Source organism: Macrotis lagotis, chromosome 1 (assembly GCF_037893015.1).
Source record: "Macrotis lagotis isolate mMagLag1 chromosome 1, bilby.v1.9.chrom.fasta, whole genome shotgun sequence".
Taxonomy (NCBI): domain Eukaryota; kingdom Metazoa; phylum Chordata; class Mammalia; order Peramelemorphia; family Peramelidae; genus Macrotis; species Macrotis lagotis.
In genome coordinates this window covers 901,277,778-901,385,446 of record NC_133658.1, presented here as the reverse complement: position 1 = coordinate 901,385,446, position 107,669 = coordinate 901,277,778, and the positions used below count along the sequence as shown (strand labels likewise).

Sequence of the window (107,669 nt, the reverse complement as noted above, 5' to 3'; positions counted from 1 at the left end):
CTCCCACCTCCGCGCCTTTGCCCCGGGGGTCCCCGGCCCCGCGCACGACCCCCGCCCGCTCCCCCGCCTTTAGGCTCCATGCTCTGCAGTTCATGTTCTAGGGGGGCTCCTTGGGGGTCCCGCGCGCCTCCGCCAAAGGTCGGAGGGGGGGCATTAATATTCGGGAGGCGGTCCCGGGTCCCATGAATACGAGCCGGCGGCCCCCGCCTTCGCCCCGCGGCCGGATGACGTAGCGTCGCCGCCCTCGCGCGGCGCCCGCTTCCCCTCCCCCTCCCCGGCCCAGCCCCACGCCCTCGGGAGCCGTTGGGGCGCGAGGTGGGAAGGTGGGCCGCCGCGCAGGCGCCATCGGCGCCCTGCTCGGCTCGGGGCGGGCGGCGCGCGGCGGCGGCGGCGTGCGCAGGCGCGCTGGCTCGCGGGGGGGCCGCGCAGGGGCCGGGCTGCGCAGGCGCGGGGCGGAGGGCGGGTTGTCTGTGTGAGGCGGCGGCGGCGGCTGAGGCGGCGGCAGAGGCGGCAGAGGAGGCGGCGGCGGCAGCTCGGAGCAGGCGGGCCCGGAGCGTCAGGCGGCGGCGGGAGAGCGAGCTCGAGAGCCGGCGGCACCATGGTGGACTACCACGCGGCCAACCAGCCCTACCAGTACGGCCCCAGCAGCGGCGGCGGCAGCAACGGCGGCGGCGGCGGCGTCGGCGACTACATGGCCCAGGAGGACGACTGGGACCGCGACCTGCTGCTGGACCCGGCCTGGGAGAAGCAGCAGCGCAAGGTGCGGGGGGCGCGGGCGCGAGAAGGGGCCCCCGGGGGCGGGGGGGCGCGCGGGGGCGCGCGGGGGCCACGGTGGCACCGCAGCCGCGCCGCGCCGAGCCGCACCTGGAGGGAGGGGCCGGGCAGGTAGGGCCGGGCGCCCCGAGCCAGGGCAGCCGGGGGGAGCCGGCCCGCGCGTGCGGGACCCCCACAAGCGCAGTGGGCTGGGGGCTCGAGATGGGAAGGGAGGGGGTCGGCCGGAATAGCAGCAGGCAGAGAGACCCCGGGGGAGCCCCCGAAGGGGGCGTCCGAGAAGGGGCAATCAAGGAGCTTCTGGAGGGACCGACCTAGGGAAAGAACTTGGGGGGAAAGGCAGGTCTGCTGTAGAGTGAAAGCCTCTTGAAGGCATAGACTCGCCTTTGTATCTCCGGGGCCTACTGCATACAGCAGGTGCTTAAATAAATATGTCTTGGTTTATTGGAGAGTGGAAAGATCTGAGCTGTTTGAGGAAAAGGTCAGAGCCCTTGTGGGGGGGGGGGGGGAGTAGAGTCTGAGGAGTGATGTAGGAAATTTCTGATTGAACATCTCTAACCCTGAACCAGGATCTTGGAAGTAAGATCAATTCCTTCCCATTAAGCCGCCCATAGGAAAAGGGGCATATAGGAGGTGGATGTCTGATGTGTTGGGAGGAGTATACATGGGGAAGTTTTATTCCACTGAGTGGAAGGAAAAGGGCAGGAAGGCTGCTTAGGGTGGAGTGAGATGGGAGTGCATGTAGAGGGATTAATGATTGTGGGGGAGAGAATTATGGAGAAAAATCTGATGGCATGGGGTTAAGGCACCAACCAGAGAGGAATCTAATTTTGGAGAGCTAATGGGGAACCCGTTTTTGAGGAAATTGTGTTATAGACTTTATTAGGCTTGGATCTTGAGAATGAAGTTCTAGGGCTGAAGTGTCTGGGAAATCAGCCTGTTTCCAGTACAGAGTAAAGAATAGACCATGGATGATGGAAGAAAATGGTTGGAAAAGCTGGGTGTGGTAGGTGGGAATAGACTTGGGATAAAAATCATTGAATTTATGTTTCTGGATGTCCTCATCTGGTAAATGGGCTAGTGACATACCAGCCACTATGTTCCATATCATAGTTATTAGCATAGAGTGAGGTTATTGTGAAAATGCCTGAGGAAAAATGAAAAGAATTTGCTATTTAGAGATTATTAATAACTTATACACAACTGTACTTCATTACTTAAAAAAAAGAGGTTGTAAGTTGTCAAAACATTTGAGAAGACAGAGAACAGTACATGGGTGTCATATGGTACCAAATCTGTATTGCTTAGGTTTTTTGCATGGAAGAATTCTTTTCTCTTGGGTGATAAAGTGGGAAATAATGGGGTGTACTTTGTTTCCTCCTGGAAGATCTCCTGTTGCCTTCTCTCTCTCTTGGCAGTTAAGGTATTGCTCTACTAGTAACAATCTCCATCTTCCTCAGCTTGTTGAATGACATCCTGGACTTTTCTGAACTTGAAACCCAATTACCTAGTTACCCTTTTAACTTCCCTCTTCCATAGGTCAGGCAGGTTCATAATCTGCCTTTATTTTAACATCAACTCAGTTAAAAGAAAGGATACCATGAGGCTGCCCTTAGCCACATTGACAGCATTTGTCCAGGCTAGATAAAGGATAAACTCTGTCTCCTGCCTCATGTTACAGCTAATATTTTTGTGTTTGCTGTTTCATTGGGTCTGCTATCACTTCTATCCTGGGTTTTGTGTTGGTTTTTTGGGGAGGGTGACAGGATTTGAAGGGAGGAAACAATGAAAGATAAAAAGAGGGTAGAGGAGTAGCATTGGACATGGCTTCAGGAGAGGCCTGTGTTCAAAATCACACCTTTGACGACATCAGGGTCATGTAAAAAAAAACTTTCTTTGATCCAGTGATCCTGTTTCCTTGCTGTTCCTACAAGGCATTATTTCTTCACATTTCACTAGCTGTGACCACCCCCTGGCTTCCTTCAGGATCCTGCTAAAATCTTTACCACCTTCTCCAAGAAGTGTTTCTTCTCTGCCCCTCTTATCTGGGCATCCTCCCTCTGCTGATGATTACTAATGTATCTGGATCTTGTCTGGATATATGAGCCCCTGAAGTGGTCTTTGGCTTTTCTTAGGATTCCCAGTGCTTACTTAGCAGAGGATATTTAATGCCTATTCATAGACTTAGTTGTGAGACCTTGGGCAAATCATTGATCCCCTCCACTTCAGTTTTCTCCTCTGTAAAAATGGAGATAGTGAATAATTACTATAATATCAGCTTCCTGGAGTTATTGTTAGGGTCCATGTGAGATAATGACTGTCAAGGGTTTTGTGAACTTTGAAAAGGGCTGGGTAAATCAGGATCACAAAGTCATAGCTTTAAAGCTGGAAGGAACCCTAGACCAGGAAATCCTGCCCTTTCATTTTACAGAAAGGAAACTTAAGGAACATAGAGGGAAACTGACCTGTCCAGGGTAATCCAAATTAGTTATTGTTTGATATGAGATTTGAACCCAGATCTTCCTCTCCTAGTCCACTGGAGAGGTCTGTGTATGGTGTTGTTTTTTTTTTAAATAAAATTCTGCACCCGTATGGTTTGTCACAGCTAGGTGAATCTCAGTGTAGCAAGTGTCTGAGGAGCAACATATTGGCACTTTTACTTGTATATGCAAAAGCTTAGCAGCCTCCAGGAGTCAGTTCTAGTCTGACAAAATTACGCTGAGAAACCTTTTGATTTGCTTGGGTTCCTCATCCCATTCTCAGTCTATTCCACAGATGTTTAGTAGGCATAATCTCAAGTATTTGTGCTCCCAAAGACCTCTTTTATTGTACTGCATCATTTTTAAATGGGAGGATATCATCTGTGCTACAGAAAGGGGTTAAAACATAACAGCCTTAGCCTTTGGTGAAGTTCTGGACTATTGCTTCCATGCTTTCTGGGTTTTATGCAACTGGATCCACTTGTCCTTGCTTCTAGCTCTTTGGAGGTCAGAGAGGTCTCTCCAAATTCCAAAACCCTCATGTTACAGCAAGGAAAGGCCCACTATTTTTTTATGGCAACACTTTTGCTTTGTTGATGACTTAGGGTTAATGCCTAGTCCTTCACTGAAATGGCATTTATGTGCTGGTTAATTATTTGAAGTCTCAAGTAGTTCTTTAATTTTTAGATTTGTCTTTTTTTTTAAGGTTGATGATGGAAGGTCTCAAGGTAACCATCTGTTATTTTGTTTCATTATCTTAATTATTGCTAACAGGACTTGGTGAACAATATCAGGTCCTTGACAGTTTATGGTGAAAATGGCATCAAGGGGTGAAGGAAAGACTAATCAGAGGACCTGAAGATTGAGTTTATTTATATTTTCTTCTTTAAAAGTTTAGTGTTATCTGGAGTAAGAATCCCAGGTGGTGTGTGTGAGTTAAATAACAGTGGGACAAACATGGTTATATAGTAGATTGTATTAATAAAATTGCCAGTAACTGTTCTGTAAATAAAGGGAGAGAGAGAGGGTGATGTCTAGGGAAAGCATCTGATTGAATTGAATTGCATTTGGTGTTAAGGTATAGCATAGTGACACCAGTTCTCCTAAAACCTTGGTGTGTTTTATTAGAGTGACCCTAGGCTACCTTCTGCCCAGTCTGTCCTCTGACTTGAACAGACACACACCTTTGATTATCTTAGTGGCAAAGAGCTGAGTCATCCTTTTAATAGAAGCAGCCATATTGCCCATTGAAAGTGATTTTAAAAACTTTATTTAATATCTCCAGAATTCTCAGATCAAAATTGTCTTGTGGGAAAGCTTTAACGTTCTCCTGAGGGAGATTAACAGTAACATCTCGGTATCCTGTAAAGCTATACAGTAAGAATTAAAGGGGTGAAAGTCCACAAAGGTCTGCCTATGTGAACAGAATTTTCTCTTATTTAATACCCAAGGAACTGGATAGTTAAACTATAAGTTGGTGCAACACAAAATATCCAATGAAATGAGAGGAATTGGGCCAAATCTGGATTCCTATCTAAACCTTGGGAGTGTGGATTTTAAAAAAAATTATTGTAAATTTGTCAGTTCTTATTTTTTTCCTCACACATTGAGTAGAAATATTCTCCTACTGGAAGGTATATGAGTCTAACCAGCCCTTAGCCTTAGAATACATTTAAGAACATTTTTGGCATGTGGGATTGTCTAGAATGTAGCTTTAATTTGCCACTACTTTGTTTTTAAAGTGTCATAGATTTCCCAGTTTTGAAGACAGCATTCACTTTTCACTTTTGGGGAGCAAAATAATTAGTGATGTAGTATCAGTTGTGGACAGTTTACTGAGATCATCTGAGGTCAAGTGTTACTCCATATGCCAGATCACTGGTACTTAATATTTTACAAACCAACTTCTTTGTCCTAAAATTATCCCTGTTCCTTCTGTCTGTGTTTCCATTAGCTACCTAAGATTCCCTTCCATTTCAGGTCTTTTTACAGAATAACAAAAGCTCTCCAACCGGAGGCTAATGATAGCAAGTTAGTGATTCTATTGGAGTGGTAACTGAAACTGTGACCTATTAAAGAAAGCCTAGTCGGAAGTTCCTGCTTTTGCAAATAGACATTCTGTAATCTGGGGGTTTTGAAAGAAGCCTTTAGATCATTGATGGTTTGGGAGCTTAAACTTTTGAAAGTTAAAATGAAACTACAATAGAACTTGGTTTTGAGATGAACTAAAACTCATGACAGAACTAGTTTGATAATTTAGTACTATTATGTTAGGGATTGGATTTTACCAAGAAATACTCAGATGTGCAGATTACATTTTAGCCTTGAATCGTAGAGAAGTTCAGGATTTATTGATTTCAAATTCACTTTTGTCATTGACCAGTCTCGTTGAAATGTTACTATATGTAGCTTTTGGAATGGTGGTTTTTACAGATGGAAGGAAGCCCAATGCTTCTTGTCCCTTCTCCACCCAAAACTAAGCAGTTGCGAATTTTAACTGGCAAATGTAGTGTTACATGAGTCTTGGGAAGTTTTTTCCAGCTAGTGGTCTCCCTGGGATTACAAAATCCCAAATTTAGTAAATAGCCCACTGAAACATTTGTCTTTGAACTGGGCCTTTTTTGGTTGTATTTTAGCTTTCAGTATCTCTTCCACACACCCCTCCCCCATTCTCCACTTTCTCCTCCTTGTGGAACACCCCTCTCCCTCTTGAAGAAATTAGCTTGGAATGTTCATTGGAAGACTGTCCTATGATGGTTAACTTTTTACATTTCCTTTATTCTTTTCACAGTAGCCATTCCAGACAAGACTTGCAGTCCTCTTTCCTGATTTGATTTATTTAAATGTAAACTTAAAGAAGTGGATTGAACTTGCAATAGACTACCTGTTACTGCCCTAGACAGTATTGGATCCTGCTATCCCAGAAGCATCAGCATATTTTTGGTGTATAGAGCAAAGAGTAGGAAATTAATTTAGCATCTCTGATGGAAGGAGCACATCTCAGGGGTACTTGACTTAAGAAAAATTCTTTGTTAATAGTGATTTTTCCCTCCTTCCCAAAGTGCTTCTACTTTTCCTTTTCATCATAGTCTCATAGCAAGCTGGTAAGGTAAACCAAACAACTGATAACATTACCATTTTTCATATGAGGAAAATTAAGGTCTAGAGAGGTCCAGTGACTTGTCTAAGAACTTTCCAAGTTGGTAGCAGAGCCACAGCTAGAACCTACTCCAGGTTCTTATGTTCCAGATATAATAGGATACTTGTAAATAAGACATTCCAATAGGCTATTTGGCTGTATATGTTTAAATGTTTCCAGACCATGAATTATTTATCTTAAAAAAAATTTAGCCATTTTGTCTAAAGCATGAATATTTTGGATCTGGGTTTCAGTAGTTGCCAGTCATATATAGTTTTCTCTTTAGCCCACTGATTGGCTCAGTTTGATATTAGAGTCCAGGATGCAAAAGCAAAAATAGTGACCTCCTTATGAGTTAAGAAAGGCTTATTTAAATGTTTTTCTTCAAAATAGTAGAGCAGAACAGAGTCTTTGTCTTACACTGGAACCAGTGACATGAAGCAGGATTAGTTGGAAGCAGCAGAATTACTCTGTAGCTCAATGAAGTCATCTTGGGATGTTGACAATGTTGAAATGATAAAATTGGATCCTGGAATGCTAATAATACAATAACATTGAGTGTTTCCAGTTTCTGGCTAGAATAAAGAAGACATTGTGGTTTGCTTTGTGCTTTAAAGTTTTCCCCAAAGGTGTTGGGGGATGGGGGTGGGGTGTGAGTGCTATTTATCATTAGTTTTCTAGTAGGTTCTTCTTTTGAATGCTGAACCACATGTAGCAGGTAGAAATGGCAGTTTGGGTAATGTGGGGCTTGGTTGCCAGTATATCTTGAGAATTTTAGTTGAAAGGGCCCTTTAAATAATCTCATTCAATCCCTTCAATTTATAGACAGGAAAATAGACCTCAAGCAGAAGAAGAATTTGAATAGTAAAGAGTAGGCATGTATCTCTTTGTCATTATCAATTTTCAGCAATTGTCTGGATTTTTGTGATTTCTGAAGAGGAATCAAGACATGGAATATAAGATGTGGAATATCTTATCTGGAGCACTAAATCTCTTAGTTAGCATTTATCTGAAATTGTGTGGGGATATGGGAACATAATGGGAAATGCTCAAAGTTTTAAACCAGCTTGGTGATATTGAGATTTGTTCGAGATTCAGGGAGAAAATTTTAAAATTACAGAACTCTTACCCCAGAACGAGCTCCATTAAAAAGACAATTTCTTGACATTATAGAATCTTAAATTTGAGCTATTCATGGATTAGAAGTGATAGACCAGGTAATTTAACACTCTCATTTTATAGATTAGGAAATTGAAACCTAGAGAGGTGAGATTACACAACTGATTAGTGTCAGAGTTTGGACTACAATTAGATTTACTAAGTCCTCTTAATTTAGTATTTTCCTACTACTATAAGGGAAGGGAGCTTATAAGTGACCAGAGCCCAGCTACCACTGGAGTTATTATAAACTTCCTGAGTGGTTTTGTTTTATGTATTTATTTTTAAAAATCTTTGTTATATGGTATGACTGGGGGAGGAAGAGGTAATTGAGGATAGAGTGTGGTGGTGAAAGGGAATAACTAGATTCAGAAATGATTTGTGAAGTAAAAACCAAAGGAAGATAATAATTTTTGAAAATTGCCCACCTGTTTAGTAGCATTCTTAAAACCCCTGTAATCCTTTATCACAGGCATTTAATAGGTCCATTGTAAAGATGGTAAATTGAGTAAATCTTGGTTTTCTTGACAAATCAATGTGAATTTCCCATTGATGGTTTTAAAACTTGGAAAAGTGTAAATTTTATTGTGAAAATACTCAACCATAAAAAACATTGATAGAAGGCTGAACAGGTTTAGACTAGTATTTAAGTGCTCTGGCATGAGAACTAAATAAAACTTTTTTTACCCAGCTTAGCAGTGGAATAATATGCTCTTATAGTTATGCTGGACTAGAGGAATCTTATATTCAGCAGTTAGGTGAAATGTCTTAAGTGATCTGTTGGGTGGGTGGGTGGGGAGGTGGCGTATGAGACAGAATGCCAGAACCAGGCAGATTTTAGTGGTTTTCTTGCTGAGGTATGTCTGTTTGATGGAGTTTTCTGTTTTGGAATCTTAGCTATGTGACTCCTTAACAGTAGGGCTAAATTTATCTATATCTTTTTGACTGTTTTTTTATAAATATTAACAAACCAAAAAGTTGTCTGGCTTGTACACAGAATTCCTTATGATTTTCTGCAAACCCTCAAGCAGAGTTCATTCCACAAGTAAATTTCTAAGCCTCATCCTCTCCTACATCTTAGTTTTTTTTTCCTATCCCACCTTATGGTAGCCTGAACATTTCCGTTAGTTGAGGTGACAAGAACTTTAAAATAAAAAAATTTTAATGTTGTATTTTCTTATTTCATTGTCATCGTTTGCCTTTATTCATTCAAAAAACATTTTTTTTTTAAGTTTTTATGTGTCTTAGGTCTAGTTTGCCAGGTCTGGTCCATGAAGAAGCTCCAGTTTAGAAATCTAAATTTAAAATCTTCAAAATCTGATTTGGTACTAGTCTTCCTAATCTAGTAAGAAAGGGCATACTTTTTGGATAAGAAGCTTCAACAGTTGTGGTAGAGCCTTGTGGCATCATGTTCAAGGTGATCTCTCTTCATGGATCTTAGGAGATTGCCATCCCAGAGTAGCATTGCCTTGTTTTCCTTGGTCCCCCATTTTTCATACACAACTCCATAATTGTTTAATAAAACTTTATGCACTGTTAGTGGTAAAAAGTATTACAGTGATTTGAGAAGGACAAACATTTGGCCATGAAAGGAGCAAATTGCATAACATTATGTTTCCTTAGGCATTTGCATTGGATTTGAAAAGTTCTGGGCCTCTTTAATAAATAACTGAAAAATAATTCTTGCCAAATAGGGCCTGCTAAGGGGCTCTAGGGCTAGCTGGAAGACATCCCTCTTTCCTAAAAATAAATGCACTTTCTCATTGAGCATACCAAGCATGGTTTGTGCTTGACTGCTGATTCACTCTGGGAGGTCGGGTTATAGTTCAGGCTTTCTTGATTGTTTTATGTCTGTCTGGCCACTGGTTGTCTTTGCCAGTCCCACTGTCTTAGTGTTGTTAGTGGTTTTCTGTTGGTTCATAGCTAAGTGGTCACCAAAGGCTACACCATCAGATGACATATACACAGATAGTCTTCTGGTTCCTTGACACCTAGTAGGATCACAGGATCCTAGACTAAAACCTGGAAGGGGACAAGATATCTAATCTTAACTCCTTCATTTTACAAGTGAAGAAATAGAGTTGGAGAGGTGAAGGGATGTGTCTCCAAGGTCACATGGATAAATAAGTAAATAGCCAAACTGGTATTTGATCCCAGGTGTTTTTGATTTCAGAAAAAAAGACTTTGTCCTGGGCCATGATGTCTTTGATGGTGGGCCTTTGGTTTATGTGACTTGGAGTAAAGCACTTTCCCAACTAGGCTGAAGGGTGTGGACCAGTCCCTCACCTAGAGAGAGGAAGCTTTCTCTCCAGGAAATGAATCACACTCAACAGGCTTCCAGTTGCATATAGCTGTTCTACCATAGTGTCATGCAACTTGCTGGGAGGGGTTGGCAAGTCTTTCTTGTGGTCTTTACTGACTTTGGCTTTGTGGGTTTTTTTTTTAAAGTGTGTCTGGCTCCTTGATGGAAGCCCTAGGTAAGTTTGGTGATGTCTCTTTAAATATGTATCAATAAGGAGACTGATTTGGGTTTTATGTCTACACAAAAACAACTTCCATCTCTGACTCTTATCAGAGCCACCTAAAGCTATTGCCAGGGACTGTTCTTGACTTGGACTCAGCAAAAATAAACTTCTCAGATGGGAGTTTAGACAGATATCTTCAAAGCATCAGACAGTCTAATAACTTAAATTATCTTTTTGATCATTTCTGCAGAAGGCACCTTGATTAGAGCTTCAGTAGCTATTGACTTGTGGGTTTATGTCAAAATCTTTGTAGTATAGCTTTCTAGTAAGCAAAGTTTATTTTTTTCCACATGAGCAAGGTAGGACTTTTCAGTATAACCAAGAAATAAAAAAATTCTCATTTTACTTGCTGAGTTTCCAAAATGTCTCTTTCAAAGGCTGTGGGTCATTTTTTAGAAGTAGAGGGGCCAAGAAACTGACTTAATTTTAAATCAGCTCTTCCCTTGGACCCCTATTCTTTCACTATCCCAGTTTCTTGAGTATTTTTCTTATTTCCCCTGAACTAGGCAATTTTAGGAGGAAGAAAAACCTTGCTTCTACTACCTAGAAAACAATTTATCTTAATGTTAAGCATTAAGTACTAAGTGCCCAACTGATTAAAAAAAATTATAGTAGTATTATGGTGTTTGTTGCATCAGCAACTCTTTTATTCAAAGATGCAAGTTGTCAAGCTTGTTTTACTACTTTCCCAATGGAAAGAGAATGTAGCAGGTTATAAACAACTTGAAAATATGTCCCACAGTATTAACTTTGCAAACATCATCTGAGGAGATAAGTTCATAAAAGGCATGTATGAATGGACCTGATAGCAACTTTTTTTCATCCTGTCCTGGTTATAACTTGAAGGCCAAAGCTCCCTCGTCAAAAGAGTGCAAAATAACAATCAGATAAAATAACCTTTTATTGACAAACCTGCTTAGCCACTTAAGCGAATGTAGTGAGAGCTTGAAAACAGAGGATGTTTTAGTTCTGGTCATCTTGTTCCTCCCACTCCCCCTTTACCATGTGAACTTGTTAAATCTTTTAAATGCTGTTTGGAAAGAGAGATAGACCTTTTTTCCCTTTTCCCCCCGAAAGACAAAATTTTTAAAACTTCTCCTTTAAAAGAATTGCCCCTAAATGAGGAAAAAGGAAAAATTGAGGCTGATGAACGGAAAATTCATTGGATTATATTGCCATACCTTTCCCTAGTATGGATACAGCTGCAAGTTTCCATTGGGGTGGTATTCATGACAAACTGACATAGTCCCAAGTTTATCCCTTTGGATAGGAAAGGTTTTCGTGCTGTAATTATCTTTTTTAGGTGGTCTTGGAAGATTTGGAAGAGCCTTTGAAAGATTTTAAGCAATTGTCATTTGGCTAGATATGCCCTCCTGCTGGGTGATTACTAGACTTGGTCTCTTTTTTACAGTGAACTAGCTTCACCTGTAATATGAGTGGGGCTGCATGGGCTCTAGAGTCAAACCATCAGGTAGAAATATGACCAGCCAGCTAGTCCGAGCAGCCTTTCTTGAATGCCTCTTCTGCTCAGAGCTTAGTGCTGAGCTGCTTTTCAACTGAGTCTTGAGAAAGTGGCCATAGGCCCTACTCTCAAGGAACTTCTAATCTAGAACACACACATATGAGATAGCTGAAAAATAGAGTTACAAAGCAACCCATCATTACATGCAAATAATACTATACAGTTCCTGACTGAGAACAGAAGTGCAAGGGAGCCCTACTATAGAGAGTGAACCAGGGAAGGTGGGGTCAGTCATGGAGACCTTCATGAAGGAGGTGAGTTAAAATTCTCTATGGCCTCCCTGGAAAGGCTGAATTGGATCTTCTGTGGGCAGTGGGGTGTTGGGAAGTTGGGAAATATTTGGGTGTGAGGGCCCTGAAGAGGGGGAATAGGGAGGGGGAGGGGAAGAGAGAGAGAGAGAGAGTGTGTGTGTGTGTTTAGAGTAAGCACTCTTCCCTCCCTCCATCTTATTTGAGTACTGGTTTGATACAGACACACACCACTGAATTGGTATGTTAGTCTTTACTCCCACCATGCCTCTGGGTAATGAGGTTGATGGGGAACTCTGGTGGACCAACCTCAAACTGGAAAGAAGGTACAGTGTGTCACTTTTACAGCATTTCACAGCACTTTGCACATTGAGGCAAAAGATGTAAAAAAAACATCTCAAGTCCTTCCCATCTCCCAACCTCCCCAGGTGTTGCGTGCATGCTTTTATTGAGTATGAAGCAGGAGTCTGGACCCTAAGATAATATCATTGACAGTGGTCCTTCATGGAGAGAACATTAGTGGGGATAGCAGGTAAAGTTACAAGACTAGCTTTGCGTATGAGTAGTGCAATTTTGTTTCCTGGGTCAGTGATATTTTAAAAATTCTATTGTCTATTCAGCCAAGCTCTAGTTTTTCTCTCCTGTGTGTTTAAACCTCATTCAAATCATCATGGCTATGACTTAGACTTACTAAGTCTTACAGCAATTTCCCTCATAGGCTTGTAGTTGCTAATTGAATTCTTGATAAGATCACCAGACTTGACTGGCAAAATTATTGTTTCCCTTGATTTCAGTAGGTTTTTGCCTTCTTTGGAAGACTGTGGCAGGCAAGAAAGGTTGTCATAAAGAAAAGGCAGTTAGAAAATCATCCTTTGAGATCTAGATCTCTGAGAAGTGGGGATGTCAGCCACAAGCAAAGATCTTTTACTTGTTTTGTGTCTCTGTGTGTGTGTGTGTGTGTGTGTGTGTGAGAGAGAGAGAGAGAGAGAGAGAGAGAGAGAGAGATGATGTAAATTAATCTAGCAGGGGTTTTATTTCCTTCTCTTTCTTGCAAAAGGAGAGGAATGCGATGACTAGTGATCCTTTAGAGGAAAAGTGTTTTTCCCTTTCTGAAGATTAAACCATTTTAGGAAGGTGTTCATTCCCAGAGGTAATAGTTCCAATTGGGGATGGTATTGCTTGTAGTGAAAGAAAGTGTTGCTTCTTCCTTTTTTAGGGGATTGGGTGCAAGTCAGAAAACTTTGTTGTGATCTGATCCCACACTCTTAGGAACTGTGAGAATAAGTCTTTCAAAAGTATGTTGGCCTTTAGTTTTGAAGTGCTACCACATGAAAGATGAGAGATGTGCCCCTGGGATTTATCCAAAATGTCAGGGCCAGAGCTGTGGCTGTGGGGAGTAATGGAGGTGAGTGCAGGCCAGCTTCTCAGCTTGGCCCTGTGTGGGAGACGAGACCTGGAGTGTGCTGAAATACGCCTGGGTCTCATACATAGGAGACACCTCAGCAGTCAAGTAGGAGGCTGGTGCTTAGGTCTCTTCTGTCAGAAATCTGGGTATACAGATAGCCATTACTTTGCTACTTTACTTTTCGAATTTGATGCATCATTCATAATTGTTGCTTACACAGAAGGTTTGTTGGCTTTTAAAAAGCAAAAACAATGAACACATCCCCTTTACCGAAAATGTGTTTAAATATGCTAAATAACAATTCTGGAACAAATGCCCCTCTGCCTGTTTAGAACCTAAGTTTGACTCTCTTGATACAGTGTGACACAGTTTAACAGTCTCCAATTAACTGTGGGCTGGGGGCCAGACTTCATTGCTTGTGCCATTGCCCCTTGTTTCATTGTTGCAGGTTTATGGTACTCCAGGACCCATTCCTATTTGCCTATAACACTTGGACTCAGTTTTGTCTAGATGAGCCTCTGCAAATGCCAGGGAGGCTCATTCATGAATAATCCAACTTGATACTTAGTGTCAGCTGTAATTCTGTTCTCTTACTCCTCCCCACCCCCCTTCTCAAAACAGAAAATTCTTATCAACTGAAGTGAGAGCTGCTCACAGACTTAATGCCAGCCAACCTCTGGTAAGTGTTTGTGAAACAGGAAGGGTTTCAAACTGATAACCCTAAAAATAGCTATCGAGGAATGAGCTTAATAAGGTGGAAAGGTGTATTAACCTTCCTCCCTAGGTTGTAAGCAGAAACCTTTGGAAAATCCAATAGCAGCTGCGCTTTGTTCCTCTTGCAGCACTTCCTAAGGTTCTGGCATCCTGCTTCATTCTCTTTCCCTCCATCCCCCCTTCCCCCTCCTCCCCAGTCACTTCCTGCTTACCATTCCTCAAGTTAGCCTCAATCTCCCCCAAAACAATCATATCAACAGCCTAATAAGGCAAAAGAATGAAGAGAATGTCAGTGGCCTGGCCTCTCCCTAACCGGCAGTAGGGCAGCAAACTTGGAAAATGTTACAGCAATGACAGCTGACTCCTAGCAGTGAGGAGAGCAGCCATGTATGACAAAGGAGTAGCTCCAGGTTGAAGATAGCCATCCCAAGTCGAGGGCCACACTAGCCAGCAGCTCTGGATTCTTCGGTCCTTTGACAAAAAGGCAGATGGAAAAATACCATCCCACTCTACGGGCCTCCGGGCCTGATTTGCATGGGGAAGAACAGGGAGTGCTTGCCGAGGCCAAGGAAGCTCACTTTAAGAAGCCTCTGTCAGCCTCAGAGAACTTTGCAAATCCAAACACTTTATCACTTGCAAGATGAGCACTTTTCTCTCCTTTAGCTGTGCCAGGGTTTAATTAGCCTGGGTGTTAATTAAAACTTGTCAACACTTGGAATGGGGCCCCTTGCAGCAGCCTGTCACCCCTCCTACATGATTATCCCAATGGAATCAACCCATTACAAAGCAGTTTATAGTCACTGTTGAGGGTAAACTATGGGGTGCTGACTGAGCAAGATCAACTTTGATTTGTAAGGTCAAATTGACGAATTGACGTAATCTTTTAGGGTTTTAGAGGACCAGGACATTTTTGGTATTTTAAATTGCTAATTACCAGCAAAAGCTGAGGTCATTGAAATACAGCTAATTCTGAAGTTATTGACTACAAAGTGCAGGGAAGTCTTATTTTGTGTGTTTTTAAAGGAAGAACACAAAAAGGCCTTTGTTTAGATTTGGATGGAATGACTTAAAACAGGCTCGCAACTTGAGGCACAGGAGCAGTTTCCTGTCTTAAGAGCTTGCACAGGAAATTCACTAAAAACAATATTGGATCCCCTGCCAAGGAGGCCCTGGAGGTGAGATCACTGTGTGCAATGGCTCCAGCCATTGCTCTTACCTGGATGCATGGGGGGGGGGGCAGTGGTAGATTTTTAAAAATAAGTTTCATTTAGCTATCTCTGGAAGAGACAGGAAAATGTTGGTTGAAAGAGAGACAGCTATATATCCTTCTGTTCTTGTCTAAGCCACAAGTAGGAGCTGTGGAAATATTCTTAGCTGACTCAAGCCTTCTTTAGTTTTTTCAAGTTTTAAAAATACCATATTACTCCTTTTCTCTTAAGATCCCACTGCTTTTTCATAAAAAAAGAAAATGCTTTGATTTCAGCCTTTCTCTGCATCACCTCTGTCTCCTCAGGTTAATATGAGAGCTGAAGTCTCAGATTGAATATTAAGTATAATATCCATTAGGGGGTTCTGGAAAAAATTATCAGTATTGGAAAGGTTGAAGAGAATGGTGGGGAAACTGAGACTCAGGACTACTTTTAGAGATTTATTTCATATAGGCTGCTTTAGGGAGAAAACCATATGCCAGTTACAGAGAGCCTATAAATCTCTTGAAACCATCTGGTACAGCTCTGGAGTAAGGGCAAGTTTTGCATTTTGTCATTTTCTCTGGCTTGAAGAAGTCTGTTTAGTGAAGATGCATAAATACAAGTCTTAAAAAACGAAAGCAACAAAAATAAACTTGAAGCAGGCCTGAGGGAAAACTTGTAAAATATGCAAGTTGACTTGCTATTTATATGACTGGAGTCAGGGACAGCAAGATCCAGCTTAGCTAAGAAATGTATGTGAGCTGCTTTCTCATTAGCATTCCAGATGAAACATTTGCAACTTAAATAGGTACAGTATTTGGTTTCTTGTTAAATAGCCTGGTTTCTATATGAAACTAGTGAATTTGAATTCAAATTTATCTTATATAGAGCAGTAGTTGCTCTTATTCCTCAGAACTCATTACTTTTTTAATTTAAATTTTATTTTTTCCAATTGCGTCTTCAGATAATTTTTCAACATTCATTTGCTGTAAGATTTGAGTTCCACATTTGTCTACCTCTTTCCCTTCCCTTTCACCTCCCTATGACAAATTGTACCTGTATAATCAGGTTGAACGTATTTTTATATTATGAACTCATTGCTCTTTGAGATTTGGGGAGTAAGCATAGAAAAAATAATTAGGAGTTCTATAAATGATATGTTTCCTGTCACCTAATACATATGAATATCATATATGTATGGAGTGTTCAAGAATACTACCATATCGGTGAGTACTTGCTAAACCCTTTTCTGGACTGTTCAAATATCATTAGGGTCCTCCTGATTCATCCAACTCTCACTTCTGACTTTAAAAAGCTGTGGCTTGTGCAGTGACCATACCTTGGTGGGCTAAGCCATATTGAGGGTCACTAAGCATAATGGAGGTATGGAAACAATTTGTTCCAATGGCCAGAATGGCTGCTGAAGCAGGTGCTGTGTGACCTTAGAACTTGATCAGACATGGAAGATACCAAAGTCATCTACTGCATCCAGGGATACCAGTCATCTTGACTTTTGTCTTGTCACTTGACCATGATTTTGGAAGAGACAGTAAGGTTGGCCATTTTGTACAACTCTGCCTCATTTAAATACAATTCATTTAAGAGTCATGACATCACTCTGATGTCTTTGAAAACTGAGGGTAAATAATAATATCATATATATATATATATATATATATATATATATATATATATATATAGTGTGTGTGTGTGTGTGTGTGTGTGTGTCTTGCCCAAGGGTGGGAAAACTTTTTTCTGCCCAGGACTGTTTGGATATTTATAACCTTATTCATCTACTGTATTTGGTCAAATACTTAATTCACCCCTAAAAAGCTCCTAGATTTATTGATTGCCTGAGGTTGCCATGGCCAAATGATTTCACAAACTCCATTTGTCTAGAAAGATGGGAGAAAGGAGCAAAGAAAAATGTTATTGTTGTATAAGAAAGTGTATGTTTCTTTTGATAAGAAAGAAATTTCCCAAAATTCTACCCATGCCACATCATCACATATAATAAAAGTCAATATACATTTATTAAGCAATTGCTACAGCTAGATGGCACAGTAGATAGAGTACTGACCCTGGAGGACCTGAATTCAGATTCTACCTCAGACACTTGACACTTACTAGCCATTTGCCCTGGGCAGATCATATAACCCTGATTGCTTCTGGGGCAATTTCCAGTTGTCCTGATCCATATTTAACCAATAGACCCAGGTGGTCCAGAGGAGAAAATGAGGCTGATGACTTAGCACAGCACCCCCTCCCTTGAATCAAATTCACAGGCATATCACAGCATCACCCCCTGATGTCATAGCCTTCTTTGAGAATGAAGAACAGATAATAATAATAATAAAAAAATAATCATAACTAAACAGCTCCTGTGTTCATCTAAGTGACTCAGTGGATAGAGCACTGGGCCTTCAGTGAGGAAGATCTGGAGTTCAAATCTAATTACTAGCTATGTGACTCTGGACAAGTCACCAACCTCGGTTTGCTTTAATTCACTGGAAAAAGAAATGGCAAAGCATACTAGGATATTTGCCAAGAACTGTCCCTATAGGACATTACTCAACAGCATTGGTATAATAAGGTCCATGGGGTCATGAAGGGTTGGACATAACTGAACAACATGTGCCAGACACTATACTAAATACAAAGAAATGCCAAAGAGAGTCCCTGCTCAGTGTGAGGGTGAGACAAATATATAAGTAATTCTTCAAACAAGATTGATGGGGCAGCTAAGTGGCACAATAGATAGAGCACCCTGACTCCAGTGTAAATTTGCAAACATTTCCTAGCTGTGTGAACCTGAGTAGGGCACTAAACCCTAATCGCCTCCAAAAGGGGGGGGGGGAAGAAAAGAAAAAGATAGAGGATAAATTGAGCATAATCAACAGAAGGAAGGAACTAGAATTAAAAGGGATTTCCTGTAGAAGGTGAAATTTTTAACTAGAACTTGAAGGAAACTAGGAGGCAAATTAGAAGGGAAAGAATTTTAGACATGGGGGACAACCAGCAAAAATGCCTGCAGTTGAGAGATGGTGTAATGTATTCTAAGAATGTCCAGGAAGCCACTGTCATTGGATCACAGAATATGTAGTGGGAGGGAGTAAGGGATAAGAAGATTATAAAGATGGGGGGAGGGGGGTTATTAGCAGGTTTGAATGTCAGGGGATTTATATTTGATCCTAGAAATAGGGAGGCATTGGTGTTTCTCAGGGTGTGTGTGTGTGGGGGGGTTGATATGGTCAGATCCATGTTTTAGGAAGATGACTGATAACTGAGTGGAGGATGGAATGGAGTGGGAAGAGACTGACTGGCAGGTGAACAATCAGGTTGTTGCAGTAGTCTGGGCTCAAGGTGATGAGGGATTGCATCAGTATAAAGAGGCATATAGGAAAAGGTTGGATGATCTTTCCTAATAAAGAAAGAAGTAAATAAAGATCTCTTAAGGATTTACTATATGCTAGGTACTGAGCTAAGTAGTTTACAAATATTACTTCATTTAATCCTCAAAGCCACCATGAGAGGCAGGTTTTAACTCTATTTTACAGAAGAATAAACTGAGGCAGACAGGCTAAGTGGTCTGCCCGGAGTCACAGCTAAAGTCTAAGACTGGATTTGAACAGAGTCCCTGACTCCTTGCCCTGCACTCTATGTGCTTTTTCAGTAGCTACCTGAGAGGTTTTGGAAACAGATTGGAAAATGGAAATTGGGTATTGAGGAGTGAATAGGAGAGAGAATGAAGATGACTGATGCATGGCTAGAAGTAGAGTGATACCCTCTAGTCTGGAGTATTAGGTAGGAAAGTTAGGAAATTAAATAGCTAAGTTGGGTAAAAAGACAAGGAGTTCAGTTTTGGATATGTTGAGTTTAAGCTATCTGAATGACATGTAGTTCCAGATGTCCCATAGACTGTTGAAGTTGTGACTGTAGGTCAACAGAAAGGTTCGGACTGAATTCGTAGTTCTGAGAATAATAGGAGTAGAGATGATAGTTGAATATATGGAAGCTAATTAGATCACCAAATGAAAGAATTTAAACTTCTTAAAAAGTTTTGAACTCACTGCTCTTTAATTCAATACTGTAACATATTTAAGACCCAATCTACTCTCTACACTTGACAAGCACTTACAATCTATCCATGTCTTAAAAATTTTGTGTGATTTGTTCTATGCCCTGCCAAATAGCAGCTACAGGAATTTTACTCAGTCTGCTTGGGGCCTTTCTCTAAAATCTCTTGCTTACAGAACACTAGAGTGTGCAGACTGTCCATCACCTCCCATTATAAACTTGGTATATTCTTTTTTCTGTTGCTATGCTCATCTTTTATGTTCTGTGATCTCCTATTAGACAGTATTTGTTTTAGTTTTATTTCTATTTCTTCATACAGTACATCAGATAGAGAAGCAAGAGTTCAAATGAAGTACCTTCCCTGCCATTGATAGTACAAATAAGGTCCTACAGTAATACAAATCTGTTTCATTTCATGTTATTGTCATACCTCTCTTACACTCATACATGTATTGTTGAGCCCATCTGTCTTTGACTGTTATCTGCATTGCATTTTTTCTTGTATTTTCATTGTTAATTGTTTTGTGAAACGATCCTGTTTATACTTTTGTCTTTCTATGCATTTCTCTCTTAAGAGAAATTATGTGTTTGGACACAAAAGACACTTCCCAACAAAACACCTGAATGTCCCCATATAACATCTGTTACTTGAGAGGGACTAGGAATTTTGATGCCAAAAATAGCAATAAAGAAGGAAGATCACTGAGTATTTTTTAAAATGTCAAGAACAATTACAGGGATAGGCAATTAGAATAAATGAAAAAGTTAAATAGTAGCATCTTAGGAGAAAAAAAGCAAACCATAAGCACCAGATGTTTGCAGTTTAATATAATTTTTTCCTCTTTTGCTTTAAGGAAAATTGTTTTATTTAGAATTTGTTAGGGCCTAGGTCAGAGAACCTTGGGGACATCTTCAGAGTATGTATGACCTTGGTTGGAGATCAAGTAAAGGAGACTGAGAAAGAGTGGTCAGAAAAGTAAGAGGAGAACTTAGGAGAGAGATGAGTACTTGGAGACCTGGGAAATATATCCAGGCCTGCCTGTGGCGAATCGGCTTCCAAACTTGCCAGATGTTTGGCTTTTTCTCACTGGTTCCATTGGACTTCCATGGACCACACAGGCATCATGATGTCCAGCTGTCTCAGTCCCAGGCTTGGCTGCCCTTGACTTGGCTGGCAGAAGTGATGGCAGTGGTCTTTTAATAGGCAGAATCTGGACTGGCTTAATAGTCAGTTGGAGGGACTTTAGCCTGTTAGCTAGGGAAAGGCTCAGCTCTACCTCAGAATTTCTCTGTGTCCCATTTAATGAGGACAGCAGCAGTTGGCTGCCATTATTTCTATTTCTGTAGCATTTTGCTACTAGTAAATGAGAGTTAACTTTTAGTTTGTTCTGAGAGGTTATGTTTCCTTTCAGAGGAGAGATTGAATTAACACTTACTGTTTTATTTAAATAATCTATATGTTGTCATAGTAACATCTCCCTGGTGAAGGGCATAGAATTGATCACCTCCTTCTATGGCCCTGGTTACCTAAGATTAGAGTTTAATTGGTGAGGATAAGTGCTACTTCTTATGGTTCTAGGTTGATTGGTGGAATTTGACATATTGAATGAAGCTTTTGAATTTGCCTCTGTAGAAGCTGTGAGTGCCCCTTTCTGTCTCTAAGTAGCAAAAGGGATTGATTTAAATCTATCTATCTAGCACCTTTAGCCAAAGATCTTACTGTGTCTTCATCATATAGAGAATGTGTTTTTTTTTTATTTTTATTTAGGGTAATGGAATTAAGTGACTTGCCCCAGGTCACACAGTTAGACAAATCATTAAGTGTCTGAGGTCAAATTTGAACTCAGGTCCTCCTGACTCCAGGGCCAGTGCTCTATCCACTGCCATTTAGCTGCCCGAAATGGGTTTTTTTTTTTAATGGAAATCTAGTTCACTAAACTAAGCTGAGTGCCTAAACTTGTGCTTATAGAGACATATTGGCAGTTAGATCAGATGGTTCTTTTTTAAGACTTGGGAGCCATTACATCTTGTGCTTTCCCTTTTTCCTATCTGCCTATTCTCTGGTAAACCTTTTCAACACAGTCCAACCTTTCTTATCATATTTTGGAAACTGAACTAGGAAGGAGTTTAAAGGAGATTCTTGATCTTTTGAAGGCACTTGGCACCTTGAGATCATATCCTATTCCTAGACACTGCTCTCCCAACTCCACACCCCCACCCCAGTGTTACAAGCAATAATGTCTTGGGGAGGTAGAGCTTTTTAACCTTGATTCCCGTTATCATTTAGTAGAACATGTTATAAATTGGGAGGCTGAGGAGCTTGGAAATAAGACTTGGTATTTTCTGTGATTTGTGCTAATTCGAGTCAAATTTTAAAATAAGTCTTAAGATATATATCAATAGGATGAATAGGGGATGTCACTAGAATCAAAAAGAGTTGAGAATGGTATCCTTTAGAACATGGGGTTTTAATTGAGACTTAAAGGAAATCAGGAGGCTGAAATAAGGAGAAAGAGCATTCCAGCTGTAGGTGATGGCCCAGAAAATTCCTGGAGCTGAGAGAGTGCTTTGTTTCTGGAGTCCAAAGAAGGGAATTGGAAAGGGGGGCTTTGAACACTAAATAGGATTTTATGTTTGAACCTGGAGGTGTTAGAGAGCCACTGGTGTTTATGTGGCATGATCATGTCTGTGCTTTAAGAAAATCACATTGGTGGCTCAATGGAAGATGAAGAAGAGTGGACACTTAAGACAGGCAGAATCACCCCAATTCTGTTCTATTAATCCAAGGGTGAGGTGATCTGGGCCTGAACCAGGATAATAACAGTATCAGAAGAGAGGATCAGACATAATTTGAGAGATGTTGTAAAGGTTAAATCAACAGTGAATGAAATCATTATCATTAAATGAAGCAGTAGAGAGGGAGAAGAGCAGATGACCCCTGCAGGACAGAGTCCTGTGAGACACCTAAAGAATTAGAAGGCATAATCTGGAGGAAGATCCATCAAAGGAGTTTTGCATCTTCCAGCTAGCTGGTCCCCAGGCTTCTAATTTTTCCCTATTTCAGTCCATCTTTCACTCAACTGCCAAAGTGATCATCCTAAAACAAATTCCTTCGTTTCCTTTGATAATGTTTTTTGACTATGCGGTTGAGTGATTGAAATGGATAGTGACTTAAATAATTTTTGAGTTTTCACAGAATTGCATTTCTTTCTTCATTGTTTTCCCTTTCTGTCTCCTCCAAAGATAATTGAGTGTTGAGTACAGAAAGATTGAATTCTTCCCTACTTTTTTCTCTGTTGTTGTGGGTTTATTTTGTATGTATTTTATAAGGATTTTTCTGAATGTTGTATTACTCAGTAGAGTAGAATATCATTTCTGACTTTGTTGATACATTTTCAGACCTTTGATTCACATTTTTCTGAGCAAAAAAGCTTGACGATTTTACCAAGATCTTTGCTTTCACACAGACACAGCTCTTTTACATACAAGATAATCTAGTAAGCGCTGCCAGGCTTTCAAATTATCCTCTGAACCAAAATATACATCTAAGCAGGCCAGAAAAGAAATGTCCTTCTATGGCTAGACACTGCTATCTTGCTTGTGAAGATAGGTGGAAGGTTTTGGACATGGGGAAATTTGGGATCATCCTGGGGTATCAGGTGTTTCTTGGTGAAGCATGCTTCAGCAACAGCAATTCTGCCCTTGGTCCTCAAAAGCATAAAGGTCCTTTTACCCTCAAAAGCAAAGAAAAAGCCTGGAAATATCTGAAATGTGTACTTTTTCTCAGTGAAAGTCTGCACTTTTTAGAATATAGTAGAAGAGAAGCCTATCAAATTTTTTCTCTTGAAGATGCACCTAAAAACCTTTCATGTATAGTTGCAGTTGCAGTTTAGTTTAGACAGTCCAAATCCAGGGAATGAAAAGTAAAGTTAAAACAGAAGTAAATAAGAATCTTAGCATGAATAGACTATTTCCTGGCTTCATTATTTGTAGAAGCTTACCTTGAATGTTGGGGTATAGTTTTTTGTATAGCTAGAATTGGTAGTTAGAAGAGAACTTATTCAGTTCAGTTTGGAAAATAGCAAGCTCAGTTATGGGTATAGCACTGGGTTGTGCTTCGGGAGAGACAGAATATCTGAACTTAGAGTTTATAGAGTAGGAAAGAGAGGTGAAAGCCTCTAGAGAAGGGCCAGAATGGGAAGGGCCCCTGAATCCCTGTCATATGACAAATGGGTTGAAGGATATTTAAGGAATAGCCTGAAGAATAAAAGACTTAGGGGAGACATGATAATTTTTCAAGTATTTAAAGAAGTTTTTTAAAATGAACTTGTTCTACTTGTAGACTTGTTCTTCTTGGTAGAACCAGGAGTAATAAATACCAGTTGCAGAAAGTCAGATTTAGGCTTTTTGTCTGGAAAAATTTCTCACAATTAGAGTTGCCTAAGGAGGTTGAGGATTACCCAGCCTCCAAGGTTTTCAAGTGACCTTTTACTTTAGGACTCAATATTCATTTCATTGTTATTGTAAATTTATTTTGTGTGAATTTTGAATGTGTTGTATTGCTCTTGAGCAGAATGTAATCTCATTACTGGCAAAAACTTTGTCACTTTTGTATTTCAGTACCAGTACCTGATGTACATTATGCTTTTTTTTTTTTTAGGTTTTTGCAAGGCAAATGGGGTTAAGTGGCTTGCCCAAGGTCACACAGCTAGGTAATTATTAAGTGTCTGAGGCTAGATTTGAACCCAGGTACTCCTCCAGGGCTCATGCTCTATCCACTAAGCCACCTAGCTGCCCCACACTATGCTTTAATAAATACTCATTTGCCACTGGGAAAAAGATTCCTGCTAAATTACATAACTTCTGAAGTGTCCTTCAGTTCTTATATGCTGGGACAGCTGGGTTTTAAGGGATGGGAAAGGATAAATCTGGTGAAAGGTAAAGAGAAGACATTCTAGACTTTTGAAGCAGCAAAACAAAATTTGGAGTCATCTCATGATAATTGGCTGAGATATGAAAAGAAGTTCAGATGCTATCTTATCTAAACCCTTTCTTACAGATTTGAAGAAACTGAGATCTTGGGAAGATATTATTTTCTAAGAATACACATGGCAGAGGTGAAATTTGAAAAATGTAGACTTTCTTTAGCGTCTGTATTTCCTCTATAACCCCCCCCATCCCCACAGAAGGTTAGAAAATAATCGATTTTAAGGCAGAGTCCATAAAAGGGACTAAAAGGAAATAATTGTAATTCACATTTATATACAAGGTGTCTCAGGTATCTTAGAGCACTTTTAAGCTTTAATGACTTAAGAGAGAAACTTTTTTAAAAATGCAACAATATGATTGGTTAATTATTTAAACTTTTTTTTAGGTTTTTGCAAGGCAAAGGGGATTAAAGTGACTTGTCCAAGGCCACGTAGCTAGGTAATTATTAAGTGTCTGAGGCTGAATTTGAACTCAGGTACTCCTGACTCCAGGGCTGATGCTCTATCCACTGTGTCACCTTGCTGCCCCTACTCAAGCTTTTAAAAGACATATATTCCATATTAAAATTCAATATCTAGTCACTAGGCAACTTTTGAACTTTGTAAAAACTTTTTTCAGCTGCTGCCCAATGACTGAAAGTCACTGAGTCATTTGTAATTCTGATTTTATGGTAATACAGAAAATGAGATTTTCATGCATACACGACAGTTTGGAAATAAACTCACAAGAAAAACACAGTATTAAAAATTAAGGGAGAAATAGATAAATTGGAAATTAAAACATAAAAGTGATCAGACTAAATGCTGGTTCTTTGAAATGAATAATAAAATTGATAAACATTTGCCAACATGACTAAAAAGAAAAGAGTGGAGAATAAATAAATAAGGTGAAACTGAAAGAAAAAGAAAAATGTTCTATACCTATCATGCCCAGTTATAAACTGCCAAAACTGAGACACAAAATGAAATAGAGCGCTTATACCAGAGATGCAAGGATGGTTTAACACAAATAAACTTAAAAAAAGAAAATTCCAAACCACTTGATTATCTCAGTCAACCTGGAAAAGACTGCCTTGCATCAAGGGCCATCTGCAGTCATCCTGATCCATATTGGGCCAGTGGACTAGATGACTCTGGAAGAGAAAGTGAAGCTGGTGCCTTAGCACAGCACTCCCTCACCCAAATCCTATTCACTTGTTTGTCATTGAATCACTTCCCTGATGTCATGGTCTTCTTTGAGAATGAAGAACAAATATCATCAATCATCAAATGTAAAAAACTCAATGATAATACAGAATTCTCAAATATCAGAGACAGTGCCATATATAGAAAGAGTGAAGTTAGAAGGACAAGCAAATCAAACATATCCAAATGTTGTCTGTTTTTATGTTATCACGAGCCTTATTTGCGGAGAAGAGAAGGAATGCTTTTTCAGGATAAAAGAGCGGGTAATGTTAAAACAACATCCTAGCTGAGTGGTGGTGGCATTCAGTCATTTCAGTTGTGTCTGATTCAGTTCTTCATGACCTCATTTGGGATTTTCTTGCCAAAGATATTGGAGTGATTTGTTATTTTTTTTCCTCCATCTTATGACAGATGAGGAAAATGAGGCAAACAGGGTGAAGTGACTTGCCTAGAGTTCCACAGTATCTGAAGTCAGATTTGAGCTCAGGAAAATGAGCCTGACTCCAAGCCCAGCATTCTGTCTCCACCAGGTCACCTACCTGCTCCCCTATCTTGGTAGCATCCTCCTTTTCTCTAAAGACTTCTTTCCAGTGTAGACCTATTTGGAGTGGTAATGTTGCTTTCCCTGTAGTTTTTTTCTGTTTAATTGTCATTATTATTATTATATAATCATATAATCTGCCCTAGGGACAAGGATCCTTAACCTATTTTTATGTCTGGGACCCCTTAAATTCTTATTGAAGACCTCCCTCACTGAAGAGTGTTTATATGATTTATATTATTATATCTATGGGTGTTTACCATCTCAGAAATTAAAACTTTTCAGTATTATGAAAAGTAACTTTGACCTTCCACATTCTCTGAAAGGGTCTTGGAGAACCTCTCTCTCCTCAGGAATTCCGGGATAATAGTTTGAGAACCACTGATCTATTCTAAATAATTCCTTCATTTTACATAGGAAAATTGAAACTGAATAGGGAAATAAACTTATTCTGGTAGTGGAACTAGAACCTGGCTTTCCCGAGACTGAATTTTCTTATTCTACTACATCAGTCTGCCTGTCTGTGACCTTGTCTGAAAATGCAGATGATGGAACCAGAAGTTGTTTGCTCTATAACTGGTGGGAGGTACCCAGCTACATTCCTCCATAGACAAGCACAAACTACATATTTTTCAAATTGATGGTCCAAACCCAGCTGAAAAATTCTTAGATTGAGATGTGTGTTGACTCCCAGCGAGCTATGCTTAATCATTACCTTCCTGTCTTTGTTGCTTTTTAATAAACCCTGAAACAACACAGAAGGGAGGATATTTATGAGCACCCTGATCCATGTTCTTTTGGTAATAATAATGGCAGAGGCAGGAGGGCTGAAGTTCACCCTGCTGTAATTTGGACTTTACCAATTGAAGGGTGGTACAAAGGTCTAACTCTGATGCCAAATAATTTAGTGAGTAAAAGTCAGTTCTGTGAGCTTGGTTCTTAATCTCCTCAACAAGGAGAAGACACCTGTACTTGATTTTCCACTACTTAGTGTGGAAGATTGGAGCTTTTAGACTGAATCGGCTGTGCTTACTCTTGGTTACTATTCGAAGCAGAGAGGACTGGGGGAGATGTGTGGTGGTGCTCCTTAAGAGCCTGTTTTGTGGTGTAATCTGTCACCTCATCAGAATAGCAGGCTTTGGAGACCTTAAGACTCTGGGATGAGTAAGTGATAAACATGCCTGCTTTTCTCTTTGTGCCTGGGAGGGCAGAGGAGAGCCAGGTAGACAGATTATTTGTTCCCATTCCCAGGGAACCCAGGCTCTTCTGGTTTAGGGAGGCATGGTTCCCCCCCCCCCAAAAAAAAAAGAATGCTCAAGCTGAAGTTTATCAGATTATAGCATCTAAAAACTGAAGGTCATGGTCTTGATCTTTCCCTTCTTTATTTTTTCAGGAGACAAAACATGGGTAGTAGCGTAGGTTGGATTTCAGTCTATACTTTTCCCTCCAAACCCAGTTTACTTTGCACTCTCCTGTGCTGCTTCCTAGCAGCTGGGATCCAGAGATTGCCTAGTCTAACCCCATTAGTCAAGCCAGGGAATCTTTTCTAAGCTGTTACTGTGTATGGATGGCATTGGAGGAATACAAATTGAAGCAAAGCTTTTATATTCTCCTGGAGGAAGACAACACAGAAAAGAAAGCTGAAAAGCTGGAAGGGTCAGGGCATTGTGAAGAAGCCAGTTTGAAGTTTTGAGATTTGAGCCTAAAGAGAATTGAAGTAAGGAAGATGACTGGCCTGGGCATTCTCCTTAAATTGAAGGTTCTAGGAGAACTTGACTAAAGGACAGGGCAGCAGGGGCAGAGGAATGTTCACATCTTTTCACACTCCAAATCCAGCTCCTTTCTGTCATTTTTTTTTCCTTCTAAATTCTGTTTAAATTAAAAAAAACACCTGTCTTTGGAAATTGGGGTTTTATCAAGTTTTACTACTGAGTTGGATATTAGCTATTTAAGGAAACTTGGAAACCTCATTGCAGGAAGCAGTAAGCTTTCACCTCATAGTCTAAAATTCTATATATTTATAAAGAACATTTGATTCCAAATATCTTGTAAACAGTTTCAGACTCTCCTATTTAACAGATGAAAAAGGCTGAGTGACTGGTCCAACATTACCTAATGAGTGGGCAGTAGATTGGATTTCAGTCTCAGCTTTACAATTAGGTATTTCCCTTGCTATTAGAGACTAGATAGTTCCAGCTGTTTATGTGGTAAAATAACAGTATATATGGGTGTGTTTCAGAGCACCAACAGTGTGTATACCTTCTTCAAGGATCATTACATACTAGGAAGCATCTGAAGGACAGGAGGTAGAAAGTAAACATACAGGTCTGCTTTCTATACTTGACAGGTCTAGAAAGGTCACTAATTGTGACCCTTCATCTCAAGAAGCCCTGTCTTCTGACACATTCCTTAAGCTGACTTCATTGTTTCTAGATCAGATGTTTCTAGAAGAATATAGTTCAGATCTTACAAGGATGGTTCAAGAATGCCCAGAGGTGGTGGCTAGGTGGTACAGTGGATAGAGCACCAGCCCTGGAGTCAGGAGGACCTGAATTCAAATCCAAGCTAAGACACTTAATAATTACCTAGCTGTATGGCCTTGGGCAAGCCACTTAACCCCATTGCCTTGCAAAAAGAAGAAGAATGACCAGAGGTAGTGATTTGGAGCAGCCAGGCTATATGGGGTCTTGCCTACCAGAGAAATACCTTTGAAAAGTTGATTATGCAGGATACAGACATACTGTATCCCAAATCCACTTCCATTCAGCAAGTCTTTATTCAGCAGTTGTTATGTTCTAACACTTCCTGGTGTTACCAAGTAACACCTATATGTGGCAGGACATTTAAAAGAGATGTTGTGAAGGTAGAAATGTCAGGTCTTGGCAATGTCTTGACTTGGGCAAGTCCAAAGTTGAACATGACACCAAAGTTGTCAGCTTGAGTGAGTCAGTGGTAGGGAATTTGGGAAAAGAAGAGGGCTTTGGAGGGAAAAAAATAATGCATTCTCTTTTGGACATGTTCATGGGACATATATTCCTAGCTGTCCAGAAAACAGTGGATTGGAAGTTTTGATAAGGAAACTAGTGCTACGTTCTCCCTCTGCTCAAAAATATAGTGGCTCCCTGTTCTACCTCTAGAATAAAATAACAAAGTCCCTAGCCATTCATCTTCCCTAATATTGTACCCTGTCCCTTAGTTCTTTGTTTTTTTTTTCATTTGTTCTACCCACAAGTGTTCTGTTGACAAGTCATAGTTTGGAGAAATTCATTAGTTATATTTGCAATGGGTTCTATTTATCTTGACTTCTCAGTAAGTGGAGAAAGGGAAGAAGAAAGGCAGAGAATTTGGAACTGAAAATTAAAAAAGCAAAAGTTTCTTAGTGTGGGAGTGAAGCCATACTGGGTTATACTTTGTAGCTGTTGCTGACTGTGTTGGTAATTTGGAAAATCTATTGAAGATAGCAGTACTTAGTGTAGTGGAATCTAACTGATGAGCTCCTTTGCTTTCTCAGAGCCATGAGGATTGGCAGCTACTTGTACACTCATTTTCTCCCATTTGAGTCATCCTTCACTGTTGATGCTTTCTCTGTCCTTCATGTCTAGGAATGGTGTGAGTGCTGGAGATTTTGTGACCAGACCATCTTTTCATCCTGGTTTATTAGCTCCAGGGACCTTCTTAATCTTTCAGAAGAAAAAGAGAATAGAACATGAAAGTATTTCTCCTCTAAAGTGTGACTGTTCAGCAGAGTAAGAAAGTAGGAAAGATACACCCTATTACATTTGAGACTATGATTTCATGTAGTAGATTTGTGTACTCAAGAAAGTCCCACATACTTGCCCTGGACTTCATTGAAAATTAATTGGGAATTTGGAATTTAAATCCAGTTCAGTCAAAGAGAATGTTTTGAACAAGAATTTCTCAGGATTCCATATGCATTTTTACTTTCTTCAAATTTATCCTGGGAACAGAAAAGAAACCTTTGGTTCTTGATTTCAGGTTAGTTTAAAATTTTTCAGAATAGACTGAGTTGTCAGTCATTTGACCTGTCTTTGATTTTTCAGCCTGTTTTTGTAACTATGCTAATAATCTTTGGTAACTTAGTCCCTTTAGGCTCGTGATTTTGACTGTTCCTTTTCCCATGTTGTAAGCCACAGCAATAATCCCACTGGAAGGAGAACTGTCCAGAAAATAAACCTTTTACTTGAGTTTTAAAAGTGATTCTGCATCCTTATAGGATGTTGTAGAAAGGTTCTCTCTTTATCTCTTGTTACCTTCTTTGCACTGTTTTGTTCAGATCCCATTCCTGAATCCATCCTGAGAAAAAATTGACCTGAATGTCCTTGAAAGCAGGGGTTTGGTTACCTTGCATAGGACAAGGCTGGAATGTTTGGCTGGTTTGTGTTTTACCAGTACATCATTGGAAGGAAGGGGAGTGATCCTTGGCTATTAGGAATCTTGTGCTGTACATATTTACGCTTTGCTTACCACCCACCAAGCAAATTGAGGATCAAAGGCTTATGAGGCCCCGAGGGGGAGCCAGGTTGCTTTCTTTTCAGTGGAACCAGAAACTCCTCTTTTCCTTCCCTCCATAAGAGAAGAATCTCTGCTTAATAATGCAGCTTGACCCCTTGATCATTCCGGATATAGGGACTATGGCTTCAGGGCAGGCATCCAGACCCTTCCCATTTGGCATAGAATTTGCCTTCTATACTCTGAGGAAATAAGGTGTTGACATCCTTTCCTACTAAAGGAAAGCCTTCTTAAGAGTGTTTTTTCCTTCTGAGTTTTGTTTATAAGCATCTTTGTGGAGTTTGGGAGCTCTCTGCCTTTGTAAATTTGTTGTCTGGTTTTAGGGTCTTTTGGAACTCAGTCTTGGGATGTATCAGCTCTCTTTAGGGGAGGGTGAGGCACGAGGCTCACCAGCCAAATAAAGGTGTTTTAGAATTAAAAAGAAAAAAAAGGGGGCAGCTAGGTGGCATAGTGGATAAAGCACAGGCCCTGGAGTCAGGAGTACCTGGGTTCAAATCCGGTCTCAGATACTTATAATTACCTAGCTGTGTAGCCTTGGGCAAGCCACTTAACTCCATTTGCCTTGCAAAAAAAAAAAAAAACAACCTAAAAAAAGTTCATCAAGAACTCTTGGGCTGCTAGGTGGCGCAGTGCATAGAGCAGTGGCCTTGGAGTCAGGAGTACCTGGGTTCAAATCCGACCTCAGACACTTAATAATTATTACCTAGCCATGTGGCCTATGGGCAAGCCACTTAACCCTAAATTCTCTAGTGGAAGGGCTGTCTTTCTAACTAGTGGAGTGTGTGTGTGTGTGGGGGGGAATCTGAAGAGGGAAGGATGAATAGGGAAGCAAAGAGAAAGCCTAGCACAATGGAAAGAGTTCTGGCTTTAGAAACAGCTCTAACTAGCTGTGTGACCTAGAACAAGTCAGGTCAGTGATTCAGAATAAGCTTGTGATTTCTATAATCCTTTTTTTTTTTTCAGGAATACTTACTGATCAGTTAAGTCATAAAGGAAGTAGGAAATAGTGCTAGTTCTACATGCAAATTGAGTCTCTGACAAGTTCTCTTACTATTGACAAGTCCCTAGTTTCTCTGAGTTTCAGTTTTTCTCATGTAAAAAAAATAGACACAATACTAGCTGTAGTATTTTTTTTCACAGCATTGTTGTGAAGTTCAAATAAAATATACAAAAACACTTTTAATTGTAAACCTTAAAGCACTATATAAATACAGCTATTATTGTGTCAACATTTTTTATAAAAAGGGTAGAAGTTTGTCTTAAATATTAGTTAGGACTTGGGACTTAGTTTCTCTTTTCTGCTTTCTGGGTATATCTGTCAGTGCATGGCTTCCAAGGAAAGTGATTCTATTATGAAGACATTAATTTGTTCTGAGAAAATTGGTTAAGATTTTGTATCTGAGTACACTAACTTTGGGATGTGCAACATCACCAAAATCAATGTAGATTGTGAACATAATTAGACAAAATATGCCTTCTTACTTTACATATAATATAAAATATGGCCTTATTTTCTCAGGAAACCTACCTTTTGGGATGTGACCTTGTATCTTAAAGTTTAGAAGTGGTAAGAGAGGAAGGGAAGAGGGGATAAACAATCTTGCCAGCATTGAACAGAGCATTTCTACAAATCTTTGAATTCTCAAGATAAGATAAGATACTATTATTTTCCTCTTGTTACAATTGTTACAATTGAGAAAACTGAGACAGACAATTGAGAAAACCGAGACAGACAGAAATAAAGTGACTTTGCCCTGGTCATATAGCCAGTAGTGTTGGATGCCCAATTTGAACTCAGGCTCTTTCTATCTGCAGGCCCAGCCCTCTCTCCACTGTCACCTAGCTGCCACCTTATGGTCCATTTTCACTGACAACTTCACACTTAGAGTGGGAACATCTTGTCTTAGTGGGGACTGTTGTCTGAAATTGCTTTTGTTCTGGTCTTGCTGGGGACCAGTTGCTTGGAACAGGGAAAGCTATTTGCTCAGTCTTTCCCTTGGTAAACATGAGAACGGCTGCACAGCTGCTCTGTTTCTGGAATTGCCTGATTTTTTTTTTTAAGCATACAAAGGCAGTTGGGCTGTACCTTTGTTTTATGAATCACATGTGATAGCCTGTCATAAATGATTATTTGCTATACTTTGCGGAACAACTTACAGGGAAACTCTTATGCAGAACAAGAATGGAGTTGAACTAGGGTTGTTTAGCACATTGTCCTTTCAAGACATGTCATTCTGCCCATATAAGGTAAACTCCTCAGGTTACTTTTTACCTTGGCGGAATCACAGGAATGTCAAAGTAACAAGGCCACCCCAGCATAGCTCTAATTCTGCTTCTGCCACCTGATTCACCAGGCCTATCGTATGACTAGTTATTCTAGCTGTTTCCTTTTGCCCCCATGGACTTCTAGAGGCCTTAAAGACCACGGCTCTCAAAATAAGGAACATCATTTTCAGGTTTTGGGAGACAGGACTCACCTGAAGACATCATTTGATCCAAGGCTCTTATGTTCTCCTTGGATTGGAACATTTTAGGAGTTGTTTTAAAGGATTTTGTTGATGGATCAACAGGGCACAGAAATGTTATTTCTTCTTCCTTGTCCCCAGTCTTTATTAAGTTTAAGTACATTCACAAACTATCACAGTGTACCCAGTAATATTGATGGTCCTTCCCGATAAGTCATCAATCCTTACATCTCCCGTAATTGGCATATCCTTCCTTATATAGCTTCTCTTTTTACAACAATGTGTGAAGTCAAAATCATCCTGGTAGGGTACTTTCCAGACTTTGTTCCAAGTTGGCTTGACTCCATTCCACCATGATAGTGGATACACCCACCCTTTATGACTGATACTTGGTTTGGCAAGAGCTTAGCAATCTTCCTCCCACCCCTTTTGACTCCCCTCTTAGGAAGACTAAAGGTAGGGCAAGCCCAAATGGTAATTCACACCTGCTGTCCTGCCAGGGCAAACCATTTTTATGGAACAATTATGAGTCAGAGGTTTCAGTATTTTTTTTTTACTGACTCCTCCCTATTCCATAATTACATTTAGGCTAAAAAGGTTTGTTTTACTTCTTGAAAAATCTGCCTAAGACATTGTTCATATTGCCTGTCTCAGGTATGTAGGATAACTAGATGTGGAATGTTGAAGCCTGCCCTTCTTGGGATTCCTTTCTTGGGAAAATCACTCAGAATCCAGAGTGGTCCCATTGCCAGGAAGTGGACCAGATTATCCTCTTCATTGCTCTGCTCACCCATGAGGCCTTGGAGAGGATTGTATAATTTTAATGCCACAAAATTGACTGTTGAACTCTTAACTTGGAATTTATAGTCTAAGGTCCCTCCCAGATACCCTGGTAGCTGTGCAATTGTAACAAAGGGCAGTATCTGCCTATTTGAAGAAATCTCAGTGTGCTGTGTGCCAGGCTGTTGAGAGAGGAGAGTGATTGATCATGTTGATAGCTGCCCTAAATTCTCTTATGAGCCTTAAAGTTGCCCTGTTTCAAAAAGGCTCATCTTACTCCTAGGCACTGTTAAAAGGGAGGTTAGTTGGGGAGAAGACACTGGGATGAAGTGTCTGAAACAGTGTACATCTGTGCAGTTTGTCTCCTGGCTTCTGTTTCCTGTGTCCTGTGTCAGGATACAGATTCTCTCTCAGACTAAACACAGCAGCTTTAAAAGGCTAAGTATCTGAAAGGCCCTGATTTATAAGAACAGCATTTATGAAAATCAAAGAACACTGATTGACTTTGTCTGTTTCTGTCACCAGTGGCTTTATTAAGCCCTCCACCTAGCTCCCTGCAACAAGTTCCATATAGCATGGATTTCACTTGAGTGGGAGCAGTGTTCTGTTGTTTTCTAATCAGTCTTCTAGCTAACCACCTGGAACTTGGTGGGGAAACAGCTTCACTATGGAGTTCATCTTTTGAAGGTGACCAGCCCATCTTTGGTAAAGATCAATCCCAGTTTATTTTTACTTCTAACAGCAAGCTCCAGCAAGAGGATCATATAAATATCAGAAAGCAGTATAGCACTGGGAGTGAGCCATATAGTAGAGACTAGATGATTTTAGATAGAAAAAGGAATATGTGGTCCATTCTTGAGTGCCATGTGTTTGTGGACTTGGTCCACACCTTTAGGTCCAGAAGCCTACATTTACCTTTGAGCCATATGGAAATAGAATCTGGGGCTCTCTGGTGTGATGATATTGGGTTATACTAGCAGAGTAATTTTAGGTCTGGAAACTTTGTGCTTAATCTGCCTTGAAAGAAAGGTACATATTGGAAATTCAGCCTATGGGTTGAGTATCCAAAAGTCTGATTAAACTAGACCCAGCTTTCATTGAGGTCAGTTCCATTTGGGGCTTTTCACAAATAACAAATATCTGTAACTAGACTTTGTGTGTTCAGGCATTCATTTGATATGATGTTAATGCAAAAATGTGTCCCTTGTCAGTGCTGCTTGTTGGGATTCCAAGTAGTACTTCAGAGAACAGACCTAGCTCATTTTACTATCCTGTTTAAGGATCAAAGTTTAACCAGACAATCTTTAATCTGCACAGTAACTTGAGCTAACCTGTAAGCTGTTGAAAGCGCAAATAGGGTTTTTTTTTTCTTTCTAAAGCAAAGACATACTGTTCCAAAGGTGAGAGGCCCCTTAGGTATGATCAGATTCATTTTAACAGCTAGATGCCAACAAGGCTGACTAGGAAGAAATTGATGAGCCCAGAGACAGTGGCATACTTTTGCCTCTATTGCTTGCCCCAATTAAAAGACAGCCTGTTTTGTTTATTCTTTAAAAAAAAAAAAGCAGTGTACTCCAGGGCAACAGGCCTCACTTCCTCTTCCTTCCGAAGAGTGTCCTTTTAGACTAGAATTTTACCCTATTGGCTCACCTGCTATGCTTGTTAAGATCCAAAGCTCTTTATGGAAACAAACTGTATGGGAGAAAAACATAAAACCATTTCGGAGGAACCATTTATAATGGTACCCAAGTGAGCTTATTTTTAAGATATATATATATATCCCTTTATAAATATCCCTTTGAAATAGCTAGATTATCAGTACTTTGGGCTACTCTGGTTCTTATAATTAAGTTTTTGCCTAGGAGGTTAAAGTCTCATTCCTAAATTTTCTAGGAGTCAAGTGATCAGTACCACCATTAACTTCCATGTGATTGACCATGACCAAGTTTTTCCTTTTTGGACAAATTGTTAAGAGTAGATGTTCACAACTTCTTTCTAGCTTTCCCATTCTGATTCCTAAAAATATCTATAAATGTTTGTTAAACAAAAATGTGGGCTCAGGGCTTTTCCCCAATTGATAAATGATCAAAGGATATCAATAGGGATTTTTCAGTGGAAGAAATTCAATCTGTCAACAGCTATATAGAGAAATGCTCTAAATCATAATAGAGAAATGCAAATTAGAACAACTCTGGTGGGGCCTTACACCCATTAGATTAACATGACAAAAAAAAGGGAAAAATCACATATGTTGGAATAGCTTGCTGAGGCAAAAAAAATGGTAGTGTATTGTTGATGGAGCTGTGAACCTGTGAACTGGTCCAGCCATTCGGGAAATTTGAAACTATGTCCAAAAAGCTCTTAAATTCTGAATACCCTTGACCCAGCGATACTACTACTACTACTACTACTACTACTACTACTACTACTACTACTACTACTACTACTGCTACTACTGCTACTACTACTAGGTCTATATATCAGAGAGAGCAAACAAAGAGGGAAAAAAGCCATGTGCACAAAAATATTTATAAACAGCTCTTTTTGTGGTGGCAAAGAATTGAACACTAAGAGAAATTGGGGGACAAGTTATGGTACATGAATTTGATGGAACACTATTATGCTGTAATAAATAATGGAGGGAATTTCAGAAAACCTGGAAAGACTTGTATGAACTTGAACTGATAAAATGTGAATTGAGCTGAACCATAACAGTTTATCTAGTAATAGCAGTATCGGAAAGACAAACACTTAAAAGACTTCAAAACTCAGATTAATACAATGACCAACCACAAATCCACAGAACATAATAAAACGTTAATCTGCTTGTAGAGAGCTAAAAAAACTCAGGGTGCAGATTGGTGCTTATTTCTTTTCTCTCTCTCTCTCTCTCTCTCTCTCTCTCTCTCTCTCTCTCGTATATATATTTGTTATGGACTGTGTTTTTCTTACCTTCTCAAAGAGTAGGGAGAAGATAATTCAGAATCGAAAATACGGTAAAATTTAATTTGAGAGTGAGAGAGACAATATAAATGATCTCTAGCAAGAGAATGAGCCCAAGGCCTGGCCTGGCTTGCCAGTAGACATGGACCTAAAAGGGAATTATTTGGATAGTGCAGAGCCCAGGTAAAGATAAAAATGTTGATTCAGTGATTCCACTTATGCTGATTACTTAAGTTTTTTGTTAATTTATGCTTTTGCAGTTTGTGTTTTAGATTTTCTTTTGTATAGAGAAGTAAACTGTTCTATACTTTAAGAAAAAAGAAAAATGGCCTTAGGGGCAGGAAGTTCATGAAGGTTAAGGGGTATTTTGAATTGCATGATTCCAGATTTGATTTCACCAAATTCAATAGTAGATTGGCAACTTTTAGTGTACCCCGGTGGTCATTTTTCTGCATTGGAAAATTTAGTGCCATTTTCCTGACTTCTTGCCTAGGAGAAGCCCAGTGCTTTAAAACTTCAGGTCCAAGTGCACATCCAGTAACTTTTAGAATAGATGAGTGTCGTTGCCTATTTCCCCCTGTTGCCTATTAGAGCTGGAAGAATTTTAGGACTGTTGACTGCTGTGGTTCCAATAGAAGGTTCCTCCACAGACTCTCCTTGTCCAAGAAAACTGGACTCAAGGAACTATAAAGCAACTGCAGAACTTATTTAGGTTGTTGGGGCTTTGTGTATTTACTTTTCTTTGGTTGGGTCATAAGGTTTAGCTTATGGAAGGCCCAAGATCTTTTTTTCCCTATCCTCAAAAGAAAAACACTCAAGTATTATCACTCTTCTTTAAGCTGGATAACCATACAAAAATATATAATAAGATTGGAAGCCATAAAGTCATAGAATTTTAGAATAGGAGGGACTCTTTGAAAGCATGTGGTCCTCTCCCCTTCATCAAGATGAAGAACCTGAGAATTTGGGACTTCTCAACTATTTATCAGTGACTAAGGTTGAGTTTCTCATCCTGCAGGCCAGTCCCCTTTTAGAACACATTATTGTTTGAACTTGACAATGTTGCCTGTTAGGAATACAGATAACTTTTGGATAAACTTTGGAATGTGCTATACACTGCCCTTTGGGGTATTTATACCTCTCTTCCAAGCAGAACATATGAGTTTTCTCATGTGGGAAGAGAAAATTCCTAATAAAGAAAGCTACAGATGAGGACCTAGGAATAAGGATAGTTTTGCTCAAATTAAGTTGTTTGCAAAAATCCATACATCCAGCATATCCAGCATGCTATGACTATGGCTTGGTTGAAGAATCAACATTTTTATTTCTATGATTATGCTCATGCCAATTGCCTCTGATGTCTGTGCCATTCTAAATGAAGGAGCCCCAGATTGCCATGGCCGTGTGAATCATTGCTCTAATTTGGAGCCTTAATCCATTTTCCTACTTTTTTCTCCCTAATCCTTTTAGTAAATTTTAAAGCACACAGAAATGAATTGTTTTCATAAATTCTTTTCCAGGAATATATAGTTCAAAATATTCTGCAGCATAACTGAGTTAGGAACTTGGATGGATAGAAACTATCCAGCAGACTAGGGCCTGTGAAGGCATCTTTGCTGAGGACTCCCCTGCTGGTAGCAGGAGCTAGAAACAGAATTGACAGGTTCTTGAGCTACTTTTGTCTCAGCTCCTCTAGTTCTTCCCTCACTCAACCCTCTTTAAAATGAGAAGACTGAGGAAAAGAAACCAGGAAAGTAGTTGCCTTTTCTATCCTTAGCAGCCCCTTTTCCTTTGTTCATGTCTCGTATATCTTGTGAGGTCTTAGAATATAAGCTCCTTGAAGACAGGCACTTGATTGGGCTTCACTGCTGTCCAGTTGTACAATTACTGCATTTCACTTTGCTCTTAGGAAATCTTGTAACCCAGATTTCTCAAGACTTGGCTGCAGCCTGAAAAGGGGCTTTGTAGTGGTGCAGGCCAGAGGGCAGGTGAGCTGGCTTTCCTTTCAATAGTGTGAAAATGAACCTCACACAGGGGCCAGTTCTCTCTGGCAGACCTGAAAATAACTCAACTGATGGTTGATAAGGGTGGTAGGTGTTTGCCCATAGGAATAAATAGCTCTCCTTCCTATGTGTCAGAGCCTTGGACCTCCTTCCTCAAGAATCTGTGGATACACTTAACATGGGAAGCATCAGATACCACAGCAGGCAAGGTCTGAGTTCAGGAGGTGGGACATCTTCCTCACTCACAGTACAACTGATGCCCCGGAGGAGCAACAGACCTGACACGGTATTTAAGATGAGGAGATTTAGCCCCTACCATCTTCTGTTTGCTGAGGACTGGAACTTCAGTTGGGGAAAATATCTGACCTCTAAGATTTTTGAAATCTGAAGGAAGATTAGCTTTAGAATTCAACGCTGTTCTGGGAGAAAGTCAAAAGTGATGTAGCTCAGGAATAGGGGACAGTTGATCTTTAAATCCTTTTCTGGGTACTGATAGGAGCCACATTCAGTTAGTTGATTTGTCTTGTTTGGTTTGATAGAAGCAAGAAGCAGTACATTCCTTTTTATCTTGCTTAAGGTTTACTCACCTGTGCTTAGGGAAAAGGTTATGTGCTACTGAAGTAGAGCTTGTTTGGCCAAATTTATTTTTAGCTTGAAAGGTTTGGGCTGAGAATAGGTTTTATATGAGTCAAACTTTTATTTTGGTTGTTGAGGAATTTCAGCTTCTCTTTAAATGGCCTCTGTAGGTGCAGATTTGTTCTATCTCCTCGCCCCATCAGTACTAAGTATATGTTTTGTAACAGTAAGCTATTTGGGAGAAAGGAGAAACAAAGCTCTTTAAAATGGAACTATTGCATCAATAAACCTTTTCTTCTTTCTGAGAAGTAATGCTTGGCTATTAGTGCCATTATATCCTTTGGAAACTGCTTTGATGCTTTATGGAGTTTTCTTTTGAAAATTCATTTCTCATTCTACTGAGAGTAGAAAGTTTTTCCCTTTTTTTAGGGGGGAGGAGGAGAGTCGACTCTTGTCATCAATAAATGGCTCATTTAAAGCTCATGGATGCCACATTCCCTACTGCTGAAATCACCTCAGCCTCCACTGATTGGGTCTGAATGTTTGGGTGGAACAATACCCATCATTCATTCATTCATCCATCCCACTTCCTGGTTGCCTAGAACCAACTCCCCACAGGAGCCCAGCTTGATGGGAGGGTCTTGGTTACTCAGGAAGGGTTTTTATGGCCCAGCAAGGAGAGGAAGATGACTGGCTTTAAAGGGTGATTCAGGTTAAGTTTAACAAATAATTTAAGGCGGGGGGAAGCGTTTTCCAGATCCAGATCCGCAAGAATAGGGAATTACAACAGTATATGAGCCTCTAAATTTTTCTTTCTCTTTCCTATCCAGAGAGGTTATAGCAGACTACAGATATATGATTGTAACTTTTTGCAGTTTTGTGGGTGTGGCTTTAAAAAAAACAAAATATTGTTTTGCCAAAAAAAAAAAAGTCTGCCAAAAAATGTTGCCAATTTTGCCCAAAAAATCTAAATCAAGTTCTTGGGGGGTAGGGTTCTTCTGTAGATGGGAATGGCTTCTGAGTAGAAAGAACTTTTTTGCTTTGGCAAGTTTCCCAAAAGTTAAGTGAATGTTATCCTAATTTTTTGAAAAGGGGAGAGAAGATGGTCTTTTCTTGTTGCAAACTATAGAGAGTCTGTAAACAAGCTAGAGAACTTGATTTCACTTCCTGGACAGATTCTAGGACATAATGATTATGGGGATACTTGCTTAAACATCTAGAAAATGAAGAGGGGACCTGATCATTAAGTGCCAGCACACTTCCCCGGAACAGGCCTTTCTTGTTCCTCATTTACTTTTTTGGACAGAGCTTCTAGACTGGTAGATCTTAGGAACATGGTATGGTTTCCTAAGGTATATGTAAAGATTTTAGCAAAATCTTCTGTGATCTTGTGGATCAAAAGAAAAGATGTGGACTGAACAACTGTTCAGTTAGGTAGATTTAGGACCAGACCCAGGCCTTTAAATAGTTTGATGTCTTTTGAGTAAGCCATTGCTTGAAGCATTTGCACTAGAGAATTGTGCTTGGACCTTTGTTTGATTTTTTTTTAATCAGTGATTTGTGCAAAACCATAAGAAAATGACATAAAACTAGGAAATAAGTCAGAATCCAGAAAGGAAGATGGAAGAAGCATGGTTTAATAACAGTTCAGTTGAAAATGATCTTGAGGTTATTATTTAGTGGATGAATTTTAGAGTTAGATGAACTGGGTTCAAAGTTATCTTGGGCAAATCATTTCAAACTTAGGTAAGAATGACTTGGTTGAACTAGGTCACCTTTTTGGGGTCTTTTCCATTTCTGAATCTAGGATCCTGTAGAGGATCCAGTAGAAATCACTGTTGGGATATGACTCCAAGTAAGCTGTGCATTAAGGAGGTATAGTATCCCAAACTAGGGAGGTAATAATCTTGTCCTCTGCCTAGTCAGACAACATCTGGACTATTGTCTTTCATTCATACCTCTTAGGAGGGGCTCTGATAAGTTGAAGACTTTCTAGGTAGACAAGTTAGGACCATGTCTTATGAAGTATTGTTGAGAGAAATGGTAATTTTTGACCTTAAGAAGGGAAGTTTAAGGGAAGAGGGATTAGATGTTTTGTTTGTACACCCAAGAGGAGAGAGGTGGAAGCAATGGGTAAAAATTGCATAGAAGAGAGATTGAGAAAGGGGCAGGAAAAATTTACAAATAATTAGAATTATCCTAAAGGGCAATGGGTCTCCTCTGCCCATTGTGAGAGCCTCCTCATGGCAGGTCTTCAAGCAAAAGCTAGGTGACCATTTGTGGGGGGATGTTGTGAAGTAGATTTTTGTTTGCTATTCAGTGGAAAGTTTCTAAGATTCTCTTCTCCATGGTTTTAGAAGCCTTGGTTGTTGTACTCTAAAGAAGAAAGTCTGTTTTAAACTAGCTTGTTTTTGTTTTGTCTCAGTTATCTTTGATGAAGGTGAGTTTAGAGTGTCTCAGCAGAACTATTTTTACCTTTACTTTTCCCTTTTAATCTGTTTTCCTAAGAGTATAGTAGCCAAACTGTTAGTATGGATGGCTTACAGTCTGACCACTCTGTTGCCCCAGAGGGTGGGAGTGAGATCAGAGCCCTCATAAAATGGTATTTGCCATCAGAACCAGACAAGCTGGAGTCTGTCTTCCTGCCACTCTTTCCATATTCACTGAAAAAGAACAGAGACAGGAAGGAGGGCAGGTAGCTATAGTTACTCTAAAATGAAATTGAAGCTGAAGCCTGGGGTTTGCATTTCTTGCTCCTCCAGTTCAACAGCTCCCTTCTGTACCACCCCAAATACACTGGATTTCCATGGTGGCACATTTGGAAATTTAACCTAGGACAAACAGGCCAGAGTAGGGACTGTCCTGCTTTTGGAGTCTCTTTTTTCTCCTAGTGAAAATTAGTCTATTATCTAAAATTGAGGTCTAAGAGTACTTCAGATGAATTTAAGACTTGGCATCAGGAAATATCTAATGCCTTTGTTTGTTATAAAAGTTCTGGGACTTGGAGCTTAGGACTTGATCCGTAGAAAGAAACATCAATCTATGTAATTGAAGTCTAAAATAGGTAAAAATGAGAAGTGTTTAAACTGAATGTTATTTTTGTAACATGGTTTTAAAAAAAAAGCCAGAAACACTTGAATTTTTAACACATTTATTCTTAAGCCTTGGCTCTGTGGGTTGCTTCTCTTCTGGGAATGATCAGTTGTGGCTAATTCAGAGGTTAGCAATGTTACTTATCTCTTATTTTCTTTCACTTAAGCTAAGCATTTCAAGAATAACTCTTGTCACCTGCCCTTTCCCCTTAAGTTAGCTTTGTAAAAGGTGAATCCAAACAGTTAGCAGAAGAATTCTTAGTCTTCTAGGCCTTGATCTCCTTGGTATTCTTCCTCTATACTTTTATTACTTCATAGGATTGAAGATTTTGGTCAGCATGTGTTCTTTTTCTATTGAGGCAGAGTTCAGCCACTCCTTGCCTTGGTAGATGGTTTTCATGAGTTTCTGTGACCAAAAACTCCCATCATTTGGTGACTAGCCTTCTGCATTTAGTATTTGGATGTCAGTCAATCCTCAATCATTGAGGGACCTTCCTGGGTTTGTGCTTCACTGACAGTGATTTTGGGCTACCCAGAGTCATCACCATACTATGTTAAGACCTTGGTAAAGGGGTCTTCATTTAAAGCATCATCTTGGCTATCAATCAGCTTTTACTGGGGCAATTCCTTGTGTACCGAAGAAGGGGATTGAAGTTATAAGTCAATTTTCCTATGTGGAATCTTGGACTTTGCAGAATGGACCTCACAGATCACAAGTCATAAAAATCCTTTCTACCACGTCTCCAATTACCTTCCAGATATTGCTTAAAACCTTTACCATTCTCTGAAGTAACTCAGGCCACTTGCAGAGTTCTCATCATATAGGGAATCTTTCCTTTATAGCAAATTATAATTTATTGGGGTTGGGGGATTGCACACCAGCAGAACTTTGCATTGCTCTTAGCTATTCTCTCTGGAGCCCAGTTGGACAGCCTTCTCTTCTCCATGCTGAGCATCCTTAGAAACTTCAGGCATGAACTCCCAGTTTCCCCTCTAACCTCTAGTTTATCAGTGTCCTCAGCAAAAGGTGTTGTTGCCCAGATGTGACCACAGTTCATCTGTGGTCTGACTAGGCCAGGAAGATCAACCCCTATGTCAGGAAGGCCCCAGGGCCGTTCTGCGAATGGCCTTTCTGACTGCCACTGTGCACTGTTAAAAGCCACAAACCTTTCGCAGATGAACTGCTTCTACTTGTGCCTTGAAGTTGATTTACAAGACTGGAGGCAGTATGATGTAGTATTTTAGAGTCTAGAAAACTTGGTTCACATCTTACTTCTGTGAAATCACAGGTCAAGTTTAAAAAAATAGAAGAGAGCAAGTGCTAACTGTAAGTTGTGACTTCTAAGGGCTGTTCAAAAGAAATGATTGCCTATAGTAAGAGAGGGCTTCTTGGGGAAAATTAGCTAGGCCTCGAAGTGTAGGTAAGCTTTGACTGGACAGAGAGAGTTCTAGGTGTTCCATGAGAATGGACAGATGAAGAACAAAGCTCCCCTTGTTTAATTGTTCAGGGGAGCAGTGAGTTTGGCTTAGTAGAGCAAAGTAGATGCAAGTTGAGAAGAAGGGGAAACCAACTTTATTCACATCTAAAATCCAGGTTAATCTGTACAGATGCTGAGCAAAAATACAGTGCTAATTCTGCCCTTTTAGCTCAACTGAGTCAGCCATCACTGACTTGGTGTGTTAGAGGGCCACTTCTAGATCGATATGTTCCTCTCTGGAAGTTGAGTTCTCCTGAACTTAGTACCAGGACACAGGAAAGATCTGCCCTTGGGGGTTTTGCCTGGCAGAGCCAATTTGAACCAGCCATTACTAGGTGGTGCAGTGGGAAGAACCCTGGACCCAAGTGAGGAAAATCTGACTGATATGACCCCAGGCAAGTACTTAACTGCTGCCTACTTCAGTGTCCTCAAATGTAAAACATAACAATAGCACCTAAATCCCAAGATTGTTGAGAAGTGCTACTACCTGCTACCCAGCTAGAAGGACACCATGCTCCTCCTCCCTCAGGCTCTGTCCCTCCTGATGCCTCAGTCTAGGCGACACTTCTACTTCTCATTCCCCATACCTGTCTTTCACCTTTGCAACTTCTTCAACATTCTCTTCTCTTCCCTGTCACTGCCAGCACCCCTGGGGCAGACTCATGCCTGGACTGTGGCCACAGCATGCATTGGATCTGCTGGTTACTTCTATCCAATCTCTGTCACCAAACTTCATTGATAACTCCATTGGTTCCCTTCATTTTCAGGATCAGATACAAAATCCTTCGACGTTAATAACCTTTATAACTTTATCCCCTTCTCACATTTTCAGTCCACCACATACACTGGCCTCGACTATTCCACAAAAAAGAAACTTTCATTTCTCTGCTCCAGACATTTTCTTAGAATGCACTCCCTGCTGGCTCTCATCTCTGTTTCCTGACTTTTTAAATTCCTCTTAAAAATACCACCTTTTTTCAGGAAGCCATTTCCTACTTTCTGGATTCTAGTGCCTCCCCACTTTTATTTTCTCTTGATCCTGTTTAGATTCTATACATATTTGTTACCCACATAAGACTGTTAGCTCCTCAAGGGGGGGGGGCCTGTCTTTTGCTTCTTTTTTGTATCCCTGTCAATCAGAACAATTCTGCACATAGTGGGTGCTTAATAAATGTTTATTGATTGACATAGAAATCCTTTCTTCCTTCTGTTCTCCCTACTTCCTTCACTACTCTCCTGGTAATCAGGACAGAAATCTGGTTTCAAGCACTGGGCTGTGACACACAATAGCCACATGACCTTAAGCAAGTCATGTAGTTTAATCTCTAAGCCTCCATTTCTTAATAAGTTTTTGAGTAGGTGATCCCAGGTGTCTTCCAGCCCCAAAATTTTGATTATTTTTGCAAAAGAGCCATAGCATGACTTTCCCAGTCCACGCTTCCCACCCCTCCTGTCTATTTTGTTTCTTCTGTAGTCCCTAATTGCTCCCCTTTACATCCCAAGGACTCCACTTCTGATAAGGAGAGCTCTCTAGGACTCTGTCAGAGCCCAGCACGTTAGAAGTCTGAAATCTCTTGGTATATCCATTCATTCTCTGTAGGTCCAAGTATTAATAAGTGGCTATACTCTGTCTAGGAGGGTTTGTTGTGTTGTATCTCTTTTTGAATGAGTGTAGCTGGTAACAGTTGTCAAAACAAATGGTATTTGGCTGCAGCCTCTTTAGAAAGAGCTTTGGCTCTCTCTTCTCTATGTTGCCCCCTCTGCTAGCTTATCTGGCAGGTTACAGACTTGGACTGGTAAGCCACTTTGTACTTTGAGTTGGTATTGTGCCCATTTTAGTACCAGCCTCTGCAATTGGAGAAAGTCACAAGATTAGCCTGGAATTAAGTACTTTTCCCAGTATCACTTAAGTGAGAATGAGCATAGATGTCATTTTCCCCAAAAGGTTTAAGTGCGCACTTATGTGAAAAGAAATACTCTCTCCTTCATTTTTGTTGACAATATCTTGTAAGATGTCCTAACTAGGAACTACTACACCCCCCCCCCCCTTTTGTTTGTTGTGGCTTCTTTGGGGTAAGGTGTAGATGCCTTTTTTTTTAAATGTTTATTTCCTACTTTATTGTGGCTTCTTTGGGGTAAGGTGAGGGATGCCTTTTTTTTTTAAACTTTTATTTCCTTGTATTTTCTCTTTAAATATCAGAAAGGGGGAACACTCCAGAAATGGAGCCATGTCTTGGACTGCTACTCCATAGAGATCCCTAAATGTAGGAACCTTTTGTTTCTTCCTTGAGAATGTCTGTCTAACTCTTATGAGGCCTTCAAGACCTACAGTGTGATATAGGCCTAGTTTGATTTCAGAATCTGCATATTTGGGGAAATCATTTTGCCTCTTTGTGCCCAGAGAGGTTATTTGACTTAAAACCATAGGTCACATAGATCCTAAAGAGCAGAGCCAGGCTTCAGTTGTATTTTTTTTTTGCCTCCAAATTGCATACTTTTTTCAATATCATTGCAGATCCCTTCATCTCTCTCAACTTCAGCTATGAAACAAGGAAGTTAAATTAGATAGCCTTTAAAGAACATTCCTACTCTATAATTGATTTTATGTTAGGGCTTCTCTAATTCTAACATTCATGATGTTGTCTATGGGGGTACATTTTCCTTTTTACCATGCATAGCAGAGTGAGCAGGCAGACAAGTAGGCTAGACTTCATGATGGGTATTTTGGGGCTGGAGACCACATCTTGGGACTCAATTTTGTTCTCTTTCTTTGGTTAGGAGCCATAGCTGGCCCTGGTCTCTCTGGCTGAACATAACTTACCCACTTAAAGAAGAAGACTGTCTGGGAATTTGGTTGTAAATAAGCATACTGTACCCTAATCCAGTGTTTTTCGGTTCCTTAGACCTTCACAGCTTGGTGCAACTCTCACTTGCGGAAAGCTGGTACTCAGATCGAGAACATCGATGAGGATTTCAGAGATGGACTCAAACTCATGCTCCTCTTAGAGGTTATTTCAGGTAGGGCTTCTAACAGAAGTATAGAGGTATTATTGTCAGAAAAAATTTGTGGAAACCTCCCCAGAAAATAGTAGCTGTAGATAAGAGTGAATTTGCTCAACTACAGTGACATTGAACTGAGGTGTTCCAACTGTCAACTCTGGGGATTTTACTAGAATGGGAGAATTTTAAGTGCTTTGGGGAGGGAAAGTGATTGACAACATATTTATGAAATGGATCAAAGAACTCGTTCTCAGTTTGGCACAATTCTATTCTCTCCCTTCCTGCAGGGGAAAGGTTACCTAAACCAGAGCGAGGAAAAATGAGAGTGCACAAAATTAACAATGTGAACAAAGCCCTGGACTTCATTGCAAGCAAAGGTGTCAAGCTGGTTTCCATAGGAGCTGAAGGTGAGTTAAGGATTGTGTCTGTAGGATCAAGTGCCAACTTGATCTTTCATTTTTGACTTCGACATATCAAATTGTGCTTATAAAGCACAATAAGAGTCATGTTGGGAAGAAGAATGACTGATAATGACATTTCATTTTGGAAAACCAGGGGTTTCAGGAACATTCCACAATGTAAAAAAAAGCATTTTCTTGATTTTGACTTGGATTAAATTGACCTTTATTCATATGAAACCTTATTATTATTTGCTTTCCTATTAGAGAAAATCTATTGTATAGAGCTTTTCTGAGAAAGGAAACAAAATGACTTTCCTAACTACCTGTTCTTTAAATGGTTTTTCTAGCAGTATAGGAATGATTTGGCTTCACACTTAGTCATTTTAAGCAAAAGTCTGCATTTGTGAGTTAGCTAGTATGGGTACAGAGAGAACATTGCCATGTGTTGGAAATGATCTCAGTAGAGTCCCATAGCCCTCAAACAAGAAAGGAACTTTTGAGGATTGGGGAGGTTGGGTTAAGAAGCTCAGTTTGGCACAAGGTAGTTTGATTGGGAGAAAATCCTGAAACTATGAATTTTATACTGAAAAAATAATGCTATCATCAAAGAAGACTTATGGACACACATCCAGATTGGTTTTCAGCCTTTGTTGGCTGCTATTCATTTATTTCTTACAAATGCTAATGACAAAACTCCCCTGGGTTCAGGGAATAGCAGATGCTTGTTCCTGGGCACAGAAGTAAATTATTAGACCTGATCACAGTCTACAGGGTAGATTGAATGTGTCCTAATTTTCATTGAGGGGGTTCAGAATAGGCCATCCTTAAATACACTGGTGCATTTGCTCTTCCACCAGCTCCTGACCTTGTGTGAAAATCTCCACACCAATAAGTTCTTCTGAGTATTTAGAAGCTATCTAGATGGAACCTGGGTACTTCATTCTTAAAGTCCATTTCCTAACCTCCTGTTCCTAGTAAATGAGGATAATGTCTCTCCAACCTTTTCCCTTAAGCTACTATACTTGAGGGAAAAAGTGGAATGAATATTTCCTTAGTCCAGTGACAGATGATAGAACTCACAGGCACTTTAGAAAGGAGGTGAAGGAAGATTGGGGCCAACAGTTTGGCCAACACAGCTAGCAATTTTAGCCATTAGTCAATGCAGCTTTTCTTTCCTGGGATATCCATATTGTTCCAAATTTTAGAAAAATAAAGAAAACTAATTGTTATTAATGACTAGATCAAGAATTTAGCCCATATGCCAACACATTTTATTTGTGTTGCTTCAAGTATCACTGTGAGATATTTCTTTGAAGGATGCCAAGCCTATATTCTGGCAGTCAAGTTGTTTTGGTGGGGAGAGGAGGGTAAATTTCTCTCCCCCCCAAAAAAAATTGAGCTTCACATCCTAAGATTTATTTTTTGAGATTTTCTCTCTTTCTGACCTGGCCCTAGAATTTTGCTCCTTAACAGCAGCATTTCTTTTGCTAAAATTTTATTCTGTAAATAGAGATGGAATCAGGAAGAGGGAAACCAGACGCAATTGTCAGTTTTCATTTTAAGAAAACACTCAACCTAAAAATGCTTGCTTTTTCTCCATTGAGCACTGCTTCCAAGCACACACATGCATGTACCCTATCCCCCAACTCAGGGTTACTTCCCACTCTTAAAAGAACTAAGTGATGGGGCCAGTTAAGTGGCGTAGTGAATAAAGCACCGGCCCTGGAGTCAGGAGTACCTGGGTTCAAATCCAGTCTCAGACACTTAATAATTACCTAGCTGTGTAGCCTTGGGCAAGCCACTTAACCCTATTTACCTTGCAAAAACCAAAAAAAAAAAGAATAAGTGGGTAGCTTGTTGAGAAAATGTAGGTGACTTCAGGAATACTTAGAAGAAAAGGCATCTGTAGAAGCTCAGTTAAGTTGTGGGGTGGTATCTGCATTGCCAAAAATGAGCTGAGCCAGTGGAAGGGCTCTGGTCCACTGGATCAGAGCAAGAACCACAAGATAGAAATCTCTGCCAGACTGCTCTGGAACCAACAGCTTCACACATGGAGAGGGAGCTGTACATCCCTCAGAGGACTGTCAAGATCAGAGATGTTGGAGAGAACTGACATTTTTTAAAAATGTGCAACTGATGGGGCGGCTAGGTGGCGCAGTGGATAGAGCACCGGCCCTGGAGTCAGGAGGACCTGAGTTTAAATCTGGTCTCAGACACTTAATAATTACCTAGCTGTGTGACCTTGCAAAAACCTAAAAAAAAAAAAAATGTGTAACTATTCCTTTCCAGTGACTGCCCCTTCTCCACCAGAACCCTTCCTTGAAGTAAATGAGAAGAGTCACACAAAACATGTCTGACTGGCCAAAGCTGAAAACAGGCTCCCTTGTCCACAGCTAGACACCTTCCCCTCCCACCAAGAGAGGTGACAGGCACCATGCCTAAAGTGGGGGACTGCACTCTTTTTTTAGACCTTCATAATTTTGGGGATTCTTTCGTGTTCTGTTTTCAGAGATTGTGGACGGCAATGCCAAGATGACCTTGGGAATGATCTGGACCATTATCCTTCGATTTGCCATCCAGGACATCTCAGTGGAGGTAAGAGTTAATGATTGTTATGTTAGAGACAGCTTGTATCTTGTCAGTTTGTTTAGATTGTATTCCTCTGAGATTATTTCAGCAGGAAATCTTATTGAGAATTGACTTTTTTTCAAGTATAAAGCATCTAGCATCTTTGGTATATCATCTTGGATAAATCCTAATCATCCTAAGTTTTCTGCTACCACCTTCCATAGTTGGCAGATGTTATTCCACAGACCTTTAGACATACTTTAGCTCATTGGATATACTTGTAGGAGGTTGGCAGATAGGTGTCCCAAAGAGAAGAAATAGCATGTGGAAGATCAAAACAGAATCAGGAACAGAACCCATTGGTTTTGACTTTTCTATGGGTGCCACTGTCGTTTTCTTTATTTTGGATGTGAAGCAGCATAGGGAATTGTTTTCCTTTGCCTCACCCACACATACAGATTCACATTCCTTGCTGCCTAGGTTTGTATGATGTATGATGAGGGGAAAAAGAGGTAGGGAGCCCAACAAAACTTAATGGAGCCCTTGATTAGGAAGGGAAAATAATCTCCTTTTCCTGAGTTCAGCTGAATTTTTTCAAATGTTATAAGTACATTGGGTTTTCTTACATGACCTGTTTTCTGAGATTTTTGGGTAAAGGTGACTCACTTTCCTTACAGACTCTAAAATGTATATTATCCAGTCTTTTTTTAGTCAACACAAGACATAGAATTTCATTTTCTATTCCCAGAGAATATATCCAGTCTGTAGAACTGGATAATTCCTATCTTCTGGGATAGAAATCCTCATCTGTCCTCATTGACTTCATAGCTTCCACATAGTGTGTTGGCAGCTTAGTGAAGCAAACTGTTTAAAGAAGTTCCATCCTTCCCATTGTATTGGCTCACAGAACATCCAGCAGTATTCATTTGTCTTCCTTCTTTTGGAGTGCCTAGGAAGAAGGAAGATTATATAATAAAGGATATGGGAGAAGAATTCCACTTTTATAGAGTAATGAGCACTAGTTTTGCTTACTCTTTTTTTTTTTTTTTTTTTTTTTTTGCTAGGTAGTGGGATTAAGCGGCTTGCCCAAGGCCACACAGTTAGGTAATTATTAAGTGTCTGAGGCCAATTTGAACTCAGGTCCTCCTGACTCCAGGGCTGGTGCTCTATCCACTGTGCCATCTAGTTGCCCGTTTACTCCTTTTGACCATGGGCAAATGTTTTGTCCTTCTCTTCCTAACCCCCTTCCTCAGTTTCTTGAAACAGAAGGATAGACTAGATTATAACCATTTCAGCTCTCAGTATAGAAATATTTTCACTCATGCTTGAGGTGCAGGGAGCATGGCATCATCACATATTTATTTTGTATTTTTGTCCATTTAACTTTTGTCATCAAGAATAAACATTTCAGGGGGTGGCTAGGTGGCGCAGTGGATAGAGCACCAGCCCTGGAGTCAGGAGGACCTGAGTTCAAATCTGGCCTCAGACATTTAATAATTACCTAGCTGTGTGGCCTTGGGCAAACTGCTTAACCCCATTTGCTTTGCAAAATCCTAAAAAAGGGGAAAAAAATGAATAAGCATTTAATCAACATCTGTGAGTAGAAACTTAAAGATCTGGTGTTTTATCATATTTTTATTAAAGATGCAGGAGGTAGTTCACTTTTGGGTGCCAAATTATATTTTCTAGGATCTTCATGGGCCTCTCAGGTTCTGAAAATTAAAATTCAAGAGTTTTTCCCTTTAGAAAGTATTATAATTTATTTTCATTTTTTTCTTACCACCTGTAGAGTTTTAATTTTTATGTCCTTTGTATTATCATGGGGGTGGGAGGGGAGAGGTGTCTATTTTATCATATACTCTTGCTTTGATGAGCAAGAATATATTATTTTAGTACCTGTTAAACTTACCATCTGAACGGTACTATACTACGAGCTGAGGATATAAAAAAGAACCAAAAGAAAAATCTTTGCCATTAGAAGTATATATTTTAGTTGGGGTGGAAGAGGTGGAAACATGAAAATATATATATGTAAAATCACAATATTCAGAGTAAATGAAGGTAATCTGAAAGTTTCTGAAGCTTGGCAGACCACAGAAAACTTTGGCAAAAGCTGGAATTTGAACTAACTCTTGGCAAACTCAAAGTCAAGAGTCAGGTGCAGATGCACAGTTTAGGGAGATGGTGTGATACATGTGATACCATGGAGGCCACAGTAGCCAGCCATAGCTTATGTGAGGATTTTAAAATAGATGGGGACTTGAAAAACAGGATGAGTTTTGTGAAGAGTGTTACATGAGAGACAAGTTTATATTTGATCCTGAGAGTAATAGGGAGCTATTGGACCTCATTGATTAGAGTGGGCAACATAATCAGGCCTTGACAGCCAAATGGTTGATGATTAGGATTGAGAAGAGATCTGAGGCAGTCAGAATGCTCCAAGTGTCAGGGCCTGCAGCAGGGTGGCAGCTGTATTACATCAGAGGAGGAATGGAGACTTGTAAGAAAGATGTGGTGAAGGTAAAAACAAGATTTGGCAGTAGATTGGATCAGTGTAGTGAGTGTGAATGAGGAATCAAAGATGACAGCTTAGATTATGAGCTCGAGTGAATGGAGCCTTGGGTAAATGATAAGGAAATCCAAGAGAAGAGAAGATTTCAAAGATTAATGAATTGATTTTGAGCCATTTGTGAGACATACAATTTGAGGAGTACAGGAGGCAGCTGGAGATGTGTGACTTGCTCAGCAGAGAGCCTGAGACTGGAAAATCATCTGCATTGAGGTGATAAACCCATGTGATCTGATGAGATCAGCAACGGTCTGTCAACAGTACTGACCAGAGAGAAAAAGGGCAGAATTTGGGGTGAGGGAGGGTAATCCCCTTTGTGAGCAGATGTGACAGGTATTCTGAGATGAGACCTGACAGAGAGCAACCTCATGAAATCCAGAGAGGAGAGGAGCTGGTCAGCAGGGGCAAAAAGCTCAGCCTTGAAAAAAGGCCTTTCAGAGATGATCAGTAGCGGAGCTCAAAAGTCAGAGTGCAGAGGGAGAGGAAAGCAGTTTGATCAGCTCCTGACAGAGGAGGCCCAGGGTCCATGGTTCATAGCAATGGTTTGGTGATTTTCTTGTATCTTCCAAGTGGAGATTTTTAAGGTGTCTGAGCCATGAGGAAGGAGCTGGTAAACAGGTGAGGAGTGATGATAGTTTGTAGGCCATAGAACAGGACCTGATAAGCCAATGACTTTCTGTGTGCAGAGAGGGGAGGTGGCCATCTCTTCCCTGGAAATGGGAACAACGGAGGGAGTTGGCAGGAATAACCCAGGGCTGAGAAATGGCAGGAAATTGTCAGCAGGTTTGGAAATAGGAATGGGAGGGCAGCAAGGGAATTAGTGATGTGGAGAGTTGATTCACCAAGGAATCAAGCTAGAGAAGGGGGAGATGAGTATAGAGGTCCACTGGGAAAGACCTGAGGGGACTGAGAAAGTGAAGACCCCAGTGAGGATGGAGAACCAGGTTAGGGGTTTATAAGGCAGAGGGAATGAAAATGAGAGAAGATTATGATCAGGTTTGGAAGGTTGAGACTCCAGAGTTTTGTGTAGGAGGTGATTCTGAAGTAAGTTTCTCCTGAGAGAGGAACTTGATTAGGCCCATGGGACCAGAGCCTAAAAAAAGAAATGAGAGGTTAAGAAAGGAGGCTGGTGGGGGGTGGCTGGGTGGCAGAGTAGATGGGGCTCCGGCCCTGGAGTCAGGAGTGCTTGAATTCAAATCCAGCCTCAGACACTTAATGATTACCTAGCTGTGTGGCCTTGGGCAAGCCACTTAACCCAGTTACATTGCCTTGCAAAAAAAAAAAAGGAAGGAGGCTGGAAAAGGGAATGAAATGTTGCTCTTGGTATATAACTATTGTACCCATTGTTTAACAGAGGCTGACATGAGTTGTCACTGTTTTTGTCTATCTGCAGAGACTTCTGCCAAGGAGGGTCTCCTTCTCTGGTGTCAGAGAAAAACAGCTCCATACAAGAATGTCAATGTGCAGAACTTCCACATCAGGTAAGCCCTGCCAAGCTGCCAATATATGAGAAGCTGGTGATTCCTCCTGACTTCCTCTCACCTTAGAGAGTCACCAGCACCTAGAGCAATGTGTGTGGGGTGGGGGCTGCCCAGATTATCTTTCTGAAATAACATTGTTCTCTATTATTGAAACTCTCCATGGTTCCTCTTTATCTTCCTTAAAAACTGAATCTGAGATGTGAGAGGAAAACTTTTAAAGGTTATAGGATGGATGGAGATGGAGAGGTGGAAGCTAGTTGCCATCTAGTCCAATCCATTTCATTTTATAAAGGAAAAAATTGAGTCCCAGAGAGTCACCCAGCAGGTGCAAGTCATAGAACTGGGTCTAACCTTGGATTTCTCTGACTCTGAACCCAGGGTTCTTTGTGCTAAACCATCGAGGCACAACCCTTAGTATAGCCCTCCTCAAAGGGTGGCTTCTGATCCCAATTTCTGAAAATCAAGTTCAACCAATTAGAGAATTCTACAAGAAGTAATTTTTCACAAACCACATAAAAGGGTCCTCAGTAAAATCTAATCATTGCCAGCATATTTAGCATTTTATGCTATGCAAATTTTTTGGCATGTGCTAACTCATGTGACCCTTACGGCAACCCATGGTAGTTGCTATTTATTCCCATTTTACAAATGACAAAACTAAGACATAGAGAAGCTAAGTTACTTAACCAGCATCATACAACTAGTAAGTCTTCAAGACAGAATTTTTGAATTCAGGTTGATCTCACTATTCATTGTGCCAGTTTTATAAATTGCTCACCATATGAACAGTTAAAGTAGTTAACATATACCTTAGGACTGTAGAAAGAGCAGAATGGCTTTGAATTTAATTCCTGACTCAGCTATTTTATTCCCTATGTGACATTAGTAGAGTTGCTTACCCCTCTGTCTCTTGGTTTCCTTATCTTTAAAATTTGGAAGCTGGACTAGATTATTGTTAAGAGCACTTCCACCTCTTCATCCCTTCCTGTTGCGTGTTCTCAGAACTAGTTATTGGATATGAGACTTTTAGTAAAATCTGCTAAAGTGGTAGAGAGAAGGAAACTCACACTTGTCTTTTTTTTCCTCAGCTGGAAGGATGGTCTCGCTTTCAATGCCCTGATTCACAGGCATAGACCAGAGCTGATAGAATATGATAAGCTGCGGAAGGTAGGTCCCTCAGTTCCATTTGCCCCACTTGTGTGAACTGTACCCCACTGCTGAGGGGCAACAACATTGCCACTGGTTTTTAAATCCCTGTCTCCCTCTGACTCCCACAGCACTACTGAGAATCTATAGAGCAGTGTTGAAAAAAAATCCTACAGCTGGTCCCATTTTGTCACTGTCTGATTGTGATTCTAAGGCTTCCTTGGTATTCCTTTAAAACCAGGCCCTGGAACTAGCCTAGCCCCTTCTGCCTAGTATGCCTCTGCTGCTTCTTAAAGGTACAGACTAGGACTACATTTAGGGTTGTGAGGCTAGCCTTTGTTTTGTCTTTGAAAAACCCCACTCGACAAAAAGGCAGCCTCCTAGAAGGGAAGTTCCTCTGATCAATCCCTAGACATTTCCTTATCCCTTCTCGTGTGCCAGTTCCTATGCAAGATGCTGGAACAGAGTAGAGTAGGGCTTTTAAGAGTTTAGAAAGTGAAGAAGATGCTGAGGGTGAGGGTGCCTAGAGGAAACTTGAATCTTCCTCCAGGGAATTACAGGTAGGCATGAATTGACAAGATTTTGGAGGCAGGAACAAGGGTGTTCTGTTGAAAGAACCATGAAGAATTGCAATTGACTGGAGCCAAAGGAGTCATGTGGGGAAGGGAAGGGAATTCAGTGGGGGATCAAGTTGTAGAAGGCCTTGATTGCTTTCCTTTGTAACTTTGATCTTTACCATAGAGAGCTCTTAGGAGAGGGGACTGATATACTGGGAAGATTGAGGAAAATGAATTTGGCAGTTCTGGATTCCTTATTGGCATCTCATTTTCCCTGTGGTCATCTAGGATGAGTTTTTAGATTAGCTGTAGCCCGATTGGTGCAATCTTTTCCCCTTTTCCACTAGCATTAGTGATTCCTTTTGGCTTACATGGGATATTCAGAGTGAATACTTACAATAGATCCCAGCAAAAGTGGAGCTTAAGACTTCCTTCTTTTCCCTGTCTCTTGTTTTCTTGGACAATTACTTGTTCTATCAGCCCCTGGTAGATCACTCACCTTTTGTCTTCCCTTCAGGATGATCCTGTCACAAACCTGAACAATGCCTTTGAAGTTGCTGAGAAGTATCTAGATATCCCCAAGATGTTGGATGCTGAGGGTAAGCACTTAGATTACTGACCTTTCATTTCCTAGATGTTTGTGCAGCAAGTCTGGGCCAAGGATCTGCCTTGTGCTCCTTTCTTCAAGGTGCTTAGAGTCTTGTTCAAAAATAAAATGAAACAAGGGGGCACACACACACATAGCAGAGTATATAACCATGTTATATACCAGTCCATGACAAAATGAATGGTCCAGATCCTTGGTGTCAAGTTCAGAAACCCACCCTGCAGGCTCGCTGCACATGGACTTAGAAAATCACAAATCACCATCATCTCTGTATTTTCACTTTGTCACAAATTTCCCAGACCCATTTTTAATCTGGTTTGAACTACATCTTGTTAGTTTTGCAGGTTGATTTTTGAAACCTCTAGTGTAGATAGTAACAGTAAAAGGTGTCAGAGAAAGGAGATAAATCAGGGCAGCTGGGTGGCTAAAGCCCTGGCCCTGGAGTCAGGAGGATCTGAGTTCAAATCCGGCCTCAAACACTTCATAATTGCCTAGCTGTGTGACCTTGGGCAAGTCACTCTTTAGAAAGGAGAAAAAATCCCTGTAGAGCAGGGTAATCATCAAGTAAGGTAGAATTTGATTTCTGAAGGATCAACTGGATTTGCACAGAGGACTTTAATTAGTTTCTAGCCAGATGCTAGGTACAGCTAGGTATAGCCCAGTGAATAGAGGAACACTTTTCTTTGTGAATTCCTCAGTTTTCCTCAGTTTTTTCAGCTATAAAATGAGCTAGAGAAATAAGTGGCAAACCACTCCCGTATCTGCTGGGGGGGAAAAAAAACAAATGGGTTCACAAGGATTCAGATAGAACTAAATAGCAACAACCAAGCAAAATATTTGTTTCATCCCTTTGTCCATATTGGCTAGTGATCCAAGAAGGGCCTTCCTCAAGACAGATGGACATAAGCCATTCCCAAAGATTTTATTTATTTTGAGTTTTACAATTTTCCCCTAATCTTGCTTTCCTCCCCCACCCCCCACAGAAGGCATTTGCCAGTCTTTACATTGTTTCCATGGATACACTGATCCAAATTGAGTGTGATGAGAGAGAAATCATATCCTTAAGGAAGAAAAATAAAGTATGAGAAATAGCAAAATTACATAAGATAGCAGGTTGTTTTTTTTTTCTAAATTGAAGGTAATAGTCTTTGATCTTTGTTCAAACTCCACGATTCTTTCTCTGGATACAGATAGCATTCTTCATTGCAGAGAGCCCCAAATTGTCCCTGATTGTTGCACTGATGGAACGAGCAAATTTATCAAGGTTGATCATCACCCCCATGTTCCTATTAGGGTGTACAGTGTTTTTCTGGTTCTGCTCATCTCACTCAGCATCAGTTCATGCAAATCCCTCTAGGCTTCCCTGAATCTCCATCCCTCCTGGTTTCTAATAGAACAATAGTGTTCCGTGGTATACATATACCATAGTTTATTAAGCCATTTCCCAATTGATGGATATTTACTTGATGTCCAATTCTTTGCCACCACAAACAGGACTGCTATGAATATTTTTGTACAAGTAATGTTGTACAATGTTTGTACATGTTTTTACCCTTTTTCATCATCTCTCCGGGGTATAGACCCAGCAATGCTATTGCTGGATCAAAGAGTATGCACATTTTTGTTGCCCTTTGGATATAATTCCAAATTGCTCTCCAGAAAGGTTGGATGAGTTCACAGCTCCACCAACAATGTATTAGTGTCCCAGATTTCCCACAACCCTTCCAACAATGATCATTGTCCTTTCTGGTCATATTGGCCAGTCTGAGAGGTGTGAGGTGGTACCTCAGAGATGCTTTAATTTGCATTTCTCTAATAAGTAATCATTTAGAGCATTTTTTCATATGACCATTTGTCAATTGGGGAAAATTCATTCATTCTTAATTGCTGTATGGAGTCAAGAGCCAGTAGTGGTGGGTCAGGACAGGATTTGTCCTTGGAAATTTCCCTAACCCTGGGAAAGGCACCAAGGATAGAATGCCAGTTAAAATGGAGTAAAAAAAAAAACTCATCTTCTTGAGTTCATATCTTTCTGGGTGTCCCTAAGTGAGAACCTTCACCCTGTTTGCCTCAGTTTCTTCAGGTTCTCTGTCAGGAAAATCCCATGGTCTGCTGGAGATTATGGAGAGTCGGGCATGACTGAAACAACTCAAAAACCACAAAACCCTGGGAAGTCTCTTAGAAAGAGAGAGCTTCCTTTGGAATGGCACTGTTCCTTGTACATAATCAGTGGTCAGTTGCCTGCTCTGATAGTCCTGTTCTTCCAGAGAAATGGATCTTGTGAATAATCCTTCTGGCATGGGCCTTTTTTTTTTTTAACTGTGCAAACTTAGGAACTTCTTAAATACTGCACTATTGGGAGAGGAGACAGAATGTCAAGCCATAGAGATGATCTTGTTTGATTCCATCATTTTACAGAGGGTTCATCTAGGTCCAAAGAGGGGAAAACTGAATCAAGGTGACCCAGTTGATCAGTAGCAAAACTGGGGGTAGAGTCCCAAGCACTTCAATTACAATAAATGTTGTCTCCTAGGTGGCAACAGTCAACTGCTCTCCTGGTAAATCATTGAACCTGGCACCGCTGTGCCCTCTTCTCCTTCCCTTCAGCCCCCACCCCAGTGAGCAGGTTGCCATCAGCCATCTGCTTTAATCCTTGTTGTTCACTTTCAGACATCGTGAACACAGCCCGTCCTGATGAGAAGGCCATTATGACCTATGTGTCCAGCTTCTACCATGCCTTTTCGGGAGCGCAGAAGGTACCCGGCGAAGAGGGCTGGGCCTGCCTCGCTGTCCCTCTGCCCCTGCAGCCTCCCATGCTCACCTTGTTTCTCTTGCAGATGGCAGTGGCCTCTTGCTGATTGGAAGCCATACCCCTTCCCCTTGGTACTTGGCTATGGGTTTCCCCAAACAGGGGCATTCAGGCTTGGACCAGCCCAGCCCCACCTTAGTCCTTTCTCCTCCTCCCTGGGCCATCACCCAGACAAATTTCCAGCATTGAAAGATGTGGTTAGAAATTAAACCCACCTCTTTCAAGCTCTCTTTGTCCACTCTCACACCCCCTAAATCTGGGCAGCCAGTCTGTGGAGACAGCACACAGTACTCACATATAGATATGCAGACACGTGTATACACATGCTAGAATCTTCTAGCCAAGCTGGGGTTTGGCTTCCAGTCCAGAGCAAATGCTTGTTCTCTCCTCCTGCATGAGCCCAAGGCCCTGGCTCTAGCTGCCACCCCTGCACTTTTCACTCTCTCCTGCCTTTCTCTCTCTCTCTCTCTCTCTGCGCAGATATTGTGGGCACTCTGAGGCCCGATGAGAAGGCCATCATGACATACGTGTCCTGCTTCTACCACGCTTTCTCGGGGGCTCAAAAGGTGAGCTTCGGGTGGGGGAGTCCTTGTTGCTGCAGCTAGTGTATCCTGTGAGAAATCTCAAGGTAGAGCATTGACCAGGGCACAGTTGGTAACAAGGAGGCCTCTATGGTCCATGCTCTGGCTCATAGCAGCCTCTCCATTTTCTACCTCTGTCAGGAACAATTAAGAGAGCACTTGCAGAGTGAGCAGGTGAGGCACATACCACTTCCTTCTAAAGGATTTCTAGACTGATGTGGAGTGAAGTAATGCCTCAGGTCAACCCAAAATCCTGACTCACAGGGGCACCCATGGTAGTTTCAGGAGATGATCCAGCTGATCCCTCCCTCCCTCCCTCCCTCCCTCGTATGGCATCTTCATTTACCTTTGACATCTTAAGATAGAAACAGTAAATACTATATTGGAAGATATCCTTCTCATCTGAGCATTTATTTCACCACAGAGATCTCTCCCTCCACTGTCTTAATGAGCACACTCCCATCACTTCCATTATTCTTAGTATGTGGGTAGTTAGCACTGCTATCTGTACAAGGGTACTTTTGAGCTCTGGATACCTATGAGGAGCAGCTTCTCAATGCATTCTATTTTCTACCAACTTAATGCTGCCTATTGTGGTCTCCTACTTCTTCGTTCAGCTCTCTACTTAGCTCAAAGAGTTCTACACCCATAGTGCCCTGAAAAGGCCAAAGAGGAATTAATAATTTGATTTAAAATGCCAATTCGTTTTTATCATGAGTCCATTTCCTCTCCCCCAGATTTCTGTGGAGGCAGAGAAGAAGCCACTAGGCAAGGTTTTGACTCACCGGGCTCCAGAGCTCCTGAAATGTAGCCTGAGGAGCAAAAATAGCCAAGGCCAGGGGTTCACTAAGCCAGATGTCTTAATTGAGGCTGGTCTCCTTATCCTCCAAGCACCAGTGACATTGCAGTTCAACCAGTTCAACCTGAAATAGGGGGAGGGAGCCTGGATCTTCTTGATTCTGTGTTGTCCTTCTTATGAAGGATAGAATGCCAGCTTTTCAAGTCAGTTCAGCGCTCTGAGGAAACCCAGGAATGGCATTGACTTCTTTCCCTTAGTCATCAGATGACCTCTTCCTTGACAAGGCTTCTGTGACAGCCTGGGATCTGTGATTTTGCCTAGGTTTGGGTATTGGAAGTGGACTTTAGGAAAGGGTAGATAGATCATCAGAATGTTGAAATGAGTGAGGAGGTAGTTGTCATTTTAATACTATGTGACCTGCTTAAGAACCCGTTTGTATTACTTGATTCTCACTCTTGGATGAACATTCCACCTTCTTTGCAAGCCTATTCCTTTGGGATGGAAAATCATGAAGAAAGTCCAAAGGTTTTCTAGATAGCAAACTGCCCACCTCAGAGGGAACTCTGGAGTAATGAGCTGCCAAGTGCTCCAGTGAAGACTGGGAGTTGTAAGGCCTTGGTATGCCAGGAGTGGTGGTGGGGACTAAAGTGCTTCCCCGTGGCATTACTAGGCTTGTCTGTCTCATGTTTGATTCCTATATGTTAGGGGGAAATGATAAATGTGTTGGTGCAGTTTGGATACCCTTCATTTTTTCTTGTGAAGAACCTAGTTCCCCTCTATCCCTTGTGCCTCTACCCAGTCCTGCCTGGTCAGCTGTCCTTTGGGATTTGCCCCAATCACTGTCCCATTGCCCCCATTCACTAATAAACCTACTTTCAGCTTCCATCTTTAGCTCTGTAGTTGTTATTGAGAGTCTTATTGTGTTGGGAATGAATGGCAACTGAAGAAAGGGAGAGGTTATGTAATAGGAAATTTAGAGCTTGTCATTGTCACCTACTTTAGTTGACCTTCCCACCACCCCCATCCCCAACCAAGACTTCATTGTGTTGGTGCTGCCCCTTACCTTTCTTTGGGGTGAGTTTTTCTGCATTGGCTTCTCTGCTGCACCCCTTGCATGGTGCTCTGGCTTTTGTTAGCATCTTGTAGCATGTGCCAGTGTGCCCCAGAATGAGTGTGTGTGATTGTGCATGCACACACCCCACCAGTTCTGGCTGCGGGCTTCCTTTTGGCTGGATTGGAAGGCTAGCTGTGTTCTTGTGGGTTGGGGAGGCCATTGATTTCCACATTAGAATTCATTATTATGGAGGTCCTCAGTAGCTCACCTCCTAGCCTTTTCTGTTTTCCTTCCCCATCCTTCTGTAGACCCTCCTCACTATTTCTGTTGCTGTCTGGCTTTCAAGTCCTCTTCTTGGATCCTTTCTGTGCTTCCTGAAAGGTACCTATTCTATCCACTTTCCTTTCTCTGTGTGGTGTCCCTCTCCTTCCTTAACTTCCTTGACCCCTGTTTTGTGATCTTTGGAAGAAAGCCTCTCTGTTCCTAGAGAGAGCAGAAAGAGAGCAAACTGGGGTAGTTGCCCTACGGCTAATTTTTTCAGGGGCTGCTAGCTTCATCCCTGATATTGAGACCTTCTTGAATTTAGGTTTCTTAATTTCTCTCACTTTCTGTACCCTTTTCATACCTAAAGATAGTTAGGTTTCCTGGTGTTTCCAATAGGAAGCACATTTTGCTTGGGAAATACAGAGGCTGTGTGAGGAGAAGGAGCAAAACTCTTATACTGGGCCTTCAGACTGCAGGTGCTCCCCAGGCAGGCCATTGAAAGAAGACGCTCCAGGCCCTACAGCCTGAGTGATCCCATCCCTTTCACATTGGAAGCTCTTCAGTTAGTTCCTTAGCTGTCTCTTGGGTCCTGGGACTTTCCTTGAAGAATTAGACCCTACCCAGTCTTTCCCTCTTACTGCTAAGGGAGTATGCCAGGTTGAATTCATTTTATCATAAATGAAAATTACATAGAAGGGTCAGCCCCAGCTATTCTGAGCCTGTCCAGATGGGCAGCCAGACTTTTAGCTGGGGTTTGCAGTCTTGCACTGGTATAATAGCCAGCCACATTGAGGCCAACCTAGGAACCTTCCCTAGGAGAGCACCATGGAAACCAAGTGCCAGTGAACTCTGGCAGCCAGGAATTCTTCAGAACTTCATCTTGCTTGGGATTGACCTGCTTCCTTTCTTTTCCCTGTTCTGCTGCACAGGGGTGGTGGGAGGGGGTCCTTGGGACCTGACTCAGCAACTTCCTGAAGGGCTGGGGAGCTGTCCCACAGGCCCTCACTGTCTCTGGGCTCTCCTCCCTCCACTAGGCTGAGACAGCTGCGAACAGGATCTGCAAGGTGCTGGCCGTCAACCAGGAGAATGAGCACCTGATGGAGGAGTACGAGAAGCTGGCCAGTGATGTGAGTCCCTTTTGGGCGAGTTCCAAGCCCACTTTGTCAACACAAGCGTATGTGCTACTTGTGTGTGTACATGGGCATGTGCGTGAGCTGTGTTTGTAAACATATAATGTCTGGGGCTGGTTTTATGTTAGTGGGCATGGTATCATGTGCATGAACTGTCACTGTGATCAGCATCTAAAGTAACAGTTTAGCAGAAGTTAATCCTTCCAGCATCTTATTAAAAACAACCTCTGTATTCTGTAAGTCATGATGAGCCCAGAAAATGACGCAGAACTCCCTAGAGATGAAGGCATACCAGACTCTTGTCCTAAAAACCAGCCCCTTCCTGAATTGAAGCCCTGGTAGAAATTTGGGGTTCTCAGCTTTTCGATTCCTGGGACTTATGTGATTTCAACATCTGCTGTGTGTGTGTGTGTGTGTGTATGTGTACACACACACCTAGAAGGGCCTGCCTCCCCAGTGCAAACCTGGCCTCCCTGACTCTACAGCTGCTGGTGTGGATCCGCCGTACCATCCCTTGGCTAGAAGACCGTGTACCTCAGAAGACCATCCAAGAGATGCAGCAGAAGCTCGAGGACTTCCGTGATTACCGGCGGGTACACAAACCACCAAAAGTGCAGGAGAAGTGCCAGCTGGAGATCAACTTCAACACTCTGCAGACCAAGCTGAGACTGAGCAATCGCCCTGCCTTCATGCCCTCGGAGGGCAAGATGGTGTCGGTAAGTGTAAAGGGCAGTTGGGGAAAGGTCCTGGGATTTGGACATTGAAATCAAATCCCTTTGTGGCTGCTGACTTGAGGAGACCACATTGAATTTAGACTCCTTAATCTCTGTGACTCTGTACTCACCCTTTCATTCCTAAGGTGTTTTCCATAGGAAGCATATTCTGCTGGGGTCAAGTGACTTCCCCTCTCTGGGCCTATTATCTCATTAATCACATGAAAGAGTTAGTTGAAGCACTAGATAATTTCCAATTTTAAGGTCCTGTTCACTTCTTAATCATTTGATCCCAAGGATTGACCTTAGAGCTAAGGGAAAATGCTCTTCCCTGGAGCCCCTGGGTAACATATCATGAAGCACAAACTTAATGGCCTACTTAACCATTCTTTGAGATGAGCAAATTGAGTTCCTGCCTTAGTTGGTTTAGTTGGTGTTTTACTTGAAATCTCTCATACCACCATTGAGGAGAAAGTAGTCTTTGGAACACTGACCTTGTCGTTTCTCTGTGGACATAAAAATGAGTTTTGATTCATTCGGTGACTCTGAACCATCTCTTTCTATGCTTTGAATTCTAGGACATCAACAATGCTTGGCAGCACCTGGAGCAGGCAGAGAAGGGCTTTGAAGAGTGGCTACTCAATGTGATTCGGCGACTGGAGCGGCTGGATCACCTGGCAGAGAAGTTTGGGCAGAAAGCTTCTATCCATGAAGCATGGACTGATGGTAGGGGTCCCTGGGTGGCCGATTGTGTCTCTTCTGTCTGTCTAGCTTTTGGCTGAGGGAGGCTGAGCATCTCTTCAGAGAGGTCTATGGGGAGAGAACCCCTGTCATGGCGAGTCAAGAGGACCCTTGATGCCCTGACCCTTGGGGTAGCTCTCACATTGGACCCTGGAATGATCCATCTCAGTCAGCCTAGTGACCCAAAAGATACTCAGGACCTCTTGGCTGCTAGGGGTCAGCTGTGGGGAAGTCACATTTCACTGACACTTGAAGGGGTTATCAGGTGTTTTCCTCACCTTCCATGGTAGAGATTGAAAGGATTGTTCCTCCTGTTTGACACATGAGGAAATAGGTTCACCAGAGAGGTTCAAGACCAGGTCTCTCATTTACATCCTTCCTCCCATTCGTCCAGGCTGCTGTTGTTTGGGACCCTCTGGTTCTAGTGTCCTAGATTTTAAGAGGAAATAGTGGAGTTTTTTTTCCTCTTTCCACACCCACCTTGACCTTTTTCTCTTCAAAATGAAAATTCATGGGTAAAATTGCTTCATATAATTCTTGTGGCATAAGATTGGTAGGTGTTAGTATATTTTTGGATCCCTCTTCCCCTGCAACCCAGCTGCTGAATGGGTTTTGTAACCCTTTGGACCCCACTTGAGAAGCTGGAGGCCCAGAATCAGGTTCTGTATCTGCTTCAGGACTGGTCAGGCTGAGGTGGGCAGCTCTCTTCCGGCTTCCCTCACCCCCAGTTCACCCACTTTGTCCCTCCATGGAAGTATGACCCCTTTCCTATTGGCCCCCACCTCTGGTCTGAAGGATTCTAAGAGAGTGCCAGCCCAGAGGAGACAAGACTTGAGTCAGAGCTCTGTGTGGTCAAGCAGCTTCACTTCACTTTCTGCCTGTTTTCTCAGGAGACTAACAGCGCCCCCTCCCAGGGTGGTTGTGAGCATCTAATGAGATCATTTAGCACAGTGCCAGGCACATGGTTGGCACTTAATGAAGGTGGTTTTCCTTCATTTTATGACCTTTGTTACAAAGTAGCATCTCTGGCTTTTGAATTCAAATCCAGAGAGTTTCCTCCTAACTTGTACTTCCATCTCAATGACCTAATTTCAAATCCTATTCTACCATTTGCTTGACTGTGTGACCACAGGCACAGAATTATTGGGCTCGAGTCTCCCTGGGGATTGGCTGAAGCTCAGGCTCTGACCACTTCTCCTGGATGGCCTTGGATATCTCACAGACAGACCCCAGGCACAGATGGGCTTGTCATAATACTCTGGCCCTGACTTTGTTGCAGACCATAAACTAAGAAAATTGTAGAGCAGATTTCATTCTCCATTTCTGCAGTGACCTTGGAAGAGAAGGAGACAGAGCATGTTAAGGGTCACAGTTTTTAGACTCTTTAAACAGAAACATAGGAGGGCTTTGTCTGGCGACCAGCACAGGGATCAACTGCTGAAGTGACAGCATTGTACAAACAGGTTATTCTCATTATATACAAAAGGAGAAGAAAGGGGTGGTTAAATGGAAGAGCTCTTTTTTTTTAAATTTTTTTATTTAATATTTATTCTCATTTTGTACAAATGTTTTTTTATACATTAATAAAATATTCTTGTTTAAGAGTAAACAAAATACCCCCTCCCCCAAAAAAATATAGACTCACTTGAGCGATAAAGTAAAGGGGAGAGAAAAAAATTAAAATTAAAAAAAATAATAGTAATAATTGTAGGTATAGCCAGGTGGCGCAATGGACAGAGTACCAGCCCTGGAGCTATGAGCACCCAAGCCCACATTCAGCCCCGTACACACAGCAATCACCCAGCCATGTGACATGCAAGCCACCCCAACCCCACTGCCCTGCAAAAACAAAAAAAAAAAATTTAAAAAAGACCCAAAATAAAATAAAATAAAATAGTAATAATAGTAGGGGTGGCTGGGTGGCAGACAGAGCATTGGCCCTTGAGCCAGGAGCACCTGGGTCCAAATCCGGCCTCAGACACCTCACGATCACCCTGCTATGCAGCCCGAGGCAGGCTACCCAGCCCCACTTGCCCTGCACACCCCCCCCCCCCAAATGTGCTTGAGTCTTTGTTCCAACACCAACAGTTCTGTCGTGGGTGGATCACATTCTTTATGATAAGTACATCACAAAAGTTACTTAATGGAAGAGCTCTTAAGAAAGGAGCTGAGTTTTATATCATCTGTTATCATACAGGACAGTCGATCATTTTGTGTTTCAGGACTCATATGATGAGTATGTGCAGAAAAGGCCACAGAAAATAATTGCAATTTAGATACAAATAGCTTAGAAAATGAGAGATTTTTTGAAGCTCTCAAGTGACCACCTGTTAGCTTTAGGAACAAATACAAATTCTTGCTTGTCATTTCAAACCCCCTCACAGTCTGGGTCCCCTCTACCTTTTCAGGCTTTTACATCATTTCCCTTTAATCCTGGGCTCTGTAGCTCAGCCAGACTAAGCCCATCTCCTTTTTCCATCTCTGTACTCTAGGGTTGGGGAACATCTGCCCTATGGACCTTATATCACTCAGGAAATCATTTGGTCTGGCACTGCCATGACAACCACAAGTGGGACTTGAAGTTTAATAAATATTTTAAGAGCTTTTTAGTAGTGAATTAATTAAATGTTTGACTAAATATGGCAGGGTAATTTTTAAGGCGATAATTTTGGATAGCCCTTGGCAGAAAAAAGTTCCCTACCCATCTGGAATTCAACCTCTTGCATTTCAACCTTATAGAATCCCTACTTTTCCTTCAAAACTCCTGTGTGAGGACCTCTTCTTTCCTCTTTGCATCCCCCTAACCAAAAAGTATGTGTGTGTGTGTGTGTGTGTGTGTGTGTACGTGTACGTGTACGTGTACGTGTACATGTATGAGAGAGAGACTATTTCTGCAATAGGCACCCACCCAAAAAGCTTCATCCTCAAAGGCAGTGAGCAGTCAGCCGGGCTCCTTTGGACTGTAGTGGGGAAGACACCAATGGATGGGGAAGAAGGAAAAGAAACCTGGCTGAGACATTCAGGGTCAGAGCAAGCAGATTTTCACAAGTGATGGGCTAATCCACAGCAGACCACATCTTTACCATTATCCAGGTGACCGAAAAAAACTAGAGAATCCTGAGATGGTCCTGGGCTTTATTGTGTTTACTCTTAAAAAAAAAAAAAAAAAGCTTTTGGGGCAGCTAGGTGGCACAGTGGAATAGAGCACAGGCCCTGGAGTCAGGAGTACCTGAGTTCAAATCTGGCCTCAGACACTTAATAATGACCTAGCTGTGTGGCCTTGGGCAAGCCACTTAACCCCATTGCCTTGCAAAAAAAAAAAAAAAGCTTTTGATTGAATTGAACAAATCAGCAGCTTCTCTTCCCCCATGGTATTTCCCACATACATACTACATAAGATTGCTCAAAAGGTACTATCACGGAAAGTTTAAACTTGGGTGATTGGGGGGATTCAGGACAGACACAGGCTGTCATCTATATCCTAGAAGGGAATTGTTAAAGTCCCAAATCCATTTGAGTATAAATTGTTCTTTGACAGATCATGAGTTTGATTTCTTTTTTCTTTTTTTTTCTTTCTTTTTTCTTTTTTTTTTTTTTGCAAGGCAATGAGGTTAAGTGGCTTGCCCAAGGCCACACAGCTAGGTCATTATTAAGTGTCTGAGGCCGGATTTGAACTCGGATACTCCTGACTCCAGGGCCGGTGCTCTATCCATTGCATCACCTAGCCACCTCATGACCTTGATTTCTAAATGACTAGATAGAAGCACATACCTTCCTCTGACCCATTGGGACCCTCACCTGCTGTTGGGGAGTACTTTCCTCAGCAGTAGGGCCTGGCATGGCTGCCCTCCTCAGGCCATTCTAGGGAACATGTGAGCTAGCCCTGGGAGTTCTCTCCATGGTAAATGCTCTTCCTTCACTGGTATCTGTCTAGATCCCCGTGCTGCTCATTGTCCTTGTTCCCAAGAATTGGAGTCCTTATGCTCCCAGCTATAGTATCATGTGAAATTGCTATCTGTTCCCTTCCTCTGCCATGAGACGGGCTGTATTTGTACTACTGTGTCCCAGCCCTTGGTTCTGTTGATCTTGCCACTGAATTCTGGCAAAGCCTTAGCCCAAGTGGGTTAGTGAGGGCCAGGCAGCTTGGCTTGGTATTGTCTGGATTTCTCTGGCTTACCCTGAGGCTTGAGGGACCTTGGTGGCTAATGCCCCTGCAGTTGTGTCTGTGAAGACTCGGGGCCTAACCTCTTCCTCATCTTTTCAGTGACCCGGTTGAGGCAGTCTCTTTTACCGACCCAGTAGTGGGCTTGGAGACGGAATCCTGCCTCCAATGTTTACTTTATGTATGACTCTTGGCAAGCCACTGAACCTCTCTCAGCCTCAGTTTCTTAATCTTTAAAATGGGAATAATAATAGCATCTACCTGATAAGAGTTGTTTTGAGGATCAGTTGAGATGTCAGGTAAGGCATTTTGCAGATCTCATAGGGCTCTGTGGGTTATAGCCTGACCCGTCCAAGCCCTTACCACCTTTTTTTGTGTCAGTGTGAGGAAGACAATTCACTCATTCTGGTTGCTGCCTTGTAGAAGACAAGGAAGGAGGGCGAATGACTTAATTTTATACCTTTATAGCTTAATTAGCTTCTTGTACCCTTGTCTTGGGTTTGGGTAGAAGGGCTATAAATCCTGGGCCCTTGGACCTGTCATTGAATGAATGATATTCACCCAGTTCTGCTGCTTGAGACAGATAATCTGCAACTTTGAGATTAATAGAATCCAGAGCATTCCTGGAGCCCCTGTGGGGTTCCTAAAGACCAGTCAGTCTGACCTGATGAAATATATCTAAGTGCCAGTTTACTCCTCCATCCTGAGGACCTCCAGGAAATGCAGACCTCTTGGGAACCTAGGGAGTGAGTGATCTCTGACCCTCCTTTCCTTGGAAGTATTTTTTCTATTATTTTAAGTTCCCCTAAATGGTGTGAACTTTCTATGGTGTTTACCATTGGCTTTTGTTCTCAGGTATATAATTACTCAGACTCCAAGACTAATAACAGCATTTCTTTCCTTCTCCAAAAGACCTGACAGTTGAACCCTTCACATTTCCAGCTTTGCCATTGTTCAGAGCCTGGGAAAAATGGGATGGTGTAACTTAACTTAGGAAAACTCTGCATAGAGATAAGGGCCCTCCCCCTCAGGGTTCTGTGGTGGGCCTGGATCCCACACTCTTCCCTCCTTTCTATTTCGGCCTCTCTCCAACTCTGCTTTCATTCGTGTGTGTGTGTGTGTATTCATGGCATGAAAGTAAGGGACTTTATAAACCATCTAATCTTCTTCAGCAGTAATATTCCCTTTTATACTGTTCTATCAAACAATCCTACAGCCTCCATTCCCAAAACAGATTGTTTTACCTTTTTTTTTTTTTTTTTTTTTTTTTTTTAGGTTTTTTGCAAGACAAATAGGGTTAAGTGGCTTGGCCATGGCCACACAGCTAGATAATTATTAAGTGTCTGAGGCTGGATTTGAACTCAGGTACACCTGACTCCAGGGCTGGTGCTCTAACCACTGTGCCACCTAGCTGCCCCCCAGGCTATTTTACTTTTAAAGTTATTTTTTTCTTTTTCCCTGGCTTGAGTCTGCCTTTTTTTAACTTCGTTATTTCTAGTTCTGCTATCTAGTACCTACCAAGACATATTTAATCCCTTTTCCCCTTAACAAATCTTCAGATATCTGGGAAAAACTATCATTTTTCTCTTTCTTCCCTTCTCCCATTAACCCCAATCTTAGCTTTTCTAGGTTAGGCATCCTTAATTCTTTGATTACTTGACCAATTCATTGAATTGGTCATTGAAAACACCCTAAAAAGTTGCTGCTTGAATTCCCACATGATATAGGAATTCCTTGGGCCTAAAGGTGCCTGCCTTTCCCATTTCTAAGCCAAGACCCTGAGCCATTCATTTCCACTGGTTGCATTCATTGGGTTGACCCAATATCCCTGGGATATGGGTCAACCCAAATCAAGTCTTCTCTCTCCCATCAGGCCTGAAGCTGGGCTTTGGGAAGAACCAGGTAATGAAAGAACCTGATTCTCTCCTGGTTGTTTGTTCCCAGGATTAAAACCTGGCTTGGGCCCTCATGGTGAAGAGCACCCCTCTGGCTTGATGGGGCTTGCAGATATTCTTGTTTTCCTTTCCTGGATCTCTGACCAGATCTGATCATTCCTCTCCGATCCCTATCCCACAGGTAAGGAGGCCATGCTGAAACAGAAGGACTATGAGACAGCTACCCTGTCTGACATCAAAGCCCTCATCAGGAAACATGAGGCCTTTGAGAGCGACCTGGCAGCCCATCAGGACCGCGTGGAACAAATTGCTGCCATTGCCCAGGAGCTGAAGTATGTTGGCTTCTCTCCCATGTGGGGCCCAGGGTGGGGGAAATGGCCTCAAAGAAAGCCAAATTCTGGCCCTTCATTTATCTGACCTTTGGAGAACAGCTCTCTCATCAGAATGTTCTTTGGGGAAGAATTAGGAACCTTCAGTGGCCCTTGGTTATTGTCTCTGTAACCAATTCCTCTCTCCCCAGAGGCCTTCCTGAGCCACTCTTCCAGCTCTCCCTCACTCCTTCTCCACAGTGTCTGAGTCACATATATAAACTTTGTTTTAACTGTGATGGTTTGAGTGAGAGGGAGCTCTTGGCTTCCCTCTGCCTCCTCAGTGTGGGTCCTGCTGGCCCACATGCTCACTTCATGGTCATGTTTGAGCAGGGCTGCCCGAGGCCCCCAGCCCTGCATCCAGAGGGGGAAGTGGAAAGTACAGTGGCATCATTGTTCCTGGCCCTCCCAACCCCCTTCCCTTCTTTCCCGATTAGAATACACTTATTGTAAGAGCTTCCAGGCAGCCTGGGATTTTTTTCCTCACTTCCCCACCCTAGTCAGATAAACTCATGCACACAATTAGTACACTCAGCCCTGGCTCTGTGGGGAACCAATGAATGTGTGCCTTATTCCCCTCAATTGGGTGTCTACCACCTAGATGTGGGAGGCCCAGGGCATGACTTAATGGAAAATCCTTCAGTCCCAGCAGGGAGCTCCCAAAATAACTGTCTGTTTCTCGTCTAGAACTGCCCTTTGCACAGCCCTGCCTCCCCTGCCTGCCTTTACCATCTCCAAAATTGTGTTTATTCTCTTATGCTGAATCTCCACACCCTGGGTGGGACAGCCCTCCTGCCCTTGGGCTCCTTCTCCCCATCCTCCCTTTGCCTTGTGGACACTCAATGGCTCTGGTGCCCCCTGTGTGACAGATTGTCTCCCCTCAGTGGGAAGCCCTTATCTCCCTGTCTATAAGCACTGATAGACCAACCTCCTCCAATTAGCTTTTCATAGTTTGAAAGACTTTGGCTCATGCCAATGGGAAATGGGTCTCAGTAATCTGCACAGCTTTTGTCTCCCTGTCTTCACAGTGAACTGGATTATTATGACTCGCCAAGTGTCAATACTCGGTGCCAGAAGATTTGTGACCAGTGGGATGCCCTTGGCTCACTGACCCACAGTCGAAGAGAAGCTCTTGAGGTAAAGGCTTTGATCTGTGCAGAGCAGAATAACAGAGCCCCTTGATGTCCTGGCACTGACTGCTGTCACCAGACATCAGCAGTACAGATGGGCAGGGAGGGCATCACTTTAATTGAATTAAGAATTCAAAATACCTAAATTATATATAGGCTAGGGGAGCTTTAGGTAAAAAATATTTTGTCTGGAAAGGATCTGAGGAGGCTTAATGACTTGAGGCTAGCTTAATGTGAGCTAGTGAGCTAGTGGTATGATGTGGCAGCCAGAGAATTTCATGCTCTAGGCAGGGATGAGGGCCCGGAGGCCATACCCGGGAAGGATTAGTTGAAGATCTTGCTGGGATGTGTAGCCTGAAAAAAGAAAGCGAATGTGATCATTATAGTGAAGTTGTTGGGTCACCTGCTTCTCCCTGGAGACCTTCACACAAAGCCAGATGTGTGACCACATCTAGTTAGCCACTGAGCTCTGACTGAACTGAGAAACCCCCACCTCCCCACCGCCACCAGGGGACTACCTCTTCTTTGGTGCTCTTTAATGACCCTTGTCACCGATCTTCTCTACTTCAGAAAACAGAGAAACAACTAGAAACAATTGATCAGCTGCATCTGGAATACGCTAAGCGTGCAGCACCTTTCAACAACTGGATGGAGAGTGCAATGGAGGACCTACAAGACATGTTCATTGTCCATACCATTGAAGAGATTGAGGTAGATAGGAAGCATCAGTTTCCACCGGGGGTGGGGGGGTGGACGGGTGGACAGGGCATTAACCTGATTTTCTGTCATCTGTTTAGGCACCTTGTTGCCAGCACAACCCTCTGTTCTCTCCCTTTGTGGCCCCTTTTCTGTTAGAAATGTTGACCGTCCCACTTGTTCTCTAATCCCTGACTGCTCCTACCATCTAGGGCCTCATTGCAGCCCACGACCAGTTTAAGTCTACCCTGCCCGATGCTGACAAGGAGCGGGAGGCTATCCTAGCGATTCATGGGGAAGCCCAGAGAATTGCTGAATGTAACCACATCAAGCTGTTGGGAAGCAACCCCTATACCACTGTTACTCCCCAGATCATCAACTCCAAATGGGAGAAGGTAAAAACTAAAAGGCAGGCTGGGACTGGAACTTTGGGAACTTGAGGCTGATTTGCTGACCTGGAATGTAACCCTTTTTACCCATACTCTGCTGGGCAGGTTCAGCAGCTTGTGCCAAAGCGGGATGATGCCCTGCTAGAGGAGCAGAGCAAGCAGCAGTCCAATGAACGCCTCCGCCGACAGTTTGCCAGCCAGGCCAACATTGTGGGGCCATGGATCCAGACCAAGATGGAGGTGAGGGAGGAGCCATTCACTCAGGGCTATCCATAGACTTAGAGCGCCACCTGGCGTTGGATGCGGTCCACAATTGTCTACACAGGAGGGTTCACATTTGAGTGTTTTAGACAGGAAACTAAAAATAATACCGGATTCTTATAGAATCTTATACAGTGTCATTGGGATTGGGCTATAATTTCTCTTTAAGCTCAGGAGGAGAAAATATTGGAGTTCAGGTATATAGGAGAGACTTCGTTGGGGCTAAGCAGAAGCACAAAAGTACCATGTCATTGGTATTGGTTCAGGCAGGTGGGCATGATGATTAAAAAAAACTCTCAGAGCTGGAAGGCCTAGTTCTTTTGAGATAGAGTAGGAGATAAGAGTGAAGTCTTTAGAACAGGGCTGTGTATCCTATCCTAGGCATCACTGGGAGAAGAAGAAGCTCACTTGATCTGGGGCTCTCCTTCCTTTTCTTTATACAGGAAATTGGGCGCATTTCCATTGAGATGAATGGAACTCTGGAGGACCAGCTGAGCCACCTGAAGCAGTATGAGCAGAGTATCATGGACTATAAGCCCAACCTGGATCTCCTCGAACAGCAGCATCAGCTCATCCAGGAGGCCCTCATCTTTGACAACAAACACACCAACTACACTATGGAGGTAGGGGTGCCACTCCAGTGGGCTTTGGGACCTGGCACGCCCACCCCATGCAGGAGGATAGCTCATCCTCACTTTTGTTCATCCTCCTTTGTAGCATCTTCGTGTGGGCTGGGAGCAGTTCCTTACCACCATTGCCAGAACTGTCAATGAAGTGGAGAACCAGATCCTGACCCGAGATGCCAAAGGCATCAGTCAGGAGCAAATGCAGGAGTTCCGGGCATCATTCAACCACTTTGACAAAGTGAGTGAACTCAGATCTTTTCCCCTTGGTGCCAACTCACACCTATATCCCTTCCAAGTCAGGTTGTTTGCCATTGCCCACTTCATCCAGAGCTCTTTCTGGTGTCATCTTTCCCCTCCTTCCCCAACCCCCACCATCGTTCATTAATCCAGTCATTCCTTGATCTAGCTGTAATTAATCAAGCCAATACAGGATTTTGGGGTGGGGGAGAGGCAGGATGAGACTGGAGAGTTGTGCCTCCCTTCAGTGAGCTTATTATCCAAGTCTAGTAGGCTAGAGAAGGCAGCTACACAGACCCTGCACAAATACTGTTATATAGGGTATTATGAAAAAGGCCATATGGGTGATAAAAGTTCCCAAGGCCTATCTAGATGGTCACCAAAAAAACCATTCCATCAGCTAGTCAAGAGGAGAGTATACTCTTAAGTAGAAAAGCTGGCCCCGACCAAGATCTCCTCTCTTACTGCTCTGGTTACTTAACCCAGGGAAGTATGTCTTCCACTGTCCTTGAGGTCTAAGTAAGAGCCAGAAAGTTCTGTTGGAAGAACAGGCTGAAGGCTTCTCTTCTCCGGAGTCTGGCTGGACAAGTTCTGCCTCCTGTGCTCCTCTAATTCCATTTCCCCCACATCCCTTCCCCTTTCCCTAGGTCACTGTGTCTGTGTTACCCTCTAATGATGTATTTCCCTCCTGTCTACTTTCCCATGTGTCCCTCTTGCCCTTCCCCAATCCTGCATGTGGCCTCATGGCTCCTTCTCCCCGTCTCCGGCCTCGGTGTCCACACCCATCCCTCTTCCCCTCCTGTTCGGTGGGGTCTGGACCACGCCCCCCTGGATGGTTCGGCAGGATCACGGCGGGGCACTGGGGCCTGAGGAGTTCAAAGCATGTCTCATCAGCCTGGGCTACGATGTGGAGAATGATCGACAGGTATGAATGCCTTGGTGGAATTGCCCACCCAGCAGGTTAATTAACAGTCTCTCTCTCTCTCTCTCTCTCTCTCTCTCTCTCTCTCTCTCTCTCTCTCTCTCTCTCTCTCTCTCTCCCCACTCCACTGCTTTCCTTTCCCATTCACCATTTAAACCATCACTTTTGTTATTTAAACCATCCTCACTGGCCATTGCTCTTGCCATATTTTTCTCTTACCTTGAGTTTTCTTGGCCTTCTCTGTCTGTTCATCCATCCCACTCTCCTCTCTTTCCTTGTCATCCTCCACCTCTTGCATGTGCTGTCTCCTCCCCTTCATCTCCCACTCTGGGGCCTCCCCTTCTTTTGCTGTCCTTCCCTTGGAGCAGAAGCAAACTGGCAGTATGGACGCTGATGACTTCCGAGCTCTGCTTATCTCCACAGGATACAGCCTGGTACGCTATGCGCTCTTTTCCCCTTCCCTCCTCCTCCTCCAAACTTGGAAAGGAACAGAGCGTTCCTATCTTCTCTCTGCTTTTGACACAGCCAGGTGGGAGGGCCTCACTGCCTTCAGCTGCCAGGGTTGTCTTGTCTCTTCTCTTCCCACCACCCCTGCTGCCCCTCGCTGACATGCTCAAAATCTCCTCTACCTTCTTTCCCACATCCCTGTTCTCTTGGCTTCGCCAAACCCAAGACAGGAGGAGTCTTTCTCTCCCTTATTCTCTCTTTATCATACCCCCTTCCCTTTTTATCTTTTTTCCCTCTTTGGTATCTGGTGGCCTAAGCCTAAGTGACCACCTATTTTGATTTTTTTTTTTTAACCCAGATCTAATCTAGCACACATGGGGAGCTGATCACCCAGAGTATAGAGGGGGAAGAGTTGGTTTTCTCCTTTCCTGGATTGGGGTTGGTGGATACTTGTCAGAAGACTGATGTTCAGTGGCACTTCCTGACCTACTGTGGAAAAATGGGTAGCCAACTCCGCAGCAAGTGCTGAGTCTGCCTAACCCTATGTTAGGTACCATCAAAGAGACAAGGAAAACCTTTGGGAAGCAGAAATTATAAGCTCCTAATAAGAAGAGGATGATGCCATTCTGTCAGTAAAGAACCAAGGTCTTTCATCCTTTATTGAGTTCACTTGCGGATGGGAGCTGAGCTCAATTGGCTAGCTGCCTGGCAGGACCCTGCAATAGGAGAGTGTACTAGGCCTGCCAAGAGTTTGCTCTTCCCCTTGAATAGAGAGGAAAGATTCTTAAAAACCCCAGTCACCATACCTCCCATTTCTTCTCACTTCCCAACAGGGTGATGCTGAATTCAACCGCATCATGAGTGTTGTGGACCCCAACAATAGTGGCATTGTGACATTCCAGGCCTTTATTGACTTCATGTCTCGAGAGACAACTGATACAGACACAGCTGATCAGGTCATTGCTTCCTTCAAAGTCCTGGCTGGAGATAAGGTGAGCTGGTTGTTGCTGAGAAGCAAAGGGACAACTGTCTCTCTCAGGGCTTCCATGTCTTAGAGTCCTGATGGTTAGGGAGTTCTGGTTCAGATAGAATAGATCATACTGTCCCAGAGCAGAATGGGAAGGAACCCCACATGCCATTGTAGGAGCCTAGGAATTGGAACTAAGAGTCTTGGGGAAGTAAGGTGCTCTGGCCAAGGTCACGCACCAAGTCTCAGGTGGACCTCAGCCTAGAGCCAGTCTCCTGAGTCCTTGTCTAGGATTCTTTTCCACACTGCCCCTTAGAGATCAAGGACAAAGCTGGAGCCATCTGAAGACAGACTAAAAAGGCAGCTTCTTTAGTCAGAAGTTTGCAGAGACAGGACAGAAAATGGTTTAGAAAGCTCAGTCACAGCCTTGATCTCCACATTGTAAGAGAGTTGCAGAAAGCATCTCTGGTGCTATGTAGAAGAGGTCTTTTTGGGTGACCCTTAGGCTGTCTTGGCCCAATGGAAACTAATGTGAGAAAGGAGGTGAAGTGTGAGAAGCGAGCAAAGTCCAGCAGAATCTGAAGGGAGTCCTGAAAGGCTGGATCTACAGAGATAAGTGGAGGGAATTGTAGAGCGGTCCCAGGGCAGCCTGCTCAGGCTTTCCTCTTCCTGCCAGAACTTCATCACTGCTGAGGAGCTTCGGCGAGAGCTGCCCCCAGACCAGGCTGAGTACTGCATTGCCCGTATGGCCCCATACCAGGGCCCTGATGCTGCTCCTGGAGCCTTGGACTACAAATCCTTCTCCACAGCCCTCTATGGCGAGAGTGACCTGTGAGCCGTCTGCCCCCCCCACCCTGCCGGCCCTCACTGAGGAGGCACAGTGACCAAACCACCCTCCCCAACCTCCATCTCTGGGGAACGGTGGGGTAGCCCCAAGCCCCCTTCTCTCTCCAGGAGGTGGCTCGCTATAGTCCAGCTTTCTCTGACCTGACCAGGTATCTATGCAAAGTGTGCACTCTCTCTAGCTCTCCCTCTCTCCCTCCCTTCCTTTCTCTCCTCCCCTCATCTCTCCTTTTTGTGGGAGGGGGGGAAGGGGCAGGATCTCTTCTCTCTCTTACTTGATTAGCCAGGAGTTACCAGCCTAGGGCAGAGGTAATGGTGAAGAGGGAGTTTAGAGTAAGTCATTCTGGTCTGTTATAAATATATATATATATAATATATATTTTTTAAAGTAAGCTGAAGTGATGCCTCATGAAATGAAGACCGGTCTCCCTCCCCAAGCTCCACAGCATCTCGAGAATATGACTCCTCAGCCTCTCTGTCACCGCCCCCAGCACACACACAGACATACACACTATTCCCCTTGTCATTCCAGCAGATAGATTCTTCCCCTCCTCCACAAGGTCCTATTATTACAGCTTGTTCCCTTCAGGGCCAAAGACCACGTGCCTTGCCTAGGAACCCTCTTGGGTCCATTTCTCTGATGGGACAAAGGGATGGGGAAGCAGCCAAGAACCCTCAGCACATGGGTCCATTGGTGCCTACCCCACAGCCTGGGCCCCCCCCCACTTTCAGAGAAGGGTTTGCTTATAACCTCCTTCCCCTAAGCTATTTTTGTTTCTTTTCATTTTCTTTCCCCTCCCTTTACTTCCCCCCCCCCCCCCATAAAGATGCTTCAATAGAGGGATTGATTGCAAGCAGACGGGGCAGCTTAGATCATGGTCATTTTTGGTGTTTGGGGGTTAGTGAACAGCCACAAGAGAGGGCTGAACTTGAGGGGAGCTGGGGGGAGGAGGAGAAAGAGTCGTCCCTGAGGATGGGAATCTGCCATGTGTCATGAAAATGGGCATGAGCTTCATGAATAGTGAGGCAGTCACTGTGCTCAGACCTAGCTCCAGACTATCCCTTGCTATGCATCCCTCTCTCACTTGGACTGGACTCTGTCCCTCAGCAAGTTTTCTAAGGACCAAAAAATTAAAAAAATAAAAAAAATCCCCACAAAAATCTTTTAAAATAATTAAAAACTTTCAGAGTTACTATTTACTTTATTAACTTACGGATTTATTATATAAATATATATTCACCTAGCAACATATATTTGTGTCTTTCTTGGTCTTGTAATTATGCTGATTATCATAACTTTCCTCTGCCTTCCCTTCCCCCTTTCCCTCTCCCCTTTATTGTTTTCCCTCTTCCTCTTCATTGTCTTTTGTCAGGGACTAGTGTTTGGGAATTCCCCATGGTGGGAGGGTCTGGGGGCCTGGCTTAGGGGAGAAAAAGGCTGGGCTGGCTGCTTCTCTGTTTGTGGTTTTGTTCTTTCTCTCTCTCTCTCTCTCTCTCTTTTTTTTGGCGTTCATTCTCATTAAGTTTTTTTTTTCTGGAAAAACCAACAGGACAATAAAATGTGTAATATTTTTAAGAATGATTTCCAAAATGTACTCTACTTCTGTCTCTCTTTTCTGTTTATTTAATGTTTTAGGCCCCAGGTCAGCTGCCTAGAGGTTTGCAAGAGAAGGAAAATTAATTAGAGCCAGCTTTCAAGAGCTTCTGTGTCCTGGACAGGTAGAACTTAGGGAATTTCAGGAGGTTCCTAAGGTTGGATAGTTGTCCAATAGGCTGTAACCTGCAGTCCAGCTCCCTGCCTGAGTGTCCTTTTGACAAGGGAGAAGTAGTCTGGATCTGGGTCTTCCTTTGGGGTTTCCCACTTCGATGCAGGCCCTGGCACCTCTCTCACTGTGCTTTGTCCCCTTCCAAGAACCAAAGGTTCTAGGAAAAAGTGGCCAGCTCCATCCACTGTAAGAGAAATGGATGAAAGAAGAATTGAAGCGTGGCACCCCCCCAGTAGCTCTTCAGAGATATAGATGCCCTAGTCCCCTCCCCTCCCCCTCCAGGCCTCACTTACACATCCTTCTCTCACCTGTCTCTTAGTCATGTAGATGAGCTCTTCCCCCTCACTAAGCTGCTTTCTGCAGTGACCTGTCAAGAAGAGATGAAGGTGGGGTGGGTGGGGGGAGGTGTGCAATCATTCCCTCTTCTGTGGTAACCCAGTTTCCAGGTCAAGGGGGGGTCGGGGGAGGGCAAGGTCACTTACAGAAGAGGTAGGTGAGCTGAGCTAGGCAGGACAAGAAGCGGTCCAAGTCAACCTGCAGCCGACTGTCCCGGTATCGACTGGTGAGCAATTGAGTCAGCTGGTTGTTAAGTTGGAAGCCTGTGGGATGGAGGGAAAGACCCTTCTGCCTTTGGCTTGTCAATTAGCCAGTTTCCTATTTGTTCCCTTGATGCTTGAAGGAACTGTTCTAGAACCCAGGAGTGATTTAAGGAGAGGGGGGGATGTCTGTCCCTGGAGTGATGGTTTTGTTCAACTTGTCCTCTTCCCCTCTAGTCTTTCTTTAACCAGAAGGCCTGGCTCAGGTTCTGTGATTAGCGTGGGGGTGGGGGGGGTCTGTTGGAGAGGTGTTGAGAGCCTACTCAGTGAAGGTATGGGGGCTCCCCATATCTGGCCCAGCAGACCCAGACAAGAAACTTGGTGGTCTCGGGCTCACACACAGCTGACGTACACTGGGTATGGTTCTTAAACCCCATCTTCTACATCTGTAAGGGAGGAGTTTGAAACCTAGGCCCTCTTGAGTTTGCCAACTCTGCACCCCTTGCAGTTGGCCCTAGGCAGCAAAAGCTCCAACCTTTTAAGTAGATTAGCACAAACATGGTTAGCAGCAGTACCCTGTCTGCCTAGCAGCTGGCCATTAGATGGTCTGGATGCACGGATGGAAACTGGGGGGAAAAGGTTTAAATTTCTGAGATACTCAGCTGGAGTAATGGAAAAGCAATGGCTGTGAAATATGGAGCTCCAGGTGAGGATCCACCTTGGCCATCTATGTGAGGAAGGCTCGTTGTGACCCTCAAATACTATGCAGCTGGTTTTGTTCTCATCAATTTTAATCCCAGAATGCTCAGTAAAAAAAACTTGGAGGAGCAGGTGCAATGGGAAATGGACCTTATACAAAATAACAGCAATGTTGTAGGATGATCAGCTGGGAACGACCTACCTTTTCTTAGCAAGGTTGTGACCCAAAACCACTCAGAAGGACTTAGGATAAAGAATGCAAACCCTCCCAAAGATAGAGCTGAGAGTGTCTGAATACAGACTGAAGCATGTTTGTTTTCACTGCATTTTTCCTGAGGTTTCTCTTTTTCTGTGGGAGGAGGGAGGGTTATACTTTTACAACATTTTTTTTTTAATGACCTCACATTTTTAACTTGCACTGGGTAACTTGCTTTCTCAATGAGAGGGAGAGAATTGAAACTCAAGGTTTTGAAACTTGTTTTTACATGGGGGAGGGGGGTCCTAGTTCAAAGAGGATGAAGAGTTGCCCTCAGGGCCCATGTTCTAGTCCAGCTCTTCTAACTTGAGTCACCCCTTGGTTATTTCTTATGTTCTTCATCTCTCTAAAGGAGTTACTAATAATACAAGTGTTAGGTGGTTGTGATATTATGGCCTGTCAAGAATTGCCCTGGGCCTGAGATTGACCTTATAGAGAATAGACTGCTTTATAGACTCACGGTCGCCTATTCCAATCAAGACTTTGTCCTAGCTCCTCCAAGCTCACCAGATAGGAGGAGGCTAGGGATGCCAGGGTTGACAGTTATTTGGAATTAACACTCCTGATGGTGCACACCCCCCCTCCACATTTCATCCATCTCGGTCCAAGATTGGTGTTCATTTATCTGTACCACCCACCCTCTGCAAGGTGAGGCAGAAGGAGGGAAAGAATAGATTCCATCTTGTATTTTGCTGTCATCCTGGGATTCTTCCCCCAGTTATTCATTGGGTTCTCTGCCCAGGACATCTCCATCAAGGATGGGGAATCCATCTGCCCCCAAAATCAGCTCATGTGTACCTGCTGAATTGAGTGCCAGCCTCAGCTCGTGGGAATTCATGGTCCCAGATTTGTCAGCATCAAACTTGTTGAATGTGGCCTTAGTGGGAGAAGTTTTCCATCAGAACTTGCAGCTGTTCTGCCTCAGGATTCAAAGCACTCTCCCCACTGGTAGGAGTTCAGATGATCCCTCCACCACTTGCCACTCAAAAAAAGGCTGGTAACCCCAGCTCCCACAGCACTGCTCTTACCTGCCACCCTTGGAGTCGATGCCACAGTTGACGAAACTCTGACAGTGTCAGACGATGCCCTCCTTGCTGCAGGATAGTTCAGGAATCATGGAGAAGGGAGGTAACCAGTTATCCTCCCTTTCCCCAAAAATCCCTCTGCTGCTTGGCAGCATCCCTACCTCTCTCTCCAAAAAAAAAAAAAAAAAAAATTCAAAAGGATACTCCAAAACAATGGATCAGATGTTCACAGGTCCGGATCCCGATCTCTCCAGGTGGGTGATTCCAGGGACTGACTGAAAGAGGGCCCAATAGGCTTTAGTTTTCAGATCTTGCTTTCTGGTTTGAAGGAAGGCTTGCAAGGACAAAGGGCCCCTTGGTGTGACTCTAGAAAACTACAATAGCATTTGAGCCTTGGGAATGACTATGGCTATGTGGAAAGGAGGACTCACAATGGTCTAGCACTGCCAGCCGCAAGGCTAAGATTCTGTCTCTGGTGCCCCTCAAAATTGGTTTGTGGGACTCAGGATTTAGAGTTAGAGGGAACTTGGAGACCATCTGATGCAGCCCCCTGAGATCTGGAAAAGGGCAAGGACTTGACTGGATCTGATCTGACCAGAGAGGGGCCCTCCCTACAATGTCCTGTGTTGGGGGACCCTCTGGTGTTCTCAGGAAGACTTGGTATCCTGGGGTAACCTGATTGTGCTGCTGGAGCAGAGGGAGCAGAGTCCCTTCATGCCTTCCCTGAGGCTGACCTCTGGACAGACATCCCCAGGGCCCTCACTTTCCATGCGCTCTTTACAGGTCAACATTCTTCTTAAAATGGGGAACTCCCAGCTAGAAAACATCATAGGGAAAGGGAAGGGAGCAAGGCCTTATGTGGTATCTAGTTTGGGCCAGGCATTGATCCTGCTGAGCACAGATATTTGGTGGTAGGTGCTGTTCTCCATTTTACAGACAAGGTAAACTAGGATGCCCCAAAGGCAGGATTTGAACTCCAGTGTTGATTCTGGGTCTGGCATTACAGATGATGCCACCTAGCTGAACTGTCTGGTAACAGCAGAGTAGATAAGGGTGGCTGCCACCTCCTTGCTCTAAACCCCAGGCTTGGGTTGCCTTGCCTTATCACACAATGAAGTTTTCAGCACAGTAAAACCACATCTTCTATGTAGACTTTGTCAAGTCGGGCCTCCCCATCCTGTACTCTTAACACGCGATGATACATATCACTAAGGTTCATCTTGTTCTTGCTCACCAAGATGTCTTTTGGCTCACAACAAACATCTTTCTCAGATATGGGTCAGAGATGATGAGAACAGAGGCACGTTTATACTGCTAACATTGAACAGCCCGAGGCCAAGGCTGCCTTACTAGAACATGCCACTGGGGCTTCCTAATTGGACTCAACCGTGTCACCCAGCCCACAATTCTTCACCCTGGCTACTTCCCATATTCCCCTGTGTATATCTCTGCAGAACTGAAACTATAGATTTCAGAATGGAAATCTGATGAGTTATGGTGCACTTAGGTGGCACCTTGGATGGATCAGACCGACCTCGACAACTACAAGCTGTTATAATCAGATGAGGTAATGTTTGCAGAGAAGTGTCTACCATGGGGTAGGTTCCCTAGAAATACCTATTCCCTTCCCTTTCTCCTCCCCTCCCTCAGTACTTGTTACTCCCTATGTATGATATATCAGACAATTTTCAGTTTGATGGTCCTCTGCCCCAGGCCACTCTTAACAATGGGTTCACTCCATCCCTGGTCAAGTTTCTGTCATCCTTAGTTTAAGCCATGGTCCAGAAAGCTAAATCCCATTCTAAAGATGACTCCCATTCCCGATCAGCCCCTTCTCTTCTGATGAGTTCACCTTCGATCAATCAGCAGTGATTTAAAAAAAAAACAAAAAACTAAACACTTTGCATCCCCTGAGAGCTTCAGTTTCTTGGCCAGAACTTTGTAATCCCCTCCATGATTTCTGAGCTCCTTTGTCCTCCCCCCAGGAGAATCGCCAGGAGGGGAGGTGCCCCCTAGGTTTAGCAAAGCCTCCAGAATCTCCAACCTGGATACCTGCCTGAGGAAAATCAGCAGGCTTTTTCCCTGGTCCCAGCTGGGCTGCCTCAGTAGTCCTTAAGAGGAAGTTGCCCAATCGCCATGGCTTATCTCCTTCCTGTCCATGGTTGTATTACCTTGTTCACGGTGGCAGCTCAAGTCACGGGAAAGCATGAAGCTTCTGTTTTCCTTTTCTTCTAAGTAAGTCTTCTCCCCTCAGACCTCCCAAGTCAGGGTAAGGGTTACTTCTTTGTGTCCTCTCTTGCCAAGATCTCCATTCTTGCCAAGAACCCTAGACTTTGTGACTTGCCCAGGTTTGCATCCAAGTCTACTGACCCTGATCCAGTATTCTTTCTGGGTCAGCACCCACCCTGACTCTTCTATGGCCTTAGGCAGGACTCACCACAGTCTCCAGGCTCTAGAGCTATGCTGAGTAGGGTCTGCAGCTGTTCCACCCCAATCTCTTCTTCCTGGGGAAACAAGGCAAGTAAGGTTTAATTAGGCCTCAACTCCTGTCTTCCTTGCCATTTCCTTTCCCTTCTGTCTCTCCCTCCAACTCCATTCTAATCAAGAAATACTTTCCCAGAGTTCAGGTCTTAGCCTTCTCTCTTCTGCTCCCTCACCTTGCCAGCCAGTTCTTGAAACAGTTGTTCCATTTCAAACTCCAGGGGTGCAGAGGGTGTCTGAGGGAGAGAAGGCTCTATCACTGACCAAAGCCATGCCCACTCCATCCTGACTATTCCTTTGCCCTGGACCTTGTCTCACCCTGAGCACCTGAAGGTCAGCACTGACAGCATTGTCTATCTCCCTGTGAGAGAAAGGAGACAGAACTCAGCAAACCCTGCCCCCTCAGAACCCCACTTCCCCTAGCTAAGGGAGAGAGTCAATCAGGATGCCCAGTTTGGGAAGGGTATGTCATAATTGGGACCTAGTTCTTAGCTGTGATAGTAGAGAGACCTGGGTTACAGCTCTGCAAAGAGGAGCATGAGGTGGGGGGAGCAAGTCATCTCCTTATCCTTAAAATGGTATAGGGGAGGCCCCTGAGGATCTCCATTTCTAGGTCTGGGGTCCAAGGATTCTGATATTGACTAATACTAGTCAATTGGAGGGTTTGAAAATTTAAACTGAAATGAGATTATTTTATGGGACTTTGGAGAGCTTCTGGGCCAATCCCAACACATTTTACAGATGAGGAAACAGGCCCAGAAAAATCACAAGTCAAAGGTTGATCTCATGGCACCACCTCCAGTTCCTGGGGGTGCCTGAAAGGGAGTCCTGACTAGGTTGGGGAGGGTGGGAAGCCTCACATGGCGGCATGTTGACGCTCTGTGAAGATGCGGAGCATGAAATCACACTCCTCTCCGGCATGGGCGGTACTTGGAACGATCAAGTAATGTCCTGGTGCCAGGCGACAGCGGCGACTAACATCTCGACGGATGCTGAATGGGGACCGGTCAGCCCGGAGAAGGCCAGCCAGGAGCTCCCGGCGCCGGGGGGAGTCCTGCAGGCCCAAGAGCTGGAGGAGGGAGAGAGAAAGGTGAGGCTTCCCCCAAGCCACCCTAGACAGCCCCACCCCATGAGTCCTTGCCCCAAACCTCAACAGAGATGGGTGACAGAGCATGTAAGGGGCACGCCGATAGGAAACTCACCTCTTCAGGAATCTGTAGAATAGAAGAGGAGGATAGGGTCAGGGCTAACCTCAGGTCCTGCCCAGTCCCTCTTCCCTCTCTCTTTTTCCTGAATCACACCAGACTTCTGTCATCTTGTGCCTGTCTTTCTTCTTCTTACTTCTCTGACCTGGTTCTTTCTGTGTATCTCCCCAAGTCTCCCACCTTTCCCAATTCTCCCTTTGCCCATTTCAGTCCTCCCAGGCCCCTGTCTCATCTGTCCCCCCATCTCCTTGCCCTCACCCTGAAAACGTGAAAGCCAACAGTGAGGTAGGTGACACCCCGAACTCGAAGCCTCCTCCGATTTCTCTGGATCAGGGAGAGAAGCACGGTACACTTGGGATGCCGGCCACTCCTTCCAGGCTGGACCCCTCTAGCTCCCCAGCCGCCCCATGACCCCCTCTCATCAGCCTCTGCTTCCTCCTCATCAGGGTCCTGCAGCGTCAGCTGGAACTGGGGGTTTGTCCAGAAGGTCTCTGGTGGAGGGGTGAAAGGGAGAGGTCAGATTCTTGACCTTTTCCTCCCTTGTTCTAAGGATCACCTACCCCCTCCTTTCCACTCAGAGCCTCACCGCTGCCTGGTTGGCCCCCACCAGCATTGAAGCCTCGCACCCAACGGCCCTGGAAGGTGTGGACATGCCAGCCGCCCCCCTTGGGCTGAGGACCCAGCACCTCGGGGCTCAATGAACAGATCTGGACTGTATCAAAGTGCTTCAGGAAGTCCTGTAGTTCCATCCTGGGAAGGAGAGAACCTGTGACATTTTAACCCTGCTCTTCCTGGTCCCCCCTTGACCACCTCCCCCATCTGCTGTGTCCTTCTATCCCCATTGGCTAGACTCCTCTTGCTGTTTGTCCCCTGGCTCCCCACTCTTCGTGCCTCTATTGTCTTTTTCTTTTGGTTTCTGTGGGGCAGTGGGGTTAAGTGGCTTGCCCAGGGTCACACAGCTAGGCAATTATTAAGTATCTGAGGTTAGATTTGAGTTCAGGTCCTCCTGACAGTGCTCTATCCACTTTGCCACCTGGTTGCCCCCTCCCACTGTCTCTTTCCACCATCCCTTTTCTGTTTATCCCTTCCCTCATGGGCTGTTCCTTCTGTCCCCCGTACCCCCCTCTCTCTTTTTTCCATCCTCACTATTTCCCCTCATTGTCTCCCTGCTGAGTTCTGACCTACACCACATCATCAGCTTCCTCATCCATTCTCGGACCTCCCAGAGCCCCAACCCATCCATCACTGTCAATGATTCTTCGCTTCCGTCATCTCCCAGAGCCAAGAGTTCACCGGATCGGGGTTGGTGTCAGGGGTCCCTAGGGTGGGGTTGGGGGCATAATCTCATCTCTCACCAGAATTCTCCATCTTCCTTTTGCACCAGCAAAGCATTGCGCCATTCTTCAGGGAGAGCGGCCCATCGGGGACAGCTATGTCAGAGACAGATGATGAAGAGTAGGAGAAGAGCTTCCCAGCCCTGGTCCCCCATCTTCACTGTCAGGAACCTGTGGGACTCTACCACATCCCTCACCTGTCACTCCATGGCCCACTCCATTCCACTTGGCCCCAAGGGTTACGCAGTCGGATGAGCTTGACTTTGGTAAATCCCAGGGACAACTGAGGGAACAAGGAGAAGAAAAGGTCACTTTGGGTGGAGGGCCAGGTTAAAGTGGCCTCGTCCCAACCCCCCAGGGCCAGCACTTACCCTATGGGTCCCTGTAACAGAGTAGGCATGACCTTTCACAAGCCCATCCTCCGTCCTGATTTCACCCTTGTCGCTCTGGTCAAATGGGAACACACAAGAGCATTAGGGCAGCCCAGAAAATATATGATTGTATCCAACGCATGTCCAGGGAAGAAGGGGACACAGGCAGGGTCACTCACCTTGGGGAGGTATATATATGTGTGTGTGTGTGTGTGTGTGTGTGTGTGTGTGTGTGTGTGTGTGTGTGTGTATGAGCATGGACATGGGAATGGGAGGGGGTGGGGGACCAGCAGCCAGACTGATCCCTGAACAAGGAGGAAGGAGATAACTGGGGACACATGTGGGCCACTGAGGGGATCAACCACAGGGGAATAATATGCAGGGGATGAGTGTGGGGCTGCTCAGGGAGAAGAGACTACTTAGGGCATGTGCACACGTACATATATGCACTCAACATGCATCCAAAAGCATGTACATGCATGAACATGCGCACACATTCACTAACATGCACATGTGTGTACATGCTTATAGACACCTATTCACAGTTGCACCCTTCACACTCACATGCATGTATACACACTCACACAAAAAGGAGGTCCCCAGGGAGAAATGAAGTCATGTAGACATGTGGGAACATGAAATATGAGAACAAGCTCCTAGGGAAAAGTCAGATTTGGGGGACAAGCATGGGAAAGGGGACATTCTCAGAGCAGGAGAGATGGGTACCAAGGCTTCACAGGCCCAAGAGGAGTTGCCCTTTCCAGGGCCAGGTGGCTTACCAGGGCAGTGGCCCCCACCAGGGATTCCTTGGCCAGAGCGTGCCGGAGAGCAGAGAAGAGAATGGTAGTATCTGGCTGCAGGTACAGGACCTCCCCCACACCTCCGGTGAAGTCCACAAAGGCTTCATTCATATGACCGCCTCGCATCACCTCATAGGAGCCATGGAGCCTGTGGGAAAACCAAAGCCGTCCCCTCCCCTCCCCTGGAGGAGGGGGCAGAGGAAGACAAACGAGGAGAGTCTTAGAGAGAGGATGAGGTGGGGGAATCTAGGGTCCCTCATGGTCCCAGGGGTCCTCAAAGATTTCAGAGTCTGGAAATATTTCAGGCAGGGATTTCCTGAACATCAAAGATAGTTCTTTTGTGGTGGGGGGGTGTCTCTGAGCTCAGAGATTGTGCCCAAGTGGGTCTCACGAAGAAACTCTGGGTTCTCAAAGGCTGAGGGATAGAGCTTGAAGGTTCTTTGAGATGTCTGAAGATCAACAAGGGTCCCCAGAGGGTCTCTTGGGGTAGCAGGGACAAGTGGACCAGTAGCCACATTTACATAGCAGATTCACAAAGCTCTTTCCATTTGTTATCTCGTTGGAGATCATTTCTGGAAAGTTCAGAGGCTCAGGCTGGGGCCCTGATAGTCAGTGAGGAGCCTGGGTTTGGGGGTGAGATGGGGGGCATTCCTTACTTAGCATAGGCCTTCTCAAGCAGCGGGGCCCAGAACTCAGATCTCTGGGCTGATCGAACAAACAGCAGCTTCCCATTCCGCACAGGCAGCTGGTCATCCACCACCACATCCACCCAGCGACCAAACTGCCACAGCTATAGAGGGGACAAGGGCAGGGAAGGGGCAGCCAGCACCTACCCCAGCCCCTTCCCTGGCCATCTCCCCCAGCCCCAAGCCTACTATGCCATTGTCCTAGGGCAACCGCCACAACACCCTGGCCTGGATAGGCCTCGTTAGTAAGGCCATTTTACGTAGGAGGAAACCAGGAACCTGGGAAGAGGCAGGGAAAGGGACTCCTCCAAAGTCTACAGAATAGGACCAGAACCATGGCATCAGAAGACCAGGTCATCTTTGCCTTGGATTAAGCTCCTGTGTGCTAGCTACTGGGCTAGGCTCTGGGGGTCCAAATACAAAGATGAAATGATGCTTGTCTTCAGGGAGCTCACTCTCTAATGGGTTTGATCACAAGGACATACATGGCTCACAAATGTAAAATGAATTAAGATGAATATCCATAGATCAGTGAAAAAGAAGGTAAATCGTGTTCTTGTGGATTGGCCCCCAGTGTCCCCTTCTACCCTTACCTGGAAGTGGAAGATTCCTGCATACCCCCACTGGAAGCTCTGCCTGGGGGGCACCACCCGATAGAGGAGGCGGGGGTACAGGGTGAGGGAGGCTGCTGCAGCCAGGAACCAGCAGTTACCTGGGGTGGGGGCAGGAGGAGTCAGGGGGGCTGCAAGAGGGTCAGGACAATAGCAAACCCTGGAATGGTGAAGGAGTGGGGGGGGGCTGGGAGAGGGTCAAGCCCTGGGGGGGCAGGAGGAGTTTGGGGGTAATTGGGGGAGGGTGAGATTGGGAGGGCTCACCCAGGCTGCCTTGACACACATCAGTCCGCTCCATGTCTTCACAGATGAATTGGGGATTCTGGCAAAATTCCTGAGGGGCAGAGAGGGGCAGTCAGTCCAGAGCAAGGACTGGTCATCCCACTCCCCAGATGTTTCCCTTTTGCAGCTGGATGCTGAAGTCTCCCTTAGCCAGGAGCCTGAGGCCTGAAGCCTCCTCTTGGGCTTAATAACAGATGCTACTGCCTCCCCAGGATGAAAGGGCCTCCTAACGCTGCCCTCAGGAAACTTGGGGCCCCAAGGAAACCTGAAGGGACAGAGATGGGCAGAAGAAGCCTTGAATTAGCCAGGACCCAAGTGATCAGTTCTCCATCCCCTTGAAGGTCCTGAACTTCGTGATCCCCACCTTCTGCCCCCCTCAGGAACTCAGGTGTCCCATCTTTGAGTCGCCCTCTCAGGACCAGGGCTTCTAGTTCTCCAGATTCCCAGGCCCCATCCCCTTAGGGACCCAGTCTGCCAATGCCTACCCTTCACCCTTAGTAGAGACCAAGACATCCCCTTTTCACCCTTGGTCCCCACCTGCTGGGGCTCCCAGACTCACATGAGGTCTCAGCCACTCCACACCCTTAGCTTTCTCTGAGTTGGGTCCCAACTGGTCATAACCCAGGGCAGCAGACCCAGCAGGGAAGCAGGGATCCAAAAAAAGGGTCCCTGACTGCAGACAACTTTCCTGAATGGATCGGTAGCACTGGCCCCGGAAACACAAGGGACCCTGGAAATCTTCTCCATCTTCATCCTCCACTAGTTGGATGGTCACCCTCTGAATGTCCATTGGGGATGCTCTGGGGCCTGGGGGGAAGGACCTTTAAAGCTGGAGGTAGGGTGAAGGGAGGAGCTTATCTTTCAGGGATCTCCAAGCACCACTTGGAAACCTGGGGAGGAGCTCGGGAAGATCACTAAGGAATGGCGGATGCTCAGGGATCTGTGGTCAGTTGCCCTACTTCTGGACACGCTCCTGTCAGGGTTCCACCCCTTGTTAATATTAATTGATGGTTGGCGGGGGGAAGTAGGATACACCCTGCGGATTTCCGGGCCCTCAGTTGTGGCCGGCCAGTGGAACTTAATGGGCTTGGATTTTGACAGATGGGAAGATGGCAGGAGACCAGGAGGACTATAGAGCTCTGACAGGAACCCAGGTGATGTAGTAGATAGAACATGGGCTCTGGACTTAGGAAAATTCACCTCCTTGAATTCCAATCCAACCTCAGACACTGTGTGACCTTGGGCAAGTCACTGAACCCTGTTTGCCTCAGTTTCCTCATCTGTAAAATGAGCTGGAGAAGGAAATGGCAACTATTCCAGTATCTCTGCCAAAACCCAACAACACAGGGCAGCTAGGTGGTGCAGTTAATAGAGAACTGACCCTGGAGTCAGAAGGACCTGAGTTCAAATCCAACCTCAGACACTTAATAATTAACTAGCTGTGTGTGACCTTGGGCAAGTCACTTAACCCCATTGTCTTGCCAAAAAAAAAGCAATCCAAATGGAGGCACAAAGAGTCAGACACAACTGAAATGACCAACATAAAAGGGGTCAAAGGACGATAGAAACAGATGCATCTCCCAATCCTGGCTCAAGTTGCTATTGTTTGCTCACCTCCCAGTTCTGAACCTTTGCACTGGCAGTGCCTCCTGCCTAGACCACATACCCTCCTCATCTCCACTTCTGAGAATCTCTAACTTCCTTTAAGACCAGTTAGTTCCATCCCTATTAAGACTACGAGCACCACTTTGTCCCACATTCTCAATTTATGGACAAGGCTCCGAAGGGCTAGAAGTTTTGTTTTTTCCACCCCTTTGGCTTCCTTTTCCACCTTCATCTCTTGGCCTTTCCCTCCCTCTAGGCTGAAGGAGCCCTGTCAGTGCTTCAGGTCAAAGGAAATGCACCCTCCCCCCAAAAAAATCTTTCCTCCAAGAATCCCAGAATCAAACTCTGGAAGCTGGGAGAAACCTAAGAGAATGTAGTGGGATTCAAATCCCTCCCAGTGCAGTCAGTATTCTCTAAGTCATGCATCTTTGCTTGGCCTTGTACCATGATGGGGAGCTCCCTCCCTGTTTTGTTTTGTTTTGTTTTTTAATATTACAATTTAACATTTTTTTCTTATTTTTTTTTCCTCACTCCAGACTTTCACTACATCTTTGAGGAAACTCATTTCAAGGTTGCAGAATTCTGATTGTTCCTTATGTTGAGCTGAATCTGACAGTAACTTCCGCAGGTCAGCAGTGCAGCCCCGAACATGTCTACTCACTCACTCTCTCTTCCCCAGACCTGCCCTTTAGGTATTCAGAATGGTGATCGGGTCAAGCATCAGCAAAGGAGGAAGATGAAAGCCCCACGCAGGTTTGGAGGACTCCCTGGGAATGTTGCCCCTTCCCCAGTCAGAACTAGAGCTAGCCACAGTTATGGTGGGGAGGGGAGACCCTGGCCCCTATCCATCCAGTCAGCACCTGGAGGATGCCAGCAGGATGAGATGAAGACCAGGGAAAGCCCAGATGGGTAGATACAGGACAGGGCAGACTTGGATCAAGCCTTTTTCCTTTCATGCTTGCACTCTGGGACAAGACCAGTCCTCTGGCCCTGTTCTTCAAGGCCCCCAAATCAGCCTTTAAAGTCCTTAGACCATCCTCATCAAAGAGGAGACCTGATTGGGACGGGGAAGAGAAAGATTGAGCAGGGTCTCTGAATCTGCCACAGATCAGCAGGCTGGCGGAGAGCAAAGTCTCTGCTCCTATCTGTCCTGAAGAGCCTTTGACACTGCTGTCAATGTCCCTTCTGTGTCTCTCTTCTCCTTTGGTGTCCTTATTGTTGAATTTTCTCTTTCTGTATTTGGAATATCTCTGTCTCTGAACCTGGAATATCTCTATCTTCTGAGATATCTCTGTCTCTGGGATGTCTCTGTCAAATATCTCGGTGTGTCTTATTAGACCTTGGTTGGTATTTCCTGGGTGGAGCTCTGGGGCCCCCTGGCCAAAACAAACAGCTTTAGAGTTTGATTGAAACTAACTTCCTAACAATTACAGCCATTCCAAAACAGAGTGGGCTGCCTCATAAGGTAGTGAGCTTCCTGTCTCTGGAGGTCTCCAAGGAGAGCATCCTTGCCCATTCCTACTAGCATTATACAGAGGATCCTTGTCTGAACAGATCTAATTTGGATTTGAGGATCCCTAAGATCTTTTTCCTTCTGAGAATCTGATCCTTTGAGCTATATTGACTTCTGAGTCAGAGATGGCTCTAGGCCAACCTCAGATATTGGCAGCTGGTCAATGACCCTGGGCAAGTCATTCCAACTCAGTTTGCCTCAGTTTCCTCATCTGTACAATGAAGCAGATGCTATTTTATCCAATCTCCTCAACAGGAAGATGAGGAATCAGGGGCAGAGACTTGGAAGAAAAGAATATCAGAACATACCCACTTCTTAAGGGAAGAATTCAAGAGAAAAAGGAGAAAGAGAGAAGGGGAAAAGAGAAGGAGAGGAGAGACAGAGACAGACACAGGGGAGAGATGCGGGGGGTGGGGGCAGAAGAGAAGAGAAGAGACAAGAAAACAGGAAAAGAAACAGTGAGATGGAGAGAAAGGCAAGAAGGAGGGGAGAAAGACAGGTAGATATCCCAGAAAGAGAGAGAAAACTAATGATGATGATGATCGCTACTGTTTATTTAGAGCCTACTATGTGCTAAAGCCTTTAACAATTATTGTTTCATTTGATCCTCAGAACAATCTTGGGAGGTCATTGCTCTTACCTTCATTTTACAGATGAGAAAACTGGGATCGAGTGACTTGCCCAGGGTCACACAACTAATAAGTATCTGAGCCTGGATTTGAAATCTTGTTTTGGGGCAGCTAAGTGGTACAGTGGATAGAGCACTGGCCCTGGAGTCAGGAGGACCTGAGTTCAAATGCAACCTCAGACACTTTCTAATTACCTAGCTGTGTGGCCTTGAGCAAGTCACTTCACCCCATTGACTGGAAAAATCCTTAAAAACAAACAAACAAAAATGAAATCTTGTCTTCCTGTATCCAGGTCCACCACTGAGTCACCTATCTTCCTCCCACTGAGGAGAAGGGTAGGAAACAAAAATGAGACTCTGGGATGGTGTGGCTTGCCCAGAATCACACAGATGGCTGGTTAGGAGCAGGGAGATCTGGGTTTGAATCCTACCTCTGATACTTCCTGGATAAATCTGGCAGCTGAACCAACCTTCAAGACCCAACATAACTGTAGATTAAAGGGATGCAAGTGGATGTGACTTCTCCATTGGCAATGATAAATTGGGAAACGAGCTTGATGGTGGTGAATTCTTTGTAGGTTTAGGTTGGAGATATTCTCTTCAGGGTCTGAGGTTCTATAGAGCAGACGTTGTGGGGCAGAGGGATGTTAATACTACTGTCACTGCTGTATCTTCTGAAATATCCCTTTGTTTTTAATTGGTTAAGTGAAACTAAGATGTCAATCTCTTACAATCTGTATTGGTGGGAACACACCAGAATCGAAAGATTGGGCCAACATCCTCAAAAGAGCCTCAGAACCTTAGAACCTTGAGAGGGAAATGTAGCTAACTTGTCTTGCCCTTGGAGAACCTGACTTGCCAATGCCAGGAGAGGTAACCTAGGATCCCCAGAGCTTATACATATGGCAGTCTTTTGGGGACAGAGAGATATATATGTGTAGAGGTGATGCTGTAGTACATAGAGTGCTGGGTCTGCAGTTAGGAAGACTCATCTTCCTGAGTTCAATTCCAGCCTTAGTTACTTATTAGCTATGTGACCCTGGGTAAGTCACTTCACCCTGGTTGCCTCAAGTTCTCTCATCTGTAAAATGAACTCCAGAAGGAAATGACAAATCACTAGCTTTGTGACCCTGTCACTTCACCCTGGTTGCCTCAGTTTCCTTATCTGTATAATAGAAGGAAATAGCAAACCATTCTAGTATCTTCGCAAAAAAAAAACCCAAATGGATCACGAAGAGTGATCTGAAAAATGACTGAACAGCAACAATATTTGTAGCAACCTCCTGAAAAATGGAAAGACTCTCTAACTGGGATTTTCATTTTTAGATATTCTAGATTGGAATTCCTTTAGAGAAAAAAAGAGGCAATTTTCACTCCTCTCTATTGTTCTAGGCTATTAGTCAACCAAATTGCTTTTGAAGATCACTGGATGAATATTTTCATATTGACATCTGCTGTATGAATAAATCCTTATAAAATATGGATTAAGAATAGATTTTGCCTCCCTGAAATGACATATGCCTATAAATGTTCGGGTTTTCCTTCTACTTTTAAAGAGATTTAGGTTGCATTCAGGAAGCTAGATGATGCAGTAGAGTTCTGGAGTTTGGAGCATCTATTTGGAGTGATAGATGATTTCTGGTGATAAAAATTCAAATCCAACCTCAGACCCTTACTAGCTGCATGATCTTGGGCAAGTCACTTCACCCAGTTTGCCTCAGTTTCCTTGTCTGTAATGTGAACTGAAGAAGGAAATGACAAACCAATCCAGTATCTCTGCCATGAAAACCGCAAATGAAATGAAGTCATGAAAAGTTAGCCATAACTGAAGTGACTAATGACAACAGGCTGCATTTGGGTTAGAAGGCAAGGACTGCCCAAAGCCTATTTATATATAGAGAGACAGAGATTCCTTTAGCCACTTGAATGAGCATCCATTTGTGACTCAACAACCAATTAAAAGTGCATTTCTTGGGGTGGCTAGGTGGCACAGTGGATAGAGCACTGGCCCAGGAGTCAGGAGTACCTGAGTTCAAATCCAGCCTCAAACATTTAATAATTACCTAGCTGTGTGGCCTTGGGCAAACCACTTAACCCCATTGCCTTGCCAAAAAAAAAACAACCCAAAACCAAAAAACTAAAAACAAAACAAAAGTGCATTTCTTCTCTACATGGTTAGCCAACTGGACTAGTCATAGAATATCTGCATATGCTCCGAAAGGGTAAACAGAGGTTCTTTGTTATCAGGCTCTACCTGGTGCAAGCTCACCAAGCTTCCCCACACAGTGTGGGGAAGTAGTAGATGTCATTGTACATGTCCTAAGGGTGGGACTCTTGTTGACATGTTCCCCATTGTATATAGAAAGATGGAAACAAGAGAAGATAACAGGATAAAAATAAGGTCATGGCACAATCTTGCAAAGACAGTATCTGGAATACTAAAGCTCAGAATGACTGAGACTGGTGATGGAAGATAAGATCACCAAAAGTTCTTGAGAAAGTTTGGGGAGAAGACCCCAAAAAAGTATAGAACCATTACCTGGGATATCAGACAACAGAGATAGAAGATAGAACTGCCCAATTCTAATTTTTCTTCAGTTTTCTCTGTCCAAGAGAATGACTTTTTGTTCTAGAAATGACAGAAAAAGAAATGACTCATAGGGAGTTGCCCAAGATAAATAAGGAGATAGTAAGAGTGCATATGGCTGCCCTATACAAGGGTGGGGATCAATTGAGTTAATCAATCAAGACAACCCATTCCAGTTAAAGTGCCCACAAGATGATCCTCCTTGATACCCCAGATATGAGAACATCTCCATTGAGATAATCAGTAAGAGACATGAACTAGGTGTGGCTAAGACATAAAGTCTTTGATAAATCAATAAATTAGACTGAAATGCAAAAAATTGGATCAATTTAGAAAGCTTTTAAAGTCATTAGTCAAGGCAACAAACATTTATTTGTTTGTGCTAAACACTCTGCTTAGTGATGGTGGAAGTAAGCACACTAGTGGGGGCTCAGAATCCTCAAACTCTCTGGATTACCCCCAAAAATCCAGAAAAGAAACATAGATCTTCCTTCTAGGGACTCAATCTTTCAGAGCAAGTGGGGGTTTGGGAGAGTAACTCCAGAGTATAAGCTACATGTTGATGAATCCAAGTATCCTGGCCCAAATGAATCACATTTTCAGCTTTTGAAAGGTGTGGTTACTCAGATACTGCTAGTGATATTTGAAAGAGCAAACAGGTGAGGAGGACTGGTAAATTAATTTTTTTTTCAAAAAAGCAAAGAGAACAGTCTTCCAACCAAATTTCAGTTTGCTTGTCTTCCATTTCCTGGGAAAATTCTAGAAGGGATCATTAAGGAGGTGATTGGCAAATATCTAGAAAAGAAAGCGATGATTACAAAGAGGCTGCCTGGCTTCATCAAGCACAGGTTATGCCAAAACAACCTCATTTCCTTTTTTGACAGGGTTGGCAAACCAGTACAAACCAGTTTGCCTGATAATCCTTAGGAACAATTTACCTAGATTTCAGCAGAGCTTTTGATAACGTATCTCCTTGCGGAGAACATGGAGAGATAGGGATTTTTGCAATGAGATGGATTCCAAACTAGTTGGATGGTTGGACTCAGAGCAATCATTAAGGGTTCGATGGCAGCTTGCTGGGAGGTTCCTGGTGGAGTGTCCAGGTGATTTCTACTGATCCAGTGTGTTATTTATTTCTCAGTTACTGAAAGGCATGGGCATGCTAACAGATCGGCAAATGACACAAAATTGAGAGGTATTAACTAACATAGTAGTGAGCCTAAAAGATCTTGATGGGCTAGAACATTGAGCAATAATTCCATTCTAATTAGATGAATTTATTCAAAAGAGCGGTATTGTAAAATCTTGCATTCTGGTTCAAAAAAATCAATTTTATAAACACCAGACTAGGGAGGGGGAAGTATAGTTTGACCAGTGTTTGTCTGGAAAAGATGAGGTTCTAAGGAAACTGCAAGCTTAGAATGAGTCAGGAGGCTCATTAGATTTTAGGCTACATTTGGTGAGGCAGGAGTTCTAGGAATAAGAAGCCCAAAATATTCTTCTCTGGCCAAATAATGTCTGGAATACAGAGCTCAGTCCTAGGCACCATGATTTCAGAAGGAAAATGATAATCTGGTAGATAGCTACCAAAATGGTGGAGGGTCTGGAATCCGTGCCTCAGGAGAATCTGTTGAAGGAACTGGAGGTGTAAAGAAGAGAAGACTAAGGGTTTCCTTGAAAGCCTCCCCAAGTTTCAGAAAGACTCTTATGTGGAAGAGAAATGAGCTTTGTTCTGTCCGACCCTCAAGGGCAGAACTTGGAGCACTGAGAGGAAATAACCAAGAGACAGTTTTAGGACCAACTTCCTACACTGAAGTGCAGTGAGGAAGCAGTGAGCTCCCTGTCCTTGCAGGTCTTCAAACAGAGACTGAATGACCACTTATCTGGCAGACTATGGTAGGGCTATGTGTTCTCTAAGTTACCTTTCAGCTCTAAAATCCTGCTATTCTATGTGATTCACATTCTCACATGAAAAAAATGAAAGTAAAACAAAATATTTGGAGGAGGAGAGATGCTACTAACTCCCAAAGGGACATGGGAGATTTGCTTGTGCATGCTCAGGTAAGGGGAAGATGGAATGTCCCATAGAGAGAAAAGCTAGAAAGCTAGTTTGACTGGGAAAAATAGTCTATTAAGGAGAATAATGGGCAATCAAACTGGAAAGTTAGATGAGTCAGACACAGTAGAGGACCCATTCGTTCTCTTCCTAAACAAAGAAAGAGACTTTTCTAAAGTCATACAGTGAATTAGACTAAAAACCTTCCCCTGGAATTCCCATCTGGCATCATTCCAGTACCCACTATCTGGTTCTGCTCATGAAAGAGGAATTGAGCTGTAAGGTCCAAAGGCCATGTGGTGTTGGAATTCCTTTAATTAGAGACTTCCAGTCTCCATGGAGACAGGGTTCAGTCTACACATGTCCCCGGGAGTGGTCGTGCTGACATTCATGCTGGGGGAATAAATGACTAATAGCAGAGCCCTGCTGGAGGAGGAGGGCACAGGAAGGAGAAGCCAGGAGTAAGTTTCCTCTGACTCAGAAGTTTGCTACTAACAGACTTCAGAACTTTATAGGGAATATCCCTTGGCCCAATGGGACCCTCTCCCAGAAGGGGTCCTGATCCCAGATTCATCCAAGTTTTGTTACCCTCCCACCCAGAGAAGTCTCCTAAGCAAAGTTTTAGTGGCTCATGTTCAGGGTATCTCCACAAAGCTGGTGATGGATTGGGTAGATAGTTAGTTGGAGGAGTCAGGAAGATGCAAGTTTGGGAGTTTGAAACTAGCCGCAGACACTTGTCTTACTAGCTGTGTGATCTTAGGCAGGTCACTTAACCCTGATTGCCTCACATCCAGGGTCGTCTCCAGGCATCCTGATTCATATCTGGCCACTGGACCCACATGGCTCTGGAGGAGAAAGTGAGGCTGGGGACTTAGCACAGTCCCCCCTCACTCAACTCCAATTCATGTGCTTGTCATGGCATCACCTCCCCTGATGTTGTGGTCTTCTTCAAAAAGGAAGGATGAACACAATGAGAAAAGGGACTCCTTCAGTACAGTGGTTTATTTCCTTTATCTCAGAAGCTACCAAGGACAAAAAGAGGAAAAACTCAATTAGCCAACCAAACTGATTCTATTCCCCAGAAATGTACAAGACAATCCTGTCCTCAAGGAGTCTACATTTTAATAATGTCTGTCCTTCATTATCTTTTTTCTTTTTAGTTTTTGCAAGGCAAACAGGGTTAAGTGGCTTGCCCAAGGCCACACAGCTAGGTACTTATTAAGTGTCTGAGACCAGATTTGAACCCAGGTACTCCTGATTCCAGGGCTGGTGCTTTATCCACTGCACCACCTAGCCACCCTGTCCTTCATTTTCTTTTTTTTTTTATGTTTTTTTGCAAGGCAAACAGGGTTAAGTGACTTGCCCAAGGCCACACAGCTAGGTACTTATTAAGTGTCTGAGACTGGATTTGAACCCAGGTCCTCCTGACTCCAGGGCTAGTGCTTTATCCACTGCACCACCTAGCCACCCCTCTTCATTTTCAAAGAAGACCACAACATCAGGGAGGTGATGCAATGACAAGCACATGAATTGTATTTGAGTGAGGGGGTGCTAGCCTGAGTCACCAGCCTCACTTTCTCCTCCAGAGCCATATGGATCCTGTAGCCAGATATGAATTAAAACAACTGGACATGACCCTGGATGCAAGGCAATCAGGGTTAAGTGACTTATCCAAGGACACATAACTATTAAGTATCAGGGGTCGTATTCAAATTCCTGTCCTCCTGATTCCAGTGCCAGTGCTCTATCCACTGTGCCACCCAGCTGCCTTAGTCTACATTTTCCTGAGGAGATCATAGAAATCTTAGAATGAAATGGAGGAATTCTAAGAGGACAGAAATAAAGAGGGGCTAACATTCATATAGGCCTTTAAGGTTTTGCAAATGGTTTTATAAATATCATCTCCAGTAATTTTCATGGTTGCCAAATAGTAGAAATTGGGAAATGGTTGAGTAAATTTATTAAAAAATAAAATGCTATAAAAAGGTAAAAAAAATAATTATTCTCTCCCTTGATCCTCAAAACATCCCTGGGAGGCAGGTGCCCCCATTTGATAGATGAGGAGACTGAGTAAGTACATATTTGACTGGAATACTATTGTGTAAGAAAAATGATGAGTGGGCAGATTTCAGAAAATACTTGTACAAATGGATGTAAAGTAAAATGTGTAGCATGTTAGTTTTATTTTCCCCCATTAGTTCTTTTTGGGGGGCTAAGCAATGGGGTTGAGTGACTTGCCTGAGGTCACACAGCTAGGTAATTATTAAGTGTCTGAGGTCAGATTTGAACTCCAGTCCTCTTGACTCCAGGGCCGGTGCTTTATCCACTGCACCATCTACCCCCCCCCACCCTTTATTTCTGATTCTTCTCTTCTCTCTGTTAAACAGGATTATACATGTATAGCCTTTATCAGATTATTTACTGTCCTGGGGAGGGGAGAGGGAAAGGAGGGAAGGGAGGGAGGTAAAAAAATATGGACCTAAAAAAGATGAATGTTGAAAACTATCTTTGCATGTAATTGAAAAACATAATATAAAATAACATTTTAAAAAGTGAAATGAGCAGAAACAGAACAGTAACAGTGTATGATGATCAGTTATGATAGATTTAGCTCTTCTCAGCAATACAATGATCCAAGACAATTCCAAAGAATTCGTGATAGAAAATACCATCCATAGCTACATAAAATACAGATAAGAGTCTGAATTGACGCAGATTTTTTTCACTTCCTCTATGTGTTTAGTTTTTTTTCCCTTTTGGTCTGTTTCATTTTTCATAAGTGTGCCTAACAAGAAAATATATTTTACATGACTGCACATATATAACCTATTTGAGATTGCTTACTGTTTTGGGAAATGAGGGGAGGGAGGGAGAAAAATTTAGAATTCAAAATCTTCTAAAACCAATTACTATGGTTATAAGATTTAGAATCTCTATTATATTTTGCTTTCTGTCAAGGGGAGGAGGGAAGGGAAGGGAGATAGGGAGGAAAATGTAAGAAAATATGATTGTTGAAAACTGCCATTGTAGTAGGAAACACAAATTAATTTATAAAAATGTTCAAAATTGTCTTTGCATATAATTGGAAAAAACTATAAAAAAGTTAAAAACAAATATCCTCTCCCTTATCCTCAAAGCATCCCTGAGAGGCAGGTGCTATTTATTATTCCCATTTGACAGACGAGGAGACTGAGGAAGAAAGAGGTGAGGTGACCTGCCCTGGGTAACAGCACCAGTAAAGTGTCTGAAGTTAGGATTCAAACTCAGCTGTAAAAACTAGATCTCTGGACACTGTGGCACTCCCTAGCTGCCTGGGAAACAATTATGGGAGCAGGAAGTGGTGTGAAATAAGGCTGGATTGCAGAAGTCTTTAAATGCTAAACTGAGAACTGTATATTTCATCCTGGTAACAATAAGGAGATTGCTTTTTAGCATTTGATAAAATAATAACAAAATTCATTTGGAGGTATCAAAAGTCTGGGATCTCCAGGGAAATGAGAAACAATGAGGGAACATGGCAAACCCAGATCTCAGACTCTGTTATAAAAGTGTAATCATCCAAATGAGTTATTCTGAGTACAAAACCAGTAGGAAAGAAGTAGATAAGGAAGTAATGACAGCAATTCCACACAATAGTCCAGTGTTTGATCAGCCCAAGGACACCCTTTACTAGAGAAAGACTCCCTTTTTGACAAGGATTGAAAAGCAATGTACTGTAAATTAACTTTTAATCAGAGGTCAGCCAACGATGATGGTTCATGGGTCAAATCCAGTCTACCATCTCTTTTTTGTAAGATTGAAATTGGGTGACTTTCATATTTCTAAATAAAATTACTATATTTTAAAATGTAAAAATGACTCCCATATCACCATGTTATTGTTCAGTTTCTGACCCTTTGTGACACCACGTGGGGTTTTCTTGGCAAAGATCCTGGAGAGGTATGGCCATTTCCCTTTCCAGCTCATTTTACAGATGAGGCAAACAGAGTAAAGTGACTTGCCCGAAGTCACAGAGCTACTAAGTGTTTGAGGTAAGTTTCTAACTCCAGACCTGGTGCTCTATCCATTGGTTTTCTTCCATTATAGCATGGGAGCTCAGCCCAGCCTTACCAGAAACAAGGATTCAGATGACAACGATGACACCTTTGGACCTGAACTGGGAGGGACCAATGCTATGTAGGTACTGAGCTAAGTTGAGTCACCTGGATGGAGAAGAGCGGGGGATCTGAACTCCTGAAGATCTGATGTCCACCATGTGAGCCTGAAATCTTTTGTCTGCCTCGACTTCCTGATCTATAAAATGAGAGTGATAACAACACCTGCCTCCCTTCAAGGATCAAATGAGATAAAATTTGCAAAACATTTTGCCTTAAGCCTTCAAGATTTGTTATGCTATCGTTGGTATTGCTATTATACTTCAGAATTCAGGGGGATGTAGGGGAAAGTTTACCTGCAAGGTATTCAGAGAAATGTTTTGCTATATCTTTGATTTAGTAGCTAATCAGTGTTAGGTGATGGAAATTAATTGGAAACCTAGTCACCGGTACCCTAAAATGAAGGCAGAACGGAAAAAAGATACCCACAAACCCCTCAGGAAACCCTAGGACCCTGAGGGGGCAGGTGCAGTCTACCTTGACCCTGGGAAAGTGGGGCCCAGCTTACTTTCTACCCTAATAATTAGAGAAATGCATATAAAAGCAACTCGGAGATTCATACCTCTCAATTTGACAAATCAGACAAATGAGAGTGCTGGAGGGGCTAAGGGAAAACAGATACACTGATACTTTGTAGTGTAACTGTGAATTGGTCCAGCATTCTGAAAAACATTTTGAAACTATTCCCCAAAAGCAACTGTAGCTACCCTTTGTTAGGCCTCCAAAGAGATCAAAGAAAGGCAAATGTACAAAAAATATTTATTACAGCTCTCTTTATAAAGCTAAAAACTGGAATCAAAGGAGATGCCCATCTACTGGGAATTGGTTAAATAAATTATGGAATGTAATAGATAAATTATGAATGTAAAAGACTATTATTGTACTATAAAAAGTGAAGAAGTGGAAAGTTTCAGAGCTACCGGAGAAGATTTGTATGAACTGATACAGAATGAAGGGACAGAACCAGAAGAATTAAGTTGCACAAAACAATAAAATGTTTATTGTTTAACTATTATTTATTAACTAAGCTAATTTAATTATTTAATTATATGGATTTGATTATTTAATTATTTAGTTGGATTTAATTATTAACTAAGTTTAATTATTAACTAAATGTTTAATTATGTTAAAAAACAAACAGTAGTAAAAGTCTTTGGAATCCTGATCAGTGCTCAGAGGACTGAAGATGCAACAGTCTATCCCTTTCCTGCCGAGGAGGTGGTGAGCTTAGAATACAGAATAAATCATGCATTTTTAGACATAGTCAATATGAGAATTTGTTTTATTGGATGATAACTATTAGTTTTGAGGGTTTAAAAAATTGTTCAATGGGAAAAGAGGCCAATAGAAGAAAAAAAATTAAAAAAATTAAACTAGGGGCAGTTAGGTGGCACAGTGGATAGAGCACCGGCCCTGGAGTCAGGAGAACCTAAGTTCAAATCCGACCTCCTTCACTTAATAATTACCTAGCTGTGTGGCCTTGGGCAAGCCACTTAACCCTGTTTGCCTTGCAAAAAACTAAAAAAAAAAATTAAACTAAAGTCACCTACAGCAAGTAATGGAATGTCTAACCCTCTCATCTCTTTCCAGCAAAGAGAAGATGGACAACCAGACAGAAATATTTTATACACTTCCCTGGTGTGGTCACTGCATAAGATATTTGTGTTTAACTGTTTTTCTTTATCAGCAAAGGTTCAATCTATAGCAGAGGAAAGGTTGAAATGGCTGTGACAGAAAGGCAAAACCATTAATGAAGTGAAAATGGATAAGAAATCATCAAAGAGGAGAGTCAGTGGCATGGTCAGTATTGAACTTTAAGATAATTCTGGCATGAGTAGCAATGGAAAGAGAAGTGAGATCTACTGACTCTTTTTTAGGTTTTTGCAAGGCAATGGGGTTAAGTGACTTGCCCAAAGTCACCCAGCTAGGTAATTATTAAGTGCCTTTTTTCTCCCCTCCCCTTTAAAAAATTCTTGTTTTATTTATTTATTTTTTTAGGGGCAGTTAGATGACATAATGGATGGAACACCAAGTCTGGAGTCAGGAAGACCTGAGTCCAAATCCATCCGCACTAGCTATGTCACCCTAGGCAAGTCACTTAACCCTGTTTGCTTCAGTTTTCTTATCTGTAAAATGATCTAGAGAAGGAAATGACAAACCACTCCACTCTCTCTGCCAAGAAAACCCAAATGAAGAGTCAGTCAAGAACAGTCAGACAATGAATGAACTATCATTTCCCTCCAGAATCAAAGATCAAATCTTTTGTTTGACATTCAAGGCCTTCCCTAACTTGGCCCTTTCTTCCCTTTCCATTCCTCTTATACCTTACATCCCCCAACATACTCTTTGATCCAGTAACCCTGGACTCCTGACTGTTCCATGAACAAGACACCCCATTTCTGGACTCCAGGAATATTCTCTGGCTGGCCCCCGGGCCTGGAATGCCTTCATTCCTCCTGGCTTCCCTGATTCCCTCAGGTCCTAGCTAAAGTCCCACCTCCTCCAGGAAACCTTTCCCAATCCCTCTGAACACTGGTGCCTTCCCTTTGTGGATTATTTCCAATTTTCCCAGTCCAGATCTTGTTTGGCCCTATCTGTTTGCAAACTCTCGCTCCTGTTACAGAGTGAGCTCCTCAAGAGCAGGGATTATCTTTGAACTTCTTTGGTGGCCCATATACTTAGCATAGTGTCTGCATACAGTAAGCACTTAATAGTCAACACTTGTTGACTGGATAGATTAAAGATTGGGTTACAATTCTCAGTCAATGAGGAAAACTTTGTTTCCCTCACTTTGCTACCTATACTACTGTGGCCCTGAATTCATGAAGGTTGTGCCAAAGGGGAAGGGCTCCAACCTGTTCTAGGAAACCGGAAAGACAGGCATGGTGACAGACTACGTGTCAGCTGGCCCCGGATCAGCTCAGCTAAACTCTGGGAGATGTTTAAATTTAAGTGACTGCAGGGTTATTATGTGTGGATTTTTCTGGCATAGTGACTCTCAAAGATCACCTTGGAGACCACTTTTGGACAGGGTGGTATCTCCAAGACCACCCAGGATAGGGGCACCTGGGTAGTGCTTCAGAGACAATCCAGGATAGGGGTACCTGGGTGGTATCTCAGGAACCACTTTGGACAGGGATACTTGGGTAGTGCCTCAGGAACCCTTTGGACAGGGTACCTAGGTTAGTTGAGTGGTTCCTGTCCTTCGTTATCAAAGAAGACCAAAATGATACCACTACATTCAACACCAGTTACAGTCTATCTAAATTATAACCGATCAGAACGGGAGAACCTGGGTAGTGCTTCTGAGATCATTTGGGGCAGGGTTACCTGGCAGGGTCCTCAAAGTAATAAGGTAAGGTCTATCAAGAGATTTCAAGGAGTTTGTAAAATTGGGTGGGAAAAAAATTATATTTTTATTTTTACTAACATCTAGTTCAAATATAGTATTTTCTTCAATTATGAATCTAGGCACAGTAGTATCAGCAAGAGCTGATCACCATTGGCTATTGTCGCCAATAGCAATTTTCATATCATATGACTCATCATTGCTTCTAAATTCCTCTAGCCAATAGGCCCTTTAATGTGTCTATGTTTTAAGTGCCCACCTTCACTCAATTCTCATCTGAGGCCCCAAGAAGCTGTAACATGTGCAGTGGTCACACCCTGGTAAAACCAACTGGCAAGATGAGCTAAACCAGGATGAGGGTAGATGACAGGCCTCAAACCCATCAGTGAATTAGGTCTGAATTTACCTCGTGTGTGAAGACTTTCCCCAGAAGAATGGAAGGATGGAAACAGTGCTGTGGAGCTCTTAGATATTGGTTAGAAATGGATGGTTAGAAAAGGTCAGTCACTGCCTCTAGGGCCATTGCCAGTCATATGATGTTTGTCTTGCTTCTGGACTACAATGACCCTGAAAGAGAGAGTGAGGCTAATGACTTTGTGTAAGTCTGTCTCACTTAAATCTAATTTACACACAAATCAAGACCTTGTGATGCCATTGGTTCTCTTCAAAAAGGAAAGACAAACATTTTAAATATCATTTAACTATCATTTTAAATATACCTTAAAAATAATAGCATCTATGGCTTACAGATTTGTATATACTTAGATATCTATATAATTGGTTTCCTTTATAACTATGTATTTGATTTTATGCTTTTTAAATAGCTGATTCTGTCCATTGACTTTCCTAGTTTCACTACCAAAGTGGGCCTGAACATTGAAAAGGCCAAGAGTAGGGTGTGGCTAGGTGGTATAGTGGATAGAACACTGGCTCTGGAGTCAGGAGTACCTGAGTTCAAATTCAGCCTCAGACACTTAATAATGACCTAGCTGTGTGGCCTTGGGCAACTCACTTAACCCCAATTGTCTTGCAAAAACCTAAAAAAAAAAAAAAAGGCCAAGAGCTCCTGGGCCCTTAGGAGGACTGTGATCTCCTGTAGTAGAGAGTAGCCTTAGGAGGGGTTCAGGTTTCTGGTGTGTTGAAGATGGGTGGTACAACCCAGGGCCATTGAGAAGGAGAGATCAGGGTGGGCAGAGGGAGTGAAGGTGGCCTTTCTATATGTATAGTGGGCCTTGAAGGAAGTTCTCTCTCCAAACATGTATGTGACCTGGGGAAAGGATATACCAGAAGGACCGAGCTCTCCAGGATGGGGAAACAACAGGTTCTAAACTCTGGCCTGTGGATGGTGTTCCCAAAGCTAGACTGGAGGGGGGTCTGAGGGACCAGGGTAGGCCCTTCTCACAAATATAACCTGAGGAAACTTCGTGGATGTAAAAGAATGCTCAGCAAACTGGGACACTGGACCTTGAACTGAGTTCCTCAGCTTCTCTGCAGATTAATGAGTCCTAGAATAGTCTCTCTGGAATATTCTAAATAAAGAATCCTATCATACTTGGTGGGGGTAGCTGGAAACAGAGAAAGAAATGTCTGACAAATTTAAAAAAATTTTAAATAAATTTATCTGTTTATTTTTCCAACCATATGCAAAAATAGTTTTCAACATTCATTTTTGTAAGGTTTTGAGTTCCACATTTTTCTTCCTCCATCCTTCCCTCCCCCCTCCCCTTGATAGCAAGTAATCTGATATAAATTAAATACATATAACTATGCTAAACATATTTCCATATTAATCATGTTGGGAAGGAAGAATCAGAATAAAAGGGGAAAACCCTGAGAGGGAAAAATAAAATAAAGTTTTAAAACTGAAAATAGTATGCTCTGGTCTACATTCAGATTCTGTAGTTCTTTCCCTGGGTGTGGATGGCATTTTCCATCACAAGTCCTTTAGAATTGTCATGGATCATGACTATCATAGTTGGTCATCTCACAGTGTTGCTGTAAATGTGTACAGTGTTTTTCTACTTCTGCTCACTTCACTGAATATCATTTCATGCAAGCTTTTCCTGGCTTTTCTGAAGTCTTCCCATTCATGATTTCTTACAGAACAATAGTACTCCATCACATTCATATACCACAATTTCCCCAAATGATGGACATCTCAATTTCCAATTCGTTCATTACAAAAAAAGTATAATAAATAGTTTTGTGCATGTGGGTCTTTTCCTCTTTTTAATGATTTCTTTGGGATACAGACCTAGTAGTAGTAGTAGTGTTGCTGGATCCAAAGGGTTAATACCTCTTTGGGCATAGTTCAAAATTGCTCTCCAGAAGGTTGGACAAGTTCACAATGCCACCAACAATGCATTAGTGTCCCAGTTTTCCCACATTTCCATCAACATTGATCATTTTTCTTTTTTTTTAATATTGACCAATCTTATAGGTATGGTAGCATTTCATAGTTATTTTAATTTGCATTTCTCTAATCAATAATGAGTTAGAGCATTTTTTCATATGACTGGATAATTTTAATTTTTTCATCTCATGAACATACA

The 107,669-nt window shown here is 43.0% G+C and overlaps 2 protein-coding genes and 1 long non-coding RNA gene across 6 annotated transcripts; 2 read left to right on the top strand and 1 right to left on the bottom strand.

Moving 5' to 3' along the window:
- Positions 1-497: 497 nt before the first annotated feature.
- Positions 498-78,825, top strand: ACTN4 (actinin alpha 4). Of its 3 annotated transcripts, XM_074219022.1 has the most exons (22): positions 498-760; positions 46,714-46,828; positions 47,098-47,217; positions 49,721-49,805; positions 53,740-53,829; positions 54,918-54,996; positions 56,050-56,131; positions 58,810-58,895; positions 62,681-62,773; positions 63,262-63,492; positions 64,068-64,215; positions 70,469-70,619; positions 71,684-71,792; positions 72,356-72,496; positions 72,694-72,876; positions 72,976-73,110; positions 73,575-73,754; positions 73,849-73,995; positions 74,839-74,919; positions 75,285-75,350; positions 76,197-76,355; positions 77,007-78,825. In XM_074219022.1, the coding sequence occupies exons 1-22, from the start codon at positions 599-601 to the stop codon at positions 77,163-77,165; spliced, it is 2,802 nt and encodes a 933-aa protein (XP_074075123.1). In that variant the 5' UTR covers positions 498-598; the 3' UTR covers positions 77,166-78,825. The 3 variants fall into 3 exon arrangements, with proteins under 3 accessions (XP_074075123.1, XP_074075121.1, XP_074075122.1); XM_074219020.1 differs by lacking the exon at positions 75,285-75,350 and having other exon boundaries at positions 499-760; positions 77,007-78,817; XM_074219021.1 differs by lacking the exons at positions 498-760; positions 75,285-75,350 and adding an exon at positions 18,340-27,107 and having other exon boundaries at positions 77,007-78,812.
- On the bottom strand, positions 78,381-90,093 carry CAPN12 (calpain 12). Its single transcript, XM_074219023.1, is given in 22 exon segments — positions 78,381-79,123; positions 79,248-79,306; positions 79,422-79,538; positions 81,229-81,307; positions 81,459-81,524; positions 81,660-81,730; positions 83,893-83,959; positions 84,113-84,172; positions 84,255-84,297; positions 84,797-85,005; positions 85,139-85,150; positions 85,400-85,653; positions 85,656-85,891; positions 86,497-86,571; positions 86,673-86,758; positions 86,847-86,921; positions 87,626-87,823; position 88,046; positions 88,303-88,436; positions 88,926-89,044; positions 89,208-89,277; positions 89,785-90,093. Coding segments are annotated over 22 exon segments (2,289 nt in total). The 5' UTR covers positions 90,016-90,093; the 3' UTR covers positions 78,381-79,096.
- Positions 89,223-102,739, top strand: LOC141509451 (uncharacterized). 2 transcript variants are annotated; one of them, XR_012474654.1, is made up of 4 exons: positions 89,223-90,170; positions 90,327-90,379; positions 91,367-91,583; positions 101,701-102,739. It is a non-coding gene; the product is annotated as an uncharacterized LOC141509451 (long non-coding RNA). The 2 variants fall into 2 exon arrangements; XR_012474653.1 differs by having other exon boundaries at positions 89,223-90,379.
- Positions 102,740-107,669: the final 4,930 nt, after the last annotated feature.

Bases quoted from the DNA above. Each gene is read 5' to 3' on its own strand.
- ACTN4 (XM_074219022.1), top strand. From the start codon at position 599: ATGGTGGACTACCACGCGGCCAACCAGCCCTACCAGTACGGCCCCAGC. The intron at 72,497-72,693 runs GTAGATAGGAAG...CCTACCATCTAG, and splicing joins ATACCATTGAAGAGATTGAG to GGCCTCATTGCAGCCCACGA. The intron at 76,356-77,006 runs GTGAGCTGGTTG...TCTTCCTGCCAG, and splicing joins AAGTCCTGGCTGGAGATAAG to AACTTCATCACTGCTGAGGA.